A 144,179-nucleotide genomic window follows, 5' to 3' on the forward strand; every position below is an offset into this window, starting at 1 on the left:
TCAATAATTCGAAGCGGCAACAGTGTTCGTCCAATTTGCTTGAGGGGAATCCCCCAAAGCGGAAGTAGAATTCTACTGAAGAGTAATTACTCATTAGCACCCACGTGAGAGCAGCCATACGAATACAAGAAAAAGCTGTACAAATTTCTGAGAAGCTCGATAATTGCTAAAATACGCTGCCCCTTTCGGGATTCCCGCAAATACGATGGACTAAACACATTTCTTAACATTACTTTAAACATTACTGCATCCTTCATCACACCTTCGCCCATTGATGCCCTGAGGCAATAAATCTCGTTTAAAAAAATAATTTCTCTTCTTTCACGACGTGCCATCAGTTATTCGTTTCTGCTTTCATATCAACGGTATAGTGGTCAAATAATTAGGGGAATCCCCCAAGGTGGAGCAGATTTGTAATAAAGGAGTAATTACTCATTGACATCCACCTAAGCGCAGCCATGTGGCTATAAAGGAAAAATAGGCGAAAAGAAGAAATTGAGAATTTCTGCAAAATTCTAGTAATAACTATAAGACTTCGAAGAATGACAATAATTATAAAAAGGTGATGAAGTTTACGAGGGTGTTGTTGCGGGCTAGTTGGTGTAACATTGCTGAAAAGGGAACAGCGCGAACACAGGACGAAGAGAGGAACGTACGACACCTATGCGCTGACTTACAACTGATGTTGATTCGAAAAGGTGCACACACATATAAATAGTCTCGCGGCAAGCAGTCACCTGAGTCAACGTCAGGGGCGGTGTAAAGGGCCGGATAAAAGAGATAAAATCTTAAAAGCTATAAAAGTTACAAAAGTTTTAACAAGAAACGATGCCTGTGGGAAGGGTGACATGAGAGAAAGCAAACAAGATGCAGGTGAAGGATGGAAGATGGGCATGCGGTAAGGTAAAAGAACGGGAACGTGGCTAACACTTGGTATAAAATAGTTAAAAACTTAAAAAGCGAGATAAAATCACTTGTCTAGATAGGCAGTCTCCGTAGACATCAGGTTGATGGATGGACTGCTGACACACGTGTCGCCCCGGTTTCGAATTAAGCAAGCTTCATGTATCTCACGTGTGCGCTTTTCGAGATATCTTTTCAAGATCTTTGTCTTGTCCAGGGCTGGCACGCAAGAGCATTTCTTGCAGTGAATGGGCAAGTTGCTGCCTGTGCCGGTCTTGAGTGAAGTCGAGTGTTCCACCAGACGCTCATTGAAACTCATGAAAACTTCGGTGAAATTCTTGTTAAGACATTATGGTTTTTATAAACCAGATCTAATAAACAAGACCAGTGGTCTTGTTTTCAGACTCTCGCCTACAGGATCTCAGCCGAGGGCCCCGTGCCGCGAACATACCGGCTAATAATAATAATAATTGTTTTTTTTTTGGGGAAAGGAAATGGCGCAGTATCTGTCTCATATATCGTTGGACACCTGAACCGCGCCGTAAGGGAAGGGATAAGAGAGGGAGTGAAAGAAGAAAGGAAGAATTAGGTACCGTAGTGGAGGGCTCCGGAATAATTTCGACCACCTGGGGATCTTTAACGTGCACTGACATCGCACAGCACACGGGCGCCTTAGCGTTTTTCCGGCTTGAAAGGCCGCATTATGCCGTGCCAAGAGGCAAGCAAAGAGAAGATGGCGGGAATCCCGGAAGCGATTAAATGGGACGTTGGCAGACGGCCACTGAGCAGCGAGCGCCCTTGCACGCGCCTTCCGCCGCCTCTGCAGAAGAAAAGCGTCCGCTCTCGCGTTGCCAGCGCCTCAGGAGAGCGACGCCGGCAACGCACAGATTTCAAGGGAAGCCCGAGGCAGTTCGTCGACACATTATACTGCTGCGCAGCGGCAGAGGCTGCGCGGGACTCTATAGGAGACGGTGGCGTCGATTGGCGGCCAGAAGACTGCTTTTTTTTTTAATTACCAGACGCATACGCAGGGAAAGCTCGCGCGCAATCATGGAGCTAAATCGTGGGCGACGCAGAACGCGCAGTAAAGGTGAAACAGAAAATGCCAAGAGGAAAGAATTAAACTAGAAAGAAAGAAACGTGTCTTTTAGGCGCCGCCTCGATGAAACAGCGAAGCCTTCTGTGAAGGCTACGAATATAGGGCCGGATATACGATATACGAATATAGCCTTATATAAGAAAGGAGATAAAAATGATGTATCGAACTACAGACCGGTGTCAATTCTTCCTGCCTTTTCGAAAGGTCTCGAGAAAATTATCTTAGATCGAATATCGCGCTTCTCCAGCAAGCATAACATAATAACTACTTCGCAATATGGCTTTAGGAAGGACAGGTCTACAGAGCTGGCGTTGTTGGATCATAATGATTATATTCTAAAACATTTTGAAGAGAAATGTATTGTTATGGGTATTTTTGTTGATTTTAGCCAAGCTTTCGATTATATTAGTCATACTATCCTTTTTGAAAAACTGCATCATTATGGTATACGGGGACATGTTTTGGCTCTGCTCAAAAGTTACCTATCAAATAGATTTCAATATGTCGACATAAATGGTTTCATTTCTCACCGAAAAAAAAATAATTTCAGGAGTCCCACAGGGTAGCATTTTAGGCCCTGTCCTATTTAATTTGTACATTAATGATATTGTACACATCTGCTCAGATACCAAGTTCGTTACATATGCCGATGACACGAGTGCTTTGGTGCCATCACGTTCTGAAGCTGAAGGAATTACTAAAGCAAATATTTTTTTGCCCAAATTGAACTCGTGGACTTCCAGCAATCAATTAGAACTTAACGCAAACAAAACAAAGGTGGTAGTTTTTCGACCAAAAAATAAACAAATTTCGTTACAAGGAACCGTAATGTTTAGATCCGCAGCCATTGATGTGGTAGATACTGTCAAGGTGTTAGGGGCATATTTTACTTCAACTTTACAATGGAATGATCATGTAAACAGTCTAATCAGCAAACTGAGCTGCATAACTAGAATTTTAAATCGCAACCGCTATACTCTTCAAAAAAAAAAAAAAAACGTTAAACTAAGGGTCTACAACGCTCTCTTTGTCTCCCACCTAAACTACTCTGATTTAGTTTGGGGAATATCAACAAACAGTAATGTGTTGAAGCTTGAAAGGCTACAGAAAAAAATAGTACGAATAATTGAAAACGTTGAATACACAGCACCTTCTTCACATATCTTTGCTTCGCTTAATTTATTGAAAGTAAGAAATATATACCAATACAAATTATGCGGGCAGTATCGTTTAAGTGTCCAACGAGAGAGTAAGTTTTTACGGAAATGGCAGAATTAAGACCCAATTATCCCACCTACAGCACCAGAACTCCAGAACGATGGAAAGTTCCAAAATGTCGCACTGCCTGTGGACAACAAACACTCCAGGTATAATCTTCCGCGATTATTGAATGCTGCAGAAAAAAAAGGTGCTGATCTATTCAATATGCCTCTTCCAAATATGTACAAATATTTTGTTACTCATACTCTTTTTTGTGAATGAATGCAAAGGTCTATCCTTATGTTCAATTACATTACATTGTTTCATTTTCGAAAAAAAAATTTTTTCCAGGCGTCCAAATCCAGTGCTCTATTGAAACTCTTATTTAGGCTTATTTTATTGTCTGATGCGATACAGTGCTGTGTTTTCTCTTTGCAACAAAAAAATGTGACTGCCTACTGCTCCACTCTGCTGGTGTATACACTGTAAGGGGGCGGAGGATTTTTCAAGCCGCAAATGTACGGCTTTTCCCTCCACCTCCTTCCACTTCTTTGTGGAGAATAAAACTTGTATGTATGTATGTATGTATGTATGTATGTATGTATGTATGTATGTATGTATGTATGTATGTATGTATGTATGTATGTATGTATGTATGTATGTATGTATGTATGTATGTATGTGTGTATGTGTGTATGTGTGTATGTATGTATGTGTGTATGCGTGTGTGTATGCATGTATGTATGTATGTATGTATGTATGTATGTATGTATGTATGTATGTATGTATGTATGTATGTATGTATGTATGTATGTATGTATGTATGTATGTATGTATGTATGTATGTATGTATGTATGTATGTATGTATGTATGTATGTATGTATGTATGTATGTATGTATGTATGTATGTATGTATGTATGTATGTATGTATGTATGTATGTATGTATGTATGTATGTATGTATGTATGTATGTATGTACGTATGTATACGCTCATCGGGAGCCGAATTCGAAAGGCTGCTTTGAGAACTTCTGCATAAAGGGCCGCTCTCACCAAAAGTGTCTTAAATTAATTATTTATTACGTAGTTGATTATTCGTTGGATTAGTTTATAATTCATCGGCAAATGAATGAATGAACTAACAAACCAAGGGAGGGGCAAATGAATGATGAATGAATGAAAAAATCAATCAGTCAGTTCAGATCGATCAATCAATCAATCTATCAATCAATCAATCAATCAATCAATCAATCAATCAATCAATCAATCAATCAATCAATCCCCGGCATTTTTCACGCGCTAACATCCACCGCCCTGATTTGGACCCCTGTCTATAGCTTTTGAAGCCTGAGGTGGTTCCCATAATAAGCACCAAACAGCGAAAAAAAGATAATCAGGCTCATTTCCTGGAAAATCGTGAAATGCAGTTTTATTCCGCGAATCGGAAGGGGCGCTTCGGTGTCATACGATAGCCTTCCCGCGAATCGTGTCCGCCCCTTCCTTGGTGGTTCCGACTGCAGCTAACGTGGGTTCGTGCACAGCTCGGGGCGCCCAATGTGGTTCAGGGACGCGGGGGCGACGACAGAACAGGAAGCGGCGCGGGCAGCGAAGAAAGGGCGTGAAGAGAACAGATGAGAAAGAGGAGAAGAGAAAACTTGGCAGCTGGAGGCGAGGAAACTGAGGGCCACGCGAGGCAAGTTTATAGGAAAAAAAATGAAATGTGCGAGAACCGTTTCCTTCAATGCCGCCGAGTGGTCTTGATTAATCCGAATAATGTGTCCATCACGCGAAACAGAGAGACAGAGAAAAGCGATTCTGTATCGCGTTCAATTCCTCCGGAACAACGGTAGTGATTTTCAGAAAAAAGATTAAGACGTTTGCTTAGTAGTCTTGTTAACATGGTCATGTTTACCGTTGTTGGCACCATTATCTACCTTTTTTTCTCATTACTTTACCTTTAGATGAGTAGGAACAGTAAAAGAACTAAGCGTAGTAAACGTAGCGTAACATGCAAAATGACCCATTTGGATTCGAAGTCTCGAAAAATGCCCTCCTTGTAAGTGCAGAGCCGGCATACAGCGTCGAGTCGGATTGGAAGCGTATAAGTGCGGATACTTGAAACCTTGCGCACACGAAAGCATTTGGCCTCTGCACAACCCTATGGACCTCCTTCACCCCGCGACGTCACGAAGATGCGGTGGCGCTGATGTTAGCAGCGACTTTCGCATGGTAGGCAAAACAGGTTCCGCTTGCCCGTGCCTACCGCAGCTGCCGCAGCTACCGGCGGCTGCTTCAAGCCTGTGCACTGCAGAAGCAGCATGTATTGACCAGCTGCGTCACTGCTCGATCCGCGTAGTAGAATAAAAAATATTAAAGTAGCCTCGATAGGTTTCTCGCGCATAAATGTCGCATTCGGAAACTGGCTAACAGGCATTGGGCCACGGTAGTAAAGCGCGAAGTCTGGGAGTCGATAGGCACTGCCACTCAATGCACTTAATAACTTGCAAGTTACTACGTTCATTCACCTGAACTTCAGGATAGTAGGCTGATAATTGCTCAAGGAAAAAAAAGACATATGCAGCTGCACACGTACTTATCACCTTGAGCCGGAGTGCACGGGGCACCGACAGGTTCACTCGCCCCCAAGTAATGCGTTTTTTTTGTTAATAGCACACCATGTTTTAATGGCGCGTTTTATGACATTCAATATTTACTTGAAACTGTTTCTTGATATGACGACGTAATTATTTCATTCGAGTAGAAAGAAGTCTGGTAAGTTGTGTCAATCTTGCGCGGTCGCCTTGGTGTGCTTAGAATAGCGTACCTTAAGTGTGCTAAACGCCATGTGCTTTTACATTGCATCATGCATGTGTCATGTTTCATGAGGTAGTACATGATCGCGAAGCTTGTTTGGAAAGAAGCAGCCGAAGGCGTGCTACTAACAGACACGTGGCGAGATTGAGAGGGGACGCGGAAATGAAAAGTGTTTTCGTTATTCATGCATGCGATATGTAACTTAACTTGGTGCAAATATGAAATTCCTACGCTAGTTTCACTGATTCCCTTTATTTATAGCTATACCTGGTGCAGTTCTGGGTAATTATAATTAACACCGTCGTCAAGTCCCCCCAAGGTCTCAAATAATTTAGTAGATAGTGCGGTTTTTTTATGCCAGCATGTACATAAAGCCCTGTTCATTACGATGACGCGATTAGTTCTTTTTCTATATGATCAGTACTTATGCATGCATAGTTACATGAAAACGTTTCTTACAAGAAATAACTAACACAGTACTGCACGTGTAGGGAAAAAATCGAGAGATTTATTACGCTCCTCAACGTCTCAGGAATAGTTTGCGACAAATGGAATCATTTGATTTTCATGCTAATTACGAAGGTGAGTGATCCAGTCGCAGAAAATGTGAGAGGTCACAAAACGAACCTTAAAGTTTATTCCCTCGTTTATGGCATCTTCGCTTTCGCTTTGGTCAAAGAAATGCGGCACTGAAATCAAAGAAATTACTTCACAATTTTTGACGACCACACTTCTAAAAAGCGTAATTTATAAATTTGTACTCAATAATTTGCTATAATTTTTCGTCACGAAACTAGACTTCAGGGCTAGGAAAGAAAATAATTCTAGAAATAAAAAAATTTCAAAAACATGGACCAGCTTAATAAGAGGACAAGTCAGCCTGGCTGGTGCGTGGTCATGCGGCTAAAAACAGCGCTAAGCGAGACAGGAGATGAGGGACACGACGCTGTCCCCACTTTTCTCACAGCGCGACACGTACGTATGTCAGCAGACGATGAGCGCGTGTCTGCTCCGACGAAACAAGGCCAGCACTTCCCCTCACTATTGTCCCGAAGTAAAATCATTCCGGCTAGTGCAGAGTGTCAAAACTTGTTTTATTCAATGCCTAGCGCATAAACGGCAGGAACGCTTTCTACATGTTTACTACTAATCATATATACAAAACAGTGGCAAACTATTTCTCTTTATAGGCCGCACGTGGCGAACGCGAGCTCGTGTACTTCAACAAATTACTAAGTTGGAAGCATCGACCCTTACATATGATTCGCAGAAACTGGAAACGCGCCTACAAGCCTTGAAAACCCGCGCTCAACACCTATCCGCGACGCCACTCCCCGACCTTTTGCCTACCACGAGCTCGCTAGCGACTGCAGCGCCACCTCGTTTGTTTACAAACATGCAGGAGGTCTATACTTGACAGTATGGCAACTTGCAGTTAGGAGCATTGTTAACCGGGCGGCTGCAACAAGAAAGTGATTTCCAGTTTGTTTGAGCTCACACGCTGATCTGATATTCGTATGTACGCGTGTGTACGCGAGTGCGTGGTTTCAGTTTACATCTTCGTATTCTCCGACCTCTCTGGAGTATTTTGTACGCTCCTATTTTTGTAACTGTCCTACACGGACGAAACTTGGAGGCTGATGAAAAGACTTGGCATAAAGATGAGAGCAGCGCAGCGAACCATGGAAAGACTTGTTCAACATTCTCGGACAAAAATATCGAAAATCGAAAAATTTTAAGGTACGCTTAAGTAAATATTGAATGTAATGGTCTATTCTTCTGATACGTAGCAAAATCTTTCTTTTAAAGCGTTTCCGTCGATCGCATCGGACAGTTAAGACTGCCATAGAAAACCATTGGGGACATGTCCAAAATTCTCGGATAAAAATTTTGAAAATTGAAAAATTGAGACACCCTTGCGAAAATTTTGAAGGTAATGGTGCATTCTTCCGATATATAGCAAAATCTCTCTTTTTTGAAGTGTTTACATCGGCCGCATCGAACAGTTAAGACTGCCATAGAAAACCAATGGGGACATGTCCAACATTGTCGAAAAAATTTTTTTGAAAATTGAAAAATTGAAAGACACCCTTACAAAAATATTGAAGGTAATGGTCCATTCTTCCGATATATAGCAAAATCTCTCTTTTTTGAAGTGTTTACATCGACCGCATAGAACAGTTAAGACTGCCATAGAAAACCAATCGGGACATGTCCAACATTCTCGGATAAAAATTTTGAAAATTTGGAGTATTGTCAGACACTCTTATGGAAATACAGCTGATGGTAATGGTCTATACTTCCGACATGTAGCAACATCTTTCTTTCAAAGAGTTTCCGTCGATCGCATCGAACAGTTAAGACTGCCATAGAAAACCTATGGGGAACGCTTATGAGGACACCAAGAACGTTAGTAGAAAAAAAACACAAGACTTCCGTCGGGTGATCTGCGGATATATTGATTGTTATAGTGAAATCTAACGTTATATAGGAAAAATTGCGTTCATAAAAGGTTTCCCGCTCAAAAATGCTTTTGTCCAGAATTGTTGGGTATGAAAATGAAAGGGGTATCATTAAGAGAGGGAGGGAGGGCAGCGGAGATCAGAGAACGAATGCTAGCTAATAACATCCCAGTAGAAATCATGATTAATTGCTTGGGTACATGGGACTTGACGTGCGGAAGATGGATGCCCACTGATCCTTTGCCGTAACAAAGTGGATCTGAAGTGTAATTAAACGTCATCATGGGACGGCACTGAGTCATGTAGGGGAGATGCGATCAGGAGATATATGGAGATAACGTGGTCATAGCTGGCACAGAACAGGGTTAACTCGAGGGATATGGCAGAGGCCTGGTGGTCGTTTTCGTGACGCAGTTCTCGCTGCGTTTCTGCTCTGTTTCTGCCTGAGGAAAAACAAAAGAGCCTTGGACATAGAAATTTCCGTTTACTGACCACAATTAAAAACAAGTCACAGCCGACAGTATTCTCCCCATAAGTGTGAAACCATGCAGGTTGGCAGTCGCTGGCGCTATAGAATTGCGGATTAGCAAAGCCAGTCGAAAAGGTAGGTGGATAATTGGAGGCAGGTGCTCCGGAGAAGCTGAGAATGCATTTGTGCGAACAATTATCGCATTTGGCAATTGGAAATCCTCGCGTCTTGGCGCATACATCGAACTGGCACCAGCCTAACTCCGAGCCCACAGTATACAGCACGTCGAGTTGGGAAACATTAATCATAGGCGGAGGAATAATCTTACTTGGCGCGTACTCGCGGAATCAGAAACAATTATGCGGACAGAAAAAAGCTCGCAGACAAAAAAAAATCAGAACAGAGTGCACCTGTCTCGCCTTATTGTGCTTTTCGTTTACGCCTGCTCCCATCGATTCTTTATCGAGAGCACATCGCAACGCGCCTGGCCTTTGGTTTTCGGTTCGTTTTGAATATTATAAATATTCAGAGGTTTGCACCAACTCTGTACTTGCTAAATAAAGACCATCATTGGCCGCCTGGGGGCAAGAGAGAACATTTAGAGAAGTGGAGAGACAGCACCCCACACTTGCCTGGTAGAAAACGATATACAAGGCACCGTGTAAGCCAGCAGCCTCTCTGGTATACGTGGCGATTCAGCTAAGCAAACTAAGCTCACAGAATGAATGAATGAATGAATGAATGAATGAATGAATGAATGAATGAATGAATGAATGAATTCTCTCTCTAATATTTCTTCATTTTTTCCAACCAAATGTAACTGATCAGAAGAAAGCACAAGCGTACATATGTGCAGTCGATGGTGCCACTGACTTGCGTGCGCTATGTATACACGGTAGACTGAGGCAGAAAATCTTTCGATTCTCAAGAAACACCACTCATCAACTCGGAAATCCCAGTTCGAAAGAAGCGCAGCGTACCGTGCACAGCCGCTTTCCGTTGCAGTACGGATACGCGGTGACTCGGAGGCTGGGGCGTTCAAAGGCTCCAGCACGAACCGAACACGAGCGGGAATCGAACCCGGGACCTCCCGGGTTCGATTTCCGGTTTCCGCGGCTGAATTTCTACCGAACGGCGGCGAAATGCGAAAGGAAACAGCAACCCACAATATTTGCCTTCCGACAGCAGCACAGCCCCTAACCCTCTTACAACGTTGCGCGATCTAAGACAGACCTAGATCACGTGACACCTCAGGGCATGCTCTCAAAACCGCCCACGACTCGCTCCCCATTCCCCTCCTCTATTTCACTCTGCCCATGTGAATAACACTGGGGAGCTTTCGCACCACGCGATGTGCAATTAGATCTGCCTCCGCAGTAACTGCGCATGCGTATACGACTCCGAAGGGCATGGTGCGAGTATACACACAAGCCACTGAGCTGGCGCAGTTGAGTGCCCGCTTACGTGAATCACGGTAGGGAATCGCCCAAAGCTAAAACTAATTGCTCTAGGTGTGTACGAATATTCAAGACTCTCGAATAGCGATTAGCATATACACCGATTCATGAAAGTACTCAACTAGTGCGTGTTCAAAATTATTTGAAACGAACCGAAAATGTTGTGCTTTCGAATACTTTTCGAATAATTGGCACGACATTGGATTAACGCACGCTGTAGTTTTTTCCGACGACTGTATCAAAAACAAGCCCCCCTCTGACGCCGCATCATCACAGGTTGGCAACCTCATGAGGTAGACCTCAACCTCAAAATGACCTCAATCTCACGTCGTGAGGTGAGGTTGAGGTAAGGTTGACGACAGCTCGAAATTTTGTGAGTGTGGTCAGCAAATTAGACCTCAACATCACGCGCAAGTCTGAGGTTGAGTGAGGTCGTCATTCAGTGAGGTCGAAACGTTTAGGTCGAGACTTTTTGCAGCTGCCACGTCTTACTCCGACGAGTACCGCTTCCGAAGCGGAGTTTGAGTTTGAGTTTGAGTTTATTAACATTTTAGTTCTCAGTACAGAAAACTAAGGGCCGGGGACAAAAGGTACAAAAATTGTACCTGGCTGGGTCCCCTGACCCCATAACAAAGTTGGTAGCGATGCACTCCGAATAAACAAATAATAAACTAACGAAGAAAAACGAACAAAGCACTTTGAGCGAAAACAATTTAACATGATGTTTGAAATTGTGCACAACACTCGTGCCAATATTTAAACAAAATAAAAACCGTTTTAGCAAAACCCTGTGCGGAAACCATCAGAAAATACAGAATCCATCAGGAGAGACACTTATAATCAATAATGTGCAACAAATAAGTATGATGAACATAAATCAAGTATAGTTCCTCGAAAAGAAAGTAGTCGTTCTAAAAGAAAGTACACATTATAGAAATTCACAAAAACCGTGAGACCAACTACTACCACACAATGAAAATTTCGCGCAAAAATCTTTTCAGTGTATTAATAGAAGGATAATTGATAGCTTCAGCTAACACCGCGTACTCGTTTAAAGCGTTGGGAATAATATATTTCATACTTTGTAGTCCATAATGTGTTCGTAAACGTGGTAATATGTAATTTATTTTCCTGAATCAAAAACTGTCATTTTTCATGAGATATGTATTATCAAAGCCGTGAGAATTTTGTTTCCTTTGGGTGTATATGTAGACTGCAAGTTTGTATAAATAGAGCTGTTCAAGATAAAAAATCCCATGTTTCTTAAAAAAAGGCCTTGTGTTCTCATTATAATTTAAGCTTTCCAGAGCCCTAATGGCTTTCTTTTGCATGATTGTTAACATTTGCAAGTTACCGCTAGTTGTTTTCCCCCAAATTAAAAGACAGTAAGTTAAGTGGGAATCGATGATTGCATAATATGTATTTAATCTGTACCTATTTGGAACCAGGTTCTTCACCCTCCATAATGCTCCAACTACTTTCGACATTTTTAATTTCAAATGATTTACATGTTCATTCCAGCTCAGAAACTCTTCAAAGTGGACACCGAGGAATTTAATGGTTTTTGTTTGCTGCAAACTTTCAGTGAGGAAGGTGAGATTAATGTCGTAGTCAATAGGTGTGTTTCTTGCTCGGAATAGGATATATTTTGTTTTCTTGATGTTTAACTGCAAATCATTGCTAATAAGCCAGTTCGATAAGTTACATAGCCAAGTGTTTGCTGCTTCTTCTATTTCTTTCAATTTTGATCCGGAAAAAAAACCATTTGTATCATCAGCATACAAGAGTATGTCTTGAGTGAAAGGAATATTTTCAATATCATTAATATAGAACAAAAAGAGAAGCGGACCTAAGATTGACCCTTGTGGTACACCCTTATTTATAATTCTCAATTCGGACACGTAATCACCCAATTTAACGAACTGTTTTCGATTACTTAAGTAGCTTTGAATTAAGTTATTGGCATGTCCCCGAATTCCATAAGCATTTAGTTTTTCGATTAGTATGCGATGGTTTACGGAATTAAACGCTTTCCTTAAGTCGAGGAAGATACCAACTGTAAAAAGCTTTTGTTCGATATTCTCGATTATCTTCTCTTTAATCTGAATTAGTGCTGTTTCAGTCGACGTATTTTTGCAAAAGCCAAACTGTTTGGGAGAGATTAAATGAAAATCAGTTGCACACGCAGCAAGTAGTTTATGTATAAAGCATTCCAAAATTTTCGCAAAAACACTTAATAGCGATATGGGGCGGTAGTTGTTAAGATCGTCTTTTGAGCCGCCTTTATGTATCACTGTTACCCGTGCGATTTTAAGCTCATCTGGAAAAAGTCCACTGCGCAGGATACTATTGTATATATGTGCAAGTGGGGAGGCTAGAGTTGAGGCTATTAACTTGATTGGCAGTGGCTTAATATCGTCAGGACCTGGAGCACTATTGCTCTTTAAAGAATCAATAACTCGCTTGATCTCGCCTTCATCAGTAGGGTGTAAAAAAAGCGTGCCTTGTGTACAAGTATTAATGTAAGTGACTGGATCGAAATCTGATCTATCCCGCATCTGGTCCATCGCAACTGTCAAAAAATGTCTATTAAATCTTTCACAAAGTTCAACACCACACAGTGTTTCACCCTGCGTGTTTAACTCCGAGAGACAAGTGAATTCAGGTGTCATATTGGTGACTTCTTTGTAGACCTTCCAAAATTTTTGTGGTTGATCCGCGCTGTGAAATTTACGGTTGTAATACTCACGTTTAGCTTTCCTTAGTTCTGCATTAACTTTGTTGCGATATATTTTAAACTCCTTAAATTTTAACTCATCTTTGTGTTTCAGCCAGTCCTCAAACAATTTATTTCTTTGTTTTATCTTACCATACAGCGCGGGGCACATCCATGGCTTTCGAGCCCTTTTATGTTTTTTTCCAAAAATACACTGGGAATGCCTTTGAGTAGAGCTCTTTGATCTTAGAGTAGAATAGATTGAAACTAATGTTTGAATCTTGCTCGTTAATAATCTGAACCAGTCGACCTCCTGAACTAATTCTCTAAATGCTTGCAAGGTATCCTCATTAATCTTTCTCGTTTTAAACTGTGTTTCATTAACTTTCTTAGAGGAAAGGTCTTCTAAAATACAAAAGATAGCCAGGTGATCACTAATATCTGCCGCAAGGACCCCAGAAACAATTCGGCCCGAAACAAGATTAGTGAAGCAGATATCAATCAGAGTTTCCGATGTTGCAGTAACACGTGTGGCACTGCCTATACGATTTTCATAACCATAACAAAGCATCATAGTATAGAATTCATTTTGTACACTACTAACGCTTTGCAGATCAATGTTAATATCCCCCAAAACTATTCCAAACCGACCAGAAACTGACAACTGCGTTAATACTCCATCGAAGTATTCAAGAAAATCCTTTGTTTTGCCCGAAGGAGGTCTATATACAACAATAATAACGGTATCTCTACAAGCTGCTGTCAGTATTTCAAAATCATTGGTCATAACACAAAAGTCATGTAGTAAACTGCAATTTAAACCAACTTTCGTGTATAAAGAAACCCCACCACCTCTTTTTCCAGAGCGAAATAAACCCATGTGGATGTAACCGTCAAAATGATAAACATCCGATTGATTCATATACCAAGTTTCCGTGAAGGCAAGTACATCAAATTCCCAAGAGAGCTCTTCTAGATACAATGCTAGTTGGTCTCCCTTCTTTCGGAGACTGCGGGTGTTCAAGTGTAACAAAGATAGTGATCTACGCACCCAGGCATTCTTTAAGATGTCTTCCTTAAAGCTATTACAATCACACATCCTTCCATTCATGGCGTTAGATCAAGCAACACAAAGTGTACATGGAATGAAAACATGTGATCTGTACCACCGTTTAACTGCCCGGCGAGAAATCACCATTTACTTACGCTCCAGAATTATCACTTGATTGTGCGATAGGCGAGCTCGGTATCATGCGATCCACATCGGCCACCGACTTGATATGCAAGACTGTGGTTGCCTCGGCTCGACGGGGCAAAACCTTTCCATTGCTTGACCACACAAATTTCCATCCCACATCTTTTTTGCGGGAGTTAGCAGCCCCAAGTAGCTGCTTGTTTTTCCGCGTCAAGTGTTCATTTATGTACACCGGTTTAGCTGTTCCTTCGAAACCGAGCTTTTCAGTCGTTAGCCGTGTCTTCCTTGCTTTGGCCAAAACCGCATTACGCTTAGTTCTGCGCGTGAAACGGACAATTATGTTCTTTGCCCTTGAGTTTGGTACATCAACTTCGTGACAGATATCAATGTAATTGTCATCGATTACCTCATCCAGCTGTTCATCAGCAGCGCATCACCGCATGCAGTGTTCATGCAATGACGCTTGGTGTTCGGTTTCCCCCGTTTGGACAACCGGATGCCACAGTTCCCTCTTAGCTTCCAGTGCTGCACTGTAATGTCCGTTCAGCCCGAGCCTACAGGAGGACGCACCCCTCTGGTCTTCCTGGAAGGAGTGCCGCTGTCACGGCACGCCACCCTTCCTCCCCCTTGCCTCGCTGATGTAGCAGCCGTAGCTGCCTGCCGCTCGGTAAAACTCCCGGGAGCGCGCAAAGCACATAACTTCCGTTGACTCTCGGTAGCTTTGTTTGATGCCGCAAACGAATCAGTTCAGTCCAACAAGCACGCAACAAAATTCGTCACAGAGTGGATGGCCACAAGCAAGACTTCTTCGTGTTCATGCTCGTTGTCGGCGCTGACGTCATGGCTCTTGGCTTGCAGTCGAGCAAAGGGGATCTTGCTGTACATTACACGGTGACTTAACAGAAACTGTAGCAGTCGACACAGGCGAGAGAATGTGATTCAGATAGTTCCTAACAAGGACACATGATAATTCGATGAAAAGAGAACGAAGCCAGAAGAACCTGTATAACACCGTCGAAGCTTTTGATCGGTGTCTTTCCCTTTCGAATCTCACCTTACTTCTGTATCTATTCCCGTTCCGTATGCAAGCAGATGCAAATATAGTTTCACTTTTATAATCTTCCAAACAACCTCTCTTTGGTCTCCGATTCCTTATTCCTTCTTGGAAATTCGTTTATTATGCCGAAATACCGCAGCACGGGGCAAATGTGCCAGCATAGCGGTGTTGCAGCGGTGAAATATGCAAAATTATAATGAATGTATGGTGATGTGGTATGCTGATTCCTTTTTTTTAAATGAAGATTTGTGAATAGAACTGATTGCGTGCCGGCGCTGTGCTGCTGAGTCGCTGTTTCAAACCTTCTAATATGACGTTTAGTGGGGCACACATTTGTTCGCTTCTGTTTTTAGTGTGCGATTTTTGTTTGTATGCTTGTAGTCATTCTCTGTTTGTTTGCTTTTTCTCGTATGGGATTAGTTAGGCAGGCGACCAGCCTTGCAGACGACCAGGCACTACCCGTTATCTTTCCTTTAACTATTTTGCAGAGACCCATCGTTCACCTTAAACGGCTTCGAAGAATTCTCCCGCGGTGCACCATTGATTAATTCAGTTTTGGAGGAAAACAAGTGATTTACTCAAAGTAGCTTTTCTCAGACTGGTTGACGAAATGGTATCCAGAATTCCGTTCAGGCGTATGAGTATTTAGGAGATTTTTTTTCCCAAGAGTGAGGGAATGCTTGGAAAAAGATTTTGCTGCACCGAAATTTGAGCGGAGAGCCGTGGTGTCCTTTACAGAGAGAGCTGATCACGCTGCCCAAACTATAGGCCAGTTGTTTTGACGTGTGTGATTTTAATAGTCGGCACAGTGTTCGAAGACGTTGTCTAGCTTTTTCTTGCAAAATGCCGCGGGATCACCGAGTCATCGGAGAATTCCCAGGATTTCGAAACCATTACCATTGCCACCTGGAGGGAAGTGGCGGAAACGGGGGAGGGTCCTGACCTCCTAGGAACATCAAAATCGTCATCCTTGATTATTAGCTGCAGGTATTCCTGTTTTCTCGCACAATAATTGTATTCGGTTGCTGGGTAGTGCACAATATTTAATCAATATTCTAGCAACATGTAATTTGGTAGCGGTATATCAGACTTCCCCGGGCTCATAAGGATACGCTGTTAGCATCATAATCATCGCCATCATCTCGAGAGTCAAAGGCATGTGTCGTTGCATGATCTTTGCAGTGTGTCATACATGAGAACTGGCGCGTTTACCTGCTGGACAATCCGAATGTCATTAATGTGGACCGGGTTGTGGACACTCTTTGTAATGCATCATGCACGTATGTGTAGTAATGTGGGATCCATATGTATCTTGAAACGGGGGTGGAAGGGGCCTTGTATGACGTGAAATTAGGTACATCGTTTTCACGTGACATGGTACGACGTCACACTCACATGATGTCATCACTAATGGTACTAATTAGTCTTAACGTTACATAATTACACTGATTAGCGTTAATTATGTGAGGTCATTATATTCGTCGCGTGACACGTCGGCTCGTGACGTCACATGGCGCCGTTTCTTGCGGACACTTTTTTGCGGATATGACCTTGAAAGTGAGCCATCTAATGCTCTCGCATTAATAAACGAAGCCGCTTGCTTCTACACAGACATAAATACAACGTGCCTCTGTTGGTGTACTACAGTCGCAACTTGTTAAGTGTTTTCGAAGGCAGCATACAGAGGTCTGAAAAGAGCGTTTGCTGGGTGACGCTGAATTCTTTCGCTATGCCGGATAGAGCTAGAAAATCGAATTATACTGATATGGGTCTGCGTAGCCGTCGCAATGAAAAGCGCATCGACCAGTCTCTTTATATTCGCTAACTATTCCTAAGTCTAAAAAAAGTATCGTGAATACCTCCCGCGCCCCCCTCCAAATTTCTAGTAGATGGTGTCGAAGTTCTGTGTTTGTCGATTGCCATTTATTTCGTGCGTGAGTGAGCGAGAGGCTTCCAATACGAACGAGTAAGTATACAGGAAGCAGGTTGCCGAATACTGACACTGATAAAGTACCCACCGACGTACTGGTGGTAATCGCGTATGAGAAACCCCTTCCCGCAGGCCATTTACTCTCCGAGGGTTCATCCCAGATTATAAGCTTATCCTATTGCGTGCACATCAATAGTGTCTGTACACACCTTATTAAATAACACCATCATCATTTTGGCATTCCTGTCTCACAGGATTCTCAGAATTGTTTTTAAACAAGAAAATTTTTAATCGCTTTTATTGTTGTTTTTTTGTTTTCTGAGCTCGAGTAGCCGACCTCAACCTCACAATTTGAGGTTGAGGTGACGTTGAGTGTCGTCGGCAGTGGCCTCAGGAAAAGTGAGGTGAGGGCGTCTCAGGAGTCCTCAACCTCACCTGATGAGGTTGAGGTTGAGTGAGGTCGGCAATTTTTTTTTTTTGAGGTTGAGGTGAGGTCTAGATTTTTTAGGTCAAATGCCCGCCTCTGCGCATCATACCTAACAATTCTGGACAAAAGCATTTTTCAACGGGAAGAGTTCATGAATTTTTTTTCATATATTGTAAGATTTCGCTATAACAATCAATACAACCGCAGATCTCCCGTCGATGGGCTTGCATTTTTTTATATTAATGTTTTTGCTATCGTCAAAGGTGTTCCCCAATTGTTTTCTATCCCAGTCTTAAGTGCTCGATGCGACCGATGGAAAATTTTTGAAAGAAATATTTTGCTACACGTCGGAAGAATGCACCATTACATTCAATACTTCCATAACAGTGTCTTACAATTTTACAATATTCAAATTTTTTGTCTAAAAATGTTGGACATGGGCGGGTTCAGTGCCGCGACGCTATAGGTTGCTCGATGGCCAGCGCCGAGGCTAGCGGACATCAAGGCACCCTAAGCGACGCGGCCCATTAAAGTCGCAGTGTTCCAACAGTGTTCCTGCATGGCCTCCAATATTGGACAACGCGGCAGGGCCCAGGCAGATTCAGCAAACCCTGCTTTGATGCTTCATCCAAGAGACCATGTCCCACACCTGTATACCTCCGCCCCTCTCGTCTACGGATATGTTCCGCTGGATTGTTCTTTTTCGTCATCGATAGCAGAAGGTAATTTTCCTCACGAATAACGTCACGAACAGAGTTAATAGACAGTCTTAGCGTAGCCGGACAGCCGTACGGCAACGCTTTGCCGTTGCTACCATTGCGTGGCCTGGCTAGCCACATTTGCTGTACGGTAGCAGTTGCCGTAGTTACTATGTTTACCGTACATGGGGCTAAATCTCTTTAATACACTGACTTCGTGTTGCGTACAATCTAAAGAAAACAAGTTTTGCATCTTTTGGCCACTATATATCTATAATTCCATAAGTTAATTACCACTGCTCCGCCGATAGCGATTCCCTCATGCGCAAAATTATTCGTTTTGTACGAATATTTGGACCAGCAGCGAGCCTTGGTAAAAATATTCGATCTGATTCGAATCGGCTTTTAGCAACGCTATTCGCATTCGATTCGCCAGCAAAGCTAAACTATAAGTATTCGAATCGGTTTTGACAAAAAAAAAATTGCTTTTCGCGCACCCCCACTATTCTCACTGGCGGGATTTTACGATCACGGAATTATGCAGAGACAACAGCAACACAATATTTACACCCAAGAAGGTTCTTTACATTGTTATCGGCTAAAAAAGAAAGCCGTGATGGTTGAAATTTGGAACGCGTTACAGAACATCACGTGACCAAAATCAATTCGATACGTATGGCACGTGTGAATAGACCATAATTTATTTGAATTCTTTGAACCGACATCACTTCTAAGAGATTCACTGATTGCACTGAATCAGTGAATGAGCTCAATTTCAGTGTTTCCACTGAAATGAAGCCCTGGGAGCGGGGAGGCAATACCGCGGAGGCAGAGCCCATGCACGGAGTAAAAACGAGTCATGGCAATTTATTGCCCTCTACAAATGTCATGAAGTCGACGTGATGTAAGCGTCTTGCCGCGACCGAGACCTTAAGAGTCTCGGCAATTTATCTGCTTACGTCTATGGCTAAACGTTCATGAGACGTCGAGAAGGAGATACCGTCTAGAAAATGATTTCTTCATAAGAGGTTTTAGCTTTCGCTATAGTTGTACAAAAAGCTGTCTACAAAACGCTTCTTATTCTGTTTGCCAAGCAACAGGCCCTGAGCAACACCAGGAACTGAAGAGACCAGTGACTGATGTAATCAGGCTGAGTGCTCACCTTGTCTCGGCGGTAATCCTCCCAAAATGTAGCAGTGTACAATCCGTTCGCGTGGAAGGTCTTAGCACGTCAATCCTTGCCCGCTGTACTCGGCGCGCAAGTTACGGGCTGAGCACACTCACGAAAACAGCGCGTCTCAACGGCACAGGCTTTTTCACCACCGTTCTCTCTTCCCGGGCTGACTTCTCTTCGTCCTCGGCGGTGATCGCAGCGCCACCTATACAGCGGAGGGAAGCGGCATATCCGTCGGAGGCGCGGCGACACGTCGGGACAGGACATTGTGTCGACGACAGCCAAGTGAAAAAAAAAAAAAAATACGGAGGCTTAGAACACAAACGGAGCTAAATAAGAAGCGACAAGAAGGGAGGAAATGGAAGAACCTTTACACGACGGAGCGGCTTCGCCGGTGCGTGTTCACAGGCGTGTCACTCGAGAGTGCGCGTTGAGAGAACTGCACATACTCGCGTGTAGCGATGGCGTCACAGCGAGGAGGAGCTGTCAGCCTCGCGAGGTTGACGAGGAGACACGCAAGCAAGTACTAAGCCGTCCGCGACGGCGTGCAATGCTGGAAGTGCACGGGGCCGCTGTAACCGGCCGAAATGTGAACGAGAACACTGGCCAGTTATTGCGCATACTGGCAGCGTAACCCCTGGTCCCTGTGTGCCTCCGTGGAAGACTGGTGCATTAAAATGCCCCGATTTTGTGCGACCATGCGCGCGTAAAGGCATCCTATTTTTTCCCCCACTGGTTGCAGTTATCAATCGGCCGATCTGTGTATCAAAAATTGAAGGGGACACTTGAGCGCCGCCTTAAGGGTATGACGCAATAGCGGTAATGGGTTAACGCCCATTTATACCGGATTGGTCATTCTATACTTAACACTCATAGATAGATCCCTGGGGGTCCTCATACCGCTACTGGCGCAGCGGTGCAGTGGTTAAGCGATGCGGCACTGCCCTGCGATGGCAGGTGCTGCCACCTGTGGGGCTTGTGCGACCCAGGTTACTCTTCCCGAACAACCTACAGCGATCAATCGTTAATTTAACTGCCACCTGTCACGGGGGACAGTTTGCTCACAGTCCGGTGGGCAGGCTGTGATGACGTCACAAGGTCACGTGATCTGTGTTGTCCAGCTAGGTTGCTTCTCTGGGGATTTTTTCTTGCATTTTTCCTAACGACGCCGAATACGACGCCGGCTTTTCTGTGACACGGGCTTCCTTAATGTTGCCGCGTTAATGAGCCAGTCAATCAATCATTCGATTGTACAGGCTGTCAAACTTTCGGAGTCGTCTCGCCTTCTTGCCGTCACTTTGTCGTGGGAAGGCATTTAGTAGACGTTTTTCGCATACCGGAGACGTGCTAGCGGAGACGTATACAGGACCTCTCCTGCGCATGCGCAGTGGCACCCCCACAACGCCACGGCGCATGCGCAGGAGAGGTCCGGTATACATCTCCGCTAGTACGTCTCCGGTATGCGAAAAACGTCTAGGTGTTGCTCGGCCAGCCAGTAGATAGATGAAAAACCGAATCAATCAGTTAATCAGCCGACATTATATAGTGATTAAGGAGCTAATTAAAGATAATATATTGACATCTCGTGAGATACTGAGTCAATGAAAATTATTTGAATCGGGAAAGTTCCAATCAATACCGGCGACATCAAAAGAAAGCCAAGGTCAGCCAAAGCGATCCAATCGAACGGGCTGCTGTTCAAAACAAGCCTTCGAGTTTCTTCAAAACGAAGTAAGCGGCCGCTTGAAAGAGGATATATTTGCATCTTTCGTTCATTTGAATAGCCGTAGTTGGGCCGGAGCCAAACCTTCCCATATCAAAGAGCCCATTTGGCCTCCGAACAGACCAGCACGCAGGAAACTGGCGGAGCCGAGAACCCTTTGCCGGCGAGTTTAATTAAATAAGCCGACACGCTGCTCTGCGCAGGAAAGCGGGCTTTGGGAGAAATAAGAAAACCCTCCGGACTTTCCACCCCCTCCTGAGACGAAGTAACAGCGTCACTTGTATATCGCATCCTGTGCGACAGAGTCCACTCCATAACCACAGCTGGTACATTCTCGATAGCGCCAAATCCCTGCCCGCACTGTATCTGTGGCTCAGGACAACACCACCTAAACAGATGGAGCTGGGTCCTGGACTTCCTTATGTACTAGGATTCTTTGCATCCTTGACGCTACGTAGCCGCCGCGGTGGCTCAGTGGTTATGCATGTGCTCGGCTACTGACCCGAAAGACGCGGGTCCGATCCCGGTTGCGGCGGTCGAATTTCGATGGAGGCGAAATGCTAGATGCCCGTGTACTATGCGATGCTAGTGCACGTTTTAAGGAACCCCAGGGGGTCGAAATTATCCGGAGGCCTCCACTACGGCGTCCCTCATAGCCTGGGTCGATTTGGGACCTTAAAACCTCATAAACCAAACCAAACCTAACTCTACGCAGGCTATTGGATGCAGTGAAGCTATTTACACGGTGGTACCGCACTTTCACGATGTCACTAAGCGCGGAAATGCCCTCAGTGTCTAGGTGGTGTTGCCCAGTACCATCTGTACTACATTATATGTAGACAATATTCCAGTGAGGGCGTTTTCTTTCCCGACGCACTACTGTGGCCCGCGCCGTACACCCGTTAAGAAATTCCATGTAGAGCTCTACCACCTAAGGAAGAGTATGGGCAAGAAACTGCGTAGTGCAGTGTCTCACCCTACAAAAATTTATTTACACAGTCTATAGACTGTCCATAGCCTTCTGTCTATAAAGTCTATAGGCCCTCTATAGACAAGCCTTAGAGAACAGTCTATAGGCAATACAAATCCTATACACAGTCTATAGACAATCCACAGGTTTATGGACGTACACTTTTAGTAGACTTTTTTCTATGGACAATCTAGAGACTATGAATAGACAAATGCCTCTTTAATGCCTTCGGGGCCTGAGGGTATTTGAATAAATAAATAAATAAATAAATAAATATGAATAGACAAAAAGAAATATATATAGGACGGCAATAGAGTCTATAAGAAGTCTATAGACTGTATATAGACCATCTTTGTGAGGGTATATGCATGCAGCTGCAGTGAGGCAACGTCTGTCTGGGGCCTGTCGGATACGTCTTGGAGAAGGAGACTCCAACAGCCTTGCAGTTCTGCTCCCAGGGACGAGGTGGACCGACAAGCCTTCGATACATGGGATGGGGCTGCACAAAGCGGGAACGGTGTTTGCATATCTCGCAGGCACCGCGCAACACGCTTCGGTGCCGCCACAGAGCCATAGCGCTCTACCGAGACACGCATCGCGAACCGAGCTTGGACCCGCACCACTGCTCCAGGGCGATCCGGCCAAGGACCTTTCCTCGGCCGTGCACGAGCTAAGCAGCTACCGATGCAGCGTCGTTGCCACCTGGTTGCCACGATGTATGCACCTTTCTCAAGGGTGCCAGTGAGTCACTACTTGAAGGAGACAAGAAGTGACACGACATTCTGAAGCCAATCGAAGTTCCCTCTTGATTTCGTCGTCACGTTCCTCACAAATAATGCTGCCGCCGCCGAGTATATCAATGTCAGATATGGGAATAAATCACACGAATGCACGGTGGGTGGGCCGGGTGTAAAACAGCGACCTATCAGGAGATGGCGAGAAATCTGGGTGTTTTATTTTTGAAGCGAAAAACTTCACTACGCCAGTCAACACCGCGCTTCGCGTGAGCCGGCGTATGTCGGAGCACGAGTGACTTCACGCACGGCGCAGGTGGCCGCCGCCGCCTCCCTCCTTTATCCCTTCGTTTACGGCACGGTTCGGGTGTCCACTGAGACATGTGAGACGGTTACTGTGCCATTTCCCTTCCTCAAAAACCAAACAAAACATAGAGTTCATAGAGTTCGTTGACAACTTTATAATTGGTTTTAGGGGGAAAGGAAATGGCGCAGTATCTGTCTCATATATCGTTGGACACCTGAACCGCGCCGTAAGGGAAGGGATAAAGGAGGGAGTGAAAGAAGAAAGGAAGAAGAGGTGCCGTAGTGGAGGACTCCGGAATAATTTCGACCACCTGGGGATCTTTAACGTGCAGTGACATCGCACAGCACACGGGCGCCTTAGCGTTTTTCCTCCATAAAAACGCAGCCGCCGCGGTCGGGTTCGAACCCGGGTTGACAACTTTGCAAACTCCGTTCATTTTCACGAAATGAAAGGCGCACAACCGGCTCCGTGGGTCAGTGGAGACCTCAATCTCTCTTTTCGCTTTTTATATCCTGGATTAGTGGGACTAATCCATATAAATTTTTATTTTTTGCTTTTTTTCTATTAATACAGTTAATTTTTCTTCCATGATACAGGAAAAGTTGGCGGCATAATCAGATACTGACATCGGGACCACGTATTTTATTTTTGTCATCGGGACTGCCCTCTGCTTTTATTTCTCACCTTGCACTAGAATCGTTATTCTGGTTCGTTTAACTCTGCAATTTTATTTAACCTCGCAGATTGTGGGGCCCGCCAAGTGGGTTAAGAGACGCGTCGACGGGACCACACAGAAGCTCGCGAGAAGAGCGTGACGTTGCGCGTGGGTTGACGTGACGTGAACGCGCTGCGAAGAATGATGACGGATGGCAGACACTGTGCGGCCAGCAAAAACGTGACGCCAGGTCGCTCGCGGGTCACGCGGCTGTCGGCACATGTGCGCGTGCCCGTGTGACGTCAAGCTAGGGCTCTGCTCTCGAATGAGAAAGTGACCGCGGCAAACGAAAGCATTGTTCGGATTATCGGATTTTTTCTTTTCGAGGTTAATAAGCGCCGTTCTATCTCCATCTTCCTCCACGAAGTTGACAGCCAAACATAGAAGCAAGGGAACACTAGAAAACAAAGCAGCGGATACCAGGGATCTTTCGAATGGAACCTGAAGAGCTTTTTTCACGTTCCTGTTATACTGAGTATGGGCATCGCAGTTAAAACGAAACCAAGCCGAAATCTGAATAATAATAATAATTGTTTTTTTGGGGAAAGGAAGTGGCGCAGTATCTGTCTCATATATCGTTGGACACTTGAACCGCGCCGTAAGGGAAGGGATAAGGGTGGGAGTGAAAGAGGAAAGGAAGAAGGAGGTGCCGTAGTGGAGGGCTCCGGAATAATTTCGACCACCTGGGAATCTTTAACGTGCGCTGACATCGCACAGCACACGGGCGCCTTAGCGTTTTGCCTCCATAAAAACGCAGCCGCCGCGGTCGGGTTCGAACCCGGGAACTCCAGATCAGTAGTCGAGCGCCCTAACCACTGAGCCACCGCGGCAGGTCCCGAAATCTGAACGACTGTCATCCGCGCGGAAACGTACAAATAATCATGTAGCAATGTAAATGAGAGGTGGAGGTTTTCATCCGGATAAGGATGCTTACTTCTTAGGCATTTAGTTTTTTTTTTGTTCAATGCGGTTTTAACGTCCAAAAGCGAATCAGCCTTGAGAGACGCCGTGGTGGAGGGCTCCGGGTAATTTCGGCCGCGTGGGATTCTTTAACTTGCGCTGACAATGCAGATTACACGGGGCCTCTAGCATTTCGCCTCCATCGAAATGAGATCGCCACGGCCGAGATCGAACCCGCCTCTTTCGGGTCAGCAGCCGAGCACCATAACCGCTGAGCCAATAATCGTTGCAGATAACACGAATATAAAGTCCGGATAGACCACCACAGCGTGCGGAGCCTGGACGAACAGTCGTGCACCAATGTCCTCAACCTACAAAAGAAAGGGCTTTGCTTCGACTGCGGTCGATAGCGCACCGCGATAGCGCGAGTAATGGACTTCTGCACTTAACCGGCGGAATTGAGATGGACGGGATTTCATTTTCTTTGTCAGGAAAAAAAAAGGGTCACGTCTGAGCGTTTCGTATGAAGAAACTTTGAGCATCGTCAATGTGCAGATGCCTGTTGAGAAAAGTATTGAGATGAGGTGGCCTTGCTTGACACTCCGAAAGTTGAAGGAGGAAACTTCTGACTGAATGCATTGATGCCCGTAGATAAATTGATAATGATGGTTTAGTTCAATTAGGGCAGAAAGAAACCTAAAATAGAAACGATGGCGCTTTTGTAGTTCATGTTAGCGAGCCTATCCGCCCTTTTCAAACCGTAAGTGACAATCAACGAATGAAATCGAAATGTCAGATAAAAAAAAAATATCGAGAGTGGATCGAAGAGTGGTCACTTGTGTAACTGGGTAACGACGTTAGAAAATCGCAAGCGGAAGGCTGAAAAGAGGCTGCAGGCTGGTTTGTGTTGCAGCTAACGCAAGCATTCGGTAAGATCAGATAAATACAGCATGTGCGCGAAAACATGGAATCGAATCTGCCGCTTCTCTAGGTGTAATATAAAGCTTGTTTGAAACCGATAGCATCCATATGAGGCTAACGCATCCAACTGCGTGACGCTAACACTTACAAAAATTTTTAGACAGCCTATAGACTGTCCATAGACTTCTGTCTGTAAAGTCTATAGACTCTCTATAGACGAGCACTAGATAGCAGTCTATAGGCAATACAAATCCTAAATACAGTCTATAGATGTATGGCCATATAATTTTAGTAGACTTTTGTCTATAGACAGTCTAGAGACTATAAGCAGACAAAATGAAATGTTTATAGGAAGGCAATAGAGTCTATAAGAAGTCTATAGAGTGTCCATAGGCCATTTTTGTAAGGAAAGACGACGCGCTGTCTGTGCTCTGTATATTTGTGGCCTTCTACACGTTGTCTCGCTCAAAAAGTCACAGCAATATCAGAATTCCTCTCAAAGTCTTCTCCTCTCGCAAATCACAGTTGTTTTAAGTGGCCCCTAAAACCTGAACTTATCGTTGTGCTGTATTATGGTTACTTTGTCGTAATTGAACCTCGATCCTTTTAATAAACAGTCCTATAAGTGGAGGCTAAAAATGACTCGATCGCGGCAGCGTGATAGGGTGAAAGCGCTAAAGGGGGACGGCCTTCAATCAGTATTTAGTAATCACTGTGCACAGAAGCAATAGACGGCTCATGGTTGTATGCGTGCATTCTTATGTGCAACAATCGGAGATGCGGCGATGGCACCTGTGCCTGTTAATGTAAACGCCAAACTTGCGCCCTTCCACGTTCCACGGACGGCAAGGGACATTCTTTCGAAACGACAGACGACCAACCATTGGTCCGCCGACACTGACTCAAGTCCAACATTCCCAGACAAAAATTGTGATAACTGAAAAATTGTAACAAACTGTTAGGGAAATATTGAAGTTAATGGTCCATTCTTCTGATATGCAGCAAAATATTTCTTTTTATAAAGTGTCTGCAGCGATCGCATCTAGCAGTTAAGACTGCCATAGAAAACCAATGGGGAACGCTTTTCACGATAGCAAAAACATTAATCGAAAAACACAAATGCAAGACTGCCGTCGGGTGATCTGCGGATATATTGATTGTTATAGTGAAATTTTACATTATATGAAAAAATAGCGTTCATAAGCAGTTTCCCGCTCAAAGATGCTCTTGTCCAGAATTTCTGGGCATGGCAGAAACCGCGCGATTCTTGCAGTGCAGAATTTAACGTTCTGATGTATCTCATAACGAATCCTTGCACGTGCTACATGGTTGCCTCTCAGAAGATGAACGTTTGGCTTCCCAATTATGTGGTTGACAATACTGCTATGGTCAGCCGAAGCAGGATATCTAATTTTAAACAAACATATAAAACGAGCATTGCAACTGCATCAGAAGAAAAAAAAACTATGGGAGAAACTACCATGGAAACACAGTCTGGCCTCATAACACCTCTACTAACATATAAAATATTAATTTCCTGACAATTAAATGCACATATTTATCGTACAAGACAGACTGCGCCTCACAAGTGCTTGTTCGTTGTCAGGCACCTAACCATATCACCCGCCTTCGCTTAACCCGCGAACCAAATATTCACCGCAACGGCCAACCCAGAACTGACAAAACGCGAGACGTCGCTCGTGCCAGTTTCGCCATGCTTTTCTAAAACCCCGTCCCGCACGTGTCTGCGCGCGGAAGACTCCTACGCAAGACGGCCCGGGCCGCGTCCGACAGACAGGTCCGGTCCACTCACCAGCGCCGGTGAGCGGACCATACGCGCCGCCAGTAAAAACGCGAAGGGAAGAGCAAAGCCCACTGACTCACCCAGCGCATCGTGGCCGAGCTGTCTGCCGTCAACTGGCCGCTGCTTCGCCGAAGAACCGGCGCCGCCGCAGGTGGCCGCACGAGGAACAATAAACGCCGGCCTGCAGTGCACAACTCCCACCCGACGCCGGAGAGACCCACATTCGCTCCCCGCCCCACCAGAGGCGCGGGGCTGAGGAACGGTCGGGAACAGTGTATACACGGATGCAACTCTCTACACGCAGGCCGGTGCCCAAAGCACGGCCAGCAGCTATTAGCAGCGAGACCGCAAGAAACAAAGAGAGAAAGTAGACAGGTGCACCCTATTCACCACGCACACACACACTTTCGATCTTCTTCTTGGAGCGCTTCCTTCTTTGGGCGGCCGCAGCCCGGCAGGATTCGTTGCCGAGTGCGCTCTCGGACGTCCGTGTGTGCGTGAGCCTCGTTATCCCGGCGTAACCGTTGACGGAGAGTGGCGCGCAAGGGGGGAACGGGCGCGAGGAAGAGAGGGCAGGCGGCAGGAAGGTCGGGGTGCAGCGGCGAGGCAGAGAGATGAAAATGAGCGGAACTTCTTGGCCTTCATTCCCCGACTGCCCCCGTGTACCTACCTCCGTTGCAGCCAGCTTTCGCTCCCTCACACTATCGCCATCGCTTTCTAAACTGGCGTGCTGGCAGTCGAGCGCGCTGCTCTCTGTCCGTGAGCCGCAGCAACTCAACTCAGACACTCGGCTGGTATATAGTTCAGGCGATGTTCGCACTGCGCTAGATGGTGGGGTCTCAGGTGTAGTAGCTAGCGTTGAGGTACCAGTACCACCTATATATTTAGTCCAGGTCTATGGTGTACTTGACACCTACAGTATTTCCCGCTCAATTTAAACCAAACGCCAGAATATTTAATCTGAGTGCCATTCAATTTAATCCAGGTGCCACAGAAATTAATCCAAGCGCCAAAGCATTTAATCCAAACGCCAGCGAATTTAATCCTCATGCATTCTCACAGTGGACCTCTCAAACTTAAAACGCGATCTACAAATCCCAAACGCATTATCGATGACTTGTTACTGACGAGGCATTGGACACCCAATGAGCAAGTAATAATAACAACTTTTTTAAATCATAACAAATAAGGGCCGGGTATTTATACCACCCACCACATCAACCGAAGTACAGGTTGAGCGCGAAGCATATTGCAGATATGCATCGGCGGTGTGCTGCAACTCGCATCATCGCGTCACACCTTTGTTATCCTGATAAGATGAGCGACTCACTCTAAGGTTATTACTAAGATAAACTCCTGTGATCAGCCGATAGTCCACTCAGATGACTTCGCATCACTTGCAACCTGACGTCCCACATTCTCAACCAAAGTCATGAGGGGTATGGAACGAAACGTTATGTCGAATGTAATGGCGCTATCACTTCGACACAGCTTTAGCTAGCCCATTCAGTGTGTTCCTACATGACACTACTAAACTGCACAAAGATGTGTAATTCTTTCCGCCTTATAAAGTAACGAGACTTTCAGCAAAAGGGAGGCACTTTCGTGACCCAAGAACATTGGTATCGGATTTCCCTGGACAATACGGCTATCCTTTGCACGCAGCTATTCTGTTGAGTCCACTCTCCGGTCTCACGCGATTTGCAGTATCATGCATCACATCAAGTTGCTATTGCAATGTTATCGCTAACTCTAAACGCTTTCGCTGCGTCATTACAAGTTGTGACGTCACAAGGAGCTACTTTCATCATGACGGGACGTTTATTTTAGTCACCACCTTAGTGTGAGTCGCTCATCTTATCAGGATAATAAAGGTGTGACAGGATGATGCGAGTTGCAGAACAGCGCCGATGCACATCTGCATTATGCTTCGCGTTCACCCCGTACTTCGGCTGATGTGGTGGGTGGTATAAATACCCGGCCCCTATTTGTTATGATTAAAAAAAGTTGATATTATTACTTGCTCATTGGGTGTCCAATGCCTCGTCAGTAACAACTCACCGATAATGCGTCTGGGATTTGTAGATCGCGTTTTAAGTTTGAGAGGTCCACTGTGAGAATGCATGAGGATTAAATTCGCTGGCGTTTGGATTAAATGCTTTGGCGCTGGGATTAATTCCTGTGGCACTCAGATTAAATATTCTGGCGTTTGGATTAAATTGAGTGGGAAATACTGTAGTCTAGAGGCTATAGGTGGTAAGCGGTATAGGAGGGGTATTCTGGTACCAACACCATCTAGACACCTGGTCAATGTCTTAGGTGCACGGTGGAGGTGCTGCATGACAAGATTATTGGTGTCCTAAGTGCTAGCTTTGCGTATCTATGGATACTATAGTCTAGGTGCTCTCGCTGTACAAGGTAGCGTACCGGGGGGGGCGGTGTGCTAAGTGTATTAGATGATGCAACAGCACTTAAACGACTAGTTTAAATTCTTGAGTTTGTTGCACGCGCACGAGCGACTAGACGCCGCCGTTTTCGTTCCGTGCGCTGATGCGCGGGGCGAAAATGGCGGGCTGATGTGGTGAAGCTATAGGGCGAAATCTTTCTTTTCCATACACTTCTTCTAAGGTGTTACAAATTTTAGCGCGATAGAATTGAAGGCTCCGTTCCCCAGAGAATTCGATGTCGGCGTTGTGAGCGAAAAATAGGGGTGCGTAGAGTGTCCCCCCCTCAGAGAAGTAACCTCACCTATAGGCCACGCGACCTTCAGCCGTCATCACAACCTGCCACCCGGATTGTAAGAAAACTGACAATTGACCATGGCAGATGGCTATTAAACTAATGATTGATCGCAAGAGGTTGCCAAGGAAGAGCAACATGGTTCGCACAAGCCCCACCGGTGGCAGCACCTGCCATCGTAAGGCAGTGGCGCATCTCTTAACCGCTGCCCCATAGCGGAAGGAGTGGTATGAGGACTCCCAGGCACTTATGAATGTAAAGGAGAAAATGACCAATTTCGCATATAATGTCATTAACTCCTTAACGCTGTCGCGTCATATCCTTAAGGTGGAGCTTAAGTTTCCCGTCCAATTTTTATTTTTTCGTATCTAGCAAAGTGCACATGTTCCTTGAACCGTTTCTACGTTTCTTTCGGTTGCGTGTCATGCTCAAGAAAGAATTTATGGTCACCACCTGGAGGAGGCCACTAGGAGAGAGGGGAGATCTCATGTACAGGAGACTAATTAATTCCTTGGCCCAAAGAACACTAATTTTTCCACAGAAAAATTCTTCCTCACTGTCTTGACGAAGTAATCGTGCCCTTACATTCATCCGCGGGCATCATTAGTGGCTTCGTGTTGCCACGTGAATGCTGAGATCTGTTACGTCGCTGATGATAAAACGCGGCATTGGCCCCCTTTCCGTGTAAAGCGGTTGTGTGCGCTGTGGTGAAAAGAATCAACATTCAGACCCAAAACTATCCAGCCCCCCCCGCTCTCGCCGCCGGCCCCAATGTTTCACACGATGGGATGCATAGCTAGTAGTGATGTTGCAAGTGACCTAAGGATACGTTTGCTGATGCCACGAGGCTAATAATTAGCATGCGTGTACTGGCAGAAGTCGTTGGGCAGGGTGTCACTGAGATGTTTATCCGTTTTCACGTCTTTTCAAGCAACGTTTTATGGAAAACTGGCGTCAACGAAACGAGGCAGTTTCACATTTACTTCATTTCATCTTCATATACCCATTCTATTCTTACTCCTATGGGCTGAGCTGCACCTTAAATGTACGCCAATTCACTGACGTGCCAATGGTATCTGACTGCTCAACGTACGCCTTTCCACATATGCCACGGACACTGAAGTTTTTCCAGCACGACTTCCCCCAGAAAACTGAATTTTCCCACAGCCTAAGCAAGCAGCCTTGAATTCAATGGAACAGAGCTTCAAAGGAGAGTTGCAAGCAGTTTTTCAAGTGCACTTAAGTTCGCCTTTGGGCTTGATTCATTTCTTGGTTTTTCCTGTCATGTGCAGGTAGGTTAAGTCAAATATCTAATCCTAATTAAGTTCAAGGTTTCAGGCCGACCTAAAGTTATAGTTTGTAACCTTATCGCTGCTTTTGTCACCTGTCGCGCCTTCTATACTGAACTACACAACCAGGGTATACCGCCACATCATCGTTAGCTTCGGTATACCGTCTTCCCAAACAGTCGATAACTTGATTTTAAAATCGTGTCACAGGGGGCGAGGGGAGGCGAGGCATGTAGACCGTTTGACTAACGCGTAGGTATGTCCCGCTCATAGGGTAGCACATTTGTCTGTTTACCGCTATTAACGAAAAGGTACTTGCTAACGAAAAAGTTAGCTGTTGGTCAAATGTGTAGAGAAATCCCCCAAGGTGGAGCAGATTTGCGATAAGGGAGTAATTACTCAATTGCATCCACCCAAGCGCAGACTCTGTAGTCGTTTGGCTACGCTTGGGTGGATGCAAATGAGTAATTACTCTCTTCTTAGAAAAGAAGTTAGCTGCGTATTTCTTATCTTCTCCCTCTTGGCACCCTGTAAAGCTAGCTGCTCTTGTCTAACCGCACTTCCGAAGAATGTAACATGCTAAAACGCTGCCTTGCGCGCAAGGACATGTATGCCGCCGTTCTGTTTGCATTGATTCACACCGCTAGGTGCTTAGGCGCAGCCCATACCAAGAGCATGATTCGTATGCTGGTCGTGGTCTGGGCGGCGTATCTGGCGGCCACCATGCCAGATATGCCGTTGCGAATTCCGTCTCCGCGTCTGCACCGTAATTCCTGCGTGTTCTCATGCACGAGACCCCCAAGGAGATCCGATCCCCAAAAGAAGCAGAAAGCAAGAGCTCGCTAGGACTGCATTGTTCGCTCGTTTTCTAGACGTCTCGGGCCACACCTGTCTGTACTCGGTCAGCTGAGCACCACACATTTGCATCGACCTCTGATGAAACCAGGCGTGTCCGGCATGAGTTATTTCGGCCTTTATTACAGCGGAAGGCATTTCTGCTGGCTCTGTTATTCGAACAACCAGCACTATTAAAGTTCGTTCCCTCACTTTAGCACGGAACAACAAATCTTCGTATTATGGTTTTGTATTCAAATTAGTGTATGTTTACTGAGCTACCAACTACTCTGACGTCAGGAGGTAGCGGCGTACTGTCTTTTCACTTCAACGAGGCAATCGCATGAGGGTGGTGCGGGGTTCGATTCCCCCTGCCACTCGTTACTTACTGATTTCCAGTAGGTGCAAGCTTTCCCTGGCTTGGTGCTCGGGTTCTGCGTAGTGGAATGCTTGTAAAATTGAGCCTTTGGCCAAATTAACCGCGTGCCCACCATAAGCGCTTATAGCAATGGCGATATTTGTTCAAGCTGCCCTTAATTAAAATAAGGTAATCGTCATCACCACAGAAAAGCTTCCCCCCCCCCCCCCCTCCGACTTAGACCATAAAGGTCACGTGGGCCTGAAAGAAGTAGCTGGGAGAATGTGCCATCTTTAGCCATGTTATCCAAGTTCACTTAGACCAAAATTATGGGTCATTCTCGGCCTTATAGAGGAGGTGCAACCGAGTTTACGCACTAAAAAAAAAAAGCTCCTATTGCCTTTATCGCCTGTCGTGCGCACCACAATTCGTCATCAGTGAAGCCGACGAGACATTGGTATAGCCGTAGAGAGAAATTGTAGTTTGAGACCGATAGAACTGCGGCCGTTGACGTGTCGTCCAGACGATGAAACGTCACTCCGCGCTGTGACGTAGTGACTAAATGCATTGAGCAGGAGTTCAACAGTTCGACTGCAGTCGCAGAGAACACCGTTCCGATGGAGGCGGAATACAAAACCGAGCGTGCACTGAAATTTCAATGACGCAAAAAACCTCGATTGGTCGGCATTGAACTGGAGACTTCCATACGGCGTAGAGCCAAGTAGTGTTGCGCCGGCACATAAAATAAACTGACCAATAAAACCGTATACAATTTCATACAATCCCACCGGCCTGAAATTTAAAGGGACACTGACGACAACCACGTCCGATTTTATTCTGAGTAAAAAAAAAAATCGATTATAGGGCTCTTTCGTGCAATTAATTCGTTAATATTATAGCTTAATTATTACATCTCCTTCAGTGCAACTAACCTTTATTCATGAATCTATCGACGCTGGCAACCTTCAGTTTCTACTCAGTGTTCCGTTAACGAATAAAGCTGTCCGTAGCGTTCTAGGGACCATAGCAGCGTGCCGTGCGCGTAGTACAGGCGTTAAGCTTGAATTCCTTTCGCATCTACTGCTGGTGAAGGTTCAGTACTGCTGGTAAAGTGGTAACACTTTGTGTACTGCACGTGCTAATTTCCATAAACTGCCAGTGTCTACCGTGAACAGCAACGTTGTTAGAGCAAGAGTTCGTTACAGCAACGTGTTTCTGCAACGGCGTCTGTTGCAAAGAGTTGCTAAAAGCGTGTTCTTGTGAGTTCTTGTGCGTGACCTTGCTTCACCTGCCGCGGTGAATCGGAATCTCCGACGTCCTGCTAAAGCCCTTCGACCTTGCGTTCTGCGGAGCAAGTTACATCAGAGAAATCCGAACAGTTGTCTACCCCGTGCCTCCTATACCAACCACCTGTTAACTCCTTCTTAGGTCCGCCTCCACATCACCCCGCGGCCCGTATATTCTGTGGGTTTCGGCATGCAAAATTCTCGGCTTTCGCCTACCCACCAGCACGAACGGCCGCACTAAATGGCAGCCGAAGTCGCCATTAGTGCACGCCGTTATTTCGCCTATCTCATGCAGAGAGCATGCTGGCCTCCGAGTGCAACAAGCTCTCCAGCTCGTCCACTCTCCTGCACATAGTAAAATTCTGTACACCGTGCGGTACATCTGTCTTTCACCCAGAGACACCTCAGCAGACTCTCTTGTGCCCCTAAAATTTGTTTACAAATCTTCCCCGTGCATGCCTCAAGCAGCAAACTCCTGTGTGACACGTGCATCTTGCTACTCCTTACGTTCCACTTCGACGTTAGCCGGGACTATAATATTGCACGATTATCTGGTACCTTCCAAGGCCGCTGGCTACTCCATCAAGGCAGCCTTCCCCTGGCCGATCTCCCTTTCACCAACGCCCCGCTCCGATCTAACGTATGTATACGCTTCACCTTTTGACCCCGGCCGTCGCATATGACAGCGGGGCAGACGAAGGCGGACGTCTAGCACGTGCGACACATCACACATCTCCGTCCCACAAGCAGACGGTGTGGTACACGGCGGTCACGGGTATACACCTGTGTTGTTTGGCGCTGTGCGTATGCCACCTACAGCACCCACACCTCTTCGTGCCACATCTGTATCTACAATCGATATATGTGTCTACACTCTATATACTCCGACGGTAACGGCCCACACACTTTACTCCTTCTGCGCCCATAAATCGCAGAAATAAGACATATGTTAAAGCGCGTCATCAAAGGCCGACAAAGATTACAAGAGAAAAACGTGCTCCGAGTGATGCAACCGTTCATAATCAGCAGAATAGCATATATCATTTCCCTACCACATCCTCGACCAGGCCAAGACAAAGCAGATAGGTGCACCCTCCATTGCATGGCACTAAAGGCAGCACTAGCTGGAACCCCACTATGCGTCCACGTAGCTCCCATCACGACTCGAGGTGCAAAACACCATTCTATAAGGCCACCTCCTCAACAACCAAATCCAACGCTTCCACCAAAGCCAATAACGTCCCAACAAACCCAATAATGTCCAGAAAACCCCGACAAGAAGAAAGCAGACTGCTCGCGCCGGATAGCCGAAGCAAATGTCTTGGCCGCAATTCCCCGCAGCATGCACCCCGAATGTCATTCAACGTCAGCATGCACCAAAAACACGCAAGAGCACGTGCATCGTCACGTGCTCTTGCGTTGTTACTCTATCGCGCCTGGATGAAAGTTGTTGAAGACGACGAATTCCAATGTACAGCGAGAGAGGCCGGCATTCTTATACACCAGTCTCGATCTCCTGCATGCGTGCGCTATGCATTTCCCGTTTCATTTCACTGTTCCTTTGTGTTTACTCCTTCCTTCCTCAGCATTCATTTTATTTTCGCCCAGGAAATATTTATCTGAAAAACTCTCTGTGCCCCCCAGTTCTTGTCCAATCCCCCTATGTGGGCATGTGCCATTGTATGAGGGTAACAACAACAACAACATGAAGAAAGAATTTACGCTTCTGCAGACACGTTAGCAAGAGCACGCGGGGACTTGGACGCGCGAGTCAAAGTTCAAACACGTCTGTCGTTTGACGCGCTCCGTGAGGACTTTCAGCAATGCATTGCATGGTGGTGCGATAAATTAAACGACGGACACAGTTCCTTCCGCGAGTGGCGAGGACGTAGATCGTCGACGCAGAAAGGCCGAGGATATATGCGACGGCGGCGTGAAGCCTATACTGAAGAAGATCGAAAGCGGCATTTACGTCAGACATGCAAGAGCTCCTCTAAAACGGAAATAAAGAGATATGCGAAAGAGAACTCAAGTGCCTCTTAATCAGTTGTCCTGTCGTGTGTGTTGCAAAGCAGTGGTCGTGTCATGTCACATGTGTGTGTGGTACAAACGACTTGTCGCCTCTTATGTGCGTGGGGCACAAAAGAGGTGTCGTGTCGCGTGTGTATGGTACAAAGTAGTGGGAAGGACTAATGCTAATGGAGTGATCGCCCGATGATTTTGTTATCCAATAAGTTCATAGGGTTGATTGCTGAGGCCAACGCTCCTCAATCTTGCACTTGTCGGCCTTGATTACATACTATCACAATCTGCCTATAGCTCTCATACATGCGGACGTCCGACATCTATATCTGGGCATCAGGAGTTACGCGCCCACACGCTCGAGCGAGGCTCCAAAAGGCGGCAAGTATTCTTACATCCTACCTCCGCCTGCAAGGAGAGGAGGTCTCTACCAAAAATAAGTGTTCCCCACCTATTGCCTTTACACGCTAGAGCTTGTCTCATTACACTGTATGCATAAATGGCCCAGCAATACGCTACGAGAGAAGCCATACTTGAGGCCTTACTTTCGATTGAAAAAAAAAATTGCGAAGTAGCAGGTGCGGCTGCTCATTTAGATAAATCTATAAGCATTTTGGTTGGGTCATTGCGGTACAAAACAAAGTCATTTTGGTTGCATAAGCTGGGACTTGGTAGCCTTTCAGTACCAATAGGGGTTCCTCTGCACCAGGTTCGCAACAGTGGATCGAGCCTACTGGGATTCATAAATCACGTGTATGAGGCGGCAAACCCAAGCTTGGATGGGTCGAGAACTCTCAGTGTTCGCTCGGGCACATGTCTGTAGCATCTTCTTGTTTGCAAAGTTTGCGTCCTGCAAGTTCTGCACTATGCGAGGGAGGAGACGCAGATAATACACAGAATATTCGCAACCTTCATGTGGCGCTCTCAATAGGAGTCCATGCGTCGTGACAACCTATTTCTTCCTGTAAAATCTGGAGGAGGAGCAGGAGGAGGAGGAGGAGGAGGAGAACTTTAGAAATTCCTATTCTCGTGGGCGGGGTCCTCAGCCCAGGATAGCTTCTGCTATCCTGCAAACCCGAGCGGCTGTTCGCCTAAGCTAGAGCTGGATAGAGCTCCTTCCCATGAGGAGGCGATACATTTCTTCCCTTGGCCGCTTTGCTGCTGCTGCCCAGCGCGGTTCGCCTGGCGGTGTAGTCGCCTGCGACTACACCGCAGTTCGACAACACCGATGTTCACACTTTCAAAAGCGACATGCGGGTCGCCATCTCGCGACTTGCGGGTCGCCTTCTCGTTCGATTCTCGTTTGAAATGAGAACTCTTGGGAATGACGCCGTTCGCGCGCTTTCGAGAGTTTCGTCTGCTTTGGCCGCGTCTCCTGCGCTCGCGCTTGGCCCTCGAAAGTGCTCTGGTCACTCGATATTAGCAATGTGCTGCGACGACCTGAGCGAAGAGGAAGATATAGCGTCAATGTGCACCGCGGCCGGACAAGCGCCTGCCTGCCAGCCAGCCTGGATGCCGGCCGCTAGTATCAGAAAAATGCGCTAGTATGTTGTTTGTTCGCGTTCATACCATGCTCTGGGAAGTCGAAATTCAAAAATGAATCAGTTTTGAAGGTCGTTGGCCAATACCGAGCTGCTGGATACAAGCAAATTTCTTCTCATAGCCGCTTTGCTGCTGTTGCCCAAAGCGGCTCGATCGCCTGGCGTCTGTTTCTCCGCTCCTGAAGGCGTCGCGGAAATCGAGCATATTTTTATATTATCATGAGACGGGGTTCACAATAAATCCGTAACGAAAGTAGCATCTTGGTTACAGCGCTGGTCAGTTCCGAAACGCCCTCAGCTGCGGCATCGATGTGAAACCGGCTAGGCTTAGTGACGAATACGGCAGCTCGGCGCACCCGCGAGCGGCGTCGTTGCCGAAAGGTCGGATCGCTCGCTGATTGGTTCAGCGGTTTGCGACTCGCAGTCGCGAGGCTGCAAAATCGAGCAGCGAGCGACCGGCCCGCGACTGTCGCTTTTTGACCAACGCGACCGTTTGCGACTGTCACATTTCGACCAAAACGGTCGCGCTACCTCTGCGACTCTCAAGTGTGAATGGGCCCTAAAGGGGTGACGAGAGTAGCGCCTTTATTACAGCGCTGGCCAGTTCCAAAGCGCCCTCAGCTGCGGCACTGATGTGAAATCGGTTAGGCTTATCGACGACTAGGACATCAACGAGCAGCGCAGTTAATTCGTCACCCGCGGCGCACGATGCTCGACTTTCCAGTCTTGCGACTCGCAGTCGCAAGACTGGAAAGCAACGCACCACATATTGCCTTCTCTAGCCAAAATATGCATTAGAGCAATGGGACTGCGTCACAGATGCAACGAACAACCGTGGCAGTGCCGCAGCCTTTTCATTTTCCTGTGCTGCCACCTCGCGTACAACGCTGGGAGCTCACTGGTAGGGTACTGCGCGCCCAATCCGGCCGGACTGAGTGCCACTGCGGAGCACGTTTTGTTGGAATCTGTCGACGATGGCGTGTCCTGGGCAGCACCTGGTACCTGGAGGATTTCTAGGATTGACTGATGGCTGGGTGCGAAGTCCGAGGCAGGCTGCAGTGCCCACCAAAGAGCAAATGCTTCAGTATCTCCGATCATCAGGCATGCGATGCGATCGCCAGCTGAACAAGGGCCGCCGCTTCAAAGATGAAGGCTACATTCGGAACATAATGTTCAATCAAATATCCCCGATCAGTGAGGTTGACGTTTTCCGCTGTATATGCCTGCCATTCATGAAAGGTGGATACTACATCGTGCACGCCGTAGCACAGAAAACGACTGGGGACAACAGTTTTCACAAGCAATCGTTGTGCTCAAGCGCTGCAGAATACCTACACGAGCTATAAAAGCACAAGCGTACTCGCAACAAAGCAGCTCTGCTAGCATTTCACTGTATTTTCCCACAGCACACCGCTGCATCGGTTAAACAAGCATGCGCGTCCATAAAGACGAGCGCGAGAGGCGCACATTGATCCATTGCGGTGATACCACGCAGAGCTCTTCATCATGGATATGATTCGAACACACGCATAACGCACCTTCTTCTTGTGCCTCTTAATACATGGCACATACCCACACGGGGGGATTGGCCAAGGTATAGTGGCATAAACAAGGGAATTTCCATAGGAGACTACGACAAAATTTTAGCACCATGCATGAATGCTCTCGTAGCTTCTTTTTCGTTGCCCGCTCCATCGCGCGTTGAAAGCGGCTCACAGCACTTGCCCTTTTGGCCTTCTTGCTTGAGAAAGCAAAAAGCGTTGGAACGAAGTCTGGGTGCCGCAGTGACATTCGAGGCCTTCCTGCCCATGAATAAAACACTTCGTGATAGACTGCACACGTATTTAAACACAGTACCTCGTCCGTATCTGTCACAAAGTGATTCCCGCACAGTCTTGACGTGCTTGACGGTGCCCAAGGGAGGCCACGATCGTCGAGCCGGCGAACTGCTTTTATGCACGCTTCGCGTCGAAGGCTGTCCCGGGAAGCGCTCGGAAAGCGAAAAAATCCCGAGTTTGCTTCCCTTTACATATTGGGCATTGCAGCCGTATGCAACATATTTCGTAGGTATCGCCAAATGCGTCGCGCTGAACGCCTGACGGCTGCAGCAACGCACCCCGCGTATAGGAAGCCGGTTTGTTTACACTTGCACGGCCGGTCTCGAGTGGAGCACGCGACCCTTCCAATATGTTTCGATACACCGCCGCCAGGGGATGGGCGCATGCGCAGTCGCGTCATGAAAAAGGCAGAGGCGCTAGGCTCCATAGTCGAAAAACTTAAGCTTCCGGTAAGCGCGCAGATGGAAGAGCGTCTTCGGGCGCCCGTGACACCATCCTCCGAAAAGAACGCCGAAAACGCATGCCCTTCACCATCGACAAGTCTGGTACACTGCGATGCTTTGGGAGCTACGTTTTCGTACGCTACAGGCCGAACACAATAAAGGCCTGGATAACTCGTGACTGTTTTCATGCGACGAGCGTGCAGCCAAGCGTAATGCTCAATGGCGCAATATGGGTATTGCGGAAGCTATTTCCTCGCTGAGTGGCTTGTTGAGCTCGACCATGATATAGCGAAAAGAATATGAGCTCCAACGCGTGCGTGATGCCGTTGCATAGCACTACATATTGCCTGCTCTAGCTGTTGACAACGTTCTTCTCGTCACCAAATGCCAAGTGCAAGGTCGAGCCACCGGAGATGGTGTCATTCACGCGCTCCAGATGTCCTATTATCGGTTCATCATCCAGCTCATGCTGATAGCAATTCATACGCTAGATGCCGGTATTCCGGTTCGGATATCTTTTTTTCGCTGCTGTGAAAATGACTAAGATAATCTTGATGAGACTGACATGCGGAGTGCGCACCAGGGATTGCTTCCGTAAAGCATGCTTTATGGGGCAGTTATAGCGACTGAGAACACTGTTGAACATCCGCGAAATTTGAAGCATGTGGATTTGTAGCAACGTGTTGACGCATAGATGGCCGGACATTTAGCGTGAGGTGGCTTCGTTAGTGCCGATCATGGCGCGGGCATCGCAAAGTCATGCACTGACGGAACATTGTACTCGAAACACGAGTGCTGCCCGACTGCAGAGAATATGAGGCCAGTGTCCCACTAGTTGCCGTAAACGTTTTAGCGACGATTAGTTATATCCTGTTCTTAAAGCAGCCTAATTACTGTTTGCACTTACGACCTCGGCGAGGAACAAAGTATATGACCACTCTTAAAGGCTTAAAAAGCGCCGTGTTCCGACGCGTATAAAGAACTGTTGTAAGCAATCAACGCCAGTTTAGCCAGAAATGCTGGCTATAAAATTATAAGTCCATTTACTACGAACATCGGATACAACGAACTCAGTCCGCGCGTCCGTCAGGTTCATTATAAGTGGGCTCGACTGCATCTCATTCATTCATTCATTCATTCATTCATTCATTCATTCATTCCCGCTCTTACCTCTCGCTCCCATCGTACGGCCGGTACGGCATTCCGGCTGCCGGCCAGTTTTGGTTGCGAACGGGCAACGCGCCGAAGACGTGAAAGGTAATAAGCCTTAAAAACTTTTGCAAGTATATATTTTGTAGAGATAATAATTGAATGTTATTTTCATGGGAAACGCTTATTGACTTCTAGACCTTTAGTTTCCTGAACAAGGTATGAACAACCATTATCCGCAAGGGCGCGCGAGAAGTTACTCTGTTGACAAATATGGCGGCTGCCAGTGGCGTTGCAACTACGAATGATCAGACTGATCGGACCATGGATCGAACTGAAACTGTGGTGTATGTGATCGTCAACAATATTCCCAAGTCATATCGCTCGGCGGACCTGCGCAACTTCTTCTCCGAGTTTATTGAGACGTCAGGCTTTGACTGCTTCCACTTCAGACACCGACCTGAAGTCCAGCAAAGGAAGGTACCGACGACGGATGCTCACACCGCTGCTAACACGGACCCATCTCGCAAGGATGACGGCAGCTCCTCTTCAACGCGTAAGACGACGACTTGCTGCGTTGTTCGCGTGCTAGCCGACCGCGTGAACGAGCTTTTCCGAATGTACGACAAGAAGCACTGGATCGGGCGTGACGGACAGTCGCTGCCGACTAGATGTTTCATCAGGAAAGTCCGTGTGCGAAGCAGTGAAGAACCCCAGACGCCTTCGTACCTTACGCGAGGCGAGCAAAAGGCACTCAGAGCTGAGGAGGGTGCCGTGTTGAACGAGTCTGACTTGAAGACGCTCATCGAACTTCGTCCGCCGGCGGTGATGCCGAATGGAAACGTAGGCACGCCGACGAAAGTGTTCCTCGGCCTAATTCAAGCCTGCAAGTTCCCGCCGTACCTGATCAAGAAACTCGGACTCGTTTTTCCACGATCGAGATCGCGTGGTTTGTATGGAAGTGTACCTTTCAATTACGGAGATACCGCGCGAGGCATGAAAGGTTGTGAAGTCTATGCGAAGGTGCTACATGGTGGCGAACGTTCAGACGAGCCACTCGTCCGGACTGCAACTGGCGCTGTGATCTCCGGCGTTGCTTCCAAGACGCTTTCGAAAGCTGACGCTGCCGCTTCGCGAGATGTTGAAGGAGAGCGACACTCTTCCGACACACAGAAGGACAAAGAGGAGAGCGTAAGTATACAGCAGCATTTTTGTGCCATTTACAAACAACAGTGTAATAACTTGCATCTGCTCACAGTATTTTACGATTTGGTTGTTAGTTAGCATGCTTATATTTAATTTCGGATGCTCTCAATTTCCTGGCCTTGGTCGGATGGATGAACAGGGATGGAAGTGTTTGGCCGCGGTAAATTGCCTTTGCTTGCTCTGGGCTGTTTCGCTTCACCAGTAATGTAAGAAAAATAAGGTTGCTATCTCTTGTTAATTAACTTCTTACACGGAGCAACAAATTCAGGATGCATCGTTTAAATGGAGAAAAATTTTGTAGATAGTGCATGCAACAGTGCATTCTTGGATTGATACACGTCTTGGAATTTGGCAGCTAGGATGATTCTTTTGTATGGCCACTCGTTAGGAAGCCTTAGCATTTTATTAGCCGGCAAAGGAGGTCAGTCCTCATCCAATGTTTCTGAACTTTCAGGACGATGAAGAGTGTGAGGAGTGGGACCGTCACGAAGCTCTACACAATGATGTGACGTCTCAAGAACGAACACGGGAGCGACTTTTTGAAGAAGAGCTCGAGGTTCAGTGGGAGAAAGGTGGATCAGGGCTTGTCTTCTATACTGATGCACAGTTTTGGGATGAAGTGGAGGGTGATTTTGATGCAAAGACATCAGATGACTGGGATGTTGACATGAGCATCTATTATAACCCTGGTATGTATGCTCTGAAGGAGTATTTTACTGATCATCTGCAGCTTTTAAAGCATTTATGACAAGATCTGATGTCCTTATGTCAGCCCTGAGTGCAGTGCTCTAAGCGACTTCACAACCCTTTTTTTTTCTACACGTTTCCTTAACAAGAGTGCAGCAATCCACTGAGCTAAGATCAATTGCGCAGGATTTGTGGTTTTCCTCTTTTGTATTCACATAGTTTAGGAGAAATCTTTCAGTATGCTTTATGTCCAATTCACTGAAGCCTACAGTTAATTGGCCCACTCTATAAAGGTTTGCTCCAGTCCATAGAGCATGCCTTCAGTGAGTGGCTTTTCTTATTTGTTTTCATTTTTGAATGGCAATACCCTGTAGATTTGCAATTACATATGGTATTGCACAGTGAAGTCATACCATGACTAACTCTGTTATGGCTTGAGCAGACAAGAGAACGGAAATGAGGGGCTCGTTATGACAAACATATGGAGGAAGCCAGGAGTGACCGAAATCATAGAGCATATTGGGATGTTTCGCTTTTTAAAAATTATTTTCATTTGTGGTGTCGATCAATGGGAAATTGATAGTGTAATTGTTTTATTGTTGAAAGGTAATTGATTAGAACGTAGAAGAAAAACCACGACGGGGGTGAGATCCAAACACACCATCTAAGAATTTGTCGTTTGGTGCTTTACCAACTGAGGTATGGTGGCAGTTGTGCAGTCTTATGCTTTCGGGGATATTTATGCTGCATCATACCTAACCTTGAGAGTGTTCACCAGTGCCACCCTCATCCATAGTGGCATACATAGCAGGTTCTGTGTTACTGAGAGTGACACATGGAACGTGAGCTAACGGTGAGGAGTGGTGGCTTCCTTCGTCTGTTATGGGGTAACGCTACCTTAGGTTCTGAGGTTTCTACCGAGATGTTGCCACCAACTTTTGGTTTGGTTCTGGGCTAAAATGGTTGTCTGGGCTTGTTGGTCCTTCACAATCTGAAACTACAGTGCACATGAACACAGAGACCACCAGCGCTCACTTGCAAATATGTGGTTTATTGAAGAGCATGTCAAATTATGCCCCAGACTGGGATAAATGCTACAAGCTGATCAAAAGCGGACTTGTCATTGCCATGGCTGTGAGTCATTTAAAACAAGCTGCATGGTTGCGAGTGATTCAGAAGTGAAATTTATTTTATAATGAGTGCAGCAGACAGAAAACTTTTGCAATGATCGCAATTCCTAGCGATTGTGAACTTACGTACGAACAGCTGATATCTCTCTGGAACTCTTCGCTGTGTGTACTGAGACAACCATAATATTCACAACAACATCCTAGATGCTCGCTAATGATTTTATGTACATACACTATATTAGTGTTTCTTTAGCCTGTCAAACTCAGTGGTTGTGTTGTTGATTTCTTGTCTTTCCACATCCTTTTATGCTGTGATCAGGGGCAGATCCAAGACGAAAGAGAATGAGGGTGGCTAGCATGAAACTGTACATCAGAAACCACGCTGAACCTTGTTTTTTCTAAAAGGAAGGAGTTCCAGAAATACATGTTTCAAATTGGACTGCCCCCTCCAAGAGTGACCCATATATCCACCCCTGGCTGTGGCCATTGTTCTGTACCAAACCATTTCCCGATTAATGTGGAGCAGCAAGGGGTCTGCCAATTTTCGCTGTACTGAAGTACACTAATGAAAATACCTGTCTTGAAAGACAAAGCATCTGGGGATCATACTGTGAGGTCGTGTTTGAACACAGACAGTAGACCAGTTAAAATGCATGAGGCATAGAATAATTCTCACTTAGAACTGTGCCTTTGTCTGCTGTATTTGCCTTGCATCTTTGATGGTGCATGACGAATGCAGTCAGAATTTACCTTAGTTTGTCGCACAAGGTAAACAGTCTTCCGTCCAGGTGCATTCCATGTCTTCTTGAGGTCACGCTTAGAAAGGAGTAGAGTATTTTGTTGGCATCTTACTACATTTTCATTCCTCAGCGCTCGAGTTTTGTATTAGACTGCTGTACATCTTAGTTTGTGATGATTACGGGGTCTGTTTCATGCTCAACAATTTAAAATGTGATAGAGGAGAAACATGCTAAAGCAGAATTGTTATGCATCACTGCTCACTCATGATTTGCAGCTCTATTCACCTAAGGAGAAAACAAGGTAATTTTTGTTCTCAGGGCTACGATTTGATAACTCTCCTGAAGGCACTGCTGCTTTGAAGTGTTTGTTATTCTTTGTAATTAAGCTAGCATGACAGATGCCCTCACCACATCCGTCAAACTTGCTTTCAGAATCTGGTGACAAGGATGCTAGAGACTATATGTCCATGCTGCACTTCAAAAGGCTGAGGGAAACCGGTGAACAGATGGATGATGAGAACAGGCTGGCAACCTTTGAGAAGCATACAAAGGTAAGTGCAATTTGTTCATTCCAATCCTTTCATCGCTAAGTTACCTGTCTCAAGTGCAGTGTGTTCCTGATGCCTTATTGGGCTGCCTTATGTGTGAAGAATAAAGTGTTTTAAGACTGCAGATTGCAGGTTTAAGGAGTGAGCTTGTTGAAATCAAAGCAAACAGTGCAATTAAACTTGAGATCTGTCTATACTCACGGTGTCATACATAGTTGAACAAAAGTGACTTGCAAGTGGCGATTTTAACTGAAGACCTGCAGGACTAGGAGCCTGGTGTGTTTTGCAGACCAGCCAGCCAAACTATTACTAACCACTGATGTACCAAATAAAAAACATTGGAAATATTCATACTCTGTTCTGCAAACATCTTGCCTTTTACCATCATACTGCCTGTACCATGCACATTTCCTTCATTAGGAGCCGGTGATCAAGGTTTAAAAACTTTAATGGTAGCCTATTAGACACATTGAAAATATGGAAGCCAACTTTACAAATTTCTTTTTCATTGAGTGAGTTATTGAACGCAAAGAAAATGCTGGAAACCAGCTTCAGAAATTGTTAGGTTGAGCTTCTGAGTGTTTTATAGCTTCTTTTAGAAACCATTTGCTGAAAGTGCGTTCAACATTGTTGCATGCAAATTTCTTTCATCATTTACTTCTTGTGGTTAGGGCTTCGGAAGCCGTATCCTTAAAGAGCAAGGCTGGAGTGAAGGTGAAGGTGTCGGCCGCACGAAGGAGGGCATAGCCGTCCCCATTGATGACGCTGGACAACACCCCTGGGACAGGTCTGGATTTGGGTTAGTGGGATTTCCATTTTTGTTTTCTTTCGATTTCATTTAAATGAAATGAACTTGTGCTATCAGTGAAGATGTCTACAAAAAATCTTTTTTTGTGTGTGTGAATGTCAATTTCGTGCCATTAATACAGGGTTCATCTGCAGACGATGCACAGCTTCAAAAAAAGATGTCAAAAAAAAAGGAGGGAGACCAACAACCAGACATATTCTTGCATTTAGCTTCTTGCTGCAAGAGTGGCATTGGGTTGAAAATGGAAACAAGTTACGATGGAAAATAGCTTTCCTTTTAAAAAGGAACAATGAAATCGCAGTCTAAAATCATGCTTTCAGTTTATACCTGTGTTCTTTATATCAAATTAGTATTTACCTTTTGACTGTGGGAGTTTCGTGTTGAAGCGTTACCTTACATTGCAACTGTTGCATTTGTCTTCCAGTTACAGAGGCGAGAAGCTGGCACGGACGTTTCAAAAAAAGAAGCGTAAGCGCCGCCGAGGTGAAGCTTTCATCTCCACAATTTATGATCGACCTCAGGAGACGGATCCACCTGATCCTATGCTGCGCTCGCACGACACTTCTTACCTGCACTTTCGCAAATCATTTGTGAAAGAAAAGGAGCTTCAGTGAACTGTTTGTGCTTGCAGGAAGCATAATTTTTGTATATTGTGTGTACATAAAAACCCCACATTTTATGCATTTGCCATTGTCGTTGTGCATCCATGGGATGAATTTATGTAACCTGAGCAGCATGGATCAAATATTGTTTGCTAATAGAGTCATCTTAGCGAAATTTTCATTGGAGCTCTGCGCAGCTGTAGAGCTATGTAAGACAGATTATGTACAAATTGTGCAGTCATGATCATTGGTGGTGGACATCGTAAGTAGGCATAAAACTGTGACACCTTGGCATGGAGGCATAGTTTGATTGAAGCTTGATTGGTGATTTAGTTGACTGATGGAGAAGAAGATTTTCAGGGGCTAAAAGAACCTACCATAAACGTAGTTCCCGAGCATTTAATTTCTTCAGTATAGTCTAATGGTGAGGACTTTAATCACCTCCTCAATTCTTCAGCACAAAAGCTGTTTTTCAGTCATAAGCTTGCATTTAACAAATAAAAGTATTGTGTATTGTCCTAGAGTGATTGAACTTGCCACAGCTTGATGCAGGTATTTGCATAATCCCAGGCGGTCTAAATCAGTCTTAAGGCCTCCACTATGGCAGGCCTCATAGCCTATCCTATGTGTCGCTTCAGGATGTTAAACCCCACAATTCACAAATAAATTCACATTTGAGCAACTGAATCACAGAGGTTGAACTCATTAAGTGTGATGCCTGGACATTTGTGTGCAACGACTGGGTTAGCTGCCTGCGACACCACCGCTGCAGGACTTTTTTGCCATTTTCATGCTCTTTGTGCTTTATGCTCTATTGTACATGCACTCCTCTAAAGAAAATGCTTGAAGACATGAAGCATCTTGTTTTATCATGTTGTGAGCGTTATTTTTCAGAAACGCTGTGCAAGGTGCAGCTGTACCACTCAATTTTCATGTCTCAGAATCGTCATTACTCACTGTGCAGAAAAACCTATAGTTAATTGCCATGATAACTTGACAGTTCTGCTCTTTTCCCTCTCAAATAAAGCCCTCTACCTTGTAAAACCTGCACGCCTAATGTCATTGAAAGCTAATCTGTTGACTTACACCAGCTTTACATCAGGGCTGGTCCTTTGAGGATTGCTAGGATGCAAACAGGCTGGGTAAGAGAGAGACACTGCAGACAAGCAGCCTGCTTGAGACTAAAAGAAAACTTTTTTTTCCATTTTTTATTTTTGTAAATAAAAAATTAAACTTTCATCTTTCCGATTTTGACAGCAAATCATGCCTATAGCGACGGTGGGAAACATGGGAGCCAAACTGTGCAATGCTGAAACACCCATGTGGCATCAAGTGCAGCGAGGGGATGCGCTTTTTTCCAGTTTGATATCTATACATACACAGTGATGCACGTTGAGGGAGGGCGAAACATACACAGCCAACAACAAGGACATGTGCTCTTTTCCTGCAAGTCCCCCAGGACACATTCCTCTGTCTCTGATGCGCAATGTCCAGGACAGTGTGTGGTATCTGGAAAACATGGGGTATACAAGGACTAGTCCCCTTCTCCATCAAGTCCACACGACACATCCTCATCATGTTGTGCGCAGTGTCAAGGAGTGTACACTATCTGGCAAACATGGGAAACAAGAGAACATGCCCTGCTATCCTGCATGTGCCCCGGACACAGTCCTCCATCAGTGGTATAGTGTCCAGGAATATACAATGTCCGGGAAACATGGGATACACAAGGACATGCCCTCCTTTCCTGTATACCCATCATCCCCCAGGACACAGTCCTTGATCAGTGGTGTGCAGTGTCCAGGAGTGTATGAGTGTATGGTGTCCAGCAAACATGGGATTCACAAGGACATACCCTCTTCTCCTCCATGTCCATCAGGACACAGTCCTGCATCAGCATTGCACAATGTTCATGAGAGTATGCTGTCCAGTAAACATGGGATATACCAGAACATTTCCTCTTCCTGCAAATACCCCAGGACACAGTCCTCCTCATGTGTGCACTGTCCAGGAGTGTACTGTACCCAGTAAACACGAGATACACCGGGACATGTCCTCCTCTTCTGCAAATCCCCCAGGACACAGTCCTCCATCAGTGGTGCACAGTGTCGAAGAATGTACACAGCGGTGTGTGGCAAACTTGGGATACAGATGCATGGCTGTTTCTGAGGGGAGCGGCAGGCTAAGAAGCCAGTAGTGTGTATACAACATTGACAGTGTTGCTCTTGAGTAGCAACCTAGGACAGCTGCAACAATTTTGATCCAACAACAGTGGAATATCCCCAGCACTAAATAGTGCACACTGAACGTTTAAGGCTGAAACTTTTCTTTCCCACTGAAAGGACAGGTGACGTACGTTTCGGGGAAAAAGAGAAACAACGCACCTCAGCAAACAAAGTAGGAGTATAATAGATCAGCAGACACAATAGGACGATTCCATAATTCGGTGTCGTTTGAAGCACCAGTTGTTTTTGCTCTGTTGTAGCCCTTTAAACGGCTGTTTTGCTTCTATTTAGTCGGCTAGCATAGTAACTACATCTTCAGTAGTGACATAGGAAGGTTACCTTCGCATAGGTGTACACTGACCACTGAATAATTCTCTCAAAAATTTGTTTTCAAACATGGCAGCAAGGATACCATATAAATATGCACATTTGACCCTTCTGTTTATTCATAATTTTTGTATTTTTAAGTTAAGTATCAATTTTCATTTCACGGCAACTGCCAAGCATAGTTAGGTTCCTGCTGGGCTTCACTTTTGGATGCAAAATATGAACAGCTGCTTTGAAGGCAAACATTATGCTATGCACGGTGAGCAAGGATGGCCATCAGGTGTTATCAAACCTGTGCAGTGAATGCAATACTTGGCAAGCTGAGTACAAGGCAATTCATGTTTGGCATGTGTGACACGGCAGAGATACCCTACGCAGCTGATCATTTTACAAAAACTGTGCTTAAATAAAGGATGAGCAGTAAAAAAAAAATAAGTACAAAGGACAGCAGGCGTGAGCACAACAGTGACGTGCACCAACACAGAAACATATCCATCAGTGACGAGGAACACATGAGCGCTGAACAATATTTCGCGACAAATGGTAAACTTAGTGTCCGTAAGTCCTCGGTTCTTGACAGTATGAGCCCAAGTGTGCCACATGCCACTGGCTGCAGGTTATGCATCCTGTGAGCTACTAATTGTTAGAGGCACAGGCAGTCCAACTGAGAGCAGCTTTTGGTGAACATAAACATAGTTTCCATCACAAAATTATCCGAACAAAGCTACGAAAATAATATATACAATGTCAAAACATATATAAAGAAGGAAAGCAATTCGAGGTTGATGAAAATGAAAGTTCTCTTGTGCTGATCATGTGGAGAGTAAACAGTGTGGTAAATAAATGCCTTGCCTTGAAACATAACAGCCTTGTGGCATGGTTGAGTAGAGACAGCACAGCAGTACAGCATGTTCAGGCCCAAAGTCTGCACATTATGAAAACTGCCTGTACTTGTTAGGCTCGCCAAGTTCTCCTTAGACTAGTGGAATGGGCACTTCAAATATTTGTTCATGTCTACCCCGTAAGCCACCATGGTATGCTACACCAAACCGCATTGTGCAAGACAACCGACAACGACGACCAACAGGCTTTTAGGCTTTGCTCACTCTAACAAATTGACAAGTGACAACTTTCACGCTAACATCTAAGTGTAGCACGCAGAACAAAGAAAGATACCTTGTGAGGAATCCAGCCTGAGAGCCTAGCTCTGCTGCTTCCCACCTCCATCCATCAAGAGCAGGTGGGGTCTAAACGAACACTGAGGGCATTCAAATGTCCTCTTACATGCAACTGTGGCCTCCCAACCACGGAAAACACAATGAAGGCTCAAGACACGCAACTGTCAAGGCATCTGTACTGAAAAGCGCGCAGCCATTTACATGCTCGTGCAGCCACAGTGTCGATCGGCTTGTGCTCCTACCAGCGCGCTAGTACAAGTACAGGCTACCAGCGCAGGCTACACTGCACCATACTGGTGAAGCACCATGAAGATTTGTGTGCACTAATTCTCTGCCTGGTGCTAGTTGTGCCACACTATTAGTGCCTTACAGTAGCGTAATCTAGTCTGGTGCCACGTAGGACCAGTGTGCTATATTACTTTGCATACCATTTACCCAGTAGGTTACCACATTCTGTTCGTAAACATGAAAGTGAGTAATGGGCAGCTTTCAATAACTATCCCCACAAAGATATCCATCTGCAACATTTGAAACTGGCATAAATTACAGGTAAAATACTGAATAGAGCTTGCAACACAAGCACTACATGCCCACAACAAAAGGGAACAGACATATACATTGTCCTTCATTTTCCAAGCAATTATCTTTATACCGATAACATACGTGCCAAGACAACCCCCTGTTGTGGGACTACCATCCAAAACCATACATTGTTGACACACAGTCATCAAGTCTAGCAGTTTACTGACTGCATTTTAGCTAGCTCTGGTGGCAGTAATGCAGACTCCTTTTTGTAATGGAGACTCAATACAATATCAGCCATAACTTAATATGAATTGCAGAACAGTGGCTGTGTTATAAACACTGGTTCCCTTTACCTATGAAGCCATGTGTAAAGGACATTGTTAGGAACATTAGCACACCACCTTTGACAGCATTTGCTTGCATAAAAAGCATAAGAACTAAACACAAGCACAATCATCAAATCTTGATTAAGGTTTAAATGCTATGTGCTAAAACAAATCTGCTTTTGAACTGCTTCTGTGATCTACTACATGCTAAAATACAGAATGTGTGATCTACCTTTGAACTCATCCATCAAGCCACAGACACTATCATTAGCTGAAACTCTCGTTCCATACAACAGCCTTTGAGTAAACTCTGCTAAATTGAATGCATGCATTGCAAAATGCCAGTTTAGGTGCCTGTAAGGCAGATGTTATAATCTCAACTTAGCACCCGAAAATATTTTCGGAAAATAAAAGTAGCAGCTTATATCTGAACACATCTTTTCTTCTTGAGCATCAGGAGCAAAAACAAACAAACTGAAAACAAATTATTACAATACTGACAGGGTTAACAAACTGGTAAACAAAGTTCAGCACATAATGTTTTTGCAATAGTGTGCAGAATGAACTAGAAGAAATCACATCTGCTGTAACAGCCAGGCTATTCTTGAACTTGTCTGCCACTACAGTAATGACACTGCAAAGCACCATTTGCATTCTCGCACCAACAAGGAAGGAAAAATCCATCAAAATTGTGGACACCACAGTAATCAACAAATACAAAACTTGAAATAAAGAAAATAAAGTAATTATAATGGAGCAACTTAGTAGCGCAATGAATAAACGAGATTACAAGAAAGATTAATGCGGTAGTAAACAGAGGGAGTTATTTTCAGGGAGTTATTAATCTCCATTACATGAATTAAAAAGTTAATGAATGTTGGCACAGTAACAGCATACTTACTTCACAAATCAACATTTCAATTAGAGCTGTAGTTGAAAATAACAGATTGGCCGTAGTTGAAAATAACAGATTGGCTAAATGGGTGACTAGTGCATTCCCAACTGGCAGTAGGTGGTTTCTGCAGGTTTCAAGAGGCTCTTCTAACAGATTATGAAAAGAAATGGGCAAATAACCAAGTTAAACAAGCAGGTCCCAACAGAACACATTCACCTTGAACACATCAGCCAATAAGCAAAAATGTCTCATTCTTCAACAATGCAGTATATCTTTCGACAGTGCACGATAAACAAAATAGGAAAGAAAAATTCATAATGCCTCTTAAATAACGCAAGTAGCTCTTGAATGATCCATGAAACATGATTCCGGCCACTCATAAATCATACTGACAATAGTCATATAAAAGCAGTAAAATAAAGTGATCTCAGCCGCGGTAACAAATAAACAGGAAGGAACGAACTCTCAGTACTGCACACAATCTGGTGGTCTTGCAGAGTTGCACAGATGGCATGCCGTGATTCGAGACACTGCAAAATAATCATGGCAGTCAGAATACAAGTAAAACCTTAGTGTCCGAGATGGAAGGACACACCAGTACCATACGCATGCGCTACGAAATTGTTCGCATAAACACCCGCATTGTGAGAGAGAAGAACGGCACGCATAAGTTCCATTCACAACCTTGGAAAGAGCATGAGCTGTGGGAAAAAAAAAGAAAAAAAGGTGGCACGAAACAGAGTTTTGGCGACACACGGTGTAAAACACATACAAACAAAATTCAAGGAATGCTACAAGGAAACAAATGAATTTCCCCAGTGCCATACGTGGGCTGTTATGCTAAGCTAAAGGGTACCTCCAAAACCTTAGTGGAACAGAAAAAGCCATTGTCGAGATGGTCTGTACAACCTATTGTAGTGACATCGCTACCCTAGCAAGAATATGGCGGCCCAAAAACATTGTAGAAGCATACTCTATTGCATCCTTCTATAGTCAGCCACGTATGCACAAAACAAAATAAAATAAATACGGCTTTGATTAAGCTTTTGCTCGCTCGCACAACACATTTGTTTGAGCCCACATGGTTCAACACTCATGCAATGAAATGCAAGAAGTCGATAGCAAAATGTAACATTAGCAGTGAAATAATATTGGCCCTTGTACATCTTTCCAGCACTGTCGCGGGCAAGATGTTGGCTTTAAATTGTATTGATCCTTTACCAGTTTCTAAATTGGTGGTAACTATCTTAAGAGGCAAGGCAGCTTCTTTGGAATGCTTGAATAGAGGCTGTATTTGAAAAGAAAAAGTAGGTGACCTGCTGCCTGATAAGAATTGGTTCTTTTGATTCAATAGCCCCGACAGAAAAAAATAGAAAAACAGAACAAAATGAAAACAACACAGTTAGCAGCTACTTGCAGCATAAAAGCCTTTTACAACAGCTGCATACAGAAGAGAAGCATGCGAATCAAATGTCATTCAATCTGTATTAAATTATTCTGTTGAATTTCGTATTGTGCCCTTACAACAGCCAGTCCGAGACATGTAGGGCAATTAACTACCAGTACCATGATGTTGTGATACAGATGGCCCAAAAAACAAAATACATTTTTCTTTAATCTCCTAAGCAGACACCTTTTCCTTTAAATTTTGTGTACTCTCAAGCTGAGAGGAAACTACAGCTTTGTCCAAATCAGTGAGTGGAAGTGTATGCTTAGGTTTAAATACACATTGCTCCTTCAGGCATGTTATGCACATAACATGTTTATAATGTATGCATTATCTACATGCCTTTTAAAGTATCCCTTACATTGCAGACTTAAAGCCCATATTATGCTGCAACAATAGATGCTAAGAATGAAATATAAAGGCCATTTCTGAGAATTCAAGAGCAATGTAGCTAGCAAAATGATGGTGACTAGGTTTCTTGTACATTGGAGCATTGGTGTGCGCTTAGTCTGCCAGCAAGACGACACAGAACAAGGGTCATGAGGCACATCCAAGAGAAGTGCCTTCTTCCATCTCACTTCCATATTAAATGGCTTGCAAACAGATAACGTCTCAGGTAAGGGGGGGGGGGGGGGGGGGGGGGGTGTAATGAATGCCTTGAAAGATAATGCGTCATTTTTTTTGTATCTTGTGACCACTACATAAGTGCGCACTGGCCGCATAAATATATGAGTGAGCTGCAAGCTTTCATGGGATCCAACTAACTTAAGCCTTGTTGATTATCGATCATCCATTAGTGCGCGTAGCCCCATGTCATGTCACCAGTGACCGAGCGCCCATCTAGGCCATCCTACCAATGATACTTGACATGATTTATTTATTAACCTTGTCTCTTGCTTATTGAAGTCCCTTCTCAAATGTGCGCAGCACGCTACCATACACTATCTTTCTCAGTGAACAACTCAAACCAAGGTCTGCAAATGCCTGGTAACGACAAAGAACAGACAGGCCTTCCATGACAGGCAGCAGCCAGCAACATGCAAAGAAACCTCTCATTATATCTCACACCTCCATTTAAACATGTATACTCTGCTTTACCAGTGTTTCAACACTTCAGCGCGTTACATGAATCCAACCAAAATATAACGCTTTGAACGTGCACATCTCTCAACTTAAGAAAATCACTCTCAAGGGGTTAACAACCATGCTCACAATCCAACCATGTTTTCATCATGTAAGCCACACTGGGAAGGGCTGGCGATGAGAGACAAGTGCTGTGACCCGAGCACCTTCCCACACTAGAGTTTGTGCCAACTCACGCTGACACCGGCAACAACGAACAATGATCACTTTAGCTTTGAACTGTTAGTTTATCGCCCCTGCTAGAGGCACAAAGCAGGGCACTAGCAGCACAAATTGTTGTTTGTGGCACCTGTCGATCCAAATCGAGATGGTCGTTTCACAACCTACGGCGACAACGAAGGTAGGGTCCCTCCCTTTTGTTCGTTCTTTCCCTGTTTAAAAGGTGTGTTACGCAAACACTTGTCTGGGATACGGCACAGGCAATAGTGTTCCTTGAACTCCACAGACAAATGATGACAATGCCCACCGCCACCGAAACAGGTTGAGCCATGGAGAGAAATGCGAGAGGAACTGATGAATTTGCAGTGCACCAGCAAGGATGACATTGTCAGGCATGAACTGCACCTTAGCTCCCCAACCTCGCGTTTCAACTGGATCACACACTTAACTTGAAATCTCGATGACGGTCTGTGGTTGCCCAAACATTCATACTTCTTGTGACTTCTCAAACAACAACGAACAAACACATGATGCAGGAACAAATCGCCATCACTGCAAATGACAAAGCTTCCTTCACTGAAGTCACAGTGCGGTGCAACTGTCATATACCACACTGTACTCGTGTCCTTTGCAGCTCCACGCATGAACAAAGCTCCTAGCTAAAGCCACAGCACAGATGGTGCTGCAAGACCCAAGTGCTAATACAACTTCTCCACAGAAGCAACTCTTTCCCTTGCACCTTGGTTTTCAAGGAAACTTGCTGAAGCCATGGTTTCCATTTCAGCGACCCTGTTGAACAAAGATGCTTGACCTGCCAATTCCTTGCAAGGCGTGCATGTTCCCAGTGCTGTGAAAACCAGCACTCAGGTCTTTCCAACAGACATCAGACTTTTGAGCCCAGCTTTGCATGTAAGGCTTGGATCAGATGCAGTGCATGGTGCAGGGATCAGTCCACACAGACGCTGCTTTGCAGTAATTAAAAATGCAAACTCTTCCTTTCCAGCACGGGGGAAGATCTTGTAAAGGCGGTCGCACGTCCTACAAGCATTGCTCATTCAGGATAGGCAAAAGAATGGTGCAGTGGCAAAAAGAACCTGGGGATGAAGGTAACATTCTCTTGTACAAGCTGTCGTCCTCGCTTGAGGCATTCCCTGCAGGGTGCCTTGATGGCGCGGTTCAGCTGAAAGCTACAAGGATGATGAAGTGAGGCTGAGGTGATGGTGGCAGTTTCACTCGCTGTGGCGAAGCGCACTCACACCTTGCTGCTGCTGGAGCCACTTTTGAGAGCTCCCCCCGAGGTACAGGAAGGTCCTGGAGATGCCGGTGAGGCTGACAGTGGGTACGAGGTTGTTCGTTTGGCCGAGCGGCGCCGCCTCAAAGCTCCTGCGGGACCAGAGAGACCCTGGCCTGGCAGCCCAAAGCAGCCGCGTGAAAGAACCATGCGGGCGTTGCCCTGGGCAGGCCGGCACAGCGGCATGCCAGGACTCTTCAGGTCTGTCAGGTGGAGTGCATAGCCTTCAGACAGCACCTGCAGTAGACACAATCATGGCTTGGGCATTTGTCTACCTATGTACTCGTCTTGAAGGTTTTGTTACACGAGGCAGAGAGAAGACTTTAAAGGTGGTCACAAACCTGCCACTGAGAAGGATGGGGCTTGGAGTAGTGGGGAGTGAATTTACTCAAAGAGTGATTTCATCGACAGGTTACCACAGCGCTACGGAATACGGACACAAGAAGAAGACACACAAGACTTGTGTCTGTGTGCCATAGTGCTGTGGTAATCGGCCGAAGAAAACAATGAACCAACTAGCCCAGATCAAAATCCTCACTAAGAGAGTGAATGCACTCAAAGAGTGAATAAGTTGTTGTTGTGTTGTGCTTTATGGCACATATGCAGCTAAGGCCGTCATGTGCCAAGTACAACATATATATGAAAAGTTTATTATTGAAATTTATAGAACTATGAAAAGTCATCAGTGGTGTAGAAGGCATAAAAAGTAGTGCTACCTAGTGATCACATGGAAAAGAAATTTCAGAGATGGCTATTAGTAGAAGCTTTAAAGAGGGTTGCGCAATCTCGGCAGTTATCCTTCGCTGGGCAAGGATCTCGAGGCTCCCAACGAACCAAATAAAGACCTCAGCCTTCTTCTCAGGGATGAGCAAGAGGCTGAGGTCTACCAAAATATTAGCAAAACAGTTGGTCAGAATTTAGAGTTTCTTGAGAAATCCTGCTTCTTAAAAAGTTAAAAATGCAAGATATGTCTACAACTGCATTACCTCCTAAAAGCAGTGTGGGATGAAAAGGAATGCATTCGTTATAAAATTGAATAAAGTACTTTTTCCTTAGTTTCTCCAGCTTCGCGCAAGAGAATAAAATGTGGTTAACCATAAGCTCATCTTTGCATTCTCCACACACAGGTTTATCTAGTTTTGTTAGCAGGAAGTTGTGCGTAAGGTGTGTGTGACCAGCTTGGAGACGGCAGAGAATCACTTCCTTTAAATGTTCCTAGCGCACACATGTCTTCCATTCGCCTAAAATCGGCTTTACCAAGTGTAGTTTATTATTTATTTCATTGTTCCACACCGACTGCAATTTTTTCCTTAATTTCTGTTGTACTAAGTTCATGCAATCTTTAAATGACATATTTACTTTTTTTTAATTTCCTTGCCACGAGCTTGAGTAGCGCACAAATCTGCTCTCACATTGCCTTTTATTCCGAAATGACTTGGGACCCAGCAGGGTTTTATACTTTGTCCTCGAGATGTGGCTGTTACTATGTTGTGTATGATGTTACCAAGTAGCAGGGTCATTGCATTTCTAGAGTGAAGAGCTGTAAGTACAATTAAGGAATCTGTGTAAATAATACTGCTTGTGAGGTTTTCGTTTACTATTTGTTCTATGGCCACACAGACTGTGTAACATTCTGCAGTGAAGATGAATGCACATGGTGGAAGTCGTATTGTGTACTCCGAATTCCCTCGCACCACTGCGCTTCCTACGTAAACATCCGTTTTTTAACCATCAGTACAAAATCTGTGAAGTCACTATATTTTTCCTCAAGTGCAAGAAATTCTTGTATGCTATGCAGTTACGGAGTCTACTTTTCGTGGAACTGTGTAAGAGTTAAATCGCAGATTCCAGAAAAATTGTACCATGGAGGTAGTGGATCTCGTCTTTGGGCTATGTCTGGTAATGTGGCCTGTATATTAAGATTCTGGCATATCTCTTCGAAGCGCAAGACCAGTGGCTGGGCAGCTTGAGGTTTGTTGGTAAACACTATTATTCTAGAAGGACATTTCGTTGCTACTAAACAGCAGATATGTTTTGGCAGAGATCTTACTTTAAAGACATGTGCACAAGTTAAAGCAGTTCTGATTTCAAGTGAGGGTTTATTTGTTTCTGCATAGAGGCTGACTACGAGAGATAAGCTACATGCACTGCACGAGAGGTGTATGCCTGAGTTGTGTACTGGATCCAATTTTTTTAGGTGTGACGGTCTTGCTGAACCGTACATAATGCACCCATAATCTAAGGAGGAATGCACCAAAGAGTGATATATGTGCAGAAGACATGTTCTAACAGATCCCCAATGCTTCCTTGAAAGCACCTTGAGTATGTTTAGAGACTGGGATGATTTCTTTTTCAGTGTGTTTATGTGGGGCAAGAATACTAGTTTTTTGTCGAATGTCATGCCTAAAAATTTATGTTCTTGTTTTATTGGTAGCACGGTTTCATTTAGGTGCAGGGTGGGGTCGCTCTCCAAGTCTCTTTTGTGGGGAGAACTTAAACCCATTTCTGTCTGCCCAAACCGCTAGTCTGCTTAATGTGAGTTGTATCTGACTCTCACAGGTTGATAAGCTGGATGATGTGCATGCAATCTGAAGGTCATCAACATATGCAGAGTACATAATGGACTTTGGAATTATTTGCGATATGGAATTCATTTGTACAAAAATTCTGAGGGCACTTAAGTTTGCTTACGTGGAATATTGCGAAAGCATGGAACATTCTAGAATGTGGGTTTTTCCATGACGCCAGTATGCGATCTATTTATTTTTCTTTATTTTTAAATTTTATTTTTATTATCTGTATTTTTATTAATTTTATTTTTATTTTTCATTTTTTTTACTTTATGTATTTTACTTTTCATGTCCAGGTGCTGTGTCAACATCCGTGGCTGTTTTGACATCCAGGTGCTATGTCGACATCCGTGGCTATTGTGTCATCGGAGTGTAATTAACTAATTACAATTCATCAACTAAATGTTTCCCACAGCAATATCTCATTACGCACTAACATAATCAAACTTTTGCATATTATCTTCAAAGCACTGCGGAGAAAGTTTTGCTGGCACGAAACGCGGGACATAAACATGAGGCTATTGTGACATCAAAGTGTAATTTTCGCGTTGAATTAATTACCTAATTGCACCGCATTGCCAAAATTTTTTTCCACAGCGTGATCTCATCACACACTATCTAACACAAGCAGACTTCTGTACATTTACCTTTACAGAACGACGTAATCGTGCGGAGAATGTTTTGCTGACACGAAACTCGGGGCATAGTGATCTAATGCTTTCGCATTAAGAGCGTGGTACTTAGAATACACCCCTGTGGCAACTCATTCTCCTGAATGAATTTTTTGGAAAGTGTTGAACCCAGGCGTACATGAAATGAACGCTCAGACAAGAAGTCTTTCAATAAGTTCAGCAACATTCCATGGATATCTAGGTCTGCCAGGTCGCGGAGAATCCCAAACCTCCAGGTAGTGTCGTAAGCCTTTTCCACGTCAAAGAAGACAGCCAGACAGTGTTGTATGTGCATGAATTCTTCTCGTACTCTGTTTTCAAGGCGGACGAGATGGTCAGTTGTTGAATATCTTTCTTAAACCCACATTGGTGCATGTAAAGAAGTTTACGGGATTCGAGGATAAACATTAACCTGATATTCAATACACTTTCGAAAGATTTGGCGAGGCAACTCGTGAGTGCTATGGGTCTGTAGCTACCAGCGGAGATGGGTCGCTTTCCAGGCTCCAGGAATGGCACAATCACTGCTTTTTTCCAAACCTCTGGTATTTTTCCCTGTTTCCATATTTTGTTGAAGAAATGTAAAAGTGCTTCTACTGAGGCTTTAAAAAGGTGTGCCAGCATCCTCGTAATGCATTTCATTAGGGCTGGGCACTGTCTGTTTACCAGCCAACAGTACTTTATGGGTTTGCTTGAGTGTAATCAAGTTATTACATGGCTCATTAGAACATCCACTTGCTGGAAGTCTTTGTTTTTCAGCTGTGCTTCTGTGCTTTAAAGAGTGACTAAGTAAGTGGGTGATCAAACTTTTTGTGTACAAGATGTCCTTAGTCTAGGAGACAGTTTGGAGGGCTACTTGGGCAGTTTCAGAGAAGCTGCAACTCGAATATGCAACATCCTCCATTGATGCCGAGGCGTGAGCTTCACAGCACGAAGATAATATAATACAGATGAACATCCACATGTCTGGAGGCCGCTCACTAAAACAAGAAGGCTAGGTGAGGTGCTGCAGCTTTCGTTGTATACTCAGTGATGGGTGAGCACCACAGCCTGGAAAAGGTTTATCCAGTCTTTTCAACATGCACCTTGCTAAGACACATTTGGTCAAGTGATTATACAAATTACACCTAAAGAAAGCATGCACAGGACATACTTATGTTAACCCTTTGCAGTCCTGATAGCCGTAATTTATGAAATTTTTTCACAGTACTATGGAGCCTCTTCCTGAACTGTATCAAATACAAGGTGCATACAAGGGCAGTGAGATCCCATTATAGGAAACAAAATTTACCACCGGTACAAAGCTTCTGTAGAATTGAAAGAATGATGAAATTTCATGGTTTTATGAAAGTCAGGCTATGCTTAGCTATAATGTCTTGTTTTCTGTGTCCTTGTTTCCTATTGCAGCTTATTAAAATGCAAGAGTAATGTTTGACCTCATTGCATGCAGTACACTCTTCTTTTTTTTTTCGTCCTGACGGCTGCCAATCCTTTTTAAAAACCTACATGGCTAAGCAGGCGGCGACAAAAAAAAAAAGTTCAAACCACACTGTTTTTCGAGATGATACGAGAACCATTTGAAGTACAAGTGTCTTGCTGGACAAATGACTTGTTTTCACTGTGGCTTTCACATTAGTTTCTGAACATGCAAAGGGCAAATGCTGAGCAATTTAGAGCATTTTTAGTGCATAAGCACTAATTCGATGGGTACCAACCCCGAGCAGAATTGCTCGTTGTCTTTTCACAGCTGGCCTAGCGTGAGCACTCCTTCCCGCAGCACTGCCCACTGTTTGTCGTCTTCTATATAACACAAATCTGTGCTTTCGCATGGATTCATACGTAGTGAACATTCTCTATAGTTTTTTCCTCTGTTTTGCAAGGATAACCACAGCGCTCATAATTCTAGTGCAGTAATATCTGATTAAAGCGTACTCGCTCAAGTGGAGTTCTGCATAGGACGTGGTCATATAACTCAGCTTCCATTAGACCTCACACATTTGGTGGCTGCTCATAACGTGGTGGCTTATTGCAAATGCCCCAAGCTTCTTTTTCCAAAATTCAATTATTTTAACGTTCTGCAGACACCAGCAGTGTAAACTAATTTCGAAGTACCTATGCTTTGCCACAGTAGTAAAGCAAGCAATGTTGATGTGAAAGCAAAGTAGTTTTTAGCGAGATGCGGGGAAAAAGCCTTACCGTGGCTTGGGAATGTTGCTTCTTGGAAACTTTTCCAACTATAAATATCTGCTCCTTTGTCAATCCCAGTGCAGAGTAGACAGCAATGTCCTTGGCAGAGCCATAGGCAGCGTGATAGACAATCTCCGCCTGAAAAGGATAAAGAAATGATAGCTGCTGCCGTCATACTTGCTACAGGTTAAACGGTACTAACAATGCAACTTGTAACAGTGACATGTAACATTTTTTTTTAAAGAGTTTATGCCTTAATACAGACAACCTTGCACTATAACTCGGCAGTGTAGGTGAAAGAAAGGGGGGGAGGGGAATTGTAGTCTAAAGGTGTGGGCTCCTTACACCACAGGACAGACATTTCAGTCTCTTGATTTTCAACAACATGCAGTCCCAAACATGGTTCGCGATGGCACAGAGGTGGCCTAGTTGGTAATTTGAATTTTGAAATTATAAAAGATTAGAATCGCCAACTAGTGCACATTCCTGCTCTAATTGAGGTCCTTTCTATTATGCGCGACCCTGTGTTTCCTGGTAACTTTTGAGTGAATCCCTCTGTGTTGCATAAAGCCCAGCCATCTTCACGTGTGCTTCTCTTTTGTGCTGCGCCCATTTGTTACACTGGTGCAGTGTTCTTAAATTGTTTTTACACTCCTGCTGTGATGGAGTGCAGTGCTGGGCATACAACTAGAAGTTGCAGCAGCTGCAGTGATTGCTGCAATAGCTGCCCAATGCACATGATGAATCTTCATAATGCAAGTGTGGGCTTCATTTTTGATGTTTGGATGTTCAGTGAACCTTAGCTGTGCAGCAGCAATCCTGCACGAGAATGTGAAAAAATTGACAAAGGAGCAGAGCTAGAAATGTAAGGTGCACCTCAAACAGCTACAATTTTTTTGAAGAAACAGCAATATGGTAGCACGCTGCTTGTTGTGCACATTGGTGTACTATACCGTCAACGCTGTAAAAAAGAAGTTATGGCTTGAAGGACATGGTATTCGAGGGCGTTATAGGTGTCACATTCTTGACTGAATACTTTTAGCAATGCTTTTACTTTTGTGCACGACAGTGATTCATGGCTGTGTGTCAACTGCTGTGGCATTTGGCGTTTGGGTATCGCAAAAGTGCACATATGATTCCTTGCCACAGTGGCCAGGAATCATTCCTGGAATCAAACCAGAAAATCAATCATGGTGGCAACCTCAACAGGAATCATAATCATGGTGGCTATGTAGTCTGTTTTTACCCATAAGCATTCTTGGTTGTCAGCGTAAGTTAGTGCCCGTATGCAGCATAGTTCAGGAGGTTGCAGTTCTAGAATGATGTGTAGCAAGCCTATGATATTCTGCTCTGCTCAAATGGAGGGAAAGTGTTCTTACACACACAATCCGCACAGTCCGATTCTTCAAATTTGTTAGAAATGTATTTATATTTGCAAGTAAAAGGACACCAGTCATTAATCTCATCGCACCTTTGTCATTTGCATTCAGTAACATTGCTGCCATTCAGCGATCAATGAGAAAATTACGACCATACCAGCTTGCTCTGTAGCAATGGTAGTCCAGCAAAACTGGTCCATTGGTGCATACTAAAAGTGAAAAACTTTCTCTTTGGAGATGTTGACCGTTCCAGTCTATGGAGGGGATGCTCACATGTGTCTGCAGGTGGCGCAGGTAACTGGCCTTGTGCCTGAGTGGCTCAGTGGTGAGACCCTCGGCAAAGGAGACGAGGCCGTGAGGGAAGTTGTGCTGGGCCAGCCAGGAGACAACCCGCTGCTGCTGCATGTCAGGTCGGCCTGTGATGTAGATGATCAGGTAGCCCAGCTCCTGCCAGTGCCTGCAACATGATGCAACAAAGCATCGAACAAGCAAGGCATGAGGAAAGGCAGCATGCATTAACTGCCTGACTCCATTTTCAATAGCAGGAGTTCCCAAATGGGGCAGCAAAGACGCTCTGTGCTTCTTGAGGACATTTTTGGGGTCCTTGCGGCTTTTGCTCATCACTGAAGAACCGGAGAGAGTTGAAGGTGAAGCTCTCGCATGCTCTTAAAAACTGCCTGCTCAGCGGGTTATGAAAAGCGTCTATAGCCTAATATAAGAATATCCCTTCCAAGCCTTTGGCTCGGTGGAAATAATTAGGTAATCAATTTTTGCTAAGCCAGCTTATCTGATATGATGACTCTTGATTCATTTGCTTTTCGGTTCACATGTGACTTAGTTTATTGGCTCAGTTTAGATTAAGCATGTGAACTGAAACATGCATTAAATAGATATGATTAAATTTGCATCCCTGACTTGATCAGCACAAACAGCTCTATTGGTTTCTGTCACCTAACCAACAGAAGCCTACTTCTCGCTTCCTACTGCTTGTTACTACTTGATCTAAATGTATTAAGAATTCCAAAACACTACATTCCTGCAAGTGTACTTGCTGTAAGTTCAGATTAGCAGCAATCAAAATGGCAGCCACGCTGACCTGTACGCGTTTTGCCTACTACACATGGAGCTTACCTGACGACATCAACTGCTCCAGCCCGAACTTTGGGATCTCGGCCGGAGACTGAGACGCTGGCCGTAAATGAGCCGTCGATGCTGAACACCACACATTCAGTCTTCGGTGGCACAATCACCAGGAAGAAGTCAATGGCTGTGTGATCACCCCTGCACAGTTAATACGGATATGGATTAGCTATCATGCCAGTAACCTTAACATAGCAGTCCTGACACACCTGTCAACATTTTGTGTTTCTTTTTTATTTCAATCCCTCAAGGGGAAAAGATGCGGGTTTCAAAATGGTAACAGAATGCAAAAATTGCAATTTTTTAAAAATTGCATGTTTAGGTTAAATATACCCTAAAGTACCTATCTACAAAGTTTCAAGGTCTTATTCAACCTCTACTACAACCACTAAAAAATTGATATATTTGACACCTTTAGCACTGAAATGACGAATTCGGAGCAAAATACAGCAGAACTTTGTGCCCATTGCTTCCCACAACCGCGTCCCCGATGGTCGCAATCTTGGCCTTGTGCAAAAGCTGGCGCTATTCTCTACATCCTTGTATTACTGTCTATGTATTGTGAAATCCTCTTGGAATATATGCATACCTTCATTTTCTGAGGCCTCTACAATGACCTTCAAATGGCTGGTGTGTGCAATTAAAATGCGATTTTAGCAACTTAGCGTGTTTTGCCAACATGGCTAGCCTTACGGAAGTTTTCGTTACATTTTTATGGTTCAATTTCAATTATTCTTACACCGTTGAATTCAGAAAGAACTGAGGTATGGAGCTGTGGTATTTTTCTAAGGCTGAGTCGAACGTATCAAATTTTCTGAACAATAATGTCACCTAATTATATTTCATAAATATGGTGCTTCATCATAACTGAACATTTTTATATGTGTATTTCCGTAACAATATAAATTGTATAGCTCCACATGGCAGCTCTTTGGCTACAGCTCCATTTTTTGGTCGCAACCAAAAAATTTTGAGAGAAAGTGTCTTAACGACCCATAAGAAATTACCTAATTAGGCTTCACTTATTTTCTCACAATATGGGAACAGAGATGTACTGAAACTAATTACATTTTGAAAACAGGAGGAAGAAATAGATATACACACCTAATTTTATTACGATATCTCTAAAAATAAAAATTTTAATCTTAATACTCATGTCTGCTTTTAATTGGCATCATCTGAAACAGTTATGCACTAGGGTAGGAGCTTTTTCCTGTTTCATCAGCTATGAAAAGAAAACTCATAGGAGGAATGTAAGGAGACAGAAAGTGCAGAGGGGGTTAGGGAACAAACCCGATCATTATTAATGTTCTAGCAAAAGTCAAATAGACAGAATGAATAAACATTGACAGGCCACACAATGCGGGGAGCAGACAACCGATGGTCACTTAGGGTAATGGAGTAGATTTCAGGGGAAGGCAAATATAGCAAAGGGTGACAGATGAAGTTTGTGAGCACAGGATGGCCACAGCTAGCACTGGCCAGGGTGAATTGGAGAGCAATGGGAGAAGCCTTCGTCCACCACTGGATGTAGTTCCGATGAAAATATAATTTTATTATTGATAATAAAGAGCCACTACTCACTGAATTTTGATTCAAACAGTACACACACACCCGCTGTGGTGGCTGAGTGGTTAAGGTGTTCATCTACTGAGCAGGAGTACCCAGGTTCCAACCCAACCTCGCGTTTCGATGGAGGTGCATAATGCAGAAGGCACCACCAGGTGGTTGAAATTATTCCAGGAAGTCTCTAGGGCACCTCTTTCTTCCCTTCTTCTTTCACTTTGTTCTTTGCCCTTTCCCTTAAGGTGTTCGGGTGTCCACGGAGATATGTGCAACAGTTACTGCTTCATTTCCTTTCCTCAAAACCAATTTTTTTTCAGTATACATATTTAAAAGTGCACTGACACAAAAGATCAAACAGCTAAATCACAGATTGTGTCATGTCACTAGTTGGCTGCAAGAGACCTCTCATAGTAGGTATTCATGTGACATCACTTTGCTGTACAGAGCACAGCATCATCAATGCAGGCCGATGCAAGTGGCAATAAGACAAACAGAAATGTGTGGGTCCTTTTGCCATGCACACCAGAGTGGTGGCCATTGGGGCTTGAGTGCACACTTCATATGCTAATCCACAATGCTAACGATGTTAAGCAAGATGAGGAACGTTTCAGAGACAAAGGGGACGCAACACTGATATCAAAGGGTCGTGTGGCCCCACCTGACAATGGCCTTGACGGGAAAGAGCCCGTATCCGAGGCCCAAGTCCTTGGGCACGCTGAAGGAGAGGCGCCCATTGCGGTCGGTCAGCTGGGTGCCCAGAAGCGTCCAGTGCCCTGAGTCGCGCATCAAATGCACATCCACCTTCTCGCCCGACAGGGCCACCATGTCCAGGGGTCCGTACATGAAGCGTGCGGTCAGCACCTGAGGCTCACCCTCCTTCACAATCACGTCATTGGCACGGTGGTTGGCTGCCACATTCTGCAAGGCCATCAGCAAGACTGAGCTCATGTTGCGGGAAAAGAGTTGAGCACACACTAAGCAAAAAAGGAATGAGCAAGTAAGCAAAAAAAAAAAATGTCAACCGGAAAACGAGAGAAAGCATGTAATTAAGGTTTTAACCATTTAGACACCACAAAAAATGAAAAAAATTGGGTCGATACTATTACTAATCGGCTTTCACATAATGCCTTCAACATGGCCAACAAAAGGCAACAGAAAGTCGATAAGCAAAAGGTTGCATGACAGAATGCTTTTCCCAAGGCCAGCATGCTTCCACTGGATTATGTTCACGCCATCCTGCAGGTGCATTTTGTGAGAATTATTTTGCAGTTCCCTCTTTTGCTTCCCAGCTATTGGTTAGCCTCACACAGTTCTCACCAACGTCGTAAGGACTGCCACCTTTAGGTCCGGAAAGCCTAGGCATATTGCTAATCTGCTTATTGGCAATTAGCTCCTGCATACACCGTGGAAGCTAGTAACAGTAAACAGTAACCAAAGATGGTGCCAATCTGGGAAAACTATCCATACCGAAGCTAGCGAATGACACTGCCTGATTAGCTGTTAGTCACGATGCCCAAATTCACAACTAATAATGACATAACATCAAGAAAATGAACGGAGAAATGAATATTCGCAAAATATGGGCCCTGGACTTTAACCAACCACATGATGTAGGACTACATTAAATGTTCAACATTAAAGCTTGCACTAGCCCAGTCAAACATGCCCTAGGCAGCTTCAACAAGAGTGGTCACAAGCATGGTACCTTGATTTTGACGGAGGTGCGCTTGCGAAGCCACTTTTCACGTGGCTGTCCAGGCACAAAAGGGGCCAGGTCCCGATCAAGTGTGCCGGCGGGGACGCCACCAACTCCACTGCTATCCAGAGCGCTCGACATGCCGCACCCTCCCCGCAGCAGCTGTCGCAGCAACAGACCAACCACATCCATGGACTCCCAGTAGGAGGCATGGAACAGGTGTGGCAGCACGTGCGGCGGGAAGTTGGCCAGGCCCTCAGGGCAGTACAAGGCAAAGTCCAGGCGTCGGCTGCCCCACCACTTCTGTGTCACTACATGGTGGTAAGACAGCAAGGGATTGCGTGAGACAGGACATGCCGGTGAAAGTACTAGTAATTAAGTGTGGTACAGCTGCAGTAAAGACTTCGCTGTACACATCGTTAAAGAAAAGAAGAGAAAAAATGCTAATCTGCCGAGTTGCCTCTAAGGCTCCAAGTTGTATTTGAATAACTTGGCTGAGTTGGATGTGCATTCAGTTAGTTCTAATAAAAAGAAAAAGGTCCATTAACTAGTCTAGCATGAAATGCAGACACCTAACTATTGGAAGTGTGGGTAAGACCAGAGAAGCACAGAAAAAGTGAATAGTGAAAGGAACAGAATGTGTAAGACCTAACTGGCATCGGTGGGCTGGCCGAGAAAAAAATACAACAAAGCCATGCAAGGTGTAACCCTTTCCGGTCATCTATCGGGCACTGCTCGACTGTGAAAAAGTGCGCGTCCAGTCAGTTGTCGGGCATGGCCCGACACAGCGTTTTGCCTGCTACTATTTCTGCAGGAAAAATTCTGCACCATCTGGTTGGAACTACTGTAGCCTGCAAATTGGCTATTTGGCTTTCCTCCTGAAAATAGCAGCACCATGCTGATGCAAAAATATATTTTGATCACGTGGTTTCGAGGGCTTGAATTGGCACCAATAAATCATGGCATGACTTCCGTTCCAGCAGGCATGTTGTATCGAAAGTTGTATAATGACTTTTTAGAAATCAAAGATGATTTTAGTGACGAAGACAACCATGTGCCTCCTTCGACAAGGATTGTGCGCTGTCGGCAGTGACAGAACGATAAAAGGCAGCAGAAGGGAGATGGTATTTTTTTTGTAAGACACAAGAGAGGAAGGCTGGCCTCTGCCCGGGAGAGTGCCTCAAGAGGTACCACACTCTAAAGAAGTTCTGCTGAAGCCTTAGCGAAGATGAAAAAAATGGTTTTTAACCAAATCATGACGTTGCACTCCCTCCCTTTGCGCGGGGCTAGAAGGCCTAAAAGAATGCTGACCAGTGCAGTAAGTAGTCACAAGAGAAAGTACACCTGTCCGGAAAGGGTTAAGGCATGGACCGGCCTGAGCCACACCTGCTTAGATCCGTGGTGTCACAGAACACGAAACACCAGCAGACTATGAGTTGGACTCAGCTCACTGCGTTTAATTAAACAGCATGAAAGGGAATAGGACTAAGCTCTGAATAATTCAGGAGACGCAGCACTTGCTGCACACTATTAGTTTAGTCCCAGGTCCTCATGCATTGTTTGAACACAGCAGAAATCTTTGTAGCAGATAGCTTAGGGCTGTTTGAAGCCATGCAAATAAACTTTGCGCAATGATGTTTGATGCAGCTGCAACAAAACTCTCTGCCTGCACGCCAAAGTGATTCAACCTGTGCGTAATCTGCCTTTGATAAATCTACACAGGGAGAACGTAATTGCTGACAAGTAAATTTGCATTTAGCTGCAGGCTACCCAGACTTCTACTTCTGTGTCATAACCAATGATAGCCACAGCTTTCAGCTCACACTGACAGCATGCAAGTTTCACTCAACAGTTAATCATCTCAATATGCTATTGTATGACTTGCTTTATAAGCGCACAAACTTAACTTACCATTCTGACAAAGATAAGTTCTACTGAATTGAAATGCACTGCACAATAATGAGAACATGACTGTGGTGGCCAGGAGAGCCCAGCTTCTAGTCAATCGTCAAGCAGCTTCTGGTAATATTTTCACAACTGAGGCAACTCCTGGCTCAAAAACCGTCCTAGCGCTAACAACAGACAGTTTAACAAAAGCAGACAGAAAAAGTGCAATGTGACAGGGAAGCATCAGAACACTGGCTACTCTATATGACATCACATGTCATTTCAGTGGCACTATCTTGAACATGTGCCAGCACAACCATTCATTTTACATAAAATAAAACCTGTGCATGTTGCTCCAATCTCAGATCTGACATTACCGTTCAGGTCAACGCAGTTTATTGAAATTGCAAGGCAATCTATTCATCCCTTGCCAGTGTTCTGCAAACACACAGCAGTTGTACCAGAGAATAATAAACAATCGGACTGTTTTTCCCTTCCAATGACAATAATGCATTCCTCTGTGCTGCAAGTGAAAGATATTTTCTGAAATGACATCGCCCCCTTTTCTCATAAGATCTTGCTAGATAAACTGCCTGAAGATGCGGTGAAGTGTACGTCCGTGAAATTATTTGTTAATTATATTGAAAAAATTGACTTTTCTGTTTAATTTTCTCTATTATTTTTGTGTTTAGATCACAGAAGATCTCTGTATTTTTGTGTTTGATCACATTGATGCCTTGTTAACACTCCTGCAAGGGCCCGAAAAAGGCCTGCAGTATGTTGAAATAAATAATAAATAATAATGCAAAGTGCTAGACTAAACCAGGACTGCTTAGTCAAGCTCGTTTGGCTAATGCTAATGACAGCAAACAAGAGGGTCACTATAAAAGTGCGGCAGCAAAAAAAGAAAAAAGAAAATGACAAGTAAGCAATGACACCCACTGCAACCAGCCGTCAGTGCAGAAGCGTCATGCAAATGTTCAAGCACAAATAGGTATAAAAACACATGCACCATGAACCACAAGAATGTGCATAAATGAATGAACCCGAACAGAAATAACGTGCACAAAAATGACATGCTGGAGGTCAGACGAGACCCTGGAATAGTGAATGTTACACGCAAGAATAAAGGAATAAAAAGCACAAATAATATTTGACAAAAAAAAAAATAAAGGAACTCTGCATAGGTTCAACAGAGTTGATCTGCAACAAGAAATTGCAAAAATTACAGAATTCTCAAAAGCCTCAAAAGGAGTTGAGGAAAAACAAAACACATTAATTATGAACAGCAAATAATTAAAAAAATCTGATGCGCCTAATATGGGCAAGCAAAGCTTAGTTGCAGGCACTGTAAAAAAAAAAAAAAGGCAGATTTGCTGACAAAAAAATTTAAAGGCTTCGGATGCATGTGCTCCAAGCCAAAAATCATTCAACTACCACATGCTTTTTTTTCCAATAAAGGAAATAAAGATCCCACTGAAGACCTCGAAGGAAGAGAGTAGCAGTCTTGCCAGTGCCACTTGCCACCGAGGGCGAGGAAAAAGAAAAGCCCTGGGGCAGGGCACGAAAAACGGCCCTCCCAAAAGAGTTGGGCAATTAATAAACTTTGTGCACATGTGCTCACATGAGGTGACAGTGCTGAGGGGCAGCGCCTCTGAGACGCCCGACACAGTGCTGGAGATGCTGGCCTCGCTGGTTCGTCGGCCCATGCAGGCATAGTTTGACGCCGTCGGCGGCAGCCCTTCCACAAAGATGTGGGCATGGCTCTGCAGGTATTCCACTGCGGACGCCCCAGCACAGGCACAAGACAGACACACACAAGAACATGTATGCTCACAAAGAAAGCTGAGGAACAAAGAAGGACCAAAAAGCAAGTTGAGGAACAACAGAATGAGAATAAGTTACTACGTGAGCAGCACGCAGTAACATGGCCTGCGGACAAACTGCTACAATGCACACACATCAGAGCTTTGAGTTAATTGCTGTTAATCAAGGAGAAGCTGACCAAACAGCAAACACCACGTAAGTTACACAGGATGAAAACCAAGCCACTTGGAGAACGGCACGAGCCAAAATTTGGCCAAATGACCAAAAAATACCAGCAATGCGCACACATCCAAGCTTCGAGTTAGTACGCAGAGGAGTCTGCAACACTTCACCTGGGTTAAGCTGAGCACAAGAAGCCAAGAGTGAGGCTCAGACAAGCGTTTCATTCTGGTAAAAATGAACACACGAAGATAGCAGTGAAGCAGGCCACCTGCTAGATGCTGCTGAGATGGAGGCATCTGCTGTATTTACTGTAACTTTAATTAATATCCCAATCAGCTTGCGCCGTGCTCCACCCACTTCATGTTAAGTGTGATGAACGTTAATAGCATAGTGTGGAAGAACCCATCCGTAAGGCCTGGAACAAAAATTTGATTTTTTTTTTAATATATGCCTAGTTGCGAGCATCTTCAATCACTCAACCATCCAAGGAGTTTATACCATCCAAGGTACTTACATTACCACACAACCTTCATCCGCAAGTACATATGTCATCCGATTCAATACAATTCTAATAAATACTAACTTGCAGCTGGAAGGTATTAATGAAGACAAAGCCAGAAATAAGACAATGGGGCAAATATACTGACAGCTATTAAATAAAGCACCTGATGTGCTACAGCGCTTTGTTAGTAATGTGCAGAAACTCGGTACTAAGCCTGGAATCAGTGTGATTGTATTAGTGTTTTAAGCACAGACTACACAGCACTAGTAGCACAGAGCAAACACTTCATGCAGTCTCTCTCTCTCAATGCCTACATCCAAGTTATGTTCTGCTCAATTTTAGCTAAGAAGACTAGGTTGAGTTTACCTTCTACTAACCCTGGTTTGGTTTTATGGGGTTTAACTATCCCAAAACGACTCAGGCTATGAAGGACGCCGTAGTGGAGGGCTCCGGAAATTTCGACCACCTGGGGTTCCCTAAGTGCACTGACATCGCATAGTACGTGGGCCTCGAACATTTTGCCTCTATCGAAATGCGACCGCCGTGGCCGGAATCGAACGCGCGTTTCTCAGGTCAGCAGCCGAGCATCATAACCACTGAGCCACCATAGCAGCTTCTTCTACTCAACCTGTTCACAAAGGTGACTGTTAATGAAAAGTTGAGAATGTACCTTTAATGTCATGCAAAAGCACCTCGCATATCTCATGGTTTCAAGGAAATGGGAAAATGTGTGTTAGGGTATCAGGCACCATTCCTGCATAACACCATACAAATTATGTGTAGAAAATATGGCACACAAGACGATTCTAAGTTAGTGATAAAATCTGCAGTTGAGGCAGAAAGAAGTAATCAGCAATTGTATTTGCCATGAAGATTTTGGCAACACATCGCTAGCCATACAATCACATATCCTACAGTACACCACAATACAGCACAAATGCAATGCTATGCATCTCATTATGCTAATTACAGGAACTGCAAACCCTAATAACTTAACAATGCAGTTACATTTGCTGACATATTTTATTTCAATTGCAGCAACTGGAATTTCCTTTCCACTATGTCAAGTTCAACTCCACTCTTTTCTATGCAAATTTATAGCAGGCATGAGCCATCCTTACAAGAAGTGACCCAAACACCAGCAAACATGTACTGAAGCATGTTCGCAACTGCCAGAAAAAGAAAGGGAATTTTAATGAAAGAAAGGCGGAGAGGTCGGCCGGTGGTAACAGGGCCCTGGCCTGCTACTCCACACAGGGGAAAGGGAAGAGGAGGAAAAGGAAAGTGTGAATGAAGGCTGATGATGGCATAATACAATGAGTTTCACGGGTGATGTCTATGCACACGCACACACACACACACACAACACTGGCTGGCGCTCGCATCGCGGGTACTGGACACACATAAAACTCAAAACTGGTGTCTGCAACACAACACCGACACATGTCATTAACCATGTAGGTTGTGCACAGGCGGTCACAAACGAGTATCCAGGCCTGTTTCACACAAAAAGTTGAGCAGGGCTTTTGTCACACGCCACCAATCAGAACGTCTCGTCCTTGCACCCAGAAGAGTTTCCTCAGAGAGAGGGCGAGAGTCCAGGTTTTTCACGGTCGCCTCCAATGTTGTTCTTTCAGAAGTATACTTCGGGCACGCGCAAAGAAGGTGTCCAATAGTCTCTGGTGTGTTGCACTGTGCGCAATTTGGGTTACTTTCGATGCCGATCTTGTGAAGATAGTGTTTGGTGTAGGCAACGCCAAGCCGTAGCCGGTGGAGTAAAGTCCCATGACGTCGCACCACCACAGATGGGAAATGTAATCGTGAGCCAGCGTCAAGCTTACACACGCGGTCCTGTTGATGACTCGGATCATGCCAGTGCGACTGCATTGCCGCCTGCATTAAATGCGCCAACAAGGCTCCAATGTCTGATCTTGAAAAGGCTATCTCAATGAAAGCACCATCACTATGTGCCATCCGAGCCTCGGCGTCAGCACGCTCGTTTCCCGCTATGCCGCAATGGCTCGGTATCCATTGAAACTTTATGATATGGCCGCGGTGGAAAGCCTCGGCTAACAAAAGCACAATCTGTTGAACCAGCTGCTCGCATGCTCTTGGTTTTAGATAAGTTTGTACGACCTGTAATGCCGATCTCGAGTCGCAGAATATAGTCCATTGCTGCGCTGGCTGGTGACCAATATAAAGGACGGCTTCTCGTATGGCTGCCAATTCGGTTGCCGTAGAGGACGTTTTGTGCATGAGCCTGAAACGGTGACATGAGGCATTTCCTGGCACTATCACCGCTGCAGCTGAAGAAGTGGTCGTAACGGATCCATCCACGAAAACATGCTGGGTGTTAGTATACATAGATGTAATGTATGACAGCGCCAGCTGTTTCAGTCCGACTGTTGGAATGTGCGTTTTCTTTGTTATCCCTGGGATTGTTGTCCGTATAGATGGTTTTGGTACTGCCCAAAGTGGCACCTCCGCAATCTGGTGTGGCGCGTAGTTCGAAGGCAGCGCATTGCGTTGCATCCAAAGGGCTCTGGAAAAGGCTGCATCTGGACGCACCGCACTAATGTTAGTCAGGGGGTGATGACGATGCCTGGTCAGATGCCGCAAATGCACACGAAGTGGCTCCTGTTGAAAATAAATTCGTGCTGGGCAGGCGCGGGCCTCATAAAATGTGCCCCATGTAGAAGTTTTACATGGCAAACCCAAGCATACTCTTAAAGCACGAGCCTGCGCGCTTTCAAGCACACGGAGGCCTGATAGTCTGACCCCCGAGAGAACGGGTGCACTGTATCTGAGAAGGCCGACTACCAGCGACTGGTACACGTGTAGTAAAGATCGCTCAGAGGGACCCCAACATTTTCCTGCCATACACCGCACAATGCTTGCAAAGCTGTCGAGCTTTTTCTTGAGCACAGAAATATGCTTCGTCCAGGACAGGTCACGGTCTATCGTAACACCTAAGAATTTGTGATGTGTTACGTATGGAACAATTTGCCCGTCGATTGTGACCGGATACCACGCCATTATCTTGCGTGTGAAAGCCAATGTTACGCTTTTAGTTGGCGAAAGTTCAAGCCCCTGACGGCGCAAGTACGCAGACGTAATGGACACCGAACGCTGCAATCTTGCTTGCACTTGGGGACGCGTGACACTTGATGTCCAGATGCAAATATCGTCTGCGTAGGCGGATATTGAAACAGTCTTCGGTAGTTGTTTGAAAAGGCCAATGAGCACGAGATTGAACAACGTTGGACTGAGCACTCCTCCCTGAGGAACACCACAAGCAACATGATGATCTGCTGTGTCACCTTCAAGAGTCTCCATGTAGACTGTCCGGTTTGTCGAATAGCTTGCAATCCAATTGTGTAGACGTCCGCCTATACCACATTCTTCGAGTGCATTTAGTACTGCATCATGCTGAACATTATCGAATGCGCCCTTTATGTCGAGGAAAAGAGCAGCAGTCAACCTGTGACGGCGTTTTTCATGTTCTACCGTTGACACGAGATCAATTACACTGTCGATGGCAGACCGGCCTTTGCGGAAACCCGTCATTGTGGAAGGGTATAGCCCATGTTTTTCAAGGAACCATTCTAGACGGGTTAGCACCATACGCTCCATCGTCTTGCCAATACAACTTGCCAGAGCTACTGGTCTGTGGGATGTTAATGTGAGTGGCGATTTCCCTGGTTTGAGCAAGGCCACAATGCGGCTTCTTTTCCACTGCTGTGGTACAGTGGCAGAGGCCCAAGAGTGGTTGAACAATGTTAAGAGGGCTTCCATTACCTGTGGGCCTAGATGACGAAGCGCATTGTATGTTATTCCATCAGGTCCTGGGGATGAAGGATGCGTGCAAGCAGAAAGAGCTGCTTTCAGTTCTTGAATTGTGAAGGGGATGTCCAGTCGATCGTCCATCGTGGGGGGAGCACATCGATGCTGCCGAGGTAAAGAAGCGCTTCCGGCAATTCTCGAGCAGAAATCCTCTGCCACCTCTAGTTCTTGCCGTCTATCATGAAGTGCCAATGCACGGAAAGGGTGTGTCTGCTGGGGAAATGTCGGCAGTGCTCGAACAACGTGCCAGATTGTGGAGAGTGGTTTGCGGGGATCCAATCTGCTGCAAAATGACCGCCACCGTTGTTTGCCTAGGTTCTCCAAATAGCGCTGTATTTGCCTCTGGGCACGTCGAGAGGCCCGGAGATCCGAGACATCCTTTGTCCTCCGGTATTTTCTTTCTGCGCGCCGACGAATCGCCCGAAGCTGCGCGTAGATCACATCCACTGGTGCTGTGGAATTTGGCGCTGAGATATTGCGTGTTGCATCGTGCATGGCCGAAATAATACGCTGTTCCACATCTGTTGGATCAGCGAGTTTCCCACAGGTTTTTTCTAGAACAATGCGGAAAGCACTCCAGTCGGTGCAACGTATTTTGGCATTTGGAAGACGGTGAAACCACCGTAGCTGCACATACGTCGGTATGTGGTCACTTCCATAACTTTCAATATCAGCACACCACGTTGCGAACGATGACAGGCGCCTGGATACAAATGCAAGGTCCAGGCAGCTGCTGTAGGTAGTCCCGCGTAGAAATGTCGGCGTGCCATCATTGAGCAAAACGAGACCTGCATTGTTCATGAACGTGGCGATATCCCGTCCTCGAACGTTCGTAACGGCGCTTCCCCAGCCGTGGTGATGCGCATTGAAATCTCCTACTATTATATGGGGTTCCGAAACGCTGTCAAGTAGCGATTGTAGTCGTAGGGCATCAAATCGACCCCTTGGTGGTATGTAGCCACCTATAATAGAGATTGTGCGCCCATTCAAAGTCACAGTGATTGCTACATACTCGTTGCTACTGCCCCCAGGAATTTGATGCCGAACGTAAGTGAGGTCACGACGGACGCATAGTAGTACCTTGCTCAAATGCCCAGCCGCTTCAGAGAGGAAACTTTCATAACTGGACAGTCGAAAAGGAGATGTGATATTAGGCTCACATATTACATGCACCGGAAATCGGTATTTGAAGATCCTCTGCCTGAGATCTGCTAGGCGGCCTCGCAGACCTCGAGCATTCCATTGTAATATTGCCGATCGAGAGATTCTCTCCTGCAGTGAGGGTGCTGACGACGGTAGAGCCATAATTTTGACTGCTATTAAAGGGTGGCAAGCACCGGTTCAATAGCGTCTAAAATTTGGACAGCAGCCTTAGCAATTGGCGTGTCCACTCCAGCAATTATCAGCCGTAAGGTGCCTATCAGCTGTTTCAGCATCGCCCTGATGTGATCATCTGTTGTCGACACAGCCGGCGGACGCACAGGCGGACGTGTCACAGAGCTTACAGTACGCGATGGTAGAAGTGGCCACTCTGCGGGGTCCTCCTGGGGGGTTGTCAGTCTTGGCTCTTGCGGAGCTGGAGGCAGTGGCTTTTACGCGGCAGAGCGGTCGCGGTCCTCCTGATGTGTTGACACGTCATTTACTGAGCTCAATTTCTTCTGCCGACTTCGTGTCCTCCTCCTGGAGCGACGTACTGCGATTGCTGCTTCTCGGTGAGTAGAATGGTCTCTCACCATTTTCTTCAAAATCTTCATCTCTGTTTTCACCTTCGGACATTCCCTAGATGTTGCCTCATGAGGACCTTTGCAGTTGGCACAAACTGGAGACTCAATCGTACATGTAGGTCCATCGTGCACGCCACCACAACGCGGACATGTTTTCGTGCTCGTACACGCAGCACTTACATGTCCAATCTTCTGGCATTTTCGGCACTGCACCGGTCGGGGCACATAAGGACGCACTGGGTGCCTCACAAAACCCACTTTCACATGCGATGGTAAAGTAGTACCCTCAAACACTAGTTTGACACACCGTGATTTGCCGAAACGATGGATGTCAGTTATGCGAACAGAACTTGATAGCAGTTGCACCAAGTCTATATCATTGATCTGTATGTCCACGGCAACTGCCAGAAAGATTATATTACAAATAGCCTGGTCAAAATTACTGCCACCATCCATAAAGCGAGAGGTTCCACTGCCCCCTACTCCCAGCCGTGGTAACTGCACGTATTATGAGCCTCCCTTATTCAGATGCTTTAACATGAAGATCACTGCTTCAACTGCACGTCTCTTTCCAACGATGCCAACATTCTCTAGAAATAAGATTTTTCTTGTGGACTAGTTCGAAGCACTTCACCTAGCTCCCTCTCTGACTGTACATTGTGGGGCAGGATTAGGTAATCTGTATAAAAGCAAGTGCAGTTTGCGCTGAAGCAAACCATGGTAAAACTGCATACTTGTGTAATGCAGAAGCCGAACAAGCTTGCTTAGACGTATAGCAATGTGAATGCTGGCCTTACAGACCAGCCAAGCAGGAGGCAAAACTCACATAAGTGGATCGGCTGGCCATCGCCGAGTGGGTACTTTTGGTACCGGGGTACATTTACGGGTGGCAGCTGGGAAAATCGGGCACTCAGCAAAGGTTCCAGACGTGCTGCCAGCGGGTCCGTGGGGTGAAACAGGTTGTACACTTGTGAGCACTGTGGCCGAGGCAGAGGAGCTGAAAAAGAATCAGGATGAAAAGTTGGGCTCCGGGTGTTTGCACATAGAGAAGACACACGAATGCAGTGAGCAGCATGAATACAGTGAGCGGCAATGATTGAGAGACAAAAAGCAAGCCGGTGTGCCAAAAATCATATCCACTGCTTGCTTCCTTGGGACAGTGTTGCTACCTATAGAACTGTCACTAAATTACACACCAGTCTTAAACCTAAACAACAGCGGACCAAAAAAAAAAATCTATTTTGATGGTAACAAGTTGAAGTGTACATCTTGAGAAAACAACATAATCCAGTAAACTATCGAGTGCGTCTCATGCGCAAAAGTTGAGAAGTGAACGAATAATAAATTTTCAATCATTAAAAGTGGTAAGGAAAGTCTGTAATGAATTCCACCCTTTTACAACATCAAACATACCATCCCATAACATAATACCATCACAATTCATAACATCAAGAGACAGTTGCCTAAACCAGCCTCACATGACACAAGCATGCTCCATTTTAAACGACACCTCAAGCATATGACATCAATCCCTAAAATGCTTTCAGAGGAGACAAACTCCATGTGTTAACCATAATCTCAAATGAACCCCGTAGGTTATTATGTAATATTAAAAACTGTGGGAATAAATGCTACAGATATAGTGCTAACTCTCCTAGACAAGCACGGGGAGTTACCATAGTCCAGTAAGCATGACAATAAGAATATATGGGCTTCTAGGATAACAGCTTCTATTGGTAATAATTTCTCTAGCATCTTACTCAGTCTAAAAATCAATATGTGCTGTGCATCAAAATACGCTACAAAACAGAAAGCGACAAGAACCCATTTTAATAAACGGAACATGAGCAAGGCCAAGGTTGTGCAACCACAAGTGCACACCCAACAAGTGTAGAGAGTATAAAAAAAAAATAACAGTGCTGGTACCTGAGTCAAGCATCGGTGCTTCCCAAGACTTGCCCTTTCAATGAAATACTGAAATGTTCACACCACACTATGTGCCTGCCTGATGGTGTCTGCCTCTCGTAAGCGTAACGTCTTCATGCAGTCTCAGGAATGACACTCCCTGTTTCACCACACTGTTTTTTCTTGATATTTTGTACCATGAAAGATTTTCCCTACAGATTTCTGCACCTACCATTCTTGTCATCAAATGAGAGCATCTTGCGGTAAGCCAGCACCAGTGCAATGGGGGAGCCAAACATAAAGAAGTCTGACACCTCGAAGTCAAACCGGCCGTGGCCCCCTTGCTCACTGGAGCACGAACTGGAGCGCCGGGGAGGAGGGGCACTGAGCAGTCTGTGAAACCTGGAACACAGTCAAGGAAAGAAAAGAACTGAATGGCATCATCACATAGTAAGGCAAGGTCGCATAAGCCACTGTGCCATCAACAAGACTGGAATAAGGCAAGGCAAAGCAGGGGCAGCCACGAATACATTCTGGAAACTCTTCCAAGACAACACCTACAGCTACAACTGCTTGGTATGTGGCCATCTGTGGTCACATACGGATGGCTTTTACAGTGACAGATGTAAAAACACTCCAGTTCATTCTACTGCCAAGAATGGCTGCACGCATGAAAAATGCCTATATACCTGGGCAGTACGATGCTACCTGATACTACAAAAGAAACTTGGCAGCAGGTCATATGACATAAACTGATGCTACATGAGAAAAATCAAACACGTTACCTATCTGATGCCACTGCTACACTGCTGGTATACAGTATGTGGGGTTAAATAATAATAAAAATAGGCCATAGAAAACGAGAAGAGCAGTATCTGTATCAATAAGGGCAGGCACCTGAACCATGGTTCAGTGGGAAGCTCCAGATTAATTGAAGGCTCCAGATTAATTCTGACCACCTGGGGTTCTCTAAAGTGCACTGATATTGCACAGCATATGAGTCATTTTTGCACTCTGTCTTTATTGAAATGTGGCTGCTACAACTGGGATACAACGTCAGAGCCTTGGGCTTGGCAGCCAAGTACCACGGCCACTGAGACACTCCCTGCAGAAGTTCATTACTGTGCTTTTGTTGCAACTGCTACAGCCACACTATCCCTTATGACTATACATGGAGCGCTGAGTTTCTACTCCTCAGCTTACTTGTGTCAACACAATCCAGTGCTACTTCGATGTCTTTAGCTGTCACACAGATTCAGAGTTACAGCACTAAGTTCATCACTGTTCCACCAAATTCACTCTTCGGAAACCTGCAGAAATGAATTTTAAAGCATTCTCTGCTTGCCAAAGCAACTTACGATGTTGCTCCTTCACCCATGCCAGTGACCTCTGATGCAGTGGCGGCTGCCGCAGCTGCATCAGGAGGATGAGACGCAGACTTGCGGTAGTTACGTGAGGGGGTCCCCTGAGCTGCAGAAACGCTGCCAGCAGCTGCCGCTGCTGGTGCTGCTGGTACTGTGCCACTAGCAGCACCATCTTCGGCATCCTCGTTTCCACTGCCATCACTGATGGAGATGAGAGGGTTTGGGCGTGGGGCAGAGCTTGCATTCTCTTCGTTGATGCTGTTCTCACTGCCATAGCGGCTGCTCATCTGTGCGGCCCGGCAGAGCGCATCAAAACCCAGGATAGAGCCAACGCTGTCCCCAATGAGAGCAACCTGCAAGGAGGGACATGTTGACTATGACATGGCCAGTAAAGGGAAACGTGACCGGTGTTAACATAATTTTTGTGGAGAAATGCAGTATGCAGGCAACAAGTAAGAAATGAAGGCATAAGTTAACTGTTTCCCACATAAGACACAAGCTCTATATAAATTATCCCTTTCGATGCCGCATCCACATTGGTGGACACAACCTGAACACTATCAAATCCCTCATGCAAAAGGCACAGTGTCCTCTGATGAGGATGCAGCAGAGTGTAATGAGACTTGAATAATCATATGCAAAAACACATCAAGTCGGGCATGCCAAACGAACGCAGGAGATCATTTTTAAAATGGATGCTTTCATGTTTTATGACAGCTCCAATAAATGTCCACTGAGTGCGTGTTTTCATTTGCTCGTTTTGCAAGCATGAGCGCCTTAAGGTGCTTAAAATAATCTGATTTGTTTGCTTAACGACTTCGTGTGACAGCAATCAGCCAAAAGAAATATAACTGAGACCTCAAAAGCAGTTCCGAGTGACAACGTGGATATACCAGGCCCGGCAGAAACTGCATAATTAATCATCAGAGAAGGCAGAAATTTTTTTCTCTGGATTCTTGGTACGTTCCTTTCGAAAATCTGAAATGTTGAAAAAATTTCCTCCCATGGGATAATAGTTAGTACCTGAAGGGGTTATATTGAAGAGGTTGAGGGGTTGTATTGAAGGAATTGAGGAAAAAAAATTGACAAAAAAAAGAAAGTACTAACCTTGCAAGAAGTTCAAAATAAACAGAAAGAAAAAGAAAGAAGAAGGACAGAGAAAAAGATTATGGTGACGACAACGATGAAAAATTATGTATTTTCATGGCACAAGGGCTGGTATGGCTAAACAGCAGCATGGCACAAGATATCTTCGTCAACACAACGCGGGGTCAAAGGCCCATTTCCCAAGCCTTTCATCCCAGATAAGTTGAGCACGAGGCCAGGGGAAGCTTGTACCCATTGTATCACCAGCACTGGCACAGCACCGGGGATCGAACCTCGCACCTCTCGCATGCGAGGTGAATGCTCAAGCCACTACACCACCGCTGTGGTATGGCACAGAAAAAGAAGAGGAAGGTGTGGTTCAGCACTGCAGTTACCATGCCAAAAACAATGTGCTCTTGCACTTCCTGCAGAACTGCTTTTTGTGATCTGATTTTATCTACCTCCACTTTATGTTATCGGCCTCCTGTAGTCTGTTTTGTTGCCACAACCAGGCATATACAAGCGCCAGTCCACCGCAAATTCTGCCATAAAACTACTGCACAAATTTAACTTCTCGATGTGCTGAAAAGAGGACAGGCAAAGCAAATGTTTCTAGAAACCATCACAAGCAGAAAGTGACAGTACCTGTCCTGCAAAGCCCTGGCCCTGTTCCGACTTGAGGAAGTCGTGGTATGCTTGGTTGGCTGTACAAACAGTTCGGGATACAAGGTCCGGGTACTCTGGTGAGGAAACAGCAAACAGTGGCAGAGCACCCAATGGTATTGAGTCTTGGTGGCGGAAAGCACCACCATCCACCGCTGATGGTGATGCCTGGAAGCTGTAAGGGCTCAGGCTGCATGTGAGAAGGAAACGGAGAAACACACGTCAGGGGGAATGCATACTAGTGAGCCTGAATGTGGAAGACAAGTGTAAATAATTCCTTTGTTTTCTCCTTTTGCTATGCTGAAAACGAAAGTGGAAGCAGCATTCCTTGTGCCTCCTAACTTACATTTTTAACAAGAGTTGCTGTCCCCCATCTTAAACTTTCCCAAGCATATACATCCGATTACAAAAGCTGATGGAGCACATATGCCATGAGGAAATCTTTGTTCCTGTCTTAAAGAGACCATGAAATAGTATTTACTCAGGTTAGGAAAATTGCAACGGCATTCCGTACCTCGTCACTGCAGCGCAAAAATTTTTAAGCTAGCTTTATTAACACCAAATATACTAATTATTAAAAACGATCCTGCTCCTCGCCTACCTCAACTCATACACACTGACGTACTAGAAAAAAAATAAAGAAAACTGGTCAGAACTGCACCCTGCTGCGTCCCGTCCCACCCGCATCACATTATGCATGTAAAGTGAGAAGGCTCGCCCAGATTCCCCACTTTATATCAGAGCGGGAGAGGGGACTAAAAACACATGGTGAGGTGCCATCCCAATTGTTTCGAGCAGCAATTTTTTAAAATTATTTTTAAATAATAGGATCCACACAGAGCTTTTAAATTTGACTTGAACACTCATAAAGACAACCTCTACAGATCTGTTTCATTAGAATATGATCATCAAAATCATTTCAGGGTCCCTTCAGAGGGCAGCTCTGGGGGATTTTGAGTGGATAGCCACATCACATTCCTTAGAGTCCCGTCTCTCTTACACACCGAACAGTTTTTAAAATACTGAGTGCAACTATTTTAAAACAGCCAGAACAGCAAACCAAAACCATAACTTAGTCCTTTCCTAGGAACACTGCATCACGCGACGCAGCGATGATGTCACAAATACTACTAGAAAAGTACTTGTACGCATGATGAATCACTGAAGCAGCCACTGGAAAAAATGAATCCCTTCTTAAAATGCCTGAAATGACCCAATACAAGCCTCGAACTTTTGTTGGTGAACCAAAGACCAGAGTGTTAATGTGTAGGCAATGTAAAAAATGCTGCATTGCCCGCAAAATAATCTGAACTGAGGTCATGGAAGTGGCAAATGTTAAAAGCAATTTGTGCCGGAATGAAATGTTGCACGGCTGCCAAACTTGGCAGACATAATCAGGAATGAGAGGAAAACCTACAGTATAAGTTTCACTAGAATATGGTAAGCTCGAAAAACCCTTGGAGCTGCCCTTTACGAGGTCCTAAAAAAACTCTCCTCAGCCCCATCAGTCGTCGTTATTCTTCACGGGTTTTGTAATGTCTGGACAGCACCTGCTGCCCTGCTGAAAATAAAATGTCACTAGTGCTGGTTTCCTTGCATGAGGGGACAGGAAAGTGCATTCACAAATGCATCACTGAAAAGGAACATGAATAGGCACAAAAGGGTTGAAAATTGGGCGAGTTGGTACGAATTAATAGTGCTGTGGCTGATTATCTTGAAAGAGCATCAAACTCATGATAACAGGTAGATTCGTGGTGCTGTATCACGTGTAATTGCCGGGGCACTTTTGTAGCCTTGTTCTGGACTGCGCATGTAACCGTTGGCTTTTTCTATATATTTTCTGTGCTTACAAAATTTTGTCAGTTGTTAGTGAGCACTCGTGCTGTCATCACTCCGTCTATGTCCTTGTCCATGTGGTGCCACAGCACTATGAATAGGTACAGAGAAAACGGACCAGAGACAAAGAAGCGGTAGCATTAATGAAGGGTGTTTCAGTGCCTCGTTCAAAATCAAACAGCTGCATTTGCAGGCCTTTCCTTCTTGATGTGTTCATAAAAGACTCACTTGGAGAGAACTGCCAGTGCCTCGGCACAGGGTGCCGGGCAGCTCACTAGGCGCAAGGCGACACGCCCCAGCATGGTCGGGTAGTGCTGCCGAATGGCCGAATCCAAGGCAGCCCGGAAGGTGGCCAGATCAGCTGTCTTCGGGGTGGGTCCCTCGGCGCCAGAGTCCAGCACGTTGCCAGCATGCAGAATCAGCACCAGCACCGAGGTTGGGCAAGGCGTCGCCGACACTCCTGCCTGGTGCCCCGGCGACGCCGTCGGAGAATCCGAAAGGGAAGTTGGTGCACCCGTTGTCGACGCCGAGCGGCCAAAGCTTACCGCATGCGTCCGCCGGATGTGGGACGCACTAAATATGCTATCCTCTGCGGGAAGAAATGTGCATCGAGAGGAAGCGCTGTCACAGCACTGAGATAAACATGTTTTTGAATGGGCTGTCAGCAGGCTATCAACAAAAAAAAAGCCTCCAATGCGGAAGTCACAAATATTAAGTTTTTAAAGCAACTGACACCACCAAAGAATGTATAAAAGCAAGCTAAGCTTCACTTTCTGACTTGCCACTGTAGTGTAACAAATACGAGCAGCTTGGAGCTAGTTCCGTGCTGGGACGAGGAAAGCAATGAACTATATATGCTCATTAAATCTCTCATAGTAAACACTTAAAATGAGGTATTTGATTAGGGTTTATTAGAATTTAGATGCTTCGTAGCATGTCCAAAGGTGGACTTAGCCATTACTTTTATAACAGAGAGCTAAGCATAGAAAGCCTGCACCTGTGCTCATTGCACAAAGATGCAAGCTGGCCCTTTTCTGTATAGTGGTGGTGTGCTTATGTCAGTGCCAATGGGGTGCTTCCCCTATTGCAAAATCTTGCTCCATGGTCACAGCTAAAGACCTGCTCATCTTGCAACAAAATAGGCAATGTTGTGCAGGGAGCTCATGCCCAAACCTATCGACAATGTAGCAGTGCCTGAGGTAAACAGGTGTGTCACCGATATCTGGAACAGCATTACAATGCAGACTAATCACAAAGCAGAAAAAATGACGCACTAAGCTAGCTGGAGACCACATATATACTGTGAGTTTCCAGTTTCTTGAACCCCCCCGCCTTTCAGCTAACATAACAGAAGACACTTAATGCAAGGAGCGGGTGTAAATAAAGAAAAGGTAACTAAGGTTCTCTTCTTGCTCACCATCTGGCGTGGATGCACCGCCGAAAATTCCACCTTTCTCATTTTCCGAGGAGACCATCTCCAGAGAACTCCACTTCGTCATCGGACTAAAACCGTAGTCCTCAGTGCCACAGATGTCTGCAAGTGTACCCACGGCACAAAGACAAGTGTAGGGAAAGCGACCTGTACTGAACCCTTTCTACGCATTCAAGAAATCAAGAACGAGAATGTACCTTCAGCATCAAAAAACTCGTCATTGGAGCTGCTGTCCGATTCCCGAACTATACTCTCCATCCTCCAGTTGGCAAGCTGCAGGTCAAAACTTTGCGTGGAGCTTCCACCTGCATGGCAGAGTTCGTGTTTGAGCCAAAACAAGCCTTTCACGCCTGAACACAACTTTGCTTTTTCTCAGCGAATGCAGCCACCTTTGGTAGTTAAAGAGGAAGCCCATCCCTCTCTTGCCACAATGTTGCCTAATGCATGGGACCAAACAGCAAAAGCTTCCCGCAAGCTTCCTTGATGAATGCAATTATTTCCAGCTAATGTAGCAGGACACTGAAGAGAGAACACTTTTGGCTTTGTATCCCCATGTTTTCAAGATCGCTCCACCTATTGCCCAAAACAGAAGCGGCCTGTAGACACGCAAACAATTTCAGAGTGCAGTTGATTAGATGAACCTTTATACCCACCAGCAAGCAAAGTGAGGACACCATGAAACTTTTCACCTAATGACAAGCTCAATGACAGCTCATTGCCAACTCACTGGGCGAATGGAGGGCCCCCTTAGAGTTGCTCCTAACCCAGGACTTGCGTGGGCCCTGGGCATGACCCCTGCCATCAGCCGGTTTGGAGCTTGCAATGTCCGGCTCTGGCTCTGGCTCCTGAGACAGCCGTGGTGGGCTGCGGCTTTTGGAGCGCGCTCGGCTGGCTGGTTTCACGGGGTCACCCACCGTCACCTCTTTGTCCTTGTCTATCACATTTAGGTCCACCTTTAACGAGACAGAGAAGGCAGAGAAAGTTCTTTCTAACATTTCTTCCCGTACTCCGCTTCCATGAGCAAATCAAAGTGCATTCATACATTCAATCAAAAATTTTAAGAAAAGAAAAAACAGTGGTTTGGTCAGAATATTTAGGAACCCAGAATCACTAGTCTTCTTTGGTGCTAGCCAGTATGCTCCAGAGTAGATTGTAATAACATTCTCTATGTAAGTAGAAGAAGCAAGGGCTGCATGTCAAGGATGTGCTATATTTTCTGAAGCAACATGCTCCGTTATACAAGAATGCCTAATAGCACCCAAGTTGCGAAGGAAGAGTGTAGAGACTTGCACTAGACTTCACCATTTCTCAATCAGGGGCAGCTGCAACTGCAATCACTACCCACAGCTAGTTCACTTGTAACACGTGTTCATGGTCTGCTGCAAATGATAGTTGCAAGCAGAATTTCTTGTTTGCAATTTCCTCTCCTTGCTCTGTACCAAGCTACACACGAGCTTAAAACTTGCAAAAATTAAATGCTGATCAGTGAAGCCAGAGTACCAAATGCAATTTTAAAAAAAAAGGAATGTTAGGAATTAGACATTGCAGATGCAAGAAATTATGGTCCTCATTTATCGACCAATACAAATGCATTAAGAGGATATAAAGTATCAATAGCGAATATATAAAAGTTACTGATGATGGATTGTTGGATCCTACTACATAAACATACAAGCCAGCACATGCCTTATTGCTGCCGACGTCATACGGAGTGCTTCAGAGTTTTGTCATTACTTTTCTTTTCTGGTCAGTGAAACCATGGCAAAACCGAGATATTTTGTAGCAGTTACATTCAGCTTCCTGATAAATAATGTAAAGCTATGATAATTTTTATGAATTTATTAGCATTTATAACTTGCATCGTCCGAGTCATATATGTGCTTTGTCGTTACGATTTCTTAAATATACACTGCCACGCATGATGTGAAATAATGGCATTAATAAACAAACATGAAAACACATAAAATTGCTTCAACCTTATGCAAAAAGCAAAAATGTCCCCGACATTTGAGTCCACTATCTGGCTTGATCAATCATGCATTCAGAGAGAGTATTGTTGTGCAAGCAATAATGAAAAATAAGATGAAGCTTTCAGAAAGTAGGAGAAACGAGAGAGTTGACTTTGATAGGCACAGTGGTTTTCAGTTTATCTTGAGCCAAAGGAAAAGCAGTTTACATCTTTCAATGGCTTGTCTTGGCTTACCTTTAAATGTTGAGTAATGCATACTCAGACTTAGATGAAGAAAGCAAATGATAAAATGAGATACATATCCACAAAAAAAAGAGACAAGTGAATGCAAGAGGGAAAGTGCACACAACATTCACTTTTGTCATGCAAAATAAAATATAGGAAAGATGACACTCCTAAAAGTATGATTTGAACAAAACCAATTTTATTTGCACATTTTCAATTTTGCCACTCTTATTTAAATTCATAATCAAGGAGACTGTTCTTGAACACACCATCTGCCCAAACAAGAAAATAAAAAGTTAAGAACTTAAACAACAAAACAAAACTCTGTCACTAACATCCCAAGTTCCGAAGGTACTGCCTCTAGCCACCACCTAGAATGCAGACATGTAATTAAGTACACTGCAATAATAATGCAAGGTAAAAAACACAAATGTCTACGATTTTTTTCAATAAAAACACAGAAAAGGAAGGTCCATGCATTCAAAGACAACAAAACCATTATCTTTGCAGTAAAGAGTGTACAGGACTCTTATACCCTGCTGAACCACTGGTATTATGCCATCAGGACGACCAGCACATAGCTTAGAAGAACAAAAGACAACCCTACAGAAACAGCCCTTCGGGTGTGCAATTGTCTGACCAGTGCAAAAAAGATGGAACACACACACATCAAAGTAACAAGAGGTGAGCGAGAAAGATCACAGCACGACAATGACTGCAAATCCTAAAACAGCTTTTGGTATAAGCATTCCCCCACTCTCGTTCAGGAACGAACGAAAATAAATGAAAAAGAACAACGAAACAAAGGCCCATGAAGTCTCACTTCCCGGGTCTTCAGTGAAAATGTACTCGCTCAACTTGTAGCTGCACAACCCCCACTTCCCTTTCATGGTACTGAATGCAGCGACCACAAAGGAAGACGGAGAATGTACAAAGCTGCACAAGGCTGAGAGAGGACAAATCTCCCACAACGCCCGTAACGAAAGCAGCATGCAACGGGCTGGTTGTCATGATGTTGGAGGAACAAAGACGGTTCGCGGTTGGCTAGCTGAATTCCCACGAACCTCTTGCAATTGGCACCACAAACCGGCACGACACATTATATGCAAAGTCACAAACGCTAGTAACAGGGACAAAGATAAAAAAAAAGCAGGCCACTACACATTGCACTTCACCCACAAGCAAACAGAAAACGAACTAGAGAACACAAATAGTGCCACTGCAAAAGGTGCAGTTAGCAAACAGTATATTGGACAAACAGTATATTGGAGGATATTGGGCTAACATCGCAAAACAAGGCTGCCTTCAGGAATGAGCACTCTACTAAGTAGAAAGAGTTGCACCAGGCAGCTAACTGCTTTGCAAATGGCTACTGACAAGACTCCCACAAAGATAAAAAGTGTGTAAAGTGAAAGCAACATTCCAAGTAAAAAGGAACACGTTGGAAAGCAACCACAGCCGAAACCCTGAGAGTAAACAAGGGAGCAATACTGGAAACAAGCAAGAACGAGAAAAACAACCCAAAAGGAAGGTGCTTTGGAAGGGCTGCCATTTGCACTGCATATAATTTGCAAAGCAGGTGAATTTAGAAAGGAGTGTCACAACACCTTTAAGACATGCAAAACAGGTTCAGCGATGAAGTCATGAGACATTGATATATAAAATCACACTCTAGAGTAGTCAGTAACAATAAAGCAATAATTAAAGGTTAATGAGTAAAATAAAAGTCAAAGCACATCACATGCTCATATAATCATTTGAGCCACAACCCAGCTTTCCACGATGAACATAACATATCAGGAAGATAATCACAGTCCTTATTTGTCCAACTATATAAAAATATATGCATCATTTTGTCTGGGAACTGCCACACTAATTACAGTAAGAATTTCTTACAATAAAGCAGAACATAAATCTCACCGCAAATTCTTTTTGAGTATTGGTGCAGCAGATTAAGTAAATATATGTGTCAAAATTTCAAGATCTGAGCATTCTGAAACATGCAGCTGTAACATAACCAGAAAGCAGCATTTTAAAAATTGCACCTGTCTAAAGAGCTGAAAGGCTCCTAGAAATTTTTTCACAATAAATGCTCGAAAGCAGATTTTTTAATTTTTGTGACTGTCGCTAAAAGATTTTCATGATTAAATCGGAGACCATTCAAACATTTGGCAGTCTGATGTGATTATAGTACAGCTTAAAAAAAAATAAAGGCTATTTCAAAATCATCTGCAAATTCTGATGCATCCATGCAATCCCTCACTCTGTATATCAGTGAGCATCAAGTCATTACTGTACAAAGATGGCAGCAAGGCAATCTCTTTTGCAAGTTCTGGTTTATAGCTGAACTGTGGTTGGCAGATTGCAAAAGAAGCAAAATTCAGGAGTGAAAAAATTTGCAGCGGCAAGTGCCCCCTAAAAATGACAAATGTGACGAAAGAAGAGAAGGCAGAAGAGTCAACAAGCCGGATGCGTACACTTCGTCATCACTGGCTTTCTTAATTAGGTTTAGAAGTGTTTAGAGCTGAGGACCAATCTTGGAAACCGCAGTTGGGAACTAGAATATATACTCAAAAGAAGTCAGTTACAGTTGGTATCACATTTAAAAAACCACAAACACAAAAGCTGCAGTGCTCTGAATGCCACAAATGAGGTCTGAAAAAGATTGAACAAAGTTTCAGTGCATTTTAAATTACACTCGTTTATAGGTTCACTCTATGGGATATGTGCCCGATGGTGCCGTGAGAAAGCATGAGAAATCAAGCATGTCCGAAATTTTGGGGTCCTAAACATCAGTTTGTGACTGCATTTGCCTCCCTTGCAGCCATAATAGTGCTGTAAAGTTTTAAAAAAATAATAGCCGTATCTGAGAAAAAGTTTCAAATTAGACTGGTGACAATCACAAAAGCATGACAGTTTCTCTCTAACACTAATCCAAATTGCTTTCTTAAGCTTCTAAATGCAGGAATCCAAGTACTTACACATATCCATTGATAAGTTACGTGCTAGACAAAACGGCCATTATTCAACTCCAGGTATAACGATCTAAGACTAGAAGATGTAAAAGTAATTGCACACGATTTTTTTTTGGTTAAAAAGAAATGTAGTGAAAGAAACTCTCTTGCAGGAATGCTCTGGCACAAGGATAGTGGAAGAGAAAGTTTATTTAGAGAAAGAAGAGAGAATTTTGTCAAAATGATATAGAATAAGTGAAAACACATACAACATAGCACTAATTTGCAGCTAAGTTTATAACAGAAACAAAGTAATTATTATTCTGCACAGCATTCTCTCTATGTCCCTCCTAGCTTCCTAGTATATCTCTCTCTTTTTTTTTGGAGGGGAAAGGGGGGGGGGGGGGGGGCAATAAATGCTTGCAGGTTCGCTGTGCTGCACATACATGTGCAGCACAGCGAACGTGGGTCTACTGAACAAACAAAAGACACAAGAATCACTTGGTTATTGTAATAAACTTAGCTGAAAGTCAGCGCTGTATGTGTGTGTGTGTGTGTGTGTGCCTTCACTTTCTGTCCAAGCCTTCTCTGAGCTGCTGTTTTTTAAGGTCTGTCCACTGCACCAACGTGCCTAATACTCTACACTCATGAAATAGGAACAAAGCTCTGACACCAGTTAGGTTCCATACGCCTTGAGCTTCGTACAAAAGCTGATTCGCTATCCATTTCCACACACGTGGCAAATCCACTTTTTGTCACACAGTTTTTCCAGAAAATGCAATCACCACCAATCCTCTAAGACTGATGAAATAGCCAGTAAGTGGTTTCACCTCTGCCTACTACAAAGCAAAAGTGTGTTGAGCACCACTCAATGGCTAGCACAGCAGATGTGCAATCACACACTAAAATGTAATAAAATCTACAACACCTATCACTGCCAAGTCAATCTTCGAACAGTTTCAAACCCCAGCACAGCTGCCACAGAATTCATAAAAGTCAAGTTGTTAAGGATGTTTTTTTTTTTCTCACTGAGTGTACAACAAAAGAAGCTGGTATGTTTCCTTCTAGCCTACTGTCAAATACTTGCTTTTGCATCCCTAGCCAGGGTACCGACACATCTGGTTTCATGCACCAAACAAGTGCACTCTAGCTATAAAGCTTGGATACAATTTGGACACAATTTGGACCCAACTCTGGAGCAAATTACGATGGGCTGCACTCCTACTATTATAAGCCACATGACTGGAACTATATATGAACACTATTCTGCGAGGAATCGGCACTGTCAGCTCTTTGCAAGATGCAACACTCTCATACTTTGGTACTGTCACATGTGACAAGGATATTAACACCTCCATCGTTTATATACAGGGGTGTGCAAATATCAAATGTCTGGTAGCAAAGCGAATCGGAATAATAAAAAACGAATTGCAAATTGATTCAAATATTTTTGAATAATTTAAAATATCAGTGCAGGTAGCTCAAATAAAGACAAATGCTTTTTCACAAAACAGCGACGCAAAAGAAACAGAGTGCTAACAAACTTTGGTTGCACCCATCATCATCATAATTTACCTGTAAGGCCTACCAGGAATCAAATAAGGCAGTAGTAATAGTTATTAACTTGATTTTGTAGACTAATGCCTCATTTACAATCCTTCAGGTAACAACCGCATTCAGTGAAAAAAAAAAAAAGTCTAATAATCACAGCTTGACTTATTTTGCACAATAGAAAAGAGCTAACTGAATGGCAAGGCGCAGGGCACTGTTGACAAAACACAACATGCTGGCTTGTGAAATGAGCACAACAGCTGCAACATGAGGAGCTACATGAGCAGGACTTCACACTACCTCGCGATATCTGAAGCGTCGGTTGCGAAATGCCACCCGAAATGTGGCGTACATGGCGACACATAGCCCGCTTAGCCCTTGTGTATAGGTTTCACCGGACTGCAATCCCCGCGATGGGATCAAACGCTGTCGCAAACCAGTGGCTCAAAAACAAACCCACCCGTTGGCTACTAGGCATACCCCAACCTGTGTGCCGCCACGTTGCATGTGGTGGGACTGTGCGGGCTGGCTTCGAGGCCAATTTTCTGCCGTGGCCTAAAATATACATCTTCTAGACTCTAACTCATGAAAATTGAGAATGAACAAGCAGTTATCACAAAAAACAAATGCAGCAGTGCACATGGGCCACGACTTCCGTTCCACTATCCTCCACAAGCTGAGCTGCTTCCATGCGCGCTGCGTCTCTTATCGTAGTGATCTAAAACGATCGAGAGGATCACTGCCAGTCAAGTTCACAGCCAGTACTCGACTGCATTGTGGCACATCTCAATGACGTGCTTTGGGTGTTGCACTTCATTTTCCAACCCGCTAGCGCACAGCTATGAGGAAAAAATAAATTAACTTATGTGACAAATGCAAGATATAGTACTGCCATTTGGAAATGTCTCGATGTTTCACTGTGGGTTTAGATGAACGGGAAATTTGTACTTTCTGAACATTTACAAGGTTTGAATACCGAAAGTGCGGCCTGAACCGAATCAAATAGCAAATACTATTTGCAATTAACTATTCGAAGCTTCAAATGTTCGCATACCCCTATTTGTACAGGCTGTTTCAATTAATGGGAACCAGAATATTTAAAAATCGTCTTTCGGAAGTACAGAAACATGGTTTCAGTGGCACTGTAATACCAGTGTGGGTGGACACCACAAAAACAGTTGAGTCGTGCCAACTAGTAAGCTGGTCAACAGTTTTAATGATTAACTTCATAACTATTAGAGTTAGGTGCCTAGGTGCGATGACATATTTGTAGCTGGCCACTAGTAACGGCCATTTACAATTTAAAAAGCACGATTGTATGTAGCACTATATGGCTAAAAAAATTTTGGCTTTCGCTCGTGCTTTTCAAACATTGCGTGTCTTCGGTAGGTGCACTGCAATGCTACCACTTGACATCACTACACAACGCATACGCCACGTTACCTTATTTTGCAGCCCATGCTACGGGCTGCTCACTGCTTCAGAGCCATGTTCTTACCTCAAAAAGCTTAATTTTGAAAATCCCGGCTCAACTTTGCTGAAACAGCCTGTATGTCCAGCAATGCTCTGAACACAAAAGCATGTTTCCTTCTCCAAGACTGCCTGCAGTTACCCCTTAAATTCCCAGTTATTTTGCATTTGACAGCACCACTCCATAGCCCAATGGACACAATAAATTTCACATTCAACAGCTGTGTACGACAACGACAGAGCAAGAACACGCGAGAATACTATCCCCTGATGTGGCTTATGCTAGAGCACAAACACTTTAGCTTACCACCACTTGCACGTTAATGCCATGTGGTGGTTTGAAAGTCTCATATGCCAGATTTCATACAGTGCTGACATATCCTGCAAAGCGCTTGTTTGGTGTAGTTGAGTATGTGCCGAGACTTTAAGGGCACACTGAGGATAAATAGAAATTCGTCTGTATCAATAAGCTACTGCATTCTAATCACAAAGAGACCACTCTCACTGAAAACGGAGCTTTTACGAGCTAGAAAATTACAAAAAACGAAATAGAGGTGTCGTTATCACTACCCGATTTCGCAAATAAAATGCGCACACCGACACCAATCGTTAGGTGTGGATTCACTTCAAAATGGTGGCAACCCAAACTTTCTGGCAAGAATATCACAGGTTTGAATCAATTGGCGGAAGGACTTTCATATCAAATATTCTCGATGACAAATGCATCTTCTGCTGCCGGAAAAATGTCAACAGAGCCAGAACAATAATTTCATGGATCGACAGTTTGGTTTGCTTTAGCTTTCACAGCACGGTCCAACTGTGCAAGAAGTTCGTATTCTGTGGCACCATGTACTGCTCCCACCAGCAGCTTCATTGGTGCTTCTTACATATGCCATTACACAGTAATCTATTTGTGCTCACACCACTGGTATGGTTGTACAACTGTAATATTTTTGCTCAATATTCGACACATACTGGGTGCAAGGATGGATGGGGTGCAGAGGCAATGTGAGGAGGTGAAAGCAGGGTGGCGTTGGAGCTGTGGCGTGTTTAGGAGGGGAAGGCAGCAGCGCCCACCTTGGGGATGGATGCGGCTGAGCAGGAGTGGGCCAGGGCCTCTTCCTCGTCCCCTTCGCTTGACTGGTCGGCGGCCATCTTGCGCGCCAGGGCTTCCTGTGTCTCGCGCTCAATCTGCCGAATGTCCTCCATGGTAAGCCCCACCCACTCGTCCTGCCAGGCCCATGCCTGCCGATGTGCTCGCAGCATCGTCTTGCGAAGTGCTACGCCACGCACAGAGGAGAACGAGGTGGGGCATGGGTGAGACGTGAGGTCCATCGGCAAAGTTTGTGTGAAAAACCAGCATGTTCTACACGCAAAGTGTACAGTGCGACCTCTTTTATCCCACTACGCCGCACAAAATTACAAAGGCCTCAAAAGAGCATAGGCCCTCTGGAAGGAACATTTGTAGTTTCTTCTGACCGGTAACTCAGCAACTGTATGCGCAACCATGTGTCGTTGTCAAAAGACAACTTACACATAAGTGCCCAGCACCAAACACAAGCATTGCAAGCGAGAGGGAGGGGTGAAAGCCTCTTCCTCTTAATTTGATGCTACATGTCAATGTAAGAAAGATAAAACAATGCTGCACCAAGTTGCACTGCAATGTCTCCACACATTTGCTGCTTCTCACTAACGGAAGGGAGTTCGAATTATTGAATGACACAGAAAAAAACTCGTAACAACTGCTTGCATCATGGTAAACTTATTTGGCAAAAGACTGGGCAACGGTTGCTTGTTTTGAGATGAAAACTGTGTGACAATGAGTATTCTTAGAGGTACAGCCCCACCACTACTGTGTTGCACATATCACAAGCGGCAGCATCGTGTGTAAGGAGGCTGCACTGCACAATTTGCTAATGGCACATGACAAGTGCGCAGTTTTGTCGCACTGGAAAAACGCAACTACGCGTACTTCTAAAAACAGTCAGCGGCGCCGAAGCAGCGAGAAAAAAAATGGGGATAGAAAAGGCTAGCAAGACAAGCCAATCAGCGCCCAAACGGCGTGCAGACGGTCTCGGTTGGCAGGCTGATGTGGGCTGGCATGAAGCTCAGGAAACCGAAATCGAAACTAAGAGGTGTGACTGTTCTTCAAGATGGGGCCATCCGTTTGTCGTCATGCCTGCTACTGCACGCATGTCAGAGGCGCGCGAGTGATTCTGAGCATGGAATTCAGGTTTGGGTAGGGTTATCTGAACGACCGCTTGCCAGGCCAGGCATATCTGGACACGGTCTCCCTTCAGGAGCCCATTCGAATTTACCGGTGCGAGACCCATAGCATCCCAATTAGGGAGCATGCGACACCATAGACTTACATGGGTGCTGGCCAGGACTGCGCCGGCAGTTCGAATTAACGAGCTTTTATCTAAGAAATTTCTTTTGAGGATGACACCGAGGTGACGTAATGATGCCACTGAGTTTCAGTGCAAGCCAGGGCATTGCAAGCAATGCTAGGCTACAAAGAAGCCTTCCACGAACTTCGGATTCATAACATCAAGGTCAAGTCATTGCAGCTGGCTCAGACTGTATCATGCTGACATGCCGCATTCTCTAATTGGTGAAACTACCCTTGGATCCCCGGTTAGTAGAGTTGCAAGATTTTTTTGTGAAGAACAAGATTATGGCTGCGAAACCCTACCCTGTCCCTTCCTGCCATACTGCTAGGCAGCGATAGAGGTAGGAACTCTAAATTGTGCAAAATGGCTGTATTGAATTGTGTACTATAACCGCTCAGAAAACCTGCACCAACACAAAATTATTTTCTGATTCAGGCTTAATTTGCTGAAAGGTAGTGCTGGGAAGATATCTGTAATGAACCTGTTTTACCAAATAACTTTCTGTCTCAGCTCAAATCCAACAAATAACAGTAAACACTTATACATGCTCATCACTGTGGTCAAGTGTTACATGCATGGAAAGAAAAAAAGTATAACAAACCCCTTCAGCACAGCTGTAAAGGAAGGCGATACAGCTCTTTCAAATTTTCACAGTCGAAGAAAATTTTCTTCTAATCTAGGGTTGAACCAAGGTCCATCACCAGACTAGGACAACAATCCTAGCAGATGTGTTCACCCTTTCAGGCACTATTGATTGTACTCAAGCCTTAAGAAAGCCAATTCGTTAGTTTTCCAACAAAAAAAAGACAGTAATGGTTAATTCTTTATAAGCTTGCAAAAAATTTCTTACTAAGTGCCGAAATAGTTGGACACTTCGATATTAAAATACCAGAATTTGTGAAATGAACCCCACAGAGATAATAAAATTATTTTTTTTTGTCAAGGATACGCATGATGTAAGAAATTCAGAAAAAAAAAATGAAATTAGTACTAGAGGCAAAATCTGTGTGCAAAAAAATGGTGGAGGACATGCTCTTGTGCTCACTGTTTAGGAAAAATCACACAGTTTGCAATATGGAGGGTGCTAAATTCACCTGAAACAAATAAATTGCTGCTAGGTGCAGCAGAATTGAAAAAAAAAAAGTTTCATATTTGTGATGTAAAACAACTGAGTACAATTTGTCCTGAAGTGATAAACCAAATGGATAATGGAGAGCAAGCATAGTGAGATCGAATTGATCAACAACTAAAAGCAGGAAGTTATACGTAACTATGCCTAACAGTAAAAAACTTGACACAATCTTGGTGGATTCCACTGAAAACCTCGAACGAATACCACGACGTTATTTAGAAAAGGGCGACTCACCAACATCATGGATGAACTTCTCAATCTTGCTCTGCATACCCCAGTAACGAAATTCAACCCTGCAGAGCTTGTAAGCACACATGATAGTCCCATCACCATGCGGGGGCGCTGGTGTCCCAAGCTGTCGGTGGTCCAGGTAGGCCTGGATCCAGTCATCATCCAGAGGACCCCGTGAGGTCTTCTGAGACACGTAAATCTTGGGGTCCTCCTCACGCACATAGTCCGAACCAGTCAGCTGGTCCCGAACTACATCGATGACATCTGCGAATTCATTGTTGATTTCATTGTTCTTTAAGTTTCTGTGGTACAAAAAAGAACTTTCAAGCAAAAATGTATGCTTTGTTAGCAACAAAATTTTTTCCCGGTCAAAAAGCTTGTCACATGTCAACCGCAGACATCAGAAGACTCCCACAAAAAAGAGCAAAGAAAACAAATCTTGGTAAAGAATAGAGGACTGTGAGGCTTCACTTCAAGAACGATATAAATTATTATAAATCCATCTAGAAGAGTACTAAATAAAAAAGTAAGCCCTGTCACTTACATTCTCACATGAGGTATCTGAAGATGCAACAAGTTCAGTCACAAACCGGATGTCACTCACATCACTCACACTTAGAAACATTTTACTTCAGGACTATCCCCATTCACGTGTTCAACAAGTCCATTGTTTCCCAATTCTCACCCAAATTCTGAAGTGGTGTTCTTATAGGTGAAAGCATTGTACCCTCTTTACACACACAAGAGTATAGAACTTGCTCCCAAGAGGTAGGAACAGATGTCTAGGGAGTAGACAAATACAACTAGTAATCAAAACTAATATTTTTATAACACGTTTAGCAAAACTAAGGAAGTTGAAGTGGCTGCATTTCGAGGAATGAAAGAAATCACACTGTAAACATGGAAACGTCTTGCTGCAATTGCTGATGACTGCATTAGTAGCGAATCTGATAATGATACACGAAGTAAATGAAAGGTGTTCTTACTCATAGGGAATGCAGAAAAAGCTGACATTTGGTAGTAGATCAACATAGTCAGGACACGGAACTTGCACAGCTTACAGCTCCAATGCAACACTGCACACAGCCTTTGAAAGTGCCCAAAATGTGCTAACATACTGCAGGGCATTAAACACTTTAGCCACCAAATTAGTTCCCAAAAAACATACCAAAATTGGTAAATTTTCTTAGGTAGTCATTTTAATTTTTAGTTTTTTCCATGTAATTCTGATTCTGAAAATATATTATTTCACTCGTTTCTGGCTAGAATTAAAATAAAAAATTTTAAAAGAAAAAGCTGCTCTTGAGGGCGGCTTTCCCTCAGTGCATGCAATAGTAATGGGTTACAATGGACAGAAATGAGCCGTATTTATTTGATCCGATATGCTGCAATACACAGCAAAGTGCATAGACATTGCTTCGGCCAAACACAAACAAGATTTTATCATTATTAATTAACGGGCACTGCTCAGCATGCCACCATCGTTGCCACTGCTCTCGTCATCATCTGAAGCAGTCTCCAGTTCACAAATGCAGTCAGAGTCACTGTCATAAAAAAATTCTAAATCGCCAGCAATGCTGCTGTCAGAACCACTCGAAGAAGTAGCTCTTCTTTTTTCAGGACATCGCCGCCACTGGCATTCTTCATGTGTGGCGCCATTAAAACTTGACTGCTGTCATGTTTAAAATAAGCGTTAAAGGCGCGAAACACGTCTTTTTTTTTTTTACAACTACCACCCTCTAGTGTTGAAAATTGTAAGCTATGCAGTTGCCTGCCTTAACATGTCTTTGGAGGCGGAAGCAGCACAACACTGGACCGGATGAGCGTAACTCGTCATTGGTGATATTGGTACATTCTCCAACGACAAGTACAACTCGGCGTTGGTGGTTAAAGGGTTAAATACAGGGATCAAGAGAGAGAAATGTATACATAGCATAAAATAGACAAAAGCACACAAGAATGCAAAAGAAATGACATGTATTGAGGAGCTTCTTACCGACTTGCAAGTTCCGCAGTTCTGCTCCTGACAGCTCGAACACATTTTCCTGTTCTCCAGCATCAGCAAAGTATTTGGTCTCAATCTCGAGGTAGAAACGCTCAATGAATGGGCATGTGTAGCGAGTCTTGGTGTACGGGTATGCATTCCAGGCCTCCTCTTCGACAGTCAGAGCTGATTTTGGGAGAAGTGCTTTGAACCAACCTGAAAATAAAATCCACATGCATGGGTAAGGGTGAAAAAGGTAGCCATAGTACAAAGCTGCAAGGCAAAAAGAATACCATCAGAGAGCAACAGCTAATCTCAAGGGAAGAAATCACCACAAAATACATATACCTCTCACCTGCTTAGTTCCATGATCAATTAAATTGGTTGTTGGGGAAAGAAAATGGCGCAGTACCTGTCTCACACCTCACCTGAACTGCCCTAAGGGGAGGGATAAAGGAGGGACTGAGAGAAGAAAGGAAGGAAGAGGTGCCGTAGTGGAGGGCTCCAGAATAATTTCGACCACCTGGGGATCTTTAACATGCACTGACATTGCACAGCACACGGGCGCTTTTGCATTTTGCCTTCATCGAAACACGGCCGCCAGAGTGCCAAACGCAAAGGTGCCCGTGTGCTGCGCGATGCCAGTGCACGTCAAAGATCCATTCCTTTATGTTTTCAGAGTAACAGGTTACACGTGCAGGTGCAGAGACATTATGGGACTTCAATTCGCCCCTTCAAAGCAAGTCATCCAAATTCAAAGGAGACCAAAAATTTGTTAAAATTATACAGTTTGAATCAAGGAGGTCATTTTTGGCATACCTACTTGATGTCGATTAGACCAAGATGTTTTTCAATAAACTGGATGTTAAAATTATGCAAGTTTGAAATAACGAAAGTTCACTAAGCATGGTTTATTTCAACCTTGATTTAACACCTGCTTCAGACCAAGATCATTCTGTCTCAAGACAAAAATGCAGTCTCACCACAAGAAAAATGTTTATGGCTATGTTACTGCCTGTAAGGTGTTTGGTAGATTAGTGAGTATTTATCCCGAATCAGCACTTATTCCCACTGGTCCTGCTTTGTAGTCAATACTGGTGAAGAACACTTCTGTACCAACATCGGTTACTGATTAGTGCAAATAGCATCAGCAGCAACGACCAGCAGGCAACATTACCAATGGCACAAGAAATACAAAAAAACACAAAATAATAAATTAGCACTGAAACCAAAAAGGAGCTATGTTGACATCGGGGCTGCTTTGGCAAATGAGCACCAGCACACACTTTATTTGCCCACAACCCAATCCACCTCAACAACCCAAGAAAACAGAACAGCAGTTGGAATTATTAACACTGTAAGCTCTGTGCTATAGTCAAGACTTGCACCAAAGTTGAGAAAGCTATTTGTGATTTACGACAAGTCAAGAGGTGCACGAGAAACAAGGTCATGATGTGACCGACCTGGCAAGTGGCTGCCAATGTGGTAAATCTTGTGGGTGTACTGGCCCGAACCTCCCGGCCCATCGGTGTAAGGCTCGTTCACCAAAATTTCAACACCGCTGCCGACTCCTTTGCTTTCTTCACGGCTCTTTTTCTGCAAGGTACGACATTAAAAACACACTGCTGGTGAGGTGGGGCCGTAGACTGATCAGGGGCAGATTTATGGGTGACTAGATCTAAGAGTGGGCGGTTGAGGAGGGGTGATCCTATTCACACGATGTATTTCTTGGACTTTATTCATTAGAAAAATTGGGTTTTTCATCGTTTCTCTGTCAAAAATTTCTCAATGAGGAGGGCGGGGGGCGCCCACTCCATATAAATCCGGCACTGGCATACATAGCATAGGTTCTACGAGAATGTTTTCTGAGTAAAATAGGGTCTCTCAGAATCGACGACGCATAGCACACAGTGTAACAGTATATGCAAGTGTAATGACAATAAAAATCCTTAAGAAAGCTCAGTGAAGAGCTGCAACAGAAGGAAAAACTAAATCCAATTTTTTGGGAATGAAAGAGCAACAGACCCAGCCAAAACCAGTCATAGTAAGCGATACAATACGACAACATGCTGGAGAGGTGACCAGTTGTTTGAAGCTTATGTGCTTTTTCATGGGCAGAGGATGACTTTTTGGTGCTGTTCATTCTCTTCAATATCACCTCGCTTCCTGCTGACCTAAACTCAAAAGCAGTCAGCTGTCCATTCAACTCCTATGCTTCAAAACTTCCTGAGAATAAAGCATATTAATAGTGAGGAAAAAAAAGTTGTGTACTACAAAATTATTCTCAGTAAATGAATCACTAATAATCAATGCACAGCATTACAGCATTCACAATAAATTTTAGTCTGTTTCTCAGAAGTCTCTTCAGTTTTGCAATCGTGGGCCCATTACCATATTCCAGAGTACTTATTTGTACTAAAAATAACTACATTTTTAACAGTTGCTCAGTGTCACATTATACAACATGAGTAACTTCTGAAAACAATTGCCACAGAAAGAACAGATATATTTCTAATCACACATTTACGTAGAATTCAGCCTTGACAATCCCTTTCATTAGCTTTATAATTATAACCTCATCATCTCAAAACAATTGCACTAAAACATATATGAATATCACACAGATTCCACAGTCAGCTCACTGCAAATCCAACATGCATGCACTGCTATATTTGTGACGCAAAGAGCACCACATTTAAAGTATTAATATTTCATTGAAAGAACTAAATTCTCTAAATTGCAACACCACTAATATATATATTACCTTCTCTAAATAACCAAGCCGTGACAGCGTTATATTCAAACCTCCTTAGTGCAAAGAGCCTGGACAATCTTAGCATACAAATTTAACGTAGCTGACCAGAATTTGTAAAAGTGCATTGCAGTACGTAGCTTATAACTTAATGCCACCCAACTATGCAAAGGAAATATCTCGCTTTTACTTATGCAAAGAACATTCACACTTCCACCATCAAGCACATGAATGCCCCAAGCAACCGCCTGACCCCACTTCCTTCTTCAGATTCTAAAAATACGTCTGTTTAGATTTGAAAGCCCGCGAGGGCCGCGCACTATTTTCTGCCACAGTAAACTTCCCGGACTTCTGGTACGTTTCATTGGTGGCAGCGGAATGAAAAGGAAGGGATAGCTAGGAGCTAGGGCTGTGCGTCACGGGCCCTACATGTCTACGACTCTCGAGCGTGTCTTATCAGCATAGGGTCCGGACCATTCCCATGTTTACATTATCTCGGCCGACTTGGCTCAGAGCAGGCCTTGTCTTTTCACGAGGCGATCTGCCACAGACAAGACTCCTGTTTTGAACAACCCCGCTGCAGCGCCTGCCCTTGGTGAACACTTGTGCAGATGCCCTAAAAGATAGCCATCTCGGAATGTGGCTTTAACATGTACCCAAGGTCAAGGCCTGAAATATTTCTAAAGGCCGTGGCATTTGCAGCGCGCTAAGACGCATATACACACGTTTTAGTATGCGTATACTGTACGCGCTGAAATAAATTGCGTTAAACAACACAGCAGCTGCAACCGACTCACTCGCTAGATCAAAATAATTAAGACAAAGTGCTCTACAAATCGGCGAAAGCTTTCGCAGTACTGTGCTCAGAAACAACAAGCGCGGCGTTCTTGATTTCTTATTTTCCAAAAGCTAGCGGGACAACAAGTCTCCAAGAATCAATTAACGTACAGAATAAAACCACAAGAAGAACATGGGAGCAAAACCGCTACATCACGGAGAACACATTCATTCAGGCCGAGCGGAAATGCCGCTCCGTCACTTGACAGCTCGAGCGAGCCTTTTCATACGTAGCGCGGAGCCGTGTCGGCACCAACCGCGCAGCGCCGAGGTTACAACTGACTGCCTCGAATAGAAAAGGCAGAGCGCCGTGTCCTTCGATGCTGTCAGACACCGAAGGAGGCTTACATAAGATCTACGAGCGAGATCGCCCGTGTGGAGCTGCCGCAGACCGGCGCCGCGTCGATGAGTGCGATAACGAAACCTATACCTCTGCGCTTTCGATTCACGCACGCACGCACGCTTCGGTAAGCGCACACCTTGTTATCATCAACGCAGCTCGTCTTCGCTATCAAAACGAAAAGTGGAAGCGCAAAACCTCCGGAGTTGATATCCAAGACGGCGGTAATTAATGGTACCTAACACCACACCACGTAACTAGGCGACCAATGCCAAGCCATGAGGCCCGTTATACTGCAGTCGGTGTCTTTAGGCGCGGACATCGGCGGCGCAGGGCTTCAACCTGTCGCACCGCGCAGACTTCGCTAGCCAGGGTAGGAGAGAGGCGAAAAGAAGCCGGGAAACACCACACTCACGGCGATCATGTAGAGCTGCGCCACCCGGTACTCTTCGACCGACAGGGGCAGCGGGATCCTGTATTCCTTGAGCAACATGTTGGGCTGCGCTCGACCGCCGACGGTGTCGAGCGGCGCCCGAAATCGAAAGGGCTCACGGATGCTATTCAGGCGGTCTCTGGAATCCGCAAACGGTCGCCGGCTTGCGCAGCGGGTCGCCCATATCCGTCGCCGTTGCCCGGACCACCCAGTGACGGGGCCAGCACTACACGGGCGGCGGTGACCGTAGCATCTTTCCGCACGGCGAACAGACAAGCCAGCGTACAACACGGCCTGGCTCGCGAAACCGCCGATGCACGGCTTGTTTGGCTGCTCGCCGCCACTGCTGCTGCTGCTGCTGCTGCGATGGCTGCGACATCTGTTTACAAGAGACTCCGCGTGATGGGGCCACCATCGTGAGACGATGACGTCATAGGAACGTAGTAAGTGACGTCGGTCCGGATTCTCGGCGGAAAGGTTGCCGCGCTGCAACGAACGATGGCTCGGCGACGCTTCGATATGTTTGCTTCGCGCCCTTTGTGCGTCCCAGTTTTCATTTCTCCTTTCTCTTATTCGCTGTGAGTGACACGAGCTGTTCACTTCATTTCCGTGCAGCCGCTGTTTTCCTACCTTTCCCTGCCATTTGTTCATTTTGTAGGAATGTCATCCTCACTGGAAAACATGCGCACTTCCGAGTTCGCTTCGCGGTGGCAAAGGGGTAAAGTGTGTTGTCCGACTCAAAGCGCGCCTGACATTTTCGGATACCTCCAGCTGAACTAAGCGGGTGAAGGAGAGGCGCTGAGAATGACATGAGCGCCACCGGCTTTTGACCTATTCGGCAGCATGCCTCGCTCAGGCGCACCTGCTCCTGTGATTAATTCCGGCGCCAGCAGCAGCACCTAGCGAGAGAGAGCATCGGAAAGGAGGAAAGAAAGCAAAACATCCCAGAGCACTGGAAGGCGGCAGCGTCCTTTCAGAGGCCATCTCTCTGCAAAAACGAGGCGCATACAAAGCTCGTTATTACCGCGCGCAAGGCATCAGAAAGGTCTATAGGATCGAGAAATTTGCTCTCAACATTCGTGCCCGCAATAGCATGACAATTAATTTTCATGCTTGCACTTTATCTGACGATCGACATCTCTAGATGTTCACCAGGAAGAACATCAATGCGTGGCATTTCACAGTGCATGCAAACGGCACCAAGAAAAAAAAAAGGGGGGGGGGGGGGGGGGGCAACGATTGCATGAGCTAGCAAAATCGAATTGCGCTGTATTTTTATTCGCTTTTTCTATTCTCACAAGCAACCCTGGTACATGGCGGTAATTTCAGCGCCGCAGTGCGCAAAAGACGGCAACAGACAAGGAGTGTTACCTTAATTATAATCGTCCTCACAAGTATTAAAGCTAGGTCACGGAGAGGTGAAAAGAAAGAGAGCTTGCACAGATATTGCAACGCAAAAGCAATTACTCGGCGCAAGAAACGGGAAGGTAAATCCTGTTTGACTGTGGGAAGCCATTCTATGCCCTGGACAAGGTAGCACTGTCGGCCTTCTCAGGCCAGTGGCAGGAACCTGTTAGGTTTCAATCACTAGAGAGTCGAGCGAAGATGCATGCCGACTATAGTTTCGCAAAGCTACTCACCACCAATAACAGCAATGACATGAAAAAGTTGCAATTGCAAGGAGTCTTCTGAAGAGACAGAGAGGGAGAAGAACAGGAGAGAAGGACGTGTAGCAAGGACATAAACAGAAAGAGAAGCTCCAGTCCGGGATAAGGTTTCCGCAAAGATGGCTTCGCCGCTCCGCAACACTGCCCAACAGAAAAGCAACTTTTCCAAGTCGTCTGGAATGAGCTGATGTCCGCGGCGCTTATGTCGTCGGCGCCCACCGGCTCAAGACTGGATGAAGTACGCTTGCATTCGGTTGACTGCAGCGACGACAGGTCCAGCTCTCGGCACTCGATCACATATATAGTTCGCGTGTCTCAACCTTGGGCATGTACTATTATTATTTATGAATTTCGACTTTCCTCCAAAACGATACAAATGAAGCTTGTGGCCATTTAATTGTTGGGCCAATGACTGAGATTTCGCGGGCACCTTCATAGAGCGAGAAAAAGCAGATACGTAATAGATGGACAGTTAGAAACTATTCAGTTGGACGTTTCGCGGACTGTTCTACAACTTTCTCATTGGACTTTTTCGCCTATCTTCGTTGCTTGAGAAGTTGGTTAATTAAGTTGGTGTCATACTTGCAACACACACACACACACACACACACACACACACACACACACACACACACACACACACACACACACACACACACACACACACACACACACACACACACACACACACACACACACACACACACACACACACACACACACACACACACACACACACTAATATAAACAGGGAGCCCCAGCTACCTTTAGCCAGGGTTTAAAGATATGCCGCGGCATTCTAAGACGACGCCACCAAATGCATGTTGCTGGCTGTTGTATGGAGAAACTCACACTAATTTTGCATTGGGATTAATTGCATAATTAGTCGAGATTAATTAACCAACTTCGCAAGCAACGAAGATAGGCGAAAAAGTCAAATGAGAAAGTTGTAGAACAGTCCGCGAAACGTCCAACTGAACAGTTTCTAACTGTCCATCTATTACGTATCTACTTTTTCTCGCTCTATGAAGATACTCGCGAAATTTAAAAAAAAAAACCACGTGACATGCCCGCTTGCGCGCCGCGATTGCAGTGCCCTCAAACGTTCCGTGTAGGAACGAACAGAACATTTAGCCCGGTGTGCTGCCGCTTTAAAAGGTGACAAGGCAGCGACGCAGCTGCTGGCTGTGCGGTACAGGCAAGCCGTATGCTTCGGCGCTTGATAGCGACAAGCAGACACAGTCCTTATCGCTTGCGCTCGCGTAAATCGCACAGCCAGCGCCTGCGTCGCAGCCCTGTCACCTTTTAAAGCGGCAGCACACCGGGCTAAATGATCTGTTCGTTCCTGCGCGGAACGTTTGAGAACACTGCAATCGCGGCGCGCAAGCGGGCATGTCACGTGGTTTTTTTTTTTAATTTCGCGGGCACCTTCTTAGAGCGAGAAAAAGCAGATACGTAATAGTTGGAGAGTTAGAAACTGTTCAGTTGGACGTTTCGCGGACCGTTCTACAACTTTCTCATTTGACTTTTTCGCCTATCTTCGTTGCTTGCGAAGTTGGTTAATTAATCTCGACTAATTATGCAGTTAAGCACAATACGAAAAATAGTGTGAGTTGCTCCATACAACAGCCAGCAACATGCGTTTGGTCGCGTCGTCTTAGAGCGCCGCGGCATATTTTTAAACCCTTTTCTAAAGCTAGCTGGGATACCCTGTATATACGCATTTGCTGTGCATTAAACAGCTCAGTAAGTTGATACAAAGAGTACAAGGGACCAGAAAAAGAAGTGAAAAAAATTTCCGCAGGAAGCAACTACTGGAGTGGAAATTCTTGCATAAACAAACATATTCGACGCCACAAATAGCTGACGACAACAAACAAGTAAACCCTTCCCGTGGCGAATGCGGAATGGCTAGCCGCACGCATACGTCTAGATATGAGCCCATATCTGTTCTCACTGGCTGCCACAGACCTCAACAGACAGTGCGCTGACTTTGCAGTGTATTGTACGCAGTTGCTCACTCAAGTGGCGGCGATGGCCGAGTGGTCTATGACGTCAGGAAACGAAGCTGCTCTGTTCGTGCTGGCGCTGGTTGGAATCCTGTTGGGGAATATAGCAGTCGAACCTCGTTATAACCAAGCGCTTTATAACGAAATAATGGTTATTACGAAGGAATGACGATTAACCTTGGAAGCTTGGTCAACACGGGCTATAACGAAGCTACGGCTACAGCGAATCAATCGCCAGGCTCCTTCGTTATAACAAGGTTCAACTGTATATGCATTTTTTTTTCTGCTGGGTACTATACGGGCAGAAAATTTCGGTATGGTTCCCAGATGTTCGGCATCATTTTCGACCTCACGTTCGGCTACATCCTCCGGACACATCTACATCTAATATGGCTACATCTAATACGGTTTCCGGGCGATGTTCGGCCGAATTTTCCTAAATAAAAAAAAACTGGAATGGCTAATACTCTGGGTTTAATATTGCCAGATAAAAATGGATACACTAATTCTAAGTGGAAAATAATTTTTCCATGTAGCCGGAAATGGCGTTCCAGCTGAACGCTATTTCCGATTCAATAATCCAGCTGGAAACAGCATTTTCCAGGAGCAGACCCCATTCCAGCTCGGATTGAAAGATTTCCAATTAGGACGGCGTGGTTCCCAGTTAAATAATCCAGCTGGAAATGAGAAGTTCTTTCATCTGGGATATATAGGAAGAGTATTGCTTCGTATGACACCCGTAACTGAACAAACGTACTTCCCTACGTTCAGCTACTAAACAGTATTACACTGGTATAAAAGCACGCAATATCTGACTAGTTACGCGCATCAGAAACGCATTCGATCAAATTTGACTACGACATCCGTTTCGAGCACCTCGCCGCTCCGAGGAATGAAATTAGACAGTCGTTACATATCAAGTATACATTTTTTGTTAGTCTGGTTTTACTCAGCCTCATTGTATTTGCTGACCGCAGTGCCAGGGACGTAAAGAGTAGGATGTGTTGCTGGGCTTGTTGGTTTGACAGTCTGAACATTGTAGCGCTGGCAGACGACAGACGAAGGGAAGACACAGCGCACTGTGTGTCTCGTCTTCCCTTCGTCTGTCGTCTGCCAGCGCTACAATGTTCAGACGTAGAGTGTATATATATATATATATATATATATATATATATATATATATATATATATATATATATATATATATATAATTACTTTCTTCAGTGTTCAGGAAAGTAACGTATTATTTATTTGAAAATTTCTGTCTCGTTCCCCTTCTGTTTTTCTTGCTCACCTCAGGTCTCTTCTTAATATTCCTTTTTTTTTTCGCACCATTCGCTGTACAAAAGGTTTCCGATAGGTGTACGGCGTCGTCACTGTAACGTATGTCCGTCGTGGTCGAGAATTCAGTGACGTCATTCCCGACTGGAGAATGCATGTAACCCAGGTGCTCTGCGGTGTGTCCAATGAAGATGCGCCATCCGCGGCATTGTAATGCAGGTGGGCCCGGCAGTGGGCCTTTTCGGAGGGAAGGTGGTTGATGGTTGAAGGGGATGCGTAACTACCGTAGTTTTCACATTTCCGGAACAGCGGGAGAGGGGGTGGGGAGGGGGGGAATTCGGGAATTCATACGCAATGTCTGTCCGCAAGGTCCTCGATCTTTTGCTGGCAACATTAGGTGGAGCTCAAAAGTCTCTCGTTGTTGTCTTCGTCGTGCCAAGCCCAGCGGTCGTGAAAACGAACGTGGTTGGCTGAGACGAGGAAAATGACACTGAAAAAAAAAAAAAGATTTTTGAGGAAAAAAGTGGCGCAGTAGCTGTCTCACGTCTCAGTGCGGGCTCAGTGGTTAGGGCGCTCGACTACTGATCCGGAGTTCCCGGGTTCGAACCCGACCGCGGCGGCTGCGTTTTTATGGAGGAAAAACGCTAAGGCGCCCGTGTGCTGTGCGATGTCAGTGCACGTTAAAGATCCCCAGGTGGTCGAAATTACTCCGGAGCCCTCGGTGGCTCAGTGGTTAGGGCGCTCGACTACTGATCCGGAGTTCCCGGGTTCGAACCCGACCGCGGCGGCTGCGTTTTTATGGAGGAAAAACGCTAAGGCGCCCGTGTGCTGTGCGATGTCAGTGCACGTTAAAGATCCCCAGGTGGTCGAAATTATTCCGGGGCCCTCCACTACGGCACCTCTCTCTTCCTTTCTTCTTTCACTCCCTCCTTTATCCCTTCCCTTACGGCGCGGTTCAGGTGTCCAACGATATATGAGGCAGATACCGCTCCCTTTCCTTCCCCCAAACCTCAACCGCACCGTTAGGGAAAGAAGGAAGATGGGAGTGAAAGAAGAGAGAGAGAAAAATGTGCCGTAGTGGAGGTCTGTGCCCCGAGCTCTCTCGCGCTTGGTGCTGCGAGGAGGAGGAGGTTATGAGAGAAGTAAAGGTGCGGTTAATGTTCATGTACCCTGGCCAGTACGACCCAAACTGCCATAAATATGGTGAAGGGGCCACATACGACCACATTCTGTGGAACTGCGCAAATGATCCGCCTCCGGCGGTGTTGATACAGCTCCCTTCTCCCGGGCGGTGGGAGGCCGTGCTGGTCAGCTCGGACCACAAGATTCAAGTGCGGGCAATCGAGCGGGCCAGTGAGGTCGCCGCCAGCCATGGGCTAGCGGCCATCTTGTATGTCTCCTGCAACCTGCTCTCGACGCAATAAATGTTTTACAATCCAATCTGTTCTGGTCACTGTTCCTGAAGGAGGACTCCGAAAAGCGCTCCTTTCATGGCAGAGAGAATATATATATGCGCAGCTATAAGCTATATATGCACAGAATAAGGAGGGGACTTTCAAAGGCGGCAGGGTTTATCGGGTTCTATGTAAAGGAAACATTTGCCTTTAATGTTCGCTAGCTAGGGAAAGCCCAACGTACGAAATGACGTTGCTGCTAGTGTAATGCTTGTGCTGTTAATAATAACAATTGGTTTTTTGGGGAAAGGAAATGGCGCGGTATCTGTCTCATATATCGTTGCACATCGTTTTCAGTTTCAGTTCAGTTGCAGTTTTCAGTGTTTTCACTTAGTACCTAATTGTGTTCGCTTAATATCTCAACTACATAAACAAAAATACAAAAATGTGAGATCAAGCAACCAAAGCTGCCAATTAGCAGCGTGAAAAAATTTGCTGCCTCTTCTTTTTTGGCAGGTTGAAGCGTCATTAGGATATAGCTTTTCAACTTAAAAAATTACAGGTGCCTGTAGACGATTAACACAGACCTCTTGTATGCATGTTGCAAATAATCTCATTGGTCCCAGTAATGCATACTATTTTTCATGCGCGTATAAAGAGAGACTCTGCAAGCAACAAGATACAACAGATAACAGAAATATGCACACTTTGGTGCATACGTTGTAGTCTGCGATACAAAAATCCGAGCACTTGACGACGTGTGGCACTACCATACATATCCGCAAAAATGCACTATATGCTTCAAAACCACAGCAGCAAAAAAAAAAAAACGTACATAACAGTGCACCATACATATTGTCATATATAGTTCAAACAAACACTCGAAGCAGAGCACTAAGGTTTTCAGATACCCTAACGCCTACGTGCCTAGGCTCTGAGATATCTGCCTTTAAAATAAGACAATTCTTCCAATCTTTTCTTGACAAATTTTAGTGTCTACATTCGCGTTGTCTAGGCAATTTAGCAGTTCTGGAAAACGACTTTTATTCTTTTAAACCCTAGATTGTTCTTGATATGGCTGCAGTAGGATATACCTGCAAGCTAATCATGGGCTGGTGAGGGCTTTAATTATCTGGTTTCCTTGAGAGAATTGATAGTGGGCCCCGTACTACCTTCCGCATCGCAACTAGTTCCTGGAATTGGAATTCAGCGATGCACGTCGGTGCAGGGGCAAAAAAATATATACACAAGAAAGACGTGACCATGGACCACAGCTGTTTCGAATAACTGCAGCCACCGCTTTGGGCCGGCCCCCGCGCCGATTTCGACACAGCGCCAAGGTCTGCGTGCTGTTTAGTCTGCCTCGCGCTGTAGGCAGTCGCGCTGCCAAATCCAAGCCGCAGCAGTCTTAGGTGTGTAACTGAGACCGTTTGTCCCTGGAGAAAATCTGCCAGCGTTCGTCTCCTTCCTGTGAAACGGAGTCGCATACGTGACAAGAGCGTGGGTTTGCAGCTTGCTCCCTTCGCTTGGCTAGTTACAACCTGGACACATTTCTTATTGTGTAAATAGTTTGTACATATTACTTCTCCCCCTATCCTCTCTTCCTGTCCCCTCACCTCTTTCATTTCATTTCTCCATTCTGCCTGCTGTCCTTTATTTCCGCTGCCCCAGCTCAAGTGCTTAAGTATCGATGGCAGATGCCGGGGCCAGCAAAAATCTTTTCCTTCCTTTTTATTATTATTTTAATAAAACCCCTTACTACTACTCACGTGGCCAGAGTAAGTGCTACGTATCGGTGCCATTTTCGTCCCAGATCGGTGATATAATTTCAAACAGCTATCGGTTCTTGTAACAAACGGTTCCTAAAGGTTTCACCCACCGCAATAGTGGCTGTGGCGTTCTCCTGCTGATCTTAAGGTCCTGGGTTTGGATCCCTGCCGCAACTGTTGTATTTCGATGGAGTCGAAACACAAAAACGCCCGTGTGCTATGCGATGTCGATGCATGTCAAATAACCCCAGGTGGTCTTGATGAATTTTGGAGTCCTCCATTACGGCGTCTTTCACTAGCCACATAATTTACAATTTTCCTAAATGTTCATTTCTCCGAAAAAAAAAGCCACCTTATCAAATGCGCAGTACACACAGGCTAAGTAAAGAATATAATTTTCCGGTTTTATAGCGTGTTATCGATCAAAAAGCTAATGTGCTACAATAAGCGCCGCGAAAAATGAAGTCAAATTTCTCGCATATTAGGCTTTCAGGAGGAGAAGGAGGAAAGGCAGGGCTAGGCCTTCAACTTTTCGCCTGACTCAAGTGGAGACTGCACCTTTTACTTAAAAGCTAGGCCTTCAGCTTTTAAATAAAAGGCGCAGTCTCCACTTGAGTCAGACAAAAAGGTAATAATTTTTCTATTAATTTCTCTTCCACTCTTGAAATTATGTCGGAGATGTTTGCCCTACACTATATGTGAAGCAAAAGCAGTAGTATGACAACAGCTGGTCGCAGGCACCAGCTAACATCGGAATTACAGTTTGCGCAAGAAATGTCTTGACATCCGGGCGTCAACTGTTGGAATGAGAGTTATATAAAGCTACTACACGTCATGACTGTTTCGTGTATTCGATGTACGTATATAGATCGCATTGTGCAAACGCCAACGAATGAAACAAAATACTCTGCGCCTGTTGCCCCGCGACGTCACGAAGATGCGGTGGCGCTGATGTCAGCAGCGACTTTCGCATGGTAGGCAAAACAGGTTCCGCCTGCCCGTGCCTACCGCAGCTGATGCAGCTACCGGCGGCTGCATCATGCCTGCGCACCGAAGAAGCAGCATGTATTGACCAGCTGCGTCACTGTTGGATCCGCGTAGTAGCATAAAAGGAAATTTAAAGTAGCCTCGATTGGTTTCTCGCAGCTAAATACTGCATCAGGAAACTGGCTATCAGGGAATGGGCCGCGGTAGTAAAAGCGAGTCGGCACTGCCACTCAGTGTACTTAATAGCTTGCAAGTTACTGCGTTCATTCACCTTAACATTAGCATAGTACGCTTACAACAGCGCAAAGAAAAAATACACATATGCAGCGGCACACGTATTGATCACCTTGAGCCTTGCGTCATGCGGGGGCGTTGAAACGATAGATGATTTCATCCTCTACTGCCGTAGGTTTGCACGGCAGAGAATTCAGTTTTTGGATAATCCTCTCGCTCAATTAGGTCTGCCGTTTACTCTTCCCGTCCTCCTCTCCTTCGGTGCAACCGTCAACCGTCATTTGGCAGGTGTGTGTCAGCTTCTTCACAAGTATATCATTGAAACCCGGAGATTTTTGTGTTAACTTCTCGATGCCTTTACTTTCCTCTCAAAATTATTTTATTTCTGGTTAATTCTTTAAAATTCAGTTATTACACCCACTGCGCTTTGTTTCCCCGATTTTTATTTCGATTTCCTCAAGATCTCTCAAAATACGTGCTTTTTTTCTTCTCTCAGATTCCTCTATATTTATGAGCCGCTTGAGATAAACCTGGATGAGTTTCTTCCTGTTTGGATCAGCACCAAACCCTGGCCAATCCCCCACCGTGGGCATGTGCCATCGCTTTTGAGACAACAACAACAACCTTGAGCCGGTGTGCAGGGGGCGCTGGCGGGTTCACTCGCCCCCAAGGAATGCGTTCTTTTGTTAACTGCACATCATGTTTTAATGGCGCGTTTTATGGCATGTAATATTGACTTGAAACTGTTTCTTAATATGACCGACGTAGTTATTTGATGCGAGTAGAAAGAAGTCTGCTAAGTTGTGTCAATCTTGCGCGGTCACGTTGGCGCGCTTGAATAGCGTACCTTAAGCGTGTTAAAACCCACACGCTTTTTCATTGCATCATACGTGTGTCATGTTTCATGAGGTAGTGCATGATGGCGAAGCTTGTTTGGAAAGAAACAGCCGCAGGCGTGCTACTAACAGACATGTGGCAAGATTGATAGGGGACGCGGCAATGAAAAGTGCTTTCGTTACTTATGCATGCTATATGTAATGAAATTGCTACGCTAGTTTCAGTAATGCGTTTTATTTTTAGCTATACCTAGTGCAGTTCTTGGGTAATTATAATTAACAGCTTCGTCAAGTCACCCCAAGGTTTTAAATAATTGAGTAGAAAGTCCTTAATTTTTTTTATGCCAGCATGTTCACAAAGCCCTGTTCTGTATAAAGACGCGATAAGTTCTTTTTTTTAGATGATATCAGGAATGTCTCAGGAATCGTTTCCGACAATTAGAATGATTATATTTTCATGCGTTATGAAATTAGGAAGGTGTGAGAGATGCCAATCGCAGAAAATGTGAAAGATCAGAAAACGAACGTTAAAACTTATTCCCTCGTTTATGGCCTCTTCGCTTTCGCTTTGGTCAAAGAAATGCGGCACTGAAATCAAAGAAAACCTCAAAGAAACTACCTCATAATTTTCGACGACCGCACATCTAAAAAGCGTGGTTTATAAATTTCTACTGAATATTTTGCTATAATTTTTCATCAAGAAACAGAAGATCCCAGGGCTAGGGAAGAAAATAATTTCAGAAATTAAAAATTTTCACCAAATCGACCAGTTCAACAAGGCTGGAGAAGTCGGTCTGGCTGGTGCGTGATTCTGTGGCTAAAAACAGCGCTTAAGCGAGACAGTGGAGATCGGGGACACGACGCTGTCCCTACGTTTCGCACTGCGCGACACGTGTCTCAACAGACGGTGAGCGCACGTCTGCTCCGACGAAACAACGCCAGCACTTCCCATCACTACTGTCCCGAAGTAAAATCATTCCAGCAAGTGCAGCGTCTCAAAAAGTTATTTTATTTAATGCCTAGCGTAGAAATCAACGGCAGGAACGCTTTCTGTTTACTAATAACCAAATATATACTATACACAGTGGCGAACTATTTCTCTGAATACGCCGCACATGACCAACGCGAGCTCGTGTACTTCGAGAAATTACTAAGCTGTAAAGATCAACCATTGCTGTGATTCGCAGAAACTGAAAACGCGCCTACAAGCCTTGAAAACTCGTGTTCAACACCTCTCTGCTACGCTACTCCTTGGCCTTTTGCCTACCGCGAGCCCGCTAGCGACTGCAGCGCCACCTCGTTTGTTTGCAAACATGCAGGAGGTGTATAGGTTTATCTATAGCGCTAATACTTGGTGGTCGCTAAGGGAGTTTTAAAGCAAATACTGTGGTAATTCGATTCTGTTACTGGCATTTACTTCAGCGGCTGCCGAACCACGCACGCTTAATTCACCACGGCGCAGAATTTACCAAATTCCAGCGTGTATTTCGCGTTTCTCTTATTCACAACACATACACATACACGCATCAATATAACGGCGTCAGCACAGCGTTCCTGCTGTCGTTTTTCTATATTTTTTTATCTTTCGAACAATGCTGTTCCAGCGTACTCGTGCGTGACTGATCGCTTGGTATTCGCTCTAGAATAAAATGAGACTCTTTCTTAATCATATAGCGATGGAAAGACAGAAAAAATATTCAGGCACATGATTGTACATCACACGTGGCCTGCATTTACACAGCCCGTTATTAAACGTATGTAACTTTTTTTCTTCATGGTAAAATACAGTATACGCCGCGTCTTGACGGAACGCTACTTCAATAAAACAATCAAACGTTACTCCATGCGCAAAACTGCTGGCAGGAATACACGACCAGCTGTTTGCTGGGTTAAAAAGAAGCACTTCAAAATGCCAACGACTGCCTTTTCTGCCGGCCGCTGAACTGAGTGAGATCGGAGTGCGTGCATAGGCCGCCAGCATAAATAGGTGCTGAGCAGGTGGCAGGCAGAGGGCTGTTTACCTTTGCGTTAAGTCTGTAGCTATTTCCATACTCCTTCGGTCTCCTTAACTATATTCAGACGTTTAGTCTTGTATTTACGGAAAAGCGGAAGTGCTAATATAATTTGCATTGACGTGGGGAAAGATTCTTCAGCTGAATACGGCACGAGGCACGCACCCCCCCCCCCCCCCCCCCCCCCCCGCAAAGAAGAAAGAAGAAAGAAACACTGCATCAATCGCAAGCTCTGATCCACAGCAATGTGCATCAATGCTTTGATGTCACTCGTTCGAATTCGATTATTTACGGCGACCGGTCGATTCGTTAGGACAAGCAGTACGCAGCACAAGCCCTCCAAATGCTATCATCGGTATCATATAGTCGTCACGGTAATAGCCCCCCCCCCCCCCCCACCCCTTCCCTCTTCTGCGCCCTGTGCACTGGTACAGGAAATGAACGACTGGAATGAGACTGTGTTGAAAGAAACAGCTGCAATGGTAAGCCTAAGACACTTACTGTGATAGCTATATAGGTGGCCTTGTTTGGAGGAGGAGGAATGGGGGGGGGGGGGGGGGGGGGGGGAGAGGACCTCGAGATCGCTCGAAGCAAAACCTTCGTCCTATTTTGGCGATGATGACGATACCGATATGACAGCATTTGGATGGAGGGCTCGTTGGAAAGGTAGGGAATAGTATCAGGGAATTGTGCGGGAGGGAAACGTCCTTGCGAACAGGAAGTGGGAAGCTCTTTAATGGAGCACTATACACAGGAGCAAAACGTGCCCACATGGAACTCTGCGTAGGAGACAAGGTTTGAGGGAAGAGAGGCGGGTGGAAAAAAGTGCAGACAATCGCAATAGAGGAGCGTAAAAGAATAATTGTGCTCATGTGATTAGAAATATAGACACGTCAAGCGCTGAAAACCGGCACTAAATTTTGTGAAATATGCCAATGTCTTGCAAAATATTCAAATGAAAAGTTGAATTCATGGCTCCGGTGCCAAGGGCAGAGTAGAGACGTAATATGCAGTATCAATTTCATTGTCGGTGGCATTTGAGTAAATTCCTTTTTTTTTTTAACTCACGTGGCATGGCGTCTCGTTTATATATAGGTTGGGGATCCCAACGAAATGTGCTGCACTGTTTCAATTTAATCACTGTCCTATCACGATGCGAACTGATGGTTTGCCCTAAGCGGTATACTTACCGATAGCTTTTCTTAAATGCATTATAACGTTCCTATAAACGTACGGTTGCATGTCAGAGCTCGAGCCGTGTTCTTGTATCCCGTGTGTTTACGCTGAGCTGTTTTCTCAATGTGTCACGCGTTGGCACAACAATTCTCCCATCTATTTCGTAAAGGGAGTCCACAAAACGGTTGTCTACACTCTCCCCTTATTGTCACACGCGTATTGTCACACCGTATAGGCTCCCCTCCACGAAGAAACACAAGGGGCCAGACGCTGTCGTCGGGCGCGTCCGCAGCAGGCGTCGCACATCGCATAAGTGCATGGAAGCGCTTCAGTGCTATACAACTTGTCAGTCGCCGGCAGCTGCTTGTCGCGCCACCGCTGAAGGACAGACGGGGTCACAGCCGCTTCTGCCTGAATCCGGCGCACCTTATCCTGAGCACGTCCATTTGCGAAGCTTCACACAAAGCGGTACAAGGAGCAATACCCTGTCGAAAAACCCAGCAACCATTCTTCCGTCGTCACAGATTTTTGTAGTATTTGTAGCATTTTTGTAGATGTTAGTGCGAAAGGAATATATACTTCACACGGTTCCAACTAAAAATGAGCCCACTATCCCGCCAAAAACCCCTGTAGGATTACATTCCAACTAAAAATCTTGTGTGAAGCTTGACCTTGAGAGTGACCTTGGTCAACCTGGAGAAATAAAATAAATGCTGCCGCGACTGGGTTCCGAACCCATGGCGGCGCGAACAGATCAGCTTCGCTGGCCACTGCACGAGAATACTATGCGATCGCCGCAGCCGATTACGCCCCGTGTTAAACTAAACACAAGCTGAACACAAAGCAAAAGCATGAGCCAACCAGGCTAAACACATGCTTTCGCAAGTCTACTCGGTTTAACCCCGTTAAACCCCTATTACATCTTTTATAGTGTGAGCTTGTTGCAACAACAGAAATGCCTGTAGTAATAACATAATTTTTTTAGTATTGTACTGTCCCTTGTTTGTATAGCGACCTGCACAAAAATACAGCAAAATACTGCTGTACAAAAATACAAACACTACTATGGAAAAATATATCATTACGACAGAACGAGAAAACATTTTGTCGTATTTTAAGATTCTGCCGTTTTTTTTTTCTACTGGTATACCGACAATAATTTCGCTGCACTTCCAACTGTAATAATAATTGGTTTTTAGGGGGGGGGGGGGGGAAGGAATTGGCGCAGTATCTGTCTCATATATCGTTGGACACCTGAACCGCGCCGTAAGGGAAGGGATAAGAGAGGGAGTGAAAGAAGAAAGGAAGAATTAGGTGCCGTAGTGGAGGGCTCCGGAATAATTTCGACCACCTGGAGATCAAAATTATTCCGGAGCCCTCCACTACGGCACCTCTTTCTTCCTTTCTTCTTTCACACCCTCCTTTATCCCTTCCCTTACGGCGCGGTTCAGGTGTCGTTTTTATTTTTGGAAGGCAAACATATGTACACACACGCCGTTTGTACAGAACAAACGAGAAAAACAATGGACAAAGAAAAAGGAGCTCGGCCTTCATGCAGTTGGAAGGAGAGAGAAGTCCGGAAATTTATACACGATGCCTGTCCGCAAGGTCTCTGAACTTCTACTGGATACAACAAACTGCAGTGGCAGCTGCAAACGCCAGTCGTTCGTGCGAAGCCTGTAGCGAACGTGAAAACGAACGCGATCCGTTGTTGTTACAGCGTAATCGACGTTGCATACATGTTTCACCACTGGCACACGCGTTGCCTCTCTCCTATAGTGTACATACTTTACGCGTTACACTGCTATTTATAAATGCGAAATCATTATATGGTTATACGTCTCGCCAGCAAAAAGTGTCCGCAAATTTTGTCTGCATGATTATGTCGTTCTGTGGAGATAAATGTGCAAAGTTAGGAATTGCGTGAGTAGATCTTGAAATGGGAAAAGTTTAGTTGATGAATAGCAATTAATTAATTAATTGAATTCAATTAATGAAAATAAATGCTGTGTTTCAACCAGGTTTTGTGTGACTGCTTCGATAAAAAACGATGTATATACGTGTGAGAAGGCATTTTTAAACGTACTATAAAAATAAAATGAATGAAACTAAAATAAAAAATTAATAAAATAAAACCAACAAAATTTAAAAACAAAATGAAAAAGTGAAAAATGGAGGGAGATAAAGAGGAAAGGGAAAGGCTTTCGCATTTCCGCTCTTAGGCAGACTTAAGTGCGATCCTGTAATTTCTTTGTATACCACCGTTCATTTCTAACATCTTTATAAAATTCTACAGAAAACTTCAACTATATCTTGTGCTTGGCGCATGATGGTTTTAGCTAGCTGCCTATGTGCCATTAAAAACGACCACAACGCAACACACGTTATTTATTTTGTTCGAAAGGTTGAACCTCCCGGCATATCTAAGAAATTGCGGAAATCAATTCAAGGAGCGTATATTAGTGGTATGCGAATATTCATAACTTCTGAATGCGAGTCGAAGCATTTTATACTTGGGCGTTTTAGGAAAGACTTTAGGTAACTATAAACAATATTTTTTTTTCAGGCAGAATTGTCCTTTTTGCTCAATCATGAGCGTGGCCATGTCGGACTTTATAGAACGGATTCCAAGTGATGATTAGTGGACTAATTGACTAGCTTTTATGGTAGTTAGGTGTTTGGTTCTAATGGGGAGATTGTAAGGGGATCATCAGTGCATCCGGTATCCATCATCAGTGCTGGGCAAATGCAATTGCCTGAGGTGCTACCGTGCTCAGAATTTCAGCTCTACAGACCCTCACACCGGGCGGCCGGCGGCCGCAGAGCCACGCCCCACGGGCTGACGTCACTCGGAGTGAGGGGGACTCTCGATCACATAATTTGAGAACGCCCAGGATCACCGGGTCCCCGTCCCCTAGGCCTGCGTGCCAGGGGAGGGGAATATGGGGCCTGCTACATCGGTGGAAATAAAGTTTTGATCATCATCATCATCATAGCTTTTCTCTTCTTGTTTGCGAGGACGTTGACCTCCCGCACAATTCCCTGGTACTATTCCCTATATTTCCCTACGAGCCCTCCAAATACTGTCATATTGGTATCATCATCATCGCCAGGCTAGGACGAAAGTTTCCTTCCAATGATGGCGGCGGCTGCGTCTTTATGGAGGAAAAACGCTAAGGCGCCCGTGTTCTGTGCGATGTCAGTGGACGTTAAAGATCCCCAGGTGGTCGAAATTATTCCGGAGCCCTCCACTACGGCACCTCTTTCTTCCTTTCTTCTTTCACCCCCTCCCTTATCCCTTCCCTTACGGCGCGGTTCGGGTGTCCTACGATATAGACAGATACTGCGTCATTTCCTTTCCCCAAAAAACCAATTATTATTATTATTATTATGGCGAGTCAAGCCCCCGCCCCCTCTTTTCCTCCATACACGGTCACCCTATCCCAATAAATTTTTTACGCTTTACCACTGAAGCTGATTCTTTCAACGCAGTTTCATTCCAGTCCCTCGATCCTCGCCTGCGCCAGTGGATAGGGTGCATAAGACGGAAAGGGGGTGGCTGCAGGCCCCTGTAGGACACTGCCGTCCAATCGCCTGGCTGCTACTTCCTTTTCCCTCTCCTACACTTACCCACCCTGTGCCACCGACGTCTATGATGACGTTTGTGGCACCGATGAAAGCATTCGGGAGAGCTTGTGCGGCATACGTCAGTCTAACGATTAGATATCGCCGAAAATCATCATATTCGAGCGAGCGACTCGAAAGCTCGGCGCACTTTACAGCGGATCAAAGCTTGCGGTTCACGCAATGTTTCATTCTCTTCCTTTTTCGTTTTTACGGAGGGGAAAAAAGGGGGGGGGGGGTGGTTGCGTGCCTCCTGCCGTCTCCAGCTGAAGAATCTCTCCTCACGGCAGTGCAAATTAGGTTGCATTTCCTCACTGCCGTGTTGAGAAGGCTAAGGAGACGGGATTGGGGATACAGCTGCAGACTTAACGCGAAGGCAAGCATGCATGCAAACAGCCCTACGTATGCTACGTATGCACGTCGATCACACTCAGTTCAGCGCGCTGCAGAAAAGGCAGCCGTTGGCATTTTTACGTGCTTATTTTTGATCCATCAAACAGCTGGTCGTTTATTGATGCGAGCGGCTTTGCGCACGGAGTAGTGTTCCGTCGGGAATCTAGGGTGTAAGCAAGCAAGCGTTTTCAAATAAAATTCAGTTGTCAGTGCAGCATCGTCCTTGTCTGTATGTTCTTTTGTGGTCGTTTTTTTCTTCTATGCTGCAGTTTAGTATCCATAATCTACCAACTAGCTCAGCAATTCACCTTATCAACGTATATGTATTTCTATGAAGAACAAAAAAAGTATACGTTTAATAACGGGCTATACGTGCAGGCCATGGGTAGTACGCAATCATGTGCGTGGAATTTTTCGTTTTCTGTCTTTCCATCTCTCTCTCTCTCTCTCCACACACACACACACACACACACACACACACACACACACACACACACACACACACACACACACACACACACACACACACACACACACACACACACACACACACACACACACCACACACACACACACACACACACACACACACACACACACACACACACACACACACACACACACACACACACACACACACACACACACACACACACGCACGCGCACACACACACACACACACACACACACACACACACACACACAACACACACACACACACACACAACACACACACACACACACACAGCACACACACACACACACACACACACACACACACACACACACACACACACACACACACACACACACACACAAATGAAGGAACAAAAAACGTCATCCGGAACGCTGTGTTCACGCCGCTTCATTGATGCGGATATTCCACGTGACAAGTCTAAAGGCTGGAAACAGCGGTGAAATCACAAAGGCGGGAAAATCCGGTTGGAGCCGGTTCTTGGCGGGAGAAATGGGCGTAAAAATTCGATTAGAACCGGATATTGGCGGGAAAACGAAGAGGGCGGAAAACATTTGGACGCAAACGCAACCGTGTAAAGAACGACGAAGACACATAATTAACTGAATAAAAGGATTCTAATCATACCTCATCTCTCAAACGCATTGTAATCATGTATTTCCATAGTTTATAAGTTCTTAATTAATCGAAAACTATCATATCCACATGCAACTAGTACACATCACGTCACAGTTTTACGCATTTTTATGCCGGAATGCACTTAACGCCTACGTTCACATTTCTCTACTTCCTTCAGATCATTCGTTCAAGAGCCCATCTGCCCTTGTAAGCATGCACCGTTTTCAAAACCACAAAGAAGGAAAATAACAAGCAGTAAAAGAGAATCCAGAGTGAATAGTATGCATAAGTGTGCATCCATTAGCGTACACTAAAACAGCCTCTTCAGAACCCGCGTACATTTGCCTTTTTAAGAATTCTTAAAAACCCACCACTCGCGCAGCATACGTCATTGGAAGTCAAAGAGCACTCACTGTGCTCCCACGTAGTAAGCTTTTCAGCAAGTGTGAAGGGGCCCTCTGAGCCGCCTTCCAAGTTGTTTGATTTGTATAAACCAGATTCCTTCTCCCAGCGGCCAAACAGCTAGTCTTTCGTGTTTTTCCATGAGAGTTCTCGTAAATTTTATTTAAATACTCATTATGTCGTACATGCATTTAACTAAATATGCGCCATAAAACGCTGTTGCATGTTCATGTAGGCCCAGGGGCTCGTATCAGAGAGCATGGAGAAAACTGATGCGGGAAGAACTGTTGGACCTTCCGCTGCCAGATTTTATGCGTACATATTCACGGGGCTACTGAAGCTTGAGATATATTATTGGATTAACGCTGACAGACCGAAAGTTTGCGCGGGTCTGTCGAGGATAGGCTGCATGCAGCATATACGAGTACATTGGCGCGTTGGTAAAACAGGTCCAGTTGTCACTGCGGCCAGTGATTGACGATGTAGAATAGCATATCACCCTATTAAACGCATTCCCGCATTAGTCAAGTCCGTCGCTAATGCCGACATAACTACAGGCTTCCATTGGAAAGCGTCCTGGTAGGGCACGGTGTGGTAGGGGAATGAAATCTAATAATGTCTTCTGCAGCCAAATAATGGTTGCAGCGATGGCGTCGAGGTAGAGCATCCGCCTCACGTGCAAGAGGAACGCGGCTCAAATCCCAGTACTGCGCAATTCTCCATCGTATTAAAAAAAAAAAAACTCCGCGTGTCAATGGAATTGCATAACCAGGCCTGGGGTGCAGCCTGACCTGGGTAACCACAACCGACAACGCACCCCCCCCCCCCCCCCCCCCCCCCCCAGAACACTACTGGTGTAGCACTTGGCCACAACCGTCTATGAACAAACCAATTAACCCTCGGCTCTCAGTCCCCATTGGCCGCGGAGCAACTGAATAAGGCGGTGGGAATACGGTGGCCGCAGCTGGCAAAGGACAGGGTTAATTGGAGAGACATGGGAGGGGCCTTTGCCACAGCAGTGGGTGCTATCAGGATGTTGATAATGATGAAAGCAATACGCTCAAATTCGCATTCGTGCCCTTTGCACTGCACTTTCAGGAGGTCTCCGCATCAGTCTGTCCAACCGACGAAATACGAGAAACGGTAGTTGTGTAAATAAGCCGCTTATAAAATTCACCAGCAAATATGCAGCAAGTTGGCATAATTTCAGTGCATTTTGACTACGTGTACCTTTATTTTTTATTAACACCTATCATACAGCATGGACTTCATATACAGCATATCATACAGCATGAATGACACACAACAACAAAAATAACAATTGTTAGACGCAAATAAAAAACAACACTAAACCCACCAACCGATTCGCGAGAAACTCGTATTGATAGTGTAGACTCGAAGATACCACTCCAATGCAGCAAGTTAAACCCCGTCACACTAACTCGAACGTCATTTTTATGCTCGCACAGACGAAAAAAAAAACCTTCGAATCAAATAATCACAAAGTGAACAAGGGAGGGAAAACATCAGGGTGCTTGCCAACGTATTGATGAGTAGTTCAGGTGCCTAGTTTTGCACCAGATTTCATAGCTGTTCACACGCTGCAATCAGAGTACCTGACTTAGTCATCTACACTAACTCTACCTTTTAGGTCAGAGCACTACAAAATGACAATAGGTAATGTGTGCAAATATAGGGAGCAGATAAAAACTTGTAAGAACAAGAAATAAGCGATGGCAAAGCAGATTAAAGAACAAAAGATGGTCAAAATTATGCGGCCCTCTGTGTAGTGTGCATTAAGAACCCATTGATCTTCACTTGTGAACATGCCAGCACTGGTCTTACGAGTCGCCTGCATATGTTTTTAATTGAATTAAGGCAGCATGGCACCCTGTTGAGTGTCGACGTCGCATTACTTACTGCAAGGCAGGTCAATGATGCAGAAAGACCATGAAGCAATAGAAACTGAGTGCGAGGTCTTGTTTGCATGTTAAGTCAGAATGTAAGCAGTCGTCGAAGAAATGCAACTCTCTCACTGAGAGAACTGCAGCACAAGACAGCACATCGCCTACACAATACAGGCTACACAGAACACAATACGGCAGATCAGCTGCAATGCAAGCAGCTGTGCATGGTAGTCACATATGACACAGTTAGAACACTGTGGCTCTGCCCAGTGTGCACTGCAAGCAAAGATCAATGAAGAAGCAGGCCCCAGTGGTGCTCACACATTTGGTATCAACTGATGAACAGCAGAGTTCGTTCCAGGTTGGTTCTGCCATCCTTGCTATCAGGATGCTGGGTACTGCTGCATCGTTCAGTTCATTGCACTTTCACGTCCACTGAACAGTGAATGGTGCCTTCTAGCTGCTGCAGCTTCCCTCCACAGCAATTGCCAGTACGCATGTTTCGGAGCCACACAGACATGCGAGCAATACAAAGCGGGACAAGGAAATTTATTTTTGCCTCTGCATAGCAGTGTTTACAGAAAATCGACTTGGGTGCCAAAACCACTGGGTAAGCCAGCTGCAATGGTGTTTTGGTTGAAAACGATGTTCGCAATTTACGAGGCGTATTCAGCAAGTTTTTCCTTCTGGGCTGTAGCTTTTTTTTTTACCAGGTGCTGCAGTTGGATAAAAATACCTCTTGGGATGAAGACCTAACGAAGACAAATCCACTTGTCGAAGCGTTGGCAAGCACCCTGAGGCTATTCCCTCCCTTGTTCCCTTTGCGATTATCAAGAACCATCTGAACAACCTCTCTCTACCATGGACTTCGAAACAGACGACATTCAATATGTACTTCTGATTTCCTACATTTTTTTTTTTTACTAACAACATGCACCCGTCGGGTTCGCGACGGGGTCGCGAATCGTTTTTCCCGGGTGCGGCCAGCGAGACCGCCGAGAGGCGAGAGCGCACATCACCAGAAATCGAGCACAGGGACTGGTGACGTCATCGGTCCGCGCCGTTCACGCCACGCGCGTCGTCAACACGCCCGGCCGCGGCCGCAGCGAGCCCCGTGCCCTGAGGGGAAAGACTCTCGCAACGTTCCGCGCGGATGCTCGGCTGCGCTCGTCGAAGTCTCCTCGTGTGCGAAGGAAAGTGGAATTCGTAAAACAGCGACCGAAAGGAAGACTGCACGAAAAGGAAAGGAGAACAACATGGAAGGGGTGGGGGCCAGTGAGGAATAAAAGCCGGCGTTTTGACCGCGCGGCTAGGTGGCAGAAATCGATTGGAAAGTAAGCCCTCTTTTCCTCTCCCTATAGCCTCAGCCTTCGTCGCACCTTGCTTTCGAAGCCCCGTAAAACGCCGCCATCCAATGCACTGCACCCCTTCCTCCTTCTACCCCCTCCCCCCTCCTTCTCCATTCCATACAGGGCGGTCAACAATGCTTCCTCTCTCGCTCCCTCGCACTCAGATCCGGCTCGCCGGACTTGCGTCGGCGAGACGGTCTTTCCACCCCGACCTTTAGAGCGCTTGACATTCACCTTTCGGTGAAGGTTAGTGAAATTTCAAAAAAAAATGAAAGCGTCTGAAGGAACTGATATTGGAATTCGTTCAATACGAGTATAGTTTGTTGGTGCGTGGAATGTGATGTGGTATTGGCATGTGCAGTTTAAAGCCCCGAACCTGGTGTTCTTTGACGTGCACTGACATCGCGCAGCTTGCGGGTGTTTTCGCATTTCGCCTGCATCGAAATGCGGTTGGGATTCGATCCCACGACCTTGGCCTCCACAGCTGAATGTTTTAGCCACTGAGCCACCGCAGCGGAGGAGGAAAGGCAGGGAGGGTAACCATACGAATAGCCGGTTTGCTACCCTTCATGGGGGAAAAGGGGGTGAGGGGATAAAAAGATGGAGAAAAGACAGTTGCAGGAAATTAAAGTCACTATGCGAAGTCACAGCGTTCAGTAAAGTCACAACCTGTCGTGCAGGCCAGAAGTCCTCAGAAAGCGGAGCAGTGCCTTGGAGGCCTTCACCGCCGACGACCGCCGCGGCCAGTGGGCGAGAATCTTCGTTTCCGTCAGTGGGCGCAGGTCTAGATGCTCCAGTGCACGGCAGAGAGACTGTCTTTCGTCGCTGTAGGCAGGGCATTCACAAAGAATGTGGGCTATTGTCTCATCACACCCGCAGATGGCACATGCAGGGCTGTCAGCCATACCTATTAAGAAGGAGTAGTGCTTGGTGAAAGCTACACCAAGCCACAGGCGACACAACAAAGTTGCTTCACGTCGTGGTAGGCCGGATGGAAGCCGAAACTTCAGATCTGGGTCCAAGGTTTTTTAAACGCGAATGCGAGAACTGTCCTGAACCACCGCAGTGGGTGTACGAGTAGCGCACCTGCTCGCTGGCACCTGCTCGCTGGCACCTACGAGGGATGTTCACTCAGCTTGGCCTCCTGGGTTTAAATGTTTTAACTGCAGATGGAATTGAACCAAACGAAAGTCCACATTTTCATTTACAGACTTTTATTCGTGTGCCGAGGTCGCCGGATGCAGGCAGCCGCGTCAGCCAAGTATCGGCGGTGGCGAAAGGCATAAACACCCGTGTGCTGTGCGATGTCAGTGCGCGGTCAAGGAGCCCAGGTGGTCTAAATTAACCCGCAGACGCTCACTGCACAGCGTCCCTCGTAGCCTGCAGTGCAGCTTCGGGGCGTTAAACCGTGCATACGATACCAGCGCGTGGACAATTCGTTTAGTCACTGTCATATGCTTAACGTATTATATTAATCTCCCGATAGAACGCTCTAGGAATGAATTTGTTATTCATGAAATCGTAATAATGACTTCCAGTTAACATTGTTTATTCTACTTGCGTATTTCGCGCAATTTTTGGTCCTTTGCTCTTTTATTTTGCTTAAGGATAAAATAAACGGAAAGAAATATTTTCCGATGAAAATAAAGGTACGTAGTAACATTCTGACTCTCGTCGGAGTCCTGGACCGTGTCGTGAGGAGGGATGAACGAAGGTGGGATCCCACGTCTGTGATCCCACATTCTGCTTAACACGGTGGTCTGCTCGAATGAATTTGTGAACCAATGCCGCCATTTATGGAGTATAGGTGCAGACTCTGCAACACGCTGGGGCGCTTGTCTCTAAATCAGTACATGGCGTGGCTGTACTTAGTTCATCGACAAAGAACATCTATGATCCCACATTCTACTTAACACGGCGGTCTGCACGAATGAGTTTGTGAACCCGTGCCGCCATTTCTGGAGTAGGTGCAGCACGCTGGGGTGCTTGTCTCCAAATCAGTACATGGCGTGGCTGTACTTAGTTCATCGCAAATAACGTCTGTGATCCCACATTCTGCTTAACACGGCGGTCTGCACGAATGAGTTTGCGAACCCATGCCGCCATTTATGGAGTAGGTGAAGACTCTGCAACACGTTCGGGTGCTTGTCTCTAAGTCAGCACGTGGCGTGGCTGGACTGTACACGCAATGGACCCCACTAGCATGCTAGTGACTGCCCTACAGGCCCATTGAAGTCCCTACCAAAGCGTTTCGCCGTTAGCCCGCTGGGCGATCTGCGCATACGCAGTACCAGCCTGAGTGTCTCAGTTTTTCAGCTGCATCCCGATATCGGTCCGAGTATAGCTGTCGTCTGTTCAGTTCCAGAGGACTTCGTCGTTTCAGACGTGGTGAGCCACACCAAACTCGAAGCGCAGAGAAACTTAATTTGTATTCGTATAGTCATTTTGCGGGATTGCTTCACGCAAATTTTATCTCGGAAACAATTTACTCCGCAGCAACTGTGGACAAGTTATTAGTTCATATTTATTTCCCCAGGTGCTGGAAATATGACCGAGTATTTAATTTTCTCGCAAAACGACAGCCCTGAAACAGCAGTGGTGTTCATTCGCAAGAGACCCATGCGACGATTGAGCAATATATTAAAGTTAAAAAATGCATTGTAAATCAGCACTAAACCAGGCGCGTCTTCAGATCGTGACCAGGAAATGTCCACTACGGAGGAACAAACTGAGTGAGTGCGTGTGGGGGAGGGGGGGGGGGGGGGGGGGGGCTTCTACAGAGCTGTGGAGGGATTGCAGCTGATCGCAAGAGAGATGGTGGCGGGAGTAGACATATGTGCAGGGTCGCCAAGTACGTACGCTGTCACATGCACCAGAAGCAGTGCCACAACAACCACCTGCAGAAGCGGTCTGAGCCAGTCGAGCAGAATGATTTGTGTGGTTCCCCTTTCTTATTTGCAGAATCTCTCAGTTGCGCTCTACATTCCAGCCCCACTCCCATGTCACGGAAGAGTGCTCGAGGCCACAAATGCCGACTGCGCAGTCCCATCTGATAACAGTAAAAATAAGGCACACGCGGAGTTGTAGCCCACCTTTACAATACAGCGCACGTATCAAAACAGAAAATGTCTAGCTTTTTATCAACATCCGCGGCTGTCACGCGGCGGCGAAAAAAAGTCTGCAGTGCATGTCTCTATCTTTTTTTTTTCCCAATGTAAAAAGAAAAAAAAACACGCTTATTGAAGGTAGCTTGCAATTCGCAGAAGCAATATCATACCCGAGACACGTAGCCAGAGCCCATAATGGCGGTAAGCGCCAGTGACAGGATTTGTCACAAGCCAAACGAACACTCTCAGCTCGACATTATCATCATTTTCTAACACGCGGTGATGAAGATATTCGCTATTACCTGATTATAAGAATGTGCGTAGAAAACCTGAGCACAGTTAAGCGATTAAGTTTCGTCCGGCACGACACACACAATTTATACTACACTCACACGACCCAAACGCACCACAGTTCATGGGCGTAGACTTATCTCTGCCTTAACTTCATCGCCCAAAAATTAAGTGACATTTCGCATACGCTTCTACAATAACACCATGCGCTCTGCATACTCAAGGTGCGCGGCGCAACTTTGGACGAAAAACCTGCGGCACTCGTATTCAAGCAAGCAGGTGCAGTCAGCGCAATAAATAAATGCATCTTTTTGGCACGGCTTTAACACACATTTTCTCCCACGCCCTATGAATAAATAGTTCATTCTTCTCTCACGCAATATAGCCTTATAGAATTCCCTTCCTGAAGGCGTAGTCACATGTACAAATAGGAAAGTATTCCGCGATAAATTACAAAAGCATATTTAGCTAAAACGTAATCCGCCCTGAACGGAATGCACTTCTTGCCTTCTTTTCTGCTTTGTGTTTTTGTTTGCTTGTTCGCTCTTTATTTTTTTTTTAGCCGGCTCTAGGAATGAATTTGTTATTCATGAAAGCGTAATAATGACTTCCAGTTAACATTGTTTACTCTACTTGCGTATTTGGCGCAATTTTGGTTCTTTGCTCTTTTATTTCGCTTTTTGTTTTTGTTGTATTTTGCTATTTCCTCCTTCAAGCATTTTCAAGGAACGTTAAACGTGTTCACCCGCCTCCCCTTATGAAATGCTTTCGGGCCCTTAAGGATAAAATAAACGAAAAGAATGATTTTCCGATGAAAATAAAGGTACGTAGTAACATTCTGACTCTCGTCGGAGTCCTGAACCGTGTCGTGAGGAGGGATGAACGAAGGTGTGATAGGAGCCAAAGGAGAAATAGACTCTGTAGTGAAGGGCTCCGGGCCAACCTGTGTTTAACGCACACTGACGTCGCACAGCACATCGGTGTTTTTGCATTGCGCATATACATCAAACCGCGACCGCCTTGGCCAGGATTCGATACCGCGACCTCGAACTCAGCAGTCGAACGCTGTGACCATAACTAAGCGCCAGGAGCACTTGCTAGTCTGGCCTTTAGTTTCTCAAGTCTGCGTTTTAAATAGCCCCACAACCTTCAACAAAAGAGGAAGCCCTCAATCACGATGACGTCGGGTGCTGCGCGTTCCCGCTTGCAAAAGTGTGGGTTTTAATTTTGGTGCAGTGTGCAAGACTGCGCGCATTTCAAAAACGCACTCGGCAATCAGTGTGCGAGACAGCCTGTGAAAGAGAGGCGCTAAGGGCGAGCGTGGCAGTAAGTGCCTCCATTGACGATGCATCTGCATACAGTTCTATTAGCGGCAGATCAAGTTTCGAGTCCTTTCCGAAATGGCAGCTGCTGCAATTACTCCACGACGCGACGGGAGGGCGGTGTAATGAGAGAGGAAGAGAGTCTGCGAGAACTCGGGCGAAAGCGAGATACGATCCATCGTTCCCCACAAGCCCGCTCAGATTCTGAGGGCTCCGGACAGACCCTATTGGTTAGGCCTTGACGTGACGTCATCGATGACGCCAAACGAGACGTCAGGACACAATCGACCACTTCATCCATTGCTGCGGCGCGTTGATCCGCTATGGTGCCGCCATCTCTCGTCGGCTCAACGAACGTCCGCTAGAGCGGCCGTCGTCGTGAAAGTATGCTACCGTTTAAAATTTTCGTATAAAATACTTTGTGGGCGATAGGCTGACGGTCATTTTTTTTCGATAAGTTTTTCCCTGCGATACCGTGCTACTGCCACGAACGAGCTTTTCAAATTGACACCAGGGAAGAAAAAGTTCTTCGGCGGGATTAAAGAGGAGCAAAGACGTATAGTGGAGTAAACAGTATACCTGAGAGGAGCTTTCTTGCGCAACACAATTGACGTGCGGCTCAATAAAATCGCGCGCGTTCGTCACACCGGAGAGCAACGACCTGTCTGGGGAAGGAAGCAAAGAAAGCGGGCTGGAAAGTGAAACCTCGCTAGCGCTGCGTCGACGGCAAATAATTGCCAGGCGGTGCATTTTTAAGACGAATGCCAAAAGGAGCTCAGCACGAATCTTTGACGCGACATTTTGTCACCCCTCTTATCCGTCAACAGAAAACAAAACACTAGATACGCAGGACTGTTCCTAGCGAGGAAGAAATGACCTATCGACGTCACCGACTAAGACAGGCAATGCACGCATAGTAGTCATGACGCATCCGTGTCGGAGCGTATCAGGTAAACAGATAGATTCACGAACAGCGTCGATAAAAGGAATTACTTCTGCCAACTTCGCTCGTGAATTCTTTCGTGATTTAGTGACGAAACCAAGAACTGCTTAAATGAGTTTCCCACGCAATGTAAAAAAAAAAAAAACGAGAGAAAACGAAACAGCATAAAATACCTTCTAATGTTACGACCTCATCAGACGACCTTTAGAGGTATTCTGAATGTATGAAGGACTGAATCGTTTTATTACTACAGAAATAAATAAAAATGCAATGGGTTGCATCTGTTCACAATGTTTTTGCAATGTAAGTATATACGCAGCCGTGCCAGGACAGCTAGCATATAAGAGTGACAGCGCTAAACAACTTCGTTAGTAGTGGCGGAGTTGTCGCAGCAATTTTCTTCGTTTACATCACTCCCGGTCGCCATAGCTGCCCAGATAAGCACGCTGCGCGAACGAAGGGCAGAAAAAAAAGGAAGGAAAGGAGGGGACGTTGTAAAAGAGCACCAGCGCAAACGACGCTGGCCAAGAAGAAAAATAAAAAGGGTAACGCTTAACGGAGCATAACACACTCCGCTGCGGAACGCAGAAGGCAAAAGCAAAAGTGGGCCTGGCGAAAAAAAGCAAGTAAATAGAGTTAGGCGAAAGTTGCACTAGCACTAAAGCGAGGAGGAAGCAAGCGGGGGCATTGGCGACGACGCTGTTGGCAAGGGTATGTGATACGGGTACGGAGCCTCGATCGTGGTAACTGTGGTGGCAGGGAGGAAAAAGCGAAAGATATCTAGGGAAAAGGGGAAGCAGGGCAACTGCGCGGGGACTAATGCACCGGCAGCGCGGTCAGAAGAGAAAAAGAACAAAGAAACATTTACGTAGAAGTCCTTCGTTCCTCTAAAACAGTGCAGCGTTCAGGAAGGTAGACCCGACGTTTTCCAACCAGAAGCCGAGTATAGAAAGCTGGTGAACTGTAAGTGTGACCTTGATTGGAAGTCGCGTTGTTCATCTTTAATGTGATTGGTCAGGGAACGATTAAAACTGCTAATCCAACTTCACTGTGGCCAGCTTTGCGAACTCCGTCCACTGATAAAGCCAACACCAGCTCTGGCCTTCGCTAGGCTGCACAGTTTTATTGCGGCGTAGTATAAACGGGAAGCTGCTACACTCGCTGTTGGGAGCGAAAGGAAAAAAAGGGGCGGTGACAAATCGGAAAAGACAGAGCGCGCGACCCACCGTAGACACCGGCGAAGACTGAAAGTGGAACGCAAGCAGGTTAGTTTATATACGGCAGGCGATAAAGGATGAAAGCCTTTCCGTGGACTTGCTGTCGGTGCGCGAACAGATCGGGAAGCTATACGAGAAAGGCAGCGGCAAGAGAAGTTGATATCGGGGAAGGAGGGAAAGAGGGGATCCACTTTGAGTTGTTAGACTGTCATTTGCATGCGAGCTGGGTGGGAGAGTAAAAGGGGACGCGATGAGAAAGGAAAGCGATGCAAAACGGACTGGGGAATTCGGAGGGCCGAATCAAAGAGGGGGGGGGGGGGGGGTGCGGGCTTGGAAGAACCATGGGCTGGAGACTAAGGGCAGACGCCCCATTGAAAGTGCTCAGCACAGCCCTCAAGGTGCGTGGCCGTCCGCTCTAAATTCGGAAATGGGAACATCGCCGGGACGGAAATTGAAGGACGGAAAATAAATAAAAAATTACGACTGACAGAAGGGCTAGGGATAAATGGGGAAACCACTAGGGAAGTCAGGTTCTCGCGCAGGGAAGGAACTTCCCCGGCAAGGCAGGCATGCAGGAAGACGGTTGCGCTGGCGACCTTTGACATTTCGGGTTGGTCGGAGCCGGGATGGCAACTTCACACACGCACGGGAACTGAAAACCGTGTGACGTCGACAATAATGCGAGCGAAAGATATGCACTCGAACAGCCAGTTAGTGGAATTAGGGAAAAATGGGTAGATACAGAAAAAACGGAAGACGATTAACTGAAGGACGCTGCGGACGAGAGAGCGTGTGTATCAGCGGCGAAGCTGAAACCGCACCCGCCGGCTTTGTAGTGTAATTATAGGGAGGCGGAGTCCGGGTCTGTATGTGGGCGCGGAGCTTATAGGGAAAAGCGCAGGCGCGACACGCTGCCGTGCTACGCTCGACTTCCGGACTTTTCTTTTTCCAGGACAGCTCCAGCAGGGGGCGTTACCAGCGTGTCCGTCCAGCGGTCGTGGCGGGGGCAATTTCCTGGCGGACTCCAGCCAGGGGAGAAAAAAAGTACAAATATGCAAGACGGACACCTTTTACGCCATTCCTCTTCGACCCATTCCCTTCACTCTTCCTTTTCAGTTTCCCGTTCCGTTCGTTCTGTTTTTCTACTGGAACCGAGCCCGCATATACGCCCATGCATGCTTGCTAACGGGTGAGCAGTCGCGATATCTAGTGTGGCGATCGAAGCGCGTGAACCATACTCTCTAAAAAAAATGTAAAATAGGGACAGCATCAGGGAAGGCAGCGCAGAGGCAGCGCCGGACACTGGAACGGGGCGGGTGATGGCTTCGCATGGATGACAGAGATAAACGACATTCAGAAAAAGGCGCGCTTGTTTTGGAAGGCCCCGTCACGTCGGCTTCGAGGACTAGGCGTTCGCTGAGAACATGCGTACCGACCAGCGGAAGTTCACAAAAAGCTAGAATGAAAAGGATGGAGGGAACCTCGTCACCTGCTATTCTAGGCAGCACAAAACAATTTAATAACGTCATATATTTGTTATGAATGCTACATAACGTGATGTGTTGTGGAATAGGTGAACATAACATTAAAATAATGTTTATATAACGATAATATTTATGCATATTACGTTTATGGAACGTTTATATAACGTTCTAATAATAATATTAGCCAACTTGCCATATAATGAATTTTTATGTTCGAAACAGTGTTCCATATAGATTTAGAAATTAACATTAGAAAAAGCGCGGGTATATGACGCGAATGCGCAACACCGGAAGCTTGTTGTGCCCACAACAATTCATATTCACCATTAAAACAGTGACCAGCTATAATGGAAGTCAGGAGAAGGCTATAACATTGCAAATATATTTCATTAATGATTGTGGGACAACACTTTTGACATTAGACGTTATTATAACGTTAAAATAATGCTCCTGATAAACACAATCTTACTTCAAGCAACTAATTTAGGCACTGTTCTAGTGTTTTTTTTTAAGAAGTAATGATAGACTTCAACCTACAGAAATTAGCAATAAAGTTTTTGGCAGCCATAGGTTATATACATAATGCAAAATTATTTTTCAAAACTTAAGTTATTAACAATCAATCCCTAACACTTTTGGGGCCACTGAGCACATGAGCACGAACTCCGGATAACAACACAGAACAGGAGAGTGCATTAGCGTGACGTGGCTTATAGTTGTGATGCGTTATAGTACTGCCCTATTGTAGCCCTTGTAGCATTCATCATGCAGATTTGATTGAGGCTGCTGGTGTGCATGCGAGTAATACTAGAACTGCTGGTCTGCTCCTTGGAAATAGTTATATTAAATTTGCTTAATTGTTGTATTGTGAAGGAAGTCCAGGCCGAGACGGCAGGACGTTTGTGGAAGAAGGCTAGGCCGTGCCTGGCGTTTATTCTAATGGTGAACCCGATGCATGTGCCACAGGCGGAGCAGCGGGATGATGATGGTATGTAAAAGTGAAAGAAGAAGATCTCTGGAAGGCTCACAATATAAATGTTTCAATATTGTCAGGAAAAATTATACCAACGTTAATTTGTGACGTATCAGTGAAGTTTGAAAAAAAAAATGATATTAAGACCGATGCATTAACCTTTGATCAAACAAAGAAATAACGTTATTATGGCATTTGGGTGCTGCCATGGACGGTTCAAGAGTGGTTTAAGATAGAAAAACGAGTTAAACCATAAGCACGCCTTGATCGGCCAGGAAGTAGCTACAGACTGGTTTCAAGAAGCGAATACTGTAAGTACCGCGAAGTTCATTCGTTTTTATGATTTTGAATTAAAAAAAACTTGATTTTTTACTTCTTTTTACGTAAAGAACAACACTGTTGCTCGGGGCAAACGACAGAAGGTATGAGTAATTTGCATAGGGCAAAAGCGAAACGGCATGCAAATTTTCCGAGCTGCGGTGAATTAAAACAGCAAGGTCGTCACAGGACACAAGAACACAATGCCCCGGTCTGCTGCCGCAGAGAAAACGATTAAAGGGCAGAAACAAATTAAAACAAACTGCTCAGAGAGTAACTGAAACAAACAGCTGTGAAGTTTTTTGGCACAAACCCCCACCGACGCAGGCTTTTGAGTTCTGGAGTTCTGCTGGATAACTGTTGAGCCGAGTGGCCCTTACAGAACGGCAATTCGAAGCGTTCCACTTGTCCCTGCGACTACCGTTTTGCGCACTGAGCTACGCCAGAATAGTTGAGCGGCCCCTCGAGATGCGTACGGGATTTATTTCACGAAATGCATATGTCGCCGTTCGCACAAAACTTTTACTGCGGGAATGGCGTATTCATTCTAGTTCCTAATATTAAACATGAATTCAGGAAGAAATCGCATAACTCAGGAAGAAATCGCATAAGAAATAAGAGCCGCAAGAACAAAACAGTAAAAATAAAAACAAAGATGTGCCCAGCTTTGGCGCGGCTGTCGGGACACACACGAAGTCTTCGCCGCGAACTTTTAAGTGGATGAGCTGGTTTTTTTCATTAATTCATTTTTTGTTGACGTCACAAGACCCTAATCTGGCCTGCAAAAAAGGCGCGCGAGGGGCTCAGTCTAAGGGAAAAAGCAGTTAGACATGGGGCAAAAGCACTAATCGCTACATGGCTACAAGGCCCCTGTAAATGTTACTTCACCGTTGACAAAGTCAACTTGCAAGGAAGCACTGCGCTCGCGCACAGGGTTAACAGGGGGAGTTGAGGTGTGGACGATAAATTTACTTTAAAAAAATAAATGAACGCCGTTAACAAGAATGAAATATCTTTATTGTTATCTAAAAAAAGGAAAGGTGTGGCTTGCAGTGCTGAGAGCGGAAGACTTCCCACTAGAGGAAACGCGGGCTGGTGACAGTGCTGTTTGGGAAACCAAAGTGAGGTCTGCTCGTCCACGTTCAATTGCCGTTAATAAACTAGGAAGCGTACAATACCGGACGACGGACAGAGTAAGGGACACAAAAAACAGGTTCACGAGCGCTTACTCTGTCCGTCGTCCGGTATTGTGCGCTTCCTAGTTTACAACATGCATCACCAACTAGCCCGGCAGCTTGCTCTCCTGAATTGCCGTTAGGATCGTGCAAAAGGAACATACTTTATGCGCAGTGCTGAATAAAGCAAGATAAAAGGAAAAAAATCTTACTTAGGCAGCGGGACGCGTGAGAACGTCACCCTTGAGCGTGCTCGTACGCAACCATTCTATTGACGCAAATTCCTCGTAAAATTTTAAAAATAAACCTGACGTTGCAACAACGGTCGGCGTTTGCTCCTTTGACCTTTCCCAGCCGAAAATAGGAGATTAAACAACGCACGTAAACACTGAGTGAAAGTGGCATTGGTGCTTGCAGAGCTCAACGAGCTCCCTCTGGCATAGCAATATACAGCGCAATATACCGGCAGCCGCATACAGTTTCCACAACGCTGCATCCAACTTCAAACTCATGGCGATTGGCGTAATAAGGCCCCAGCAGCTGCTCGTCACGCATCCAACTATGCAGAGTGCGCTACCTCGGCGCCTGCAGCCGCGCTCGCCCCCGCCAGTATACTCCGCTATACCGCGTACAAGAACACGGTTACGCGGGGCTCGCGAATTAGGCGTCCAAGCTGTAAGGTGCGGCTCGAAGACCGCCTCTGGTCCTTACTTTTTCCCTCTTTTTTCCCGCCTCTGTGTTATTTTGCTAGTCGAGGCACGCGTGCAGCGAACAGCGCAGGCTCGCGGGCGATTTGACCGGCGCCGCTTTCAACCAAGCGCACGGCAGTAATTAATTCCAGCGAACGGCTGCCTAATTAGTTACGGCGCTCCGACAAACTCGGCACGCATATATGTACTGCATTCCCCTCCTCCCCTCCTCCCCATTTTCCCCGCGCGGAAAACCCTCGGCTGCGGTGTAAGGAGCGTGCGCCCATGCATCAAGCTGCGGTTATACACATGCTCTTCCTAGTATGTGCGCTAGGTACAAGGAGGGGCCGCGGGGCTCCGGCTGCTGTGTTGCGGAATGCTCCCGGAGTGAGTTTGTTAGTATGTATAGAGGCGGTTCTTCTGATATCTTCTTATATCTAGCGTCGGCATCTAGTGTCAAAATGTGTCGATATTGAACATATCGACTCATTATATGTGGTACTTGCTCCTCAGTTTTATCTGTTCATAAATACGACGTTTGTACTTTTTTTAACAAACGAAATGATTGTTCGCTATCTTTTTCAGGAGTGTTCAAGTCATAAACGGTGCTTGTTCTACACGACACATCAACGGCAGAAATAAATTATGAAAATGACTACCGCTTCTCCGCTAGCATCAACCCCCCCCCAATTTCAATTTCTGGGGAAACCCTTGAACCCAGCGAAATGCAAAAGATGTCTATGGTCAGTGAGAATTGTCAGAAGCCGACAGCCCTTCACTACAGCGTCTTTTTCTTTTGGGTGGTTTTCACGGCAGGGAATTAAGTTTTTGCAAAATCATCTCGCTCAGTTAGGGCTGCCGTTTACTCTTCCCGTCCTCCTCTCCTTCGGTGCAACCGTCAAAGGGCATGCCAGTAGGCAGGTGTGTCAGCTTCTTCACAAATGTATCATTGAAACTGGGAGATTTTTGTGTTAACTTCTCCGTGCCTTTACTTTCCTCTCAAAAATTATTTTCTTTGTGATTAAATCTTTAAAATTTAGTTATTCTACCCACACCGCTTTGTTCCCTCGATTTTCATTCCGATTTTCTCAAGCTGTCTCAAAATTTGCGATTTTCTTTTTCTCTCAGATTCCTCTATATTCATGAGCCGCTTGAGATAAACCTGGATGAGTTTCTTCCTGTTTGGATCTGCACCAAATCCTGGCCAATCCCCCACCGTGGGTATGTGCCATCGTGTTTGAGGCAACAACAACTCGTGGGCACGCGGGTTCAAACCCGGCAGTGGCGACTGCATTCCGATGGAGGCGAAATGAAAGACAACCGCGTGGTGTACTTTGCCATTGCATTTTAAAGAACCCAAGCGGTCGAACTTATTCCGGAGCCGTCCACTACGGCGCTCTTTCTTTTCCTTCTTTCACTGCCTTCCCTTACGATGCGATTGCGATCTCTCAGCGCACGTTAAAGGTCCCCAACTGGTCGAAATTATCCTGGAGCGCTCCACTAGGCGGCGCATCTTTTAATGCGAAAGAATGAACTATAGTCCTATTAGGCCGCCGCGGTGGCTGAGTGGTTATGGCGCTCGGCTGCTGTCCCGAAAGACGCACGTTCGATCCCGGCCGCGGCGGTCGAATTTCGATGGAGGCGAAATTCTAGACGCCCGTGTACTGTGCGATGTCAGTGCACGTTAAAGAACCTCAGGTGGTCGAAATTTCCGGAGCCCTTCACTACGGCGTCTCTCATAGCCTGAGTCGCTTTGGGACGTTAAACCCCCACAAACCAAACCTATAGTCCCATTACGAGAAAAGACGGTTAACGCACCACTCGCGGGTGATGCAGAAAATCTCAGCGATGGCAAGAAAAATTCACCTTCAGTTGTACGCCTTAATTTTCAGACTCTGTATTCCTTAAGGCGCGGTTGAAGTGTCCATCGAGACTGCGCCATTTTCTTTCCTCAAAAACCAATTTTCGCATCAAAACTGTGACGCAACCGTTCGTCGTATACCGCTGCGGGTGGTGTCACATGATTTCTCGTTGCATGTAGCATACGTCTCTTAGTCAGGTTGGAAGCTAGCTCGCGACAGGTACACTCGAACCAAGTGTACGAGTGTTTTACTCGGACCTTTGTGGAATCAGCGCTAAGAGGCTCCTCTTCGTTTCTTCCTCAGTGCGTAACCTGCGCCGACGTCGAACGCTCACGATGAGGCACTAATGCTTTCGCCTTCACTGCATGTAAGCAGCCTGAAGTGACCTCTGATTTTTTCTTCTTTCACTCCTCCCTTGCAAACGTCCACCGAAAAGCGAGACAGTTACTGCGCCTTTCTTCCTCTAAACTAGTTTTGATTGAGGTGTCCGCCGACAGTGGATAATGGTCAACCTGTCCCAACCCGCCGCGGTAGCTCTGTGGTTAGTGCGCTCGGCTACCGAGCCTGAGGAACCGGGTAATTTCGGTCGTAATGGCCGCGTTTCGTTGGAGGTTTCGATGGAGGTGCGTAACACACTTGCGTCTTAATTACCCGCGCGTTGTGCGACGTCAGTAATCACGATAAAGATGCCCAGGTAGTCGAAATTTTTCCGGAGCCGTTCACTGTACGGTGCTTACCGCATTATGCAAGAGACGTTCTATGGATGTTTTATTAGACAGTCCCAGTGCATTTTATACGCGTTTTTGATTATTACATCAAATCTATTTAAATCGCACTTCCTCAGCTGAAGGTATGGAACCACATTCACTATTCTACTGATTATAAAAGCGTGATTAGGCGAAGGGAATCTTTTTTCCATCACTGCTTTACTAATTATGCGAGAGATAATTCGAATTATTTGTTCGCATGTCGTGTGGACCTTATTAATCATTTCTGCCTCCCTTACTACTGATTAATAATCCTAGGATTCGCAAGATGCCCACCTCCGGAGCGACAGCGTCATGTAGTTTGATTTCTACTGGTGCATGTTCCCCTCTCTGTGTAATAATAATAATAATTGGTTTTTTGGGGAAAGGAAATGGCGCAGTATCTGTCTCATATATCGTTGGACACCTGAACCGCGCCGTAAGGGAAGGGATAAAGGAGGGAGTGAAAGAAGAAAGTAAGAATGAGGTGCCATAGTGGAGGGCTCCGGAATAATTTCGACCACCTGGGGATCTTCAACGTGCACTGACATCGCACAGCACACGGGCGCCTTAGCGTTTTTCCTCCATGAAAACGCAGCCGCCGCGGTCGGGTTCGAACTCTCTGTGTAAGAAGTGATTTTTCAGGAGAGCAGCGTAAGCCGCACTCGTCCGAATAATTTAGAACTTTGGTGGCTGCTTCTTGTAGTATCTTTTCCATTCTTCCTATTTACCCCTGGTCGTCCTAATTTTCATAGCGCCTGCATAGATTGCGTGCCGAATGCTTCCTAATTCTTCAAGTTGGTCCGGAAATTCCATAAGGGCTTTTTCTAACCAGGGCAATGTTAAAGAGCAGAGGGGAGAGGACTGCCCCTTGCGGCATACCCCTGGTGCCCATATGGGTTGGCTGGTACCTAATATCTGCAATTCTAATGTGGACTCATAGAAGCTCATTTAACATATCAATACGTTAGATTAGCGGGGACTGCAACCAGACGTAGTGTGTTGTATGACTTGGGAATCGAGCACCCCTACCACACAAGAACGAGGCAAACTATTCCGAATGACTGGAAATACAGGTTCGAGATTACTCCTCTCCTTAGAGACATGCATGCGGAGCATCACATGGCAGTGAGTATTGCCAGAGCCAATGCGATGAATCGGAGCTACATTAACCTATAGAAGGGGCCTTCTTTGTAGATGATGCGGGTCCCATGAAAGGGATCTCAGCGATATCGGTGATCTACCATGCAGGACAGATTATCTGTCAAAAGAGGAGAAATTGCAAAGATGGAAAAGGTAACGATTGCGTTGGCGGCCTCACAATCACAATACCTCACCACAAGTTCGCAGACTGCCTACAGAAACTGTGCGTGGGGAAGAATTCTGCAGCTGGCCTGCAGAAAGAATCCTGCAATAATCCAGAGCTTGCGCATCCGGTATATAATTGTTTTCTTGGGTGGGGGGGGGAGGAAATGGCGCAGTATCTGTCTCATATATCGTTGGACACCTGAACCGCGCCGTAAGGGAAGGGGTAAAGGAGGGAGTGAAAGAGGAAAGGAAGAATAGGTGCCGTAGTGGAGGGCTCCGGAATAATTTGGACCACCTGGGGATCTTTAACGTGCACTGACATCGCACAGCACACGGACGCCTTAGCGTTTTTCCTCCATAAAAACGCAGCCGCCGCGGTCGGGTTCGAACCCGGGAACTCCGGATCAGTAGTCGAGCGCCCTAACCACTGAGCCACCGCGGCGGGGGTGCGCATCCGGTAAACAGCAGATTTGCGCAGATTTGGATCCCACACAGGCCACCAGATCTCGAGGGTGGAGAGAAAGAAACGTGCGCGCGTCCCCGCCCGAGCTTTTCTCTCCCGGGATCCGTCCTCCTCCCTTCCTGGAGATGGTGACTCATTTCAGTCTTCCCCGATAAACTTTTTATCTTTTTTTTCTTTCACTCCCAACTTCCTCCCTTTCCTTACAGTGCGGTTGAGGTGTCCACCGCGAGTAGTGAGACGGTTACAGTGCCATTTACTTTCCTCAAAAAACCACTAATTGCTAACATATACCGAAATTCTACCCTTACTTCTCACACGGCAAATCGATCCAAATCCCGCTAAATGTTTGGACCAATCAGAAGAATGTCATCTCAGACAACTGCAAACTACGTCATACAACAATCCGACTAAACTTCATAAGATCAATTAAGAAGGTTCTAAATCGGAGTGTAAATTATGCGGCAAATACGCAGACCTATATCATATGTGGTATGGGACTGCCAGGCTAATATATAGTTCTAGAGAGAGAGATAAAGAGGAAAAGGGAAGGTAGGGACGTTTACAGAAGGGTGTTCCGGTTGGCTGCCCTGCACTGGGGAGGAGGGATGAGGGGATTGAAAATGAAAAAGGGGCGAGGAGCGCAGTCACAGTTCGTCCCTCAAGCCAGTCGCTCTCAGGAATGGCCTTGAGGGCAATCGACTGCTGTGGCCACGGTCCGAGGATCTTACCCTCAGTTAAAGGGTGAGGATCGAAGCGGTCCAGAGCACAAAACCTATGTCTTTCGACCGCAAAAGGGCTGTAGGCAATCGCAATCATTCATGTGGAGGTTCCTGGTTGCTGAACTCACGAGCTGCAGTTCATCTGAGCCACAAGAACTGGATGTAGCGCGTCCAGTACTTTCAGTGCGTTGTGTGCTGCTGGCGTGCGCAGGCTGGAAAGCAGAGCAAGCATGACATTCATGAAAGACGTGAGCATTTCAATTACTTGCACATCTTGGCCACAGTCTAGATCGTGGCTTTTGTCTGGAGCAGTCGTAGGCGTTGGACATTGGGGAGTGCGGCATCGTCCCTGACCCAGCGGGCGTACAAGGCTTCGGTAGTGGCGACCAAGTAATATCTGAAACAGTAAGTTCGGCGTCACCAGACTCCCTTGATTTAGTGCGGTTGTTGGAGGAGGCGGACACGCTGCAGTGGCGGTTGGGGCCTTCCCTTCAAAGGTGGTTCCCTTCTTCGACGACCTTCGGCGACGCGAACGACGTCGACGCACTTTTGCAGTGGCCTCTCTGTGCGTAGAATGGCCTTGCACCATTTTCTTGACTACCGCCCGTTCAGTTTTGAGACTGGGGGAGTCATTCGAGGGAGAGTTGTGAAGGCCACGGAAGTTGGCGCACTTCAGGGCAGTCGCGCGGCAAATGTGTGGTGGTGGAAAACATTTATTCTGAAGTATTTACAGGAGAGGGTGGGGACTGGCCTTAAAGGCCAGCCTCTTACAAATTCTAGGAGCGGCCCCTTGTCCGGGACTCCAGTGGCTTCCTAGGCAGCTCGGGACCTAGCCACGAGAGCTCGTTCGGTCTCTATGATAGAACCAGGGCAGCCTCCTGCAGCTCTCTCGGATAGGTGAGGGGAAAGGAGGCTAAGCGGGGTTAGGGGGGCATGCCCACACCATGTCGTACACTCCCGAGAACGCACACCCACAATGCGGCTACAGCCTGTTAAAAGCCAGATTAAAATATTGCAGCACTGGCGGGCATAGTACCATGTTGGTATATAAGCAAAGGAACCAACGCTCCTCGCTTTTGGTTAGCCCTTTTTCAGGAGGATAAAAGCGGCTATGCAGGGTTTGATACAATTGAACAGTCTTTATAAGTGATAGCCAGCCGGGATCGCCCGGACACACGTGTCGTCATTTGGACCCCAGCACACACAGGACTAGAGGTAAACGAGGCTGCAGACACCTCAGCACGCACGCTCAACTACCGGGCATCGCCCCGACACTTGCCGTCTGATGTATCAGAACCTAACCGCA

The 144,179-nt window shown here is 45.4% G+C and overlaps 3 protein-coding genes across 5 annotated transcripts in view; 1 reads left to right on the plus strand and 2 right to left on the minus strand.

Moving 5' to 3' along the window:
• The window catches only part of Myo61F (unconventional myosin 61F), a 155,384-nt gene extending 127,361 nt beyond the window's left edge, over window positions 1-28,023 (minus strand). The window contains exon 1 of one of the 2 annotated variants that reach the window (XM_077654094.1): window positions 27,757-28,023. In XM_077654094.1, the coding sequence (XP_077510220.1) occupies window positions 27,757-27,765 (9 nt within the window). In that variant the 5' untranslated portion in view covers window positions 27,766-28,023. Of the gene's footprint in view, window positions 1-19,590; window positions 19,777-27,756 lie in introns of those variants that run through there. The other variant, XM_077654092.1, reaches the window with a different exon arrangement.
• A 13,401-nt stretch (window positions 28,024-41,424) lies between these two features.
• LOC144121127 (G patch domain-containing protein 3-like) lies at window positions 41,425-47,940 on the plus strand. Its single transcript, XM_077654098.1, has 5 exons — window positions 41,425-42,366; window positions 42,836-43,070; window positions 45,371-45,489; window positions 46,158-46,285; window positions 46,719-47,940. The coding sequence occupies exons 1-5, from the start codon at window positions 41,449-41,451 to the stop codon at window positions 46,906-46,908; spliced, it is 1,590 nt and encodes a 529-aa protein (XP_077510224.1). The 5' UTR covers window positions 41,425-41,448; the 3' UTR covers window positions 46,909-47,940.
• A 172-nt stretch (window positions 47,941-48,112) lies between these two features.
• On the minus strand, window positions 48,113-104,476 carry rdgB (retinal degeneration B). Of its 2 annotated transcripts, XM_077654097.1 has the most exons (20): window positions 104,106-104,476; window positions 101,225-101,357; window positions 99,774-99,977; window positions 97,781-98,041; window positions 95,099-95,301; window positions 86,580-86,805; window positions 86,050-86,157; window positions 85,838-85,954; window positions 84,649-85,009; window positions 82,567-82,774; window positions 80,830-81,188; window positions 79,704-79,873; window positions 78,393-78,563; window positions 71,133-71,288; window positions 67,631-67,932; window positions 66,584-66,843; window positions 64,351-64,500; window positions 63,493-63,676; window positions 61,850-61,978; window positions 48,113-56,649 (listed from the first exon to the last, which is right to left on the minus strand). In XM_077654097.1, the coding sequence occupies exons 1-20, from the start codon at window positions 104,181-104,183 to the stop codon at window positions 56,374-56,376; spliced, it is 4,056 nt and encodes a 1,351-aa protein (XP_077510223.1). In that variant the 5' UTR covers window positions 104,184-104,476; the 3' UTR covers window positions 48,113-56,373. The 2 variants fall into 2 exon arrangements, with proteins under 2 accessions (XP_077510223.1, XP_077510222.1); XM_077654096.1 differs by lacking the exon at window positions 71,133-71,288 and having other exon boundaries at window positions 104,106-104,474.
• Between the last annotated feature and the right edge of the window lie 39,703 nt (window positions 104,477-144,179).

This window comes from Amblyomma americanum, chromosome 2 (assembly GCF_052857255.1).
Source record: "Amblyomma americanum isolate KBUSLIRL-KWMA chromosome 2, ASM5285725v1, whole genome shotgun sequence".
NCBI lineage: Eukaryota > Metazoa > Arthropoda > Arachnida > Ixodida > Ixodidae > Amblyomma > Amblyomma americanum.

What these genes read in the sequence shown, in the direction of transcription:
- LOC144121127 (XM_077654098.1), top strand. Translation starts at nt 41,449, where the DNA reads ATGGCGGCTGCCAGTGGCGTTGCAACTACGAATGATCAGACTGATCGG. An exon ending in AGAAGGACAAAGAGGAGAGC is followed by an intron (nt 42,367 to 42,835) that starts GTAAGTATACAG and finishes CTGAACTTTCAG; the next exon opens with GACGATGAAGAGTGTGAGGA. An exon ending in TGGGACAGGTCTGGATTTGG is followed by an intron (nt 46,286 to 46,718) that starts GTTAGTGGGATT and finishes TTTGTCTTCCAG; the next exon opens with TTACAGAGGCGAGAAGCTGG.
- rdgB (XM_077654097.1), bottom strand. Translation starts at nt 104,183, where the DNA reads ATGTTGCTCAAGGAATACAGGATCCCGCTGCCCCTGTCGGTCGAAGAG. An exon ending in GCACTGGCAGTTCTCTCCAA is followed by an intron (nt 82,775 to 84,648) that starts GTGAGTCTTTTA and finishes TCTCACATGCAG; the next exon opens with CCTGAGCCCTTACAGCTTCC. An exon ending in TGGCCAGCCGATCCACTTAT is followed by an intron (nt 71,289 to 78,392) that starts GTGAGTTTTGCC and finishes GGGCGTCCGCAG; the next exon opens with TGGAATACCTGCAGAGCCAT.